The following is a 121,896-nucleotide window of genomic DNA, read 5'->3' as shown; positions in this document are numbered from 1 at the left end:
GCTTTTGCCTGAGCTCACTGGAAAGTCTGTTCAAGATGGGTGGGCTCCTGCTGATGAGCAAGGTGACAGGCCAGGCCAGACCTTGGCCCAGGGGTGAGGGGCAGCGACGAGATCATTCACACCCTGTGTGGTACTGCAAACTCTCAGCATCCTAGACAAGAAATGTCCCTTCACTGGCCTATTAGCCTTCCCCTCAGTCCCTGTGCCAGTCTCTGCCCAGTGACTCAGGACCACAAGCTCAGCCACCATCTTCTGCTTTCTCCCGGCCCTCCCAGCAGCATGCACATCATGGATTACTCCCAACCTTGGCTGCCCTTTAGGCTACATGTGGCCTCTGCTTCTAGAGCACTCTTGGTTAGCTCATGTCCTCCCACCCCAGCTCCAGAACACTCTTCCTATCCCCTGAGACTCTATAGGGAGGTGCCTTTCAGCCAGTCTCGACTTCACAGCTACACCTACCAAGGATGTTACCTTTATGGAGCAGGGAGCAACCAAGGTGCTGCTCCTTTGACTTCTGTTCCTTATGGCCTTTGACATCCTAGACCAGCCCTCCCAACCCCAGGGCACCAGGAACACAGCCATCCCATCGGTTCACTGTCATGTGCATTTATTGAGCGCCCACAGAGTGTGTGGTACTATGCTCAGGTTCGGAGCCATGGTCTAGTCAAAAGGAGACCAGAGCTAGTACAGAGAACGTTTCATAGCTGCTTACATCTGGTAAGGGATGGGGGAGGGGAGAGCTAATCACAAAACAAAGTCCTATTCGAAAGCCACAAGATCTCCTCTGAGAGTAATATATATTCTACGTACATGTGCGCACACACGCCCTGAATGAACACATGGGTGAACCCAGTGGTTGTAAGTGCGTGCATATACAGTGTTGTGGGTAAATAAACACCTGTATATGCGGTATGCACACACGCACCCACACACCACTGCACAGACAGAATCTGGCTTATGCTATCAAAGATACTAGCCTCCAGGTTCTAGTGAAGCGATCTGCCCTAGATGCCTGCAGCATGCAAAACTTGGAAGATCCGGAGATTCACAGTACAGGAGGACAATGGGGATACATGGGTACGTTCTGTCCCCAGGCCCAGCCACGAGGTCGCTCTTGATCAGCGACAGCAAAGCCTTTGTGAAGGGCTCACAGAGCAGACCTGAGGAGCCAGAGACCACCTGTCCAGCGTCAGAGCCCATGGGAGCCCTGGTGAGTTCCCCAATCTTCAAGGCAGAGTTTAAACCTCTGATATTCAGTGTGTAGTCCTGCAAACAGTATTCCTTGTCACAGTGCCGCAGATCGAGGTGGGAATGGTTTCTTGCTCACTCTCTGCAGCATCCCACGTGTGCTAACGCATTTTGTAGTCATTAGATACAGATGTTTCACACAGCTGTCCCTTGAAGTCCAAGTCTACTGTGAAATCGAGATCTCGCTGCAAAGTAGGAGCCAAGAGTCACAATATTAGTGTGGTCAGAAGTGACGATACCACTCCCCTCCCTGCAGGTGGATGGGTAGGTAACTACTGTGATCCTTGGGTTTGCTACCTGAGGAGTTCTCACAGTCGGCCCTCGGGAATCTATTCTGGCGCCTCATTATCTTCACAGGAAGTTATTTGATTCCCAACCTAAATCCTTCCTGTCATAAAATAAACTGTTCCCTCTGATTTCTTCCTGGAAGAATACTGAGTGGGGTGGGTGAATCTTCTGTGGCATAACCCTCGAGGCATTCTGTAGACTCATAGTGCATTTGACTGCACCCAAGGTGGCTCAGAAAGAATCTCACTGTCTGCAACCCACTAGACCAGCTGAAGACATGCCAGCCAGACTTATCTTGGGCCACCAGAAACTCCTATTTCCTGGCTCAGCTCATCTTTAATGAGGTGAAACCCATGGCAATAGCCTTTGTTCTCAACCTCTATGAAGAGCTGGAATCTGCTCAAGCCTGAGAGAGTTGGGGTAGGGAGGGAAGTAGAGGCTAGAAAGTCTCTAATTCCAGAGCTTTAAGGAGCCAACACTGGAGCCCTTTAGTCATACCCAGCTATGACCAAGCCCAGCGTCTGACTGCCCCCTTTGGCAACTTCCCTGATGGTGCACAAGGCACATAGGCACCTGGGTGAGTGGCTGGCTCCTGGGACCAGCACTGAGGTCCCTTCCCCTCTCTGACCCCTGCTCACACAGAGGCTGCCTTAGCACTCACCACATTTTTGGCATTTGGCTTCATGGAGATGGTCCCATAGAGCTCTTCCCCTCTCCGGACAGTGAGGTAATCTTCCAAGTAGAAAACAGTCTGCTTCCAGTGGGTGTAGGGGGCATCAGGGGCTGAGGAGTGAAGGACGGGAAGGTAGGATGGAAGAGCCAGAGAGGATGTCTCCCAGAAGGGCTGAGGCTGTGAGGGCAGGGCCAATGCCAGGCCTGTTCATTGTGAAACCCTACAAGTCTCTGGGTTTCCTCCGGGATTCTGACGGCTATACAACACTCTTGTTGGGTCAGGTGCCCAGCCCCTGTAACTAGGCTCCAGGCTCCCACCAGAACTCCCCCTGAGCCCCAGTGACCCCTCCTTCTATCAGATCCCCATCCCTCAGGGCTGCAGGTCTTAGCTGTGCAGCAGAAGAGAACAAGATGATATTACAAATTCATGCCAAAGGGTGGAAGATGAATACCCTCTCACCAGCTAACCTTTGTAACACAAATGAATCTCAGAATGTTACTGTTTTCCCCCTAATAGTTCAACAGAGTGAAGACTTTCAGACAGTGTGGGCAAGAGATTTGTAGAGTAGGCCATCCTGTCTCCCCTTAAATGGCATCATTTATGCAAACTCCACAGCTAACCCAGTTTCCCTGGTTCTATTGACAGCCCAGTCCTACAAATAGCTTTCCCTGCCTGCTTCTTTGCCCTAGAACCAAAATTAGTACCCTTGGCCCAGGCCTGCCAGAAGTTTCAGCTGTGCCTTCCTAACTAGATCAAATCGAAATGAGGGATGATTCTCATTCCACAGCCCCAATGCCGGTCCACAGCTCACAACTCCTGCATGACCCAAAGCCACACTGCTGCTTGCACTCCCAATGTATTTGGCATTAAATCCCACCCGTCCCCTCTCAGCACACTACAAATTCTATAGCTGAGTGAGAGATCTGGCTAAGAGGCCATCTTCCTCAGCAGCAACTGTCTTTGGAACACTCTTCCCTCCCTACTCACTACTCATCAGGCTCTCTCTTCCTCATCCTTCAAGGTCACTTCCTCTGTGAAGACTTGCCTGACAACCCACCTGGATTAAGGGCACCCTGAGCTCACGTTACCAGGGTGTCTGTCATGATGCAGTATTAATGCCTTCCCCCCGCATTAGTTTGTGTCCTCCACAAGACTGTGATCTCCGTGAGGGCAGGGCCAATGCCAGGCCTGTTCATTGTGAAATCCTCAGTGCCTGCCACCACACTTAGTAGATCTGTAAGTCCTAAAGAAACGAATGGTTTATTTGGTATGAAACCAGAATAGATAGAGTTTCCATGATGCTTCAAAGCACCCATAGATGTCCAGTTACACTGGGGCTTTAGAACATATGGACTCTAGAAGAACCCATCTTATAGTAAGTTCCTCTTGGCCATTCAGGCTCTTACTTTCCTCCACCAGCATACAGGACTCATTAATACTGATTTCCTCTTTGCTTAGGACCAGAGCTAAAGGTGAGAAGATGTGGGAAGAACATAATAAGTGCCTTTCAAACACTACAGAAAGCTGTTACATAGAAAGACTTATATGTGGCCTTATTGGCTTTGGAGGCAGAACAAAGGCTAGTTGGTGGGAATTACTAGACGATAGATTTTTTAAAACATTATTTTTAGAGAGAGAGGAAAGGGGGAGGGAGGAAGAGAGGGAGAGAAACATCAATGTGTCATTGCCTCTCAAATGCCCCCCACTGCGGACCTGGCCCACAACCCAGGCATGTGCCCTGACTGGGAATTGAACCAGTGACCCTTTGGTTTGCAGGCTGGCACTCAATCCACTGCATACCAGCTGGGCCAGAAGGCAGGTTTTTAATTCACCAGAAAGAATTAGAGCTGTATCACAGTCTTATAAGCTCTCTGAGGGCCACTAACTTGGGATTTATCATGCACCAAGTCAGCCCAGGTGACAACTAAAATCTTTCAAGCCCTATTTTAATGGTGGTGAAGAGTTTGTCTTTCTTTGCCCTTTGCAATGAACTGGCTTGATCAAATGTCAGTGGTTTGGATAAGAGCCTTGAGTGGCCTTCGGTATGTGCCTGTGGGAAATCAGTGCAAACTCAAGGTCATGGAGGGGGAAGAGCAGCCTGAACACTTGGAAGGGCTCAAACCACCCGTGCTTCTCAGAGCCTGGACCCCCAAGCATATCAAGCTGTCCTGGTCTCTAAGGCATACTGCTGTCCACAGACAAAGTCTACCTGCTCCCAGCACCTTCCCTGCCAACTACCTCTAAATAAATTGTTAAAAGACAGTCTCAGTGTGGAGAAGAGCAGTATACAATATGACTGACATCACTCTCACCCCCACTTCCACCTACAGCAGCTCAGTGTCTCTCCTGTTCTTTGGGTTTGCAGGCCAGCACTCAGTCCATCGAGACATACCAGCCAGGTCTTCTCTCCTGTTCTTAAACACCCTCAGGCAAGGGGATTCAAGCATCTTCCTTCTGGCACCTAATCACAGGCCTTATGAGAATCCCAGAGACTCCACTGGCTCAGATTTGCCAAGCCTATGAGTCTGCCTCTGATGGTAGCAAAGAAAAAAACAATGCTGGCCTTGGGTTGAAAGAGAGTGATCTCTTCACAGAACATCACCATCAAAAGGTTGAGAACATCTCCATACGTCTCATTTCTACAATGGGTCCTTTAGCTACAGACTAATTATCTAAATCAGTCTTCTCAGTCCTAAATCCTCCAGCAAGATGTTCAGAAGAAACTTATTACAATTCAGATGTTTTCACTCTACTAGAGATTTGAATTCAGTGTTTCTGGGGGATGGAGAGGGAGCAAGTTTTCCAAGACTTAAAAATCTCCCCTAGGTGAAGCAGACAAATAGCTATGGCTGAAATCACTGCGTAAACCTAATCATTTGTATCTGATAACACCTCTTGGGTGAGCATCAGTGGAAAAAGCACTTAATTAGGCAACAACAGGCCTAGTTTCCACTTCCCATCTTGCCACATATTTGCACCATGACTCCGGAGTGCCTTTTCTACACTTGCAGATCGTGGGGGTACTGTGAGGCTCAGATGGGATGAGAATGGGGGAAAGATACAGGGGTCTGGCATAAATAACGCCCCCACTTTTTATTACAAAATCATTAGTATGTAATTTTGTAACATAACAATATCACACACTAAAGCACACCATACATTTTAGGTGAAATGTTCAAATTAAAACTATAAATTATTACATTCATATTATTACCCTACCAACCACACTCATGCAGGCGTTACTTCTGCCGGACCCTGTATACCAAAGTGACCAAACCTTCCATTATACCCAGGACAGGTCCGGTTCACTTCTGTTTTCCTAGCATAATTATTAATAGCTCTCCCTTTCACTCCGAGAGGTGTTCTTAATTATATGGTCACCCTATCTATAACATATTAGGCCTATGTTAGGGTGTTACTAAGCACTAGGGGTTATTTCATCACTGTGGAGAACGATGTATCATTTTACTTATCCATACACTATGGCTCTGGTCTGCAAAGGTGTGCTGCTGGACCCTAGTGGTCTAGAATGTCCTAGGGAAGCATCCAGAAAGTTGATGTGCACAGGGTTAGTGCTCACCACAGGGCTGTGGAGGCATCTAGAATTCTCCTCAGTGAACAGGCATTTTCTTCTCCTCTCCTGTGCTCAGCTTCCCCTATCATGAAGATACCTTCATACTCTCAATATCCGGACTCCTTTTCTCCCTCCGTGAAGTCCCTCTCCTCATAGGCTCTCTGAATTCTGGATTATGGACAGCTTCTCTGGATTGTGTTTTGCATTTTGAAGGGAGTGTGACCAGTACTGCCTGCAGCATTTCAAGTGCATAGGCATTCATTCATTCATTGAACAGTCATCTATTGCAGATGCCTATCATGAGCCAGCTGTGGTACTAAATTTAGGGAACCACAACCAATAGAGCCTTACCCACCTCAGATCCTACCACCTGAGTGAGGCCTCCGGTGAGTTGTGACCACAGCAGGCCATGGAAACCAACAGCACCAGCTTCTCACAAGAATTTTCCTGGTGCTTTTGCAAAGGAAGTGGAATCCTGCTTCCTGTTTCACTTCCCAATGGCTAAATGAAATCTAATACTCTTTGAGCTATAAATTTGTAATTATATTCTTTAGGGGGTTCACAAGCTCTTTGAAGAATTAAAGACTATGCAACAAGAAGCTTCTTTGACCTCAGAAAATGACTCAGTGTCACAGGATGGCAAAGCTAGAAAGTGCTTCCAGGCCATCTAGGTCCAATGGTGTCATTTCACACATCACAAGCCCAAGGTCCAAAGAGTAACTTGCTCAAGGCCACCTCCAGCACCCAATCACCCTACTTTGCTGATCCTGGAAAAACTGGGACTCAAATCCAGGCCTGCTTCTACTCAGCCTACTGACCTTCCTACCATACAGCAGCCCTAGGGATCCAGTTCCAATTTTCTTCCCCACATGCCTAGGATGTGCCACAAGAGTGGTAGGTTGGGACAGCTGGGCCTGCTGGCTGGCACAGCCAGGAACCCTGGGTGCCTTTCTGGAGTTGCAGAGAGGAGACATGAGGCCATTAACAGGGATCATTTTCAAGCTGCACAGTACTAGATGTGTGGGTCCCCCAGAGTCAGATGCTGCTGGTAGAGATGGAAACATGGTTGGGGGTTGATGAAGAAGGGCCACATAAGCAAGCTACACTTTGCAAGAAGTTCAAAAGTAGCTGAGGCCAAACACTAAGACATTGTTTAGGCCTACCTAAGAATGTGATAAAACTTTTCTGAGATAAGGGATAAGGAGCACAAAATGCAGCACAGTGTTCATCTAGAGGTGATACGGGGGGAGGGCATCCAGAGTCATGGTGTAAATATGTAGGAGCAGAGCATCCAGGTGGTTTGAAAGGTATTGATAGCATTTAAGTCATTGAGTTAGGTGGTGAGCTCACAGGGACTTATTATGTGACTATGAATTAATTTACTTATATTTATTAATTATAATCTTATTTACTGATAATATGTTTTGGTTAATGTTTATAGTCTAATAATTTATTTCTTAACTAATGTATTTACATTACAACAATAAATAGTCTTATTTCTAGTTACTATTTACATGCTAGTTAATATTACTTTATTTACTTTAACAATACTTTATTCTGGTTACTGGGTTAGGTGGTGAGTTCACAGGTATTCATTATATTGATAAATAAGGAAAAAGTGAACCGTGTCGGACCTAATGATGATAGTAGGTCAAGAACCAAGAATTAAGATTACTCTAATTCTGTGCATCTGGGCTCCTTAAAAGCAAAAAGGATACCCTCTTTCCTTGGTGCTCAGAATGCAGAGGGTCTACGTAAAGCCCACTGTCAAACCCATGCTGACTGCCAAGGACGTCTGCGACTTGCTGAAAGCAAACCCCCATGCTGACATCTCAGGGTGGCTGAGAAAGCAGCTAAATAATGTCATTTCCCCTGATCTCTCTGTATGTAGAAATGCTGCAGCAGAAGGGATCCATGTCAGCCAGCAGGCCCACTGTTGGTGAGGCCAGGAGGCATACCGTAGTCAGGAGGTAGAATTGCCTTTCCAGAAGATGTCAACACTGGTCAAATTCTCAGCCATCTTGCCCAGGCAGGCTTGCACATGAGCAGTGGTTCCCAACCTTGACCGTGCATCACAATCACCTGCAGGACTTGCTAAGACACAGATTTCTGGGCCCCACCCCAGGATTTCTGACTCTGTAGGTCTGGGGTGGGGCCGGATAATTTGCATTTCTAACAAGTTCCCAGGTGATGGTGATGCTGCTGGTCCATGGACCACACTTTGAGAGTTTCTGCACCACGGCACAGGAAAGAGAGGACTATAGGAACTCCGAATGTCCTTTTAGAACCTAAGTTCCTGAGATTCTGTGCACAGGGAAGGGGGTGTAATGCCATAACTGCAAAAAAGACAAAGGAGCAGACTCAGGCCTCGATCTGCCCAAGGTCTTTGAACTTATAAAACATGCTCATTATCATTTTTCTCCCAGGGGCTTGTGTGGGACTATGGTGGGAAGTAACCAGAAAGAAAGGCAGCCAGTGGTTGGAGACTTAACTCTTCAAATTCTCACCATCTCCCAGGCATCCCAGGGCTGATGTCTTTGGTGCTGAACTTGAATTTAACAAAGACTCCGCCATGGTGGGGAGATGGGTGTCTGAAATGTTGTTCCTGCCACCATAGAGCCAGAGAGTCATCTCTAGACAGGGCTCGCTGGGCTTTCTGATTAGCCTCATGGACCCCAGCTGAGAGCTACAGGGCTGGAACTCAGGCTTTCAAAAGCCAGAACTTTTTTCAGAGTACCCCTGCCCACTGACTTTCACATCAACTGCATCAGGGCAGGCCTTGTGGGAGGCATCGTCCCAGAGGTCGTAGAGGCAGAAGCAGCCACTGGGACTCCACCCTTGGCCTCCTCCAGTCACAGCCCTGGTGCCAAGGCAGGCTCCCCGACCCTCTCACTGCTCCCACTCCTCATCATTGTGAGGCTGAGTTTTCCCCATCCTTCAGGGCCCAGGTAAAGTCTCCATGCCCCTCCTGGCTGTTCCTGCCCACCAAGAAGATGAGCTTGCAGGCTGCCCCTCTAAGAAGGGTAACAGCTGTAATGATCCAGATTAGGCATCTCTGGTTTCCCCAGGGCAGGGAGCACCAGCATTGGCCTGGGTGGTGGAGATAAGAAATCCCTGGTATTGGTGGTTGGGAGACATGGAGTCTGGAAAAAACCATTGGTGAGGGATTAGATAAGTCCCTTGCCCACTCTGTCAACAGGTAAGAGAGGATCATTGTCACCATGTCTTCCAGAAGTCAATAATCACATCCCTGAATTTTGGTAGAACCCATCTATTCCTGCCAACACACACACTCACCCCCGGTTTCATGCTCCCAGTTCTCAGGGAGACTCCACATGAATGATGAATCTGAATACACCCAAAGGGCAGAAGGCACGTCTTCACACACCATATTTAATAGGGAAGCCAGCACTAGAGAGTAATGAGATGTGATCCTGACTCATGGGGAGACCAAGGGTTACAAAAATGAGTGGAAGTGTTGAATAAATGATGGCACATCCTACATTGAATTCTGGTATAGTTCTTCAAAAAATAAAGTAGATATCTCTGTGAGGCTATGGAAGTACTTTCAAGACATATTGTAAAGAAAAGGTAGCAGAAGGTAGTGTGTATGGTATGAGCCAACCTATGCTTTTTTAAAAAATGCTATAGTTTTGATATTGTACTCTAGTTATGTAAGATGCTGCCAATGGGGAGAGCTGGGCACAGGGGTCACAGAACTGCATGTACTATGTTTCCAAATTCCTGGGAGTTCATAATTACTTCAAATAAAGATAATAATAAATATGTATATAGATTTGGATGTGCCTGTGCACCATTGAATTTTGGGGGGAAGGATACAAAAGAAATCCTTACCAGTATATGTCTCTGAGGTGTGAAATGGGGATGAATGGGGACAGGACTTTTTCCTTCGTTTCCTTTCTGCTGCTGTGTATACGAATCAGTTTAAACATTGTCATGACAGACCTAAGCACAGAGTGTTGGGGGACCTGGAGAAGGACACCTAAGGTTGACCCAAGAAAGAAGGAGGGGATCCAGTAATACCGATCTGAGATGTGAGGCCTGTGCTGGGGTTGCCCCAGTGAGGAGGTGGGGACGGGGGAGGTGTTATGAGCTAAATTGTGTCCCCTCCAAAATTTATGTGCTGAAGCCCTAACTCCCAGTACCTCCAAATATGATTCTACATGGAGCTGGGCCTTTAAAGAGGCGATTAAGTTAAAATGAGGCCCTTAAGGTGGGCCCTAATCCAATCTGGCTAGTGTCCTTTCAGGAAGAGATCAGGACTCACACAGAGACACCAAGGGTGTGTGCACACAGAGGAAAGGCCATGTGAGGACACAGGGAGAAGGCGGCCATCTGCAAGCCAGGTAGAGAGGCCTCAGGGGAAACCAACCCTGCTGACAGCTTGAGCTTGGACTTCCAGCCTCCAGAACTGTGAGGAATACATTTCTGTTGTTTAAGCCACGTGGTCTGCAGTACTGTAATGGCAGCCCTAGCAAACTAATGCAGGAGGAAAGGAGATGATGAGAGCTTCTGACAAAGAGACCCTCTTGGTCCCAAGACACACTGGGATGGACAAGGGGTTGGCATGTGCAGAGGAGATTCCCAGAGACTTAAGAAGCTTCACTGGAGTTGCTAGGTACTGTGTGTGCAGTGGCAGCAACTGCATGGGGGTGGAAAGCAAAGCAAAGGAGGGGTGAGAAATGAGGTTGGAGGAGTGGGGTAGGGCGAGGGCTAGGTCGCCAGACCCCCACTTATCCAGCTAAGATATTTGGGCTTATCTGCTACAGGCAGCGAGTCACCTCTGAAGGAGGGCTGGGAGGGAGACATGGGTGGTCCTTGGGGAACACTGTCAGGGACTTAATGAGGATGGATTGTGTTGGAAGTAGTAAATAAGCAGGAGACATAGAGACACCATTTGAAGTCTACTGAGTCTGTAGTAAGGCATGGCAGTGGAGAGAGAGAAATCTCATTCCACTCTGTTTCCTTATCCCCTCATACAACATATGCTCTAGAAATGCTAAATGAACAAATGTGCGTTTGCAAATGGGTCCAAACCCCCATCTCTCCCCACTTCATACACACTCTCAGCTCTGGCCATGCCAGCCACAATTTTATTACCTGTTCCTTGGGCAGCTACTCCACTTACTCCACAGCTGCAGAGGGCTTAAGAGATGCCAAGTAAGGGCCCCTGGCTAATGTCCCAGTCCTTCCCAGAAGTTGGGGCCAGCCCCAGGGTCACTTTCCACAAAGCCTCAGTATGGGGGAAGGGTGTGTCTGAAATGGTAACAAAAGGCTCACCTGTGGAAAACCCCATTTTCTTGTGGCACTTGGTAAATTCAATATTAAAATAGGTGACCAGGGCGTGGATGTAGTCATTGCGCTGGATTTGCAGGCAGAAGGCAGACGTGAACGACAGCTCTTCCGTCTTGACTGTGTAAATATCCACCTCCTGCCCAGAGAGGAGAGAAGGCCAAACACTTAGGCACTTCTACCAGGTCTGCGCCCCGAGGGGCACTACTGACTGCAGACTCTCCAGGGTGTCATTACTCTACAGGGGACTTCCCAGGTCCAACCCACCACCTTCCCTGTGTTCCACTTAATCCTTTCTAGGGTGCAGCAATGATGCAGATATGAATCAGAACCCAGTAGGAACATTACAAGGATAAATCTGCTGAGGGTGGAGGCTGATAGAGTAGGGGAAGGGAGAGAAAAGAAGCATTGTTAGACAGAGCATCCCTAAATCCACCAAAAATGTCCTCAGAGGGCTCTGCCTCAGCATCCCTGTGTTCATCTAGTGGTTCTCACAGTATGGTCCCGGGTGGGGCACGCATTATCAGCATCACCTGTGAGCAGATTCTGACTGGGTGGGGTGGGGTGGGGAAGGGAGGGGAAGGGAGGGCATCCCAGCCCTACTGAATCAAAACAGCAATCAGTGCTTTATCAAGTCTTTCTTGTGATGCCAATGAACCAGGCTACTCATTCTCATTTCCCCGTTTTTGGATACTTAAGTGCCCAACAACAAGAGGCATCAAGTATTGTCACAGGAGTGAGGCTTTGATCCCACCCAAAGTCACAGACTGAACTGAAGGAAGTTCTGCTGGCCATTTATAACAAGCCTGATGGAGGAGGAGGGAGAGGGAGGGAGGGAGGGAGGGAGGGAGAGAAAGAGAGAGAGGGGAAAGAAGAGAGGAAAGAAGAGAGGGAAGGAAAGGAAGCAGTAAAAGGTGAAAAATTTTCAGTTCTGTCTCGAGAATGGAGAACATGAAGAACTAATAATTCTAATAATTTTAGTTGGGAAGTGGCTGAAAATCAATCGTGTGTGGAGAACAAGTGTAACAAAAGACAGTTTGCAATGTGCTGTTCTTTTCTATGTGAAGAGTGCTGAACTGCTGTTTTCTGGCTCCAGGGAGACAGGGCAAACCTTCCAAGAGCCCAAGAGGCATCCAGGTAGCTTTCAGTGAGGTCTAAGGAAGGACTTCCCACTGTTGGGGGTGTGTAGCAAGTATCTCTATCCCTAAGACTGAAAGAGCCAGACACCTATGTGCCTGGAATATTCCCCAGGAGCTCCCCTGAAACCTGGGTGATGGAACATATTGGGAATAATTAGGAAAGGGCTCTGAGGGTGGAAAACAAGAGCAGGGAAGAGACGAAGTGACATACAGAAATGGTCCTTATCTCTACATATTTCTAAGATTAAAAAATCAAAAAGCAGATGTGAAGCATCTGGGGGCCTTCAAGGAGAAGCCTTGCATTCATAGGACAGAAGAGGAGGTGTTGCAAAGGGAGCCAGCAGACCAGAGCCCTGTGGTGGTCTCAGGTGAGCAGCCTTGACATGCTGGGGGAGCTGAAGCTTGACTTGTTAGTTGGGACGAGGTGGGACTGAAGGTTTAGGGGAATGTGGGAACCTCTCCAAGAGGTTAGAGATGGGAAACAAGAACTAAAGGAATGGTGAGCCTTGGGTCAGGAGTGCAGAACTAGAAAGCCAGTCCCCTGCACCCAATGCAAGAGCCCCCCTCAGTAGCATTCCCAGCAAGTGACCGTCTGGTGCTTGCTTGAACACCTTCAGGCTGATGCATTCACTACCTACCAGGCAGCTGGCTCCACTTCCTGGCACCTCCAATTGGCAGGTCCCTCTATGTAATGAATGAGAGCCCACACCAATCTCTATAACTTCCACCCACAGAATAGGTTGGATGCTTGTCAGCCTTCATGATGTTCATTATGCCTCTGGGGTACATGTTGTCCAGAGATTTCCTCCAGGTCAACAGCCCTTAGAGCAAGCTGTGGCCGACTGTATTTTTATTAACAACATCAGCATGGTCCACCAGGCTCACAGTGTCTACACTCACTGACTTTTCCATCTCCTTCATAGTCAGGGCCAGCTAGCCAGGCTCCAGGCTCTTTCTGAGGGCCATGGTATTTTCTATCTTGGTCCCCTCTGGCAGCAGCCCAGGCTGGTCTTTCTACCCTACTTCTGGCTCATCTTAGCAGCCTCACCATCTTTGCTTTGCCTCTGCTATTGGACTGGAGCTCTGTAGGGGCAGAGGATGCACCTTAGCGGTCTATGTACCCTCGCTGTGTGACACAGCATCTGACACACACCACCCAACTAGCAGGAATTCTATCTCTATAGGGTCTTGTTCTCAGCCATCCATCAACCGAATGACAGCTGTCAATTGTGTTAGCTGACAGTGTTCACTAGGTCCTGCAGACATTTGCATCTTAATGGGGGCTGATGAAGGAACAAAAGCCTTCTAGACAGAAGTAATGGAGCTACACATTCAAATGGTGACCATGGGGGCAGTGGGTCTGTTGGAGTAGGGGCTGGGTGGTCTGTGAGGGTGGGGTCAGCTGTGGCTGGGCTCAGCTCCATACTCCCATCAGACCCAAGTCTACAGAGTCAAACCCGGTTATCCTGCCTGTCCAGAACCCAGACCCCTTTGTGGGAAGGTTCCTTTCTTTTCACAGTGGCAACAGCATCTCTGTGACCCTCAGAGAGCCTGTGACTTGGCCTCAGGTGACCCCTATGAAGTGGAGGGCTCCACAGGCATCAATGACTCAGAAGAGCCCCTGGTCGCTGCTATCCCCACCACTAAATAATGTTACAAATGGGTGTCTCAGAGCAGAAATGTGGTCAAAACAGAGTCTTAATTATAATAGAGTGTCACACTCTGCAATGTTAATAGCATGAAAATAGCAATTAAGTGTGTGAAGAAGGGCAAGTGTTTTCCCAATAGTCTTGGCAAGATGTTGCTTAGCATATTAGCAAGAGAGCTGACAAAGGGGCGCGCTCCTGGTGGAGGAAGCAAGTGGAGACAGGCCTTAGCCTTCTCTGAGGACGGAGGCAGAGCAGGTACGGGGAGAGGCAGGACTGCGGCCCAGAGCTCCAGACTCTTTGATGCCCCTTTGCTGAGCCTGGCTGATTTCTGGGGCTGCACTCAGGTGCTACCAAGCGGGAGTCCCTTGCTGGTTCCTGCCTGGGACAAGGCAGAGGAAGAAGCCTAGTGTGACCCGGGTAGGTGGAAGCAGACCAGTTCATGGTGTGACCAGCAGGTGCACAGAGGTGCAGTGTCACACCTGCTGATCAGGGGCAGAAAGTCACCTGGGGCCCAAGCACACTAAAGGAATTTTATCATACAGCTGCCTAATGGTCAAAGAGAACCACCACGTGTCATTTTGGCAAATGTAGTAGCACAGTCTATTTCCATCTGTTCCATAATATTTACAGAAATGTTTTGTGCTGTGGTGAGCATGTTTGAGGGTGTACTTTCCTGGTTCTTGTTTAGGTCATCCAAAGGGAGAGGCTTCAGGGACAGAGGGGCTGATGGAAAGAAATTAAAAGACACATGTTCTCACAACCAATCCTGCCTGGACCTGGAATGGGACATGTTATGAAGTAGTAAGAACCCTGTCAGTGGAGAATACGAGGCTTAGACTCGAAACCAAACCTCTCAGATAGGACTCTATGAGAGGGAGGCAGCTTCTGATGAGACCTGTGTGAGGCACATCTCGTTCATTTGCTCTTGGAGTTGGCTTCTAAATGGTGCCATGACACTATGAACCCAGGACTGTGGTTCTGAGGAAGACCACGTCTGGAGACATGAGCCATTGGGCAAGTCAGCAGTTTGCATTAGTCCTTCAGAAACGTCCCTGCCTCCCCAGTGGCCCTGAGCCCCTGCCCCTCGTCCTCTGTAAATGCCCCAGTGCTCCACCCCAGCATTTCCAGCAAAGATGTGCTACATACAGGACCAGAGCAGGCAAGTGTGTTTTAGCAAGGTTAAGGCTGGGTGGGCTGATGAACACTTACATAAATGAATCCAGATTTTTTCATTAAAAAATCAGCTTGAACCACAAGAAATTAATGTTTTCCTAGATTTTTTAAGACAATCACATATAAGTAGTTTATATGATTCAACATTATACACACACACACACACACACACATCTGTATGCAAAAACTTAGCAAAAGAACTGGAAAGCTCAATCTAACCTGTGAATAGTGGTTCCCTCTAGGAGAAACATGCATTTGAAAAGGGGTGGGGAGGTCAAGGGGAGCTTTGAGTTTTAATCTATCAAGTTTGGCTGGCTTGACTATTTAATAATAATGAGGACACAGTAGGCATTGGTATGATGAAGATGCTCACCAGGTGGTTTACTTCTGCACTGAAGAAAGCTTTGGAAGACAAGATGTTAAAGAATGTGCAAACTGGAACACCTAGGATGGTCTCATGTGGGCTAGGACATGGGAGTGTACTGAGTTGAGGATCACATAGCAGATGGTACTATCCGATTTCTTTCATAAGAAGGCCACACACCTCTAAATGGAGTAGCTTTCCCAAACCTGAGCAGACCCTCATACCTCCAAGGCATCCTTTCCTCTATTGCTCCCTCCCACACTCCATGCCAACACCCAACATCACCAAAGGATGCATGTGGCTCCCTCCCCTCAGCTGTGTCACCATGGAGTCCAGTCACTCCCTGTGTAGTTTTTTGACTGGTCACCTTGTGATGCCAGAGGCTCTGGCCAAAGCGGCCCTGCCTCATCAGGCTGGGGCCGTGCAGGAGCTGACAATGCCCTTATTCCATGTCTCCTGCTCTCCAGGGTGGCACAGCTGGGCTCCCAGCATGCCCAGGCCCAAGCAAGATGAGTCTGCAGACCTTTATTAAACAGGCATTGGTCACCACTTGCTTTGGGTCCACAATGTCCACCAGGGGCTCCTTCATGGCAACATCCCGGATGCAAGTCATGTCAAAGCCGTAGACATTCTCCCACCCTGAGGAAACAGAGCAAGACATGAAGGCCAGCAGCAGGACCCCAGAGATCTCCCAGACCCTCCTGAGTACTAGAGTGCAGCATGCCCAAGAGGGTAAGGAACAGCCCATGTTACCCTGCATCAGAATAGGAGAACAATGGCTCATTTGGGTGGAGAGCTTTTCAGTGTGCCAAATGCTCATTCACACTATCTCATGTGTATAGGTCTGTCTTTATGGTTAGGAAAACTGAAGCTCAGAGAGGCTGAGAAACTTCTCTAAGGTCACACAACTAGAATGCTACAGGCCCAGTACTAGAACCCAAATTACCTGACTTTTCCTGTACCTACTTTCCTGTGTCTCTCTCTGAGCTAGCAGTCTCCTATGAAGTCTCTTACACAATGTCAGTGCCTCTGCTCAAGCCTAGAAGGCCCATCTCTCTTCCCTCTCCTGTCCCCACCCAATGGACCTTTAATGCAGCACAGAGGAACTCGGGCTTTTAAAGTAGAAGAGGCTATAGTCTGAATGTCAGCACCACCACTTACTGGCCAAGCCCTTGTGCAAATTCCCTAACCCCTCTGAACTTCAATTTTCTCAACTGCAAAATGCAGGGTGTGTCCATGAGCACTTTTACCTTTCTCACATGCTATGCTGCACTCACTAAGGAGCTGTCCCATAAGAAATATCCCCCAGGTGGGACACAAGCCATCCCAGTGATGCTCATTGGCCCTTTGGGGCAGCTTATGAGATGCTTTGAAACAGAAAAAGATTTAGGGTGCAGGACTGGTGAGTAAATGAATGCAAAACCAATGGCCCAAGACCACCCTTAAATGATGATGATCATTGCCATCACTGAGTGACTGCCAAGCCCAGGCCAATCTCTTCACTTCAGCTACCTGGAAATTCCATGAAGAGCTAGAGCTGGGAGGAGTTGGGGCACCTGGCTCGCACGCACTGCTGGGCCCAGTGTCACGCAAAAGGGAAATGGTGGTGCTAGGGCTCAAACCCAGCTTGTCCCCGGAGCCAATGTGGCAGCACCAGGAATACAATTTCCTCTCTGCACAATGCAGAGGGAGGCCAGAGCAGAGGCATTAGTTACTAGGCATTTGACTCTCATTTGTCTGTTTACTCAAACGGGCTTAGAAATGCATTGAAGTAGAGACGCTTTTCTCTAAAATCTGTGGGATTAAATTTCATTTTAAAATGTTCATCACATACATGGTATCTGAGGGAACTATGTCCCTGTATGCTTGGGGGAAAGGGTGTATGAGGAGGGAACAAAGGACGGCCAGTGAAAGCTGTTCCCTTGACTCACACTCTTTTCTAAGGTACACAAAGACCTTCCTCAGGGAGAAGAGGCAGAGAAAATAATCATCTCCCAGAGGGCAAGCACTCGTGAAATTTTGGCTGAGCATACAATGCCACTCATGTCCCATTAAATCTCCCAAGGCTGGTGCCAAATTCCCAATCAAAACCTACATTTGGAGGAGGGAGTTTCTCAGTGGGCAACAGGACTGCATCAGAGAAGACCCTCCTAGAATCTGGCAGGTCCTGAAGTAGCTATTCACCTTCTCCCCTATGACACACTCACACTGAGACACACTGCCTTTGCTTATGACCCTTCCTTAAGAGGCCGGCAGCCACGCTCCTGCTTTATCACTTGGCTGAGGCACAAACTGAGGGTTAGTGCAAGTGTTGGGCAAATACCTGAGAGTCTGTGTGCATAATAGTTAATAAAGCCCTGGGCTTTGGAGTTCAAATCTGGGCGCTGCCACTTATTTGCTACATCACCTTTGCAAGAATTTAACCTCCCAAAGAGTTGCTTTCTCCTTCTTTAAAATGGAGATGATGATAATTACAGTTGTTAACAAAGATTGAACGTGATAATAAACACAAAGTGTGTGAGGCAGTGTCTGGCACGTAGAAAGCAGTTGACAGACAGTGGTTGTTTTCATGATGCCATTTGAGCTTTGGCTTCGCCACTACTCAAGCTGTGTGACCACGGGCAGATGAACCCTTTCTCTGGGCTTGTTTGTGACGTGAGGAGCTTGGTTCAGTAGTTCTGTATTCCAGAATCACCTGGGACACTTGTAAAAATACAGATGCCTGGGCCCCAACCAGGCCTACTGACTCAGGATCTCCAGACTTGGGACCCCAAAATTTGGAATTTTACAAATCTACATAGGCAATTCTGACCAAAGTGTGGAAAGCTTTGTGTCAGATAATCTTTAAAGTCCCTTCCAGTCCTGCAGTGGTGAGCCTAAAGTTGCAGGCCTCTGTGAGGCCTTCTGCAGCCACTCCCAGCCATGGGGCCACTCCTGTATCCTCAGCACCTGCTGCACAGCTTCTGGCACTACACAGGCCCACAGATGCTCAGACGTAGCTTTTTAATTGAAATTCATTCCCAAATATTTAATGTTTATACTGCTTCACAATACCCGATGTTTAGTTTCTTTTTCAGGGATTAGTTCATATCTTATGTCCCCAACCACACTACCCTACCTTCAGTTATTCAGGAGACAGATCACCCGGGACATTAGAACTTTTCCTCTCCTTCCTGCTGACCATTCATTTCCCATTAGCAGTTCCCATTGAACATGAGCGGAGCAGGGATGGAAGACAACATAAATCAAGCAGATTAATTTTTGTTGCAATTCTGTCTTGTCTATTGAATGAGTGAATGTGAAGTAAAGGACATTGGCTACCAGGAAATATTGTTATTAATTTTCTGTTGATTTAAAAAATAACATCAGAAGGATCTATGATACTTTTGTTTAAGGATTAAAATAAACTATTTAAAGGAACTGCACCACGGTGCAATGAATGTAACTAAAGCAAAAACAAAGTGCAGACCTTCCAAAACTATCTACTACATTGACCACTTTAACTGCCTGGTAGAGGAAGAGATGTGTTCTTTTCTTGAAATAAATATGATTCCTCTATCTCTACTGTTTTTACTGGCAATCTGTGGCATTAATTTAAAAATTACAAGACACAAAAAGAAAAATAATGACCCATTACCAAAAGAAAAAAATAGTCAATAAAATCAGACTCAGAGGTAGCTCAGATGTTGGGATTATTCAACAGAGACTTGAAAGTACTTATACTAAATATGTTTAAAAATCTAATGGAAAAACATACACAAAAGTTACAGAATTTCATTGGTGAAGTGGAAACTTTATAAAAAGGGCCAATGGAAATGCTAGAAATGACATAGTACCAGAGACAAAGAATTCTTGCAATGAGCTAATTAGCAGAATGGACACATCTATCAGAGGAAATAATGAATAAACTTGAGAACAGGTCAATAAAAATTATCTAAACTTAAACAGAGGAAAATGAACAAAACAATAGAGCATCCAAGATCAATGGGACAATCAAACAATTTCTAACATATATGTAATTGGAGTCCCTGAGGAAGAGAAAGGCAATCAGGCAGAAATAAAATATTTGTAGAGATAATAACTGAAATTTTTCCTGAACTAATGAAGTCATCAGCCCATGGATCCCAGAATTCCATAGAACCCAAAGTGGGGTGGAAACAAAGAAAAACACACCTAAACACATTGGAGTCCAACTGATGAATATCAGTTGATGAGTGCTTTTGATGAAAATCTCAAAAGCAGCCGGAGGAAAAGAAATACGAAGTAGTGGAAAACAAACTTTACTTTTCATTTGCAAGAGCTGTAGCTACATCCTCTCTCCCCACCCTGGCCCCAGCAACTGGAGTTCCTCTGCCAGGGCTAATGGGACCGCCTTTGAGAAGAACAAAGCAAGTGCCGCCAGGTGCCACTTACAGTTTCTCCTCTAGAGAGAAGAAAAGGTGTTTACAATAGTTTTACATATTTTAGAGTCTCAGGAACTCAGCCAACTCCATGTATTAATTAGCCCAGAGCCAGAGACTAGAGCTCCGGAGTTTGGGGGTGAAAGTAGAGGAGAAACCATGCACAGCAGCTCAGCCCTGCAGGAAGCACTGCCTCCACCCTCCAGCTGCAGGCACCACTGGCTCAACAGGCCTTCCTGTGCATTTTCCCATAAGCCAGGAAGCTGTGTCCATCCCTCCAACACTCAGCATTTTGTAGACTGATGGATTGGGTGAGATTCGTATATTGGCTAAAGAATCAAACAGAATACTCACCAAGTTTCTTCCCAGTTTTGAGATTATATAACTCTCCTCCATAGTAGAAATTTTAAAGAAATGATTGCCTTCTCTCAGGTTTAGACAGTACACCTTGCATATTCATTTGCTGGCTTACTTTTATTCCTTCATTTGTTTACTCATTCACTCACTCAACCAAATATGTATTGCAAGCCTAGTACATGCCAGTCATTTGTCTCACTTTTTATGTATTCTCTAGTATTTGGTGAGCAAACTGAGGGCAGATTCTGTATTTCTCTCATTCTTGTGTTCCCATGTTGAATGTGGTTGAGAAAGGAAAGGAAAGGAAGGGTGGGGAGAGAAGAGGAGAGGAAAGGAGGCTGTTTTCCTAACAGTTTATTTTCTGAAAGGGACTGGGCATGTCTCACTCTCCTGCCCCACTTCAAGATTTTTCTCTTTTAGCTGGTTCTTCAGCCAACTGATATTTGCTTACTATTGTTCCCTTAGCAACCAGAAACCTTTATGCTTACTTTTGATTTCAAACTCAGAGTAACCAAAATCTTCATTTATTTGAAACAGATTTCTAAATGGTTTTGCTTCCTTTCGTACAAACAAAAACAGATCATTTATAAAACACATTCCAGTAGGAAAACTTAACAGTATTTTAAATAAACTTTAAATGGGTGTTTAATTTCTGATTCTGTTTGTTTTTTGACAGATACTCCAGAGCAAGCATTTCATAAGAAAAAAAATTGGGCTCTTTTTCCATTTTTTGCTTCCTAAGAGCTATGAAAATTGCAATAGGCAGTGCAAGGCTGAATCACATGATCTGCAGTTCTGGGCTGGCACCTGGGTATCAGTACTGCCCCTAGTAGGTCTCAGAGCCTGCCCAGTCCTCTTCTGGCCCCAGTGGGCTCATCGCCAGGTGCACCTGCCAGAGGTTCCCAAACACAACCCAGGGAGGAGAGGAGGAAAAGATATGTTTGCTTCGAAGCCATGAGGAAGTTCCTTAAGGAGCTGTGCCCAGGGATGGAGTTCAATAAATATTTAAGTGCACATGAGAATGAAGAATGCACCTGAAGTTTCTCTTCAAAACACTTTTTGATACAGTTACACAGCAAGAACTCCAAAAGCAGCATTTAATGCAGCTCCAGGGCAAACTGCATCCTATGTAGACATACATTTCATCAATGTTCACTGTCGAGTTGTTCCTGCAATCTACTGTGAGATCACATCTGTCCCAGAGTGTGAGCCACTGGAGGCCAGAAAGCATAGCAGTCAGGCTCGCTTGCCTGAGCCAGGAGCAGAAAGGAGCTTAGTGACTGACACGGTCAGAGATTAGACCAGTCTGGTGCCCTGCAGCACCAAGAACTGTCGTGTCCTCACTAATCCTCATGAAAGGGCTGTAGGATTAGTGATATTATCTCTAACTAAGGCTCAAGGATATTAGGTAATTTGCTCAAAGTGACCCAGGTAGAATTTGAACCCAAGGCTGACAGATTTCAAAGCATGGTCATCTAATTGAGTCATCTTACTTCTCAATCCTCATCAAAGTTTAGAAATGATGCCAGGGTGGCTGGAGGCAGAGGGCACAGAGCCTCAAACAACTGTCTCATTTCTGTCTTCTGATCCACCCTTTGATGTTATACTTCCAGAAGGGTGTGAACACACACAAACTCACACATTCCATAGCAGAGTCCACCTGAGGTCTTGTCAGTGGCACTAACAACTGTTCGATGGAAATTGTGTGAATCAACTTGCCATACTACTGAGTCTCAGTCTCTCAGGGTAGGAGGCATTTCCTCATCTGCTCGGACTGTGACCCCTCCACAGTCATCTTGCAAAGAGGGATGAACCACTGGAGGGGCAGGAGCCCCAGATCTGCTGAGTTGATGGGACTTTGGGAGTTTCTGCCTCTCACTTTGGGCTAAACTGTGTGTGTGACACTTATGTGAGGAGGGGTTCTTTGCTCCTTTGTCAAGTCTATTTCTGGTTGGGGAGACATGGCCATTTCTGGCCTTTTTATAAAAGGAAAGTTCTGCTATAATCTCATTCAGGACCAGGCTTGTGTCACTGAGAAATGTTATCCTTTAAATTAAATAGAACAAAGGAATCCTTTTTGAACCAGATAAAACAATGAAGATATTTTCTGGCTTTTTTCTCCTAAGAGAACAAGTTTTCATCTGATAAAGCACTATGAATACAGGTTTGGATATGAGTCTCCCTCACCGTACACACACACATGGACGTGCATGCATGCATGCATGTGCCACCTCCGTGTCTTCCCACCCCCACTGCTTCCCCCAAAGAACCTCAGAGAAGAATACACATTTTACTTAGTGTGAAGGAGAATCAATATCATTTTGATAAGCTTGAGTAGCATGAAGCTAAGAGTCAGAATGATTGGCCTGGCTGAAGACCTGTCACTTCTGACCCCTGTGGTAGACTTTTAGGATAATTAAACCTGTTGACTTCCAGCCACCTGGCCTGCTATTCTTTGCAAAAGTTCAGTTTCTGTGGCTTCAACTTATTTTTCATTCACATTGCATTTATTCTCTCACCTCAGGACATTTATCTTATACCAGCTGTATTGCTTATTTTCTCTCTGTAGACCTCCCACCCATGGAACTGGAGGAAAGCATTTACAGAGAGAATGACCCAGGAAGAGTCAGGGGAACTCCACAGACACCACAGTGTGTTTATAGACTAGCAGCTCATCTCAGGCCCACTGAAATGCCTCCCACCCTAAATGGGCAAAAATAAATAAATAAATAAATAAATCAAGGCCCAGTGGAGAATGAAAAGGTGACTTACAGTGGATTTTGAAGTCCTTGTACTGTCTGTCTTCAATTGCTACCACGTACAAAGCTGCCCGGTCTGGAAACATAAGCCCTCCAGGTTTCTGTTGATGAATTGTGGGGAAATGGGTCTTGTAATCTATTCACCTGACAAAGACATCACATTTTGAACTGCACATAGAGTCACCAGACAGGCATCCCCTTGCCAACATTTCTCATTCAGCAGACTGTCACCCTGGCCAGGGTTAGGGCTCAGATGGCAATGCTCACTTTTTATTTTGGAGCAAGGAGAACTTGAGGGACCCAGGTGGAATCAACAGAGCCAATCAAGTGGCAGGGGTGTGGAGGGGCAAGGATAAGTCCATTGTGGAACAGTGGAAGATGGTATGACCTCTCAGCCTGGAGAAGCCAAGGTCAGAAGCACTCTTGGCTCTTTGGCAGCCATGCAACCCTAAGTATTTGTTGACCAGAATAACCTTTTGTCTTGAAAATACAGAATGCGTTTCTATTATGCAAAAGAAGCCAAGATCAGACCTACAGAAGAATATTATGACAGTTGGATGTGTTGGACCCAGGGACGATTATTCTGTTCCATGAAGCAGATCTGGTTTAAAGAGGAGGAACTGGAAGAGGTGACCTTCTAGCCCAAGACCTATTCTTCCTAGGCTGCAGGGCAAGGGGATAGCAGCAAGACAGCCAGAGACCAACAGGGCAGAGCATGCAGGACACTTACCAGCCACTTGTCTCTGGCAAAGATGACTGTGTTGAGCATTGACTCATAGAAGAGACAATAGCCCATCCACTCGCTGATGATAATGTCCACCTTCTCCACAGGCAGCTCCACCTCTTCCACTTTACCCTTAAATATGGTGATGACTGGAAAATAAGAACGCCGAGGCCACACTTGGCAAAGCCAGATCTGCAGGTTTTAGCCCGGTTCTGATTCTACTTTCAGGACGGGACACACCTCACCCTTCACCATGTAGTTTATGAGAGAATTGAAAGCTAGTTGCATGTTTTGTCCCTAAAATGCATTGAGCAGTTACTACGTGCTGGGTTGTGCTAAACTCACAACATATACAATAATATGTAATCCCCCCAAAAGCTCTATGAAATAAACACTTTATTCTTATGATTTAGCACTAAGGAAACTGAGGCTTAGAGAGGTTACGTGGTGGCTGAGAAATAGAACCCAGGTCTGATATGCCATAACTCTAATGCTCTTCTCATGGACCCCACCCTATGTTAGGCTCCTGTGACAATTCAAATCCGAAGAAGGCTAGGGAAACTCCTCTATTGCTCTTGCACCTGTTCACAGCCAGGGCTCATCCCCCAGTGGATTCATGAGGGAGGCAACTTAGTGTTTTGACAACAGCATGGGCTCTGCAGTCAGAGAAACCTGGATTTAAGTGCTGGATAGTCTCATTATTAGCTGTATTACTTTCCACAAGTTACTTGACTAAACCAAACTCCAATTCCATACAGAACAACTCAGGAAAGTGACATCTACTTAGCAGGTGGTTGAACTGATGAAATGAAGTAACACATGTGACGTACCAGGCTCAGGGCATAGACCCTATCTGGCATCTCCCACTTGTCGACCAGCCCATAGAGAGGTGACGGGGACAGGGCCAGGACCAAGCCCCTGCTCTAAGTGGCTTCTGCTGAGTCATTTCCAAGACCCTCTGGTCCTTCTACGGCAGGAAAAACTTCTTAGCTGGGTTTCTGATGGTTTGACATACACATACACCTAATTTTGGAGTCTCTCTGTGTATTCATTGTTGTAAAGATCAGACAAAACTCTCTCTTGGATGCCCCTGTGAAATTGACAGGGCGATGGATTGGTTGGCTGGTTCCAGCTGAACATTTCCTCTGAAAGATTACACATACTCATGCTCTGAAACTCTCTTTCTGTGTCATCTTCTGAAAAATTACACAATGCCTGAACTTTGCTGAGAAAATTGAACAATGGCCTGACTCAGGAGTTTAAAAAAAAAAACAACCAAAACCAAAACTTACATCTGTTCTGAATCTGAGTTTCACTAAAATGAATTTGAATTGGAGGCTTCTAGATGGCAAAGGGCACACAGGTCACTGGCTTTATTTCCTATCTTCACAGTGGGTAATGCAGGTGATGGAGTGCCCATTAGCAGTTTCTGGTGATGATCTGCTCTCCAATATCTGGTATTTAATTAAGGCTTAACAGATAAGGCCTCCTCTAAAAGGAGTCAGACACATGGCAGCTGTACATTGCCTTGATTGCTCTAGACTGAGGCCCAGGCTCATGTGACCCTCTGGGTTACTGCTCAGAAGCCCTACCCCAGGAAGGGCCAGTCATCTCTAAAAGGTTAGAAGTGGGTGGGAGCAATAAGTGTTCAAGTTCTGCTACTCTGGGGGTTCTGAGACCCAAGGGCAGGAAGTCAACCTACAGCAGGGCCCAGGAAGCACCAAGATAATTCACAAGAGGACAAAGTAAAGGGTTTTTGAAAATACAGTGTCTAATTAATTTCTTATTCTGAAAAAGAACAGACAAATATGCCTGATCCACCTGTTTAGTCATTTGCATGTAAAGCCTGGTTCGTCTTATTTTTATAAACATTTTTAAAGTGTTTTGATGGCCTGCACTTTTCTCTGTGCACATTTCTTGAAGGCTCTCCCCTAGTGTCTGTGGGGTACAAACATTCAAAGATTATTACTGAGTGAATGAACAGATGCATTAGACCATGGCCTTTCTGTGGCCCAGGAAGATATCTTCTCCTGCCTGTGGTGCCCCATGACCTTCACCCTGGGTCCTTGTACAAGGTTGACCATGATGATTCCATAGACTGGACTCCAGTAAGATTGCAAGAAGCAGAAATAGATAAGAATTTAGAGTTTACTCTGATAGATGGGTATGTATGGAACATAACTTGGGTGCCTCCCAGGGTGCATGAGTGCTACCTCTGTTCTCTGCCCTAGCCCTCTTATTCATTTGCTGCTATAAATATAAACATACAGAGAAACAGAGATACAGTAGGTCACAGAAGAGCAAAAATCACGCTGTTTCTGCTTACAAAAAGGCAGAAGGAATCAATTAACCCTATAAAACGCTCAACAATCTGTGCCTCTGTTCATTTAACATCACTCTTCTGTAACCAAACGTTTCTCAGAGCAGACATGGCCCCCACTTGGCTTGGTGAGTAGATGGTCTCTTTGTGAAAGAGACACACCTCCTTTCAGTGCAGCTGTGGACTGGATTTCATGCCCCATCCATCCCCGCACCCAGTTGCTTTTGTGCAGTGCCCAACCTGCACAACCTTATGCTGGGGTCCTGGTGGCAGACAATTTACGCCCTTGTTCCAGCTAGCCTTGATTAAATAGTTTCTCTCCTTTGGGGCCACAGTTTCCTCACTGGAAGAAAAAAAAAAAGAAGGGAGGTTGAATCTGAAAATCCTGAAGATCCTTTGCAGTTCTTCCAAATGCTTTCATTTTTCAAATATGTATTGAGCATGTATAACATACAGTATTCTGCATGTTTGGGGACTAACAGACATCGATAAAGAAACTGCCTGCAATGCCCAGTTCAACTCAAATTTGTACCAATTTCTCAAGTCCAATTTTTTTTAAAAGAGGCCATATTGTCTTTGTGGACCCAAATACAGTTACCCAGCTGTGTCATCAGGAGTAGTCTTTCTGTTTTCTGTAGTCTCTGCCAATAACAACTTGAACTATGAGATTGTTTCCCAGTTTGCAAAATGCTACCGCTTGTGGTGGGGTTTGTGGCAATTAATTAGTGGTTATTGGCCAGTGTATGGCACTGGGTTGAGTCAAAACACTGTGTGGGAGGGTGTCTCTGCTCCATGAAGCCCCTTCAAAGGCATCTTAGCTACTGATCTTAAGTTTCTGAGCAGTAATGGGATGTGAGCTCACTCCTAATCTGAACCCCACATGACAAATACTGTGTCAGCTCAAGGTCGTACTGAGGTCACTCTCTAGTGCTGTTATTATTCCGTAACATTTTATTCCATAAGGATGATGGAAAGTTTGATCAACTAGCTATGATAGGACCCTGGCTTATAAATTTTAGAGTAATTAATCATAATTAAATATACCACAGGAAGCAATACACTCCAGATTGAGATTTCCCCTCTAACTTTAAGTTTACAAATTAGACATTCTGATTTTGGGGGGTTGTTTTTAGTGGGATTATCTTTTCCTTCTGGCTTGAGTGGTTATTACATAAATTTAGTCATTCTAATTCGTGGTCATTTGTTTAACAGTCTAGATATTTTTGTTTTGTTTTGTGGATTTTGTTGTTTTTACAAATCAGGGGTGATCTCATTTGGGCCTCCAGCATGTTCAGCAGAGTCAGCGGGGCCCACAGATCTATGGTAGCGGTCTCCCCATTGTAGACCCCTTGCTGTTTCCCAGAGTGGAACCTGTCCCACAGGAGAGGGAGGGGCATGAGCACGAGGCCAGGGAGCATGTTATGAGATGGTGGAGCCTCTCCAATGTCACTCCCCCACTTAGCACAGCCACACGCTGCCCTCTGCTCCCCACCACGCTGCTCACACACCCATGATGGTGACAACCACACCACCTGCCGCACACCTTCTGAGGGCCTGATTTACCTCTAGCCTATGATCTCCTCTTAATTGTCTATTTTATCTTCCTATTTCCAGGATCCAGCAGAGCACCTGACTCCTTGTGAACATTCAAAGATTGTTACTGAATAACTGATGGATGAATAAGCAATTTTAGTAAAAAAAAAAAAAAGGGTATTGGATTGAGAGATAAAAGGTTTTTAAACTAGTCCTAATTATGATAGTAAAGAATTACTGGCAGTTAAATCGCAGCTTACAGGGTGATTTCACATATACTGTCTCAACAATCCTCACAGGAAACTGTGAGGTTGGTCTCATTGTTCCATTTGCCTAATGAGAGAACTGGAGTTTACAGAAGTCATAAGGTAGAGCCAAACCTAGGCCTGTTAATGTACAAACTACCAACCTCCCTGAGAGTCCTTTCTTTCAACTGCAAATGATCAGAATATCCGACTCACCCACTCGTGGGACTGTTGTGCACACCAAGCAAGTGCTGGGGATGGTGGAAGGAAAAAAATCAGAGAGGTCAAGGACAACCCATCTTTTCCCTAAAGGCTGGAAGGGTTGGCTGGTAGGGTGAGGAGAGGTAAAATCATTGTAGAGGTAGAACCCATCAGCCCCACTGCGGCTTCCCACCCTTGTCTTTTCCAAGGTCCAGATACTTGGATAAACCTCTTACAAGGTCAGACTCCATCCTATTCTTAAGCTAGTGGTGATGGGAGAAAGAGAATACCAACATTATTATGCTCAATATCTGCTGGCACTTGTAGCATACCCTGCAGCCAACAGACCCCATAACTGGAGTGGCATAAGTGAGCTCTGGGTGCTAGGTATACTCAATATTATAGAAACTTAAATACCATTCCCCTGTCTCTTCCCAAATCCTCTACTCACCCACAAATATAGGGCTTGAGGTTCTGCCTTGTCCTCAGTGCATAACCTGCCTGGCTTCATGTCCTAGCCTGCTCTGGCTCCCTTGAGGGCCAAGGGTCCTGCTTAGCTGGAGCTCTTCGGCTTTGGCCAGAGCCCTTCCCTGGTCAGAGCTCCTGCTTGGCATGTCTCATCCGCTAGGCATTGGCTGGACTAACACTCTGGTAATGAAACCGTGCTTGGACTGGTCCCCACCCCAAGGTGTCACTCATCACTTAGAACCCCTAGCACAGGGCACCTGAGGCAGATGATTCTGTGGGCTGGGCCAAAAGGGAGGGAATTAAGAAGGGGGTGGTAGTAGACAGAGTGGGTAAAATCAGTGGGAATGTAGAAGGTAACAAAGCTCCCCTAGGCTCAGGGATTCAGAAAAGCATGCCAGGTTTCACTTACCAGTTATAGATGGGATGGGCAGAACATGTCTTCCACCCCAGAAATTTGTATCAGCAAGTATTCTGTGTAAACACCCTTCCCTCCACTCTTAGCAAGCCGACCTCTCTCTTGAGTCTCAGTTTCAATGCCCTCATCTCAGAAAAGGGCCCTCTTCCCAGTGCTGTGCTGTTCAGTGTTTAACAACAGGTTCCGTGAAGGGAAAAAGCCACTGCCACCACCCAGTTGAAAGGGGGTGCCCCATTTTTCTCAGTGACTCCATCATTCTTCTAAGTGCTTTCACAATTTTAATTCTACTGTGACATTGTTTGTTCACTGGTTTTGATGTCTGTCTTCTCTGTGAGACTGTAGGCTTCATGAGGGCAAAGATCTTGTCTGTCCCATTCACCGTTGACTCCCCTGTGCCTGGCACAGGCCTGGAGTGTTGCACAATAATGCCCGAAGGAACAGGTGTGGGGAACCCAGTCCTGAGACTGTCAGCTGCCTGCCTCCTGAGCAGCTGGGAAAGGAAGTAACAACTGCAAGGAGGCACTAGTATAGGTTCATTAAGAACCATTACAGCTGACTCATCTCATGTCTTCTTTTGACAGGACTATTAGTTGAGTTAATAAGTGAATAATCACAATACTTAACATTTATTGGTTGCTTACTGCCCACCAGGTACTGTTGTGTTTTATACAGTGGCATGCTGATACACACCCAACAACTGGCTCTCCAGGAAAGAAGCCCTGATTTTCACATTTGCTGATTTCTGTGGTGTAGGTACTCCTGCTGTGGCCAGCTTCAAGACACCACAGCAACCTCATTCATTCCACAAATCTACTGACAATTTAACAATCGGCTCTTGGGATTGTTAAATTGTCAGTAGATTTGTGTGACCCTCACAATGACCTTATCAGGCACACGCCACTATAATACCCATTTCACAGATGAGGAAACTGAGACATGGAAAGAGAGTTTGACAAGACCTTGCCTCCATGGCACCTTCATGGGGAAGGTGACAAATGATTTTGTGTGTTCATAACTGGCGACCTAACAGAATTCCAAGGTGCAGATTAAGAGCTGAGTGTGCACCAGCTTGAAGAAGCACCCACATCCACGCCAGGGCACCTATCAAAGAAAACAATGACCTCAGAGAGCGATGCTCTGTTTGTAAGGACCAATCCAAAATGACTGTAAAATAAGTAAGAAGCAGGACTCAGTTTAGATTCCAAACATCCACAGGTTAGGAGCTACCGCTTGCTGGTAAAGTAGGCAGTTGTAGTGGATTCCAGCTTGGTACCAGTGTGATATGGCCCTTCCCACAACTGCTCATGGAAACAGAAGCCACATCACTACAAGTACAGCATTGGGGCCAGCCACCTAGCCATGTTTATTTCTTAGCCTGACTCTCCAAGGCTGAGAGAAATGCTGAGGCATGGCCAGAAGAAAAAGTGACTGAACCCAGCACAAAGGGTAAGGGACTGGGGTGTGCAGCCTGGGGGTGTGGGAGGCAGGCAGCCATGTGAAGGAGTCTCCCCACTCTGTCTGGCTCCAAAGGAACATGGAGAAGGTCTCGCAGAGGCAGAATCCACCTCAGTGGAAGGCAGTGCTTTCTAACAATAACGGCTCTCAGAAGAATGGCAGTGAGAACCCTGTCCAAGGAAACATGCCGACACTAGGTGACTGCAGAGCAGAGAATTGCTGCAGGAGCAGACAATTCAAGCACCACCTATAAAAGGTTTGGAGCTATGTGGCCAAGAAAGAGCAAGTGTAGAACGTTAAACCTGAAAGAATCTATAGTTCATGCTTGTTAAACACCTACTAATCACAAGGCCCCATACTTGGCACTTTACATACTTATCCCTAATCCCCCAACAACCTTGCCAGCCGTTCATTGACACATCTCTTCTAACAGGAGCAAGCAGCTCAGAAAGGTGACATGATGTGACAACACCCTCCCTAACGTTACGTGGCAGAGGCCCCATTGTCCACTGTCACCCAACTGTCGTGCTGTGCTCAGGCCCCTTTTGCCCACAACACACCTGCTTTAGGGTGTGCACAGTAGAACAGAAAGGAGTGATATGCTTTTTTCTTTTAGTTTTCTGAAAAGTAAAAAGATTATACTTTTTTGTTTATTTCTAGAGCTATAAAAATTGTATCAATCCCTGAGCTTCCGTGTCAAATTTCACAAATGAATCTACCTTTGTAAGCATCTTGGCAACTGGTTTCCTCGGCAGGGAAAGAGAAAATGATCATTGTCAGTGCCAAAGTCACAGAGGAGGCTGTGAGAGGATGTGGGGCCATGCATGTGGAAGCAGCTGTGTGAGGGCCGTGTGGCCATGGCCACTACAGGTGACTCTGTGGAGGTGCGTGGCTGCACATGAGTTATGTGTCCTGAGCTGTATGTAGGTGCAGAGGGAGAGAGATTGATTGATTCTGGGTGGCAGGTATTTTATGTCCTGTGTTGTTATTTATGTCTTTACACCTACACTCCTGAGACCCACACAAATGCTGGCTGACGCAGCATCTCAAAAGCATTTCCATGGAAGCATTTGTGCAGTTAAGCTGTCCTCCTTCTAGTACACATGCCATGGTGGATGAGCTGTGCAGTCGATGGGACCTTGGTTACCTCACTGGCTCCACCCCACTGTTGCTGCCTGGGGAGGAGGAGGTGAAGTCAACTCTGCCTTCTTTTTGTCCCTGGGACTGGAGTCCCCTCCTCCTCTCCACAGAGTATGTGAGGGGCAGGAACAGGTATAGGGCATGGGGCTGGCTTTCACTTGAGGACAATGGTTTGTCCTTTGCTTCAGTAACAGAATCAAGTGTGAGCCATCAACATATGAAACATGGAACAATTCCATCCTAAAGCCATCAGGTGGAGCTGAGTAAACTCAACCTCTATGCTGCCCAGGGAGAGGTGCGGCATGGATATCTCAATAGTCCAGTGTGAGGTGTTGAAACTTGGGAAGGCAAAGGCAGCCCAACACCATATTCCAGGGTCAGAGTGGGGTGCACAGGGTATCCCTGGTATGGGAGGGTGACGTGCAGAGCCCAGGGGGGCCTCTGCACAGGAGGGTGGCCTGACTCAGCCAACTGGAGCTTGAGTGGGGAAGGGAGGGTACCCTTGCAAGAGGCTGCCTGGCACAGGGTGTCAGAGCCTAGCGCCGGGTGACAGAAGCAGCTGCATGGTGGAGGTGCTAACAATGGGAGGCTGTTTACACACAGAGGGATTGGTCTAATATGTAAACATATTCAGAATAATAGGGTCCAGAGTTTTTACCATCAGAGAAGTGAGTCACAAACATGGGAATGGGAAGGGCGATAGAAGCTAGATACTGTGGTGCTGGATTAGAAGAGGTCTCACGTAAACTCATACTTGACAACACATATGGATGGAGATAGAAATGTATGTTATGTAAGTGCGTGTGTACACACACATTCTTTCCACTGAGACAGCCTGGGAGTATCAGCCCCCTAAAATCAGTGAGCCCACCTAGCCCTGGGTCCTCATTTCTGGATGGAATCCACTAAATGGAATCTAGCCTCCTTGGGGAGATGGCTGGTTCTAGATCAGAGGTGTGGAAAACACAAGATGAGCCAGAAACATTTGTGCCAGAAAATACGAAAGCTCACAAAAAGTGAAGGAGACATGTCAAAGGGCTTGGAAACCAGCTTGAGGATGCTACCAGTGACCAAATCAGGGACAATTTGAGTATCAAAATAGGTACTAATAATGGGAAATTAATGATGAGGAATGAAATGTTTACATGGTTTTAAAGCACTTCTCCCAGAAAATCTTACTAACTATGAATAGAGAAAGAGTAACTTTACCATGCAGAAGCCTAGCAGACATCATTGAAACACAGAGTCAATTCTGTAAGTAGCCGGACAAATCAAAACTGCATGCCTCCTGCTAGTATGCAATGAGAGAACAGCGTGCGTCTGTGGCGTTCCTGCAGGATGCATCACCTGAACTCAATTGTGAGGAAGAGTCATACAACCCAAACTGAGGGACATCCGCAGGACACTGGCCAGTGATCTTTCAGTGTCGGAGGCCATGAAAATTGGGGAAAGCCTGTTCTGGCTTGACGGACACTAGAGACATGATGACTAAATGCAACGGGAGCTCTGGAACCGAATGCTTTTGCTATAAAGGATATAATTGTAATGATGGCAGAATGTGATGAGAATCTGAGCACTAGATAATGACCATGTTCTCACGTTACAGAACCTCCTGATTCCGATGGTTGCCCTGTGGCTATATAAGAAAATGTCCTTGTTTGTGGACAATGTGCATTAATGCATTCAGGGATGATCGGCATCATGTCAACAACTTACTCTCAAATGGCTAAAACCTAATGCAGCTATATTTGCACCTTGTTTTTTGTAAATTAGAATGTTTCAGAGGTTATGAGAAAGAAGAGAAAAAGGAAAAGAAGGGGCATTTAAAAGGTTATCTGAGTCTGAGGCAGGGGAAAGGAGGTGGGGACCACCAAGTGTGAACCAGACAGGGTGATCAGGGGGTGCACAATTCTCTTTCCTGGGAGCTTTCAGAACCAGACTACCCTCCTCCCAAAGGTCGGGGACCTCTCAGCTGCTGTTAGCCCCCTCCCACTATGGGTCTACCCCACACTCTGCTACCAATGGTGCAGGGCAGTAGCCCTCTGCAAGCCAGAGGAGATGAGCCCAGGGGGCTGCGGTTCCGGGCCCTAAGAGCCGGCAGCAACAGAGACAGATGAATAGTTAAGAGTTGGGCAGACCCTGCAAGGGCAGGAATTGCTGTGCATGGGAAACCTGTGCAGAGGCAGGGAAATTGTCTAGATGTTCTTTGAAAGCCTCTTAGAGCCCAGGGCTGACACTCAGTAACTCTGAGAAGAAATCTGATTCTGCCTCTATAGTAGTTTTCATTTTTAGGATTGGCAGACACTCACTGAGCTTCCACATCAACTTTAGGAATGAGTACAGGAATGAGAGCTGAAACCAAAGGCTCTGCCCCATGTCTCCCATCCTCAGTTCCCACATCTGTTACATAGGAAACCACACGCCCTATTTCATGGAGTTAGGAAAAAGGGAGTTCAGGTGAAAACATGCAGATACCAGGCTGTGTCACCCTTGTAGAGAGTTGTCATTTTCTTTTTCCATCTTTAGTAGCCAAGTAGAGAGGTCACCTCTCTGTCTTTCCTACTCAGCTCAAGTACTTTCCTGAGTGGCATACAGAAGAGATCTGGCCCCCTAAGTGAACCAAGAGAGGTTGTACGCCAAGCCCCGGGTCAGTGGTATCTGAGCAACATTTCTCCTGCTCTGGCTGGAAAGGGGCTTCTGGATCTCGGCTCTGCTCATGGCCCCGCAGATGTTGCTCACCCATTCCCCTGGCCTTTTCCACTAGCACTCATCCACCTGTTCCCCCTTTACTTCCTCACTTCTTTGTTCACCAAGTTTAGACTTCATGGTCCATTACTGGTGTAACTCTGGCTCCTCACTCCTTCTGTGTGTCCTCCCAGCAAAGCCCCTTCACAAGCAGCTCTCCCTCCACTTGTGCCCAGGCTGCTGAGCACAGTATGAGAACTGGGCTCACTGCATATCTATGTCCATGCACCTCTGACAAGCACTGACCTCTAACAAGTGCTGACTGTCCCCCAGCCATCCTCACTAGTGCAGCATGTTTGTTTTCTCTCCCTCCCTTCCTCTGAAAGTCCATTCTATTCCTTCTCATCTCCCTCCAACACATTTACACCCCCGCGCTCCTGGTCTTTTCTGCCAATGACTGCCTCATTCTTCATTGAGAAAATGGAAGCAGTAAAGCAGGGGCTTCCCACCATCAGCACACCTCCAACTGGACCCTCATGCCCCCCTTTCCCTCTGTTACTGTGGTTAAACTGTCTCTACTCCAAGAAAAAGACCAACTCTCTACCTGTGCTTTGCACCCCAGGCCCTCCTACCTTCTCAAGGTCCTTGCTCCTGAATATACTGTTTCTTCTACCTGCAAATTTGCTCTCTCTCTACTGGACTATTGAATCATACACACATATTTTCATATCTCCTATCCTTAAAAAACAACTTACTTCCTTGAGCCTGCACCCCCCTGTAGGTACTATTCCATTTTTCTGTTCCCCATTACAGCAGTGAGGACTTATTTATAGTCCTTACTCCACAGTCTATCCCTAACCTACTCTAGCTGGACTTTAGTCCCCACCTCTACACTCAATCTGCTCTTGTTAAGAGCACCAGTAACCTCCATGTAGCCGAATTCAACAGTCACTCTTCTGTTCTTATCCTACTTGAGCCCTTAGCATTCCCTATAGCTGATGACTTCCTACTTCCCTTGATTTCATGGTCCTCCTCTCTTCTGAATGTCCACCAGCTTCACTGAATGTATCTTCTCAGCCTCTCTGCTGGCCAGTTTCTTTCTGTAGCTGTTTCATTCCTAAGTGACCTCATTGTGTAGCTTTAAATACCATCCACATGCTGAGGACTCCCAAGTGTGTATGCCATGATCTGACTCTCCCTGGAACTCTAGACTTATGCATTCAAGTCTCATGCAACATGTCTACCTGGATATCTAAGGGTTTCTCAAACCTAACATGTGCAAGAGAGAACTCTGGACTTCTTTCTCCCTCCTGTCAACCCCATGACTCCTCTACCTCATCTTCCACCATCCAAAAAATGGATTGGCTAACTCAAAACAAAAAAGTTAGCCCTTGCTCCTGTCTTTTCCCCATTTCACATATGGTCCACCAGCAGGTTCTCTTGCCTCTATTTCCAAGCATAACCCAGGGGGTCACCCTCTATTCCTCCAAGGTCACCACCTTAGTCCAGACCACAACGCCTCTCCCTGGAGCACTGAAATAGCCTCAGACTTTGTCTGCCTACATTCTCCATAGAGAATGCTTTTCCTTTGTTTAAAAGTCTCAAAAGCCCCCCATCATCCTTAGAAATTTATTTTCTTTGTTTGCAAACCCTACATGATCTGGCCTCACTCAACACAGGACCTGGTGTCTAAATCCCATATCTGCTGACTGATAATGGCTGAAAGATACAAGCACATCTAACAATCAGGGGCATTTGTGGACATGAGTGTGTTCAAGATAGGTTCCAGAGGGAAGAGCCTGGAGAATGTTGCAACACATGGGAAAGGAGTAAGGAGAGGAAGGGAAGGTAATGCACTTCTGTAATCAGACTCCAGGTTGGAAAAGTCCCGATCTCATAGACAACCCAATTACTAAGATAGCCTCATCAGCAGCAGGGCCTGTGGGCAGTAGGACACCACATTTCCCCAAAGTCAGAGTCTGGGTCTGCCACTGGGTGGGTAATGGGTAGAGGCAGGGCTAGGGGTTGTGGAGAGGGAACAGGAGAAGGAGGAATAGCTGCCATTTTGAAAAACTCAATAGATTGTCTATATCTGGGGCCAAGCAGAGGGCATGGCAACTAAGGATTTAGCCATAGCCTGGACTCACAGGAAGCTGAACTGGACAAATGGGCCTTGGCTGACATGACAGGGATTGGGAACCTCAGAATCCCATGACCACAGTTCTGCTAACAATGCCTCAGCTAGGCTCCTCCTCCTCCCCAAGGCCAAGTGCTCTGACCTCTCCTCTCTTATGTCAGTCTATGCCATCCAAACAAGGAACTATAGCTCCCCTCCCCTTCTAACCATGGGAAAACACATGGAGGCATGTCTTACTGTTGTCCAAATGGTTGGCCTTAATGATCTTCTCTGAGTAGTCAGAAATACTGGAACATTCAATCTAGAAAGGGTACAGAACAAAGGAGCAACACATCAAAAATATGACCAACACCAATTAAACGAATGAAGAAGCTGAAGGCCACAGGGGTGCAATGACTTGCCCACAGCTGTCACTGCTCATTTCTGGCAAATTAAAAACTACAATGCAGCCCTCTCAACTTGCAGGCCAGCAGCTCCTCCACTAATTGGGATGCCTTTCCTTGAGGCTGGAACCCATCCTATGCTTTGCAGTGGAGGGTGTCATGTCTGAGTTAGGAGCCATTGTCCTCCCAAGAGAGGATGTAGGACCAACCAGAGGTGCTGTGAGCCTCCCTCAACATCACCTTCCCATCCTCCAGCCCTCACTGGTTAAACTGGAAGCATTCCAGGACAAGGGCCATCTGAAAAATGCCAACTAAGGGCCATTCTTAAGATCCTTAAATACACACACACACACACACACACACACACACATTTTAACTGTCACCTCTTCTGCAGTCTCCACCTTTGAAAGAATTGATTCTTTTGAATGTAAAAGTTTTTCCATGCTCCTAAGATCTCCTGAGCAGAGGGCTGAGGTATTTGAGGGATGAGTCAACCATCAGCTGAGAAAAGGACCTTGTGGGAGTAGCAGAAAATCAAACCCCTGCTGGGGGGTAGAGGTCCTAGGCACGCCAGGGAGGGCCGGCAGGTGCTAGAAACAGAGTGGCAGCCTCCAAGAGCTGTTCTCACCTCTTTAGCTGGCCTACAGAGTCCAGCCTGCATTCAGGCCCTGGGGCCCCCCTCACCTCCACATTCCGGCCCAACTTCAGACTGCCCCCAGGGCCTTGGACATTTAGCACAGGGGCACTGAGCCGGTTGCTGGCAGCTTCCATCAAAGCCGTCAGGAAGGTGGGGACACCTAAAGGGTCAGGAAAGGATTGCTCTGGTAGAGGAGGCAGAGACTAGCCAGGACTCAGACCCCAGAGGACCCACGGTTTCCTGAGCTACCAGGTCCTGTGGCAACAGTTCTGTTGTTAGCAGGACTGCATTTCTCTCCTCTTCTTTCTCCTGCCTTGCCATGTTTTCATTCTGTCTACAAGAGGGTACTGAGTTTAGCTGTAAAGAAGATGGGATCTGGAGCCAGACAGCTTGGACTCACATCTGGCCACTGCCACTTTCCAACCATGCCTCAGTTTCTTCATAATGAACTCACAGCCCCTGTTTCGCACGGCCAGTGTGAGGCTGCAGTGAGTGCTGATGGGCCCTCTGAAAGCCACAGGGTGTGTGAGACTGCATTCCTGCTCGCTTTCCTCTTTCTTTCTTTGACCTCCACCTTTCCCTTCTCCCGTCTTTTTTCTTTACTCTCTCTTTTTCCCCATTTTTCTTTTGTACTTCTAGTTTGCTTTCTTTCTCCTTTTTGTTGATCTCCCTCCCATTCCTCTAGCTTTCCTCTGAGTCTTTTCATCCTTCTGTCTATTGTCCCCATTTGCTGTTTCTGTCAGTTTCCTCAGTCCCTCTGTCTGTCTCTTTACTGCCAACCAGAATCCCCTACTAGAGAAGAGCTGTGGGTGGAAGGGAGAGCCTGGAACAGGAGAAACTGTGAAATGAGCCATCCAGATAGAAGCCCAGCTAACTGTGGCAGAGCTGTTTGTAAAAGAGCTGTTATAGCAAAAAAAAGAGGGAGGCAGACAGATGGGACGAGTCACCACCACTGGAAGGGACGGTGCAGGAGCCTCCTGACAGCTCCTTGGCTGCAGCCCCCGCCAATGTGGAAGCCAGTGACAGGTGGCCCTGCCTCTCCCTGCTCAGCCCTTGGCTCCCGAGTGCCCGGCAGAGATGGAAGCTGAGACGAGCTTTAAAGACAGCACTGGGAAGGGAGGCCCTTGGGGGGTCAACACATAGTCTCACAGCTCCGAGGCTGTGTGAGCTCATTGGAAGTGGAGTCTCATTGAACAGGAGGCTCCCATCTGATGAGGAGGAACTTGTAAAGGAAAACCGAAAGGAGGACGGGGCAGTACCTGTGATGATGGCAGAACTTGACCTTGGGCTTCAGATTGGCTGTGTACCCTAATGTCGAGCCTCAGCTGACATTACATCTTTTCTGGGCATCACAGCTTTTCTGAGCAAGGCAATAGCAGAAGTGCCTTGGGGACAGCCCAGGTTTCCAGAAGACCTCTACAGCCAAGGCCCAAATGCTTTGCGGGTCAGGTGTGGGGAGCAGTTCTGTCCCTGCTGAAGACTTTGGGGCAGACCTCTGAGTCGGGGACTTGGAAGGCTCCAGTCAACCTGGGAGCTGGGGGCTCTCAGGACAGCATCTCTTGACCCAGCTAAATGCACAGAGAATAAAGCCCCACCAAAAGCTGTCCGGCTCCCTGTGAGCCTCTGCAAGTGGGCTGTCTTGTGCATATGCTGTGAATTTGATTGTAGTGTAACTTTAATTTTGATCAAGATTAATTCCCATTTCCCAGGCCTAGACTCACTGCACTTTTTAAATGTCAGGCAGCAGCTTGGAGCTCTGCTTTTCACAATTTCTTCCAAGCTCCAGACCCTCCCAGCATCCAGTCCTCAGGCTGTGAACAGCTACATTGTGGGAGCCAGAGGAAGGCTGGGAGGTTTCCCTGAGGGTCAGCCTCCACCTTTAGCCAGGGAGGTTGCAGCAGCCAGAGTAGCAGAATTTAGATTTATGAAGTTGCCCTTTCAAGGACAAAGAGGGTTTTCTTGTTGTCATGTCCTAAGGCCCTTATCCCAACTATACTCATAAACACAGAGCATCTGTCATATTCCAGGCACTGTTCTAAGAATGTTACATATGTATTAAACTTTTCACTCCTCACAATGACCCCATGCGCAAGCTACTGTTATCATGCCCATTTTACAGATGGGGAAAATGAGGTCCAGAGGAGTGAATTACCCACGGTCCCACATCTCGTGAGTTGGAAAAACAGATTCAAGCCAGAGCTCACATGTGGAACAATGGGGCACTGCCCCCAAGCACTGTAAGGTAATGATGATCCTGAAAGTGTTTCTGAAAAGTTAAAAATCTTCTGCAAATGTCAGCAGTGGCCAGGGCAAGCAACCAGGAGCAATGCCCAAGTGACAGGGAGCCATGGGAGGCTGTCCTACCTCCTGAGAGTTACACTTGATTTTCTCCTTGAGGGTGTGATCTCAGCAAAGAGATGGACCAGCATTTATAACAACATTTCTAGGAAGGGCCAGAGAAGGCAGAGAGCAGGGCCAGCTCGACAGAGGCCAGCATGAGGGAGGGAGCAGCATGCTCACCCCAAACACCTTCTTGGCTCCTGCTTTGGCAGCAAACATGGAAAGGATTCCGGTACCACTCCCGACATCCAGCACCACTTTGTCTTTGAACACGTGCTTGTTGTGGTACATGGAGTTCCGGTAAGTGAGTGTCCGCACCTCATCCTTCAGCATCTCCTGTGTGACAGGAAAGGAAAGTCAGTATCAATGCACTCAAAGCTCCTGGGAGTACACCGGGGCAGAGGCCCCAGGACTGTCCCGCCCAATTCTTCGTGGATGTTGATGATGCTACCAGGCAAGCCACAGAGGCGTACTGTGGGGCAGCTAGGCCACAGGCCACCTGCAGCATTAGAAACAACTCCAGCCCCAAGCAAATAGTTTTGGACTATCAAAGGAGAAACTAATGCCCAGACCTGGGAAGCTCCAACTTACGAAAAAACAAAATAAAGTGTCAGTCAGGTACAACATGAGAGATTCAAGTTAGATCTGAAACAAAACTTTCTGCCATGGTGAGAGTGCTGTCACTGAACAAGCTATTAAAGGAGGTCTTCTGTGTGTATACTATTTTTGTTTGTTTTTAAGAATAGAAAACAAGTTCCTTTATCTATCATTATTTAAGTGCTTTGTGGTAAGAAAGAAACTAAATTACCCATTACAACTGCCTCTAGCACAAGGAGAACACAATTAATCTGTGTGTGGTGATGAGGCAGGGTCTTCGTCCATTCAAGATATCAGCAAACATTCTAAGTCATCACCAATAGTATTGACATTTTTTGGTGTCATTTTACTATAACTTTTAGTATAACTTGCACACAATAAAAAGCACAGATTTTAAATGTATGGCAACGTGTAAGAATTTTGACAAATGTACACCTGTGTAACTACACCATAATCATGGTACAGAACATTTGCATCACCCCAGAAAATCTTTCATGCCTGTTTGCAGTTAATCCTCACCCCCACTCCAGACAACCAATGATCTAATTTCTATCACCAAAGCTTCCTTCTGCCAGATTTAGAACTTCACATAAATTGAATCTTATTACAATATGTACATTTTTGTGTCTGGTTCCTTTTGCTCAAAGTTTTTGAGATTCATTCATTTTCTTGCATGTCTCCAAGGCTTGTTCCTTTTTTCTTGCTGATGTTATTGCTCTTATCCTTGTTGTTAACTAATATTCCACTGTGTGACCATACCACCATGTATCTATCTATTCACTTGTTGATGGGTATTTGGATTGTCATGAATAAAGGTGTTACCAACATTCTCATATAAGCAATTTTGAGGATGTATGTTTTTATTTCTTTTGAGTAAATACATAGAAGCGGGTATTGAGGAGTCTTAGGGTAGATGTTTAATTTTATTAGAAATTGCCTAACAGGTTTTTAGAACAGTTGCATCATTTTATGATCCCACCAGTAATGTATGAACATTCAAGTTGCTTACATGCTGGCCAGTTAATCTTATCAGCCTTTTTAATTTTAGTTATTATTTTGCAGTGATTTTCAAACTTTTTCATCTCATGGCACATATAAACTAATTAGCAAAATTCTGTGGCACACCAAAAACTATATTTTTTGCTGATCTGACAAAAAATATGTATAATTTGATTCATTTACACTGAATGGCTATTGTCATATTTTTCTTTGACAATCTAAGGGAAAAGAGGTCAGTGTGTCTGACTAAAGAGTCAGGTATCACATGTTTTAAAAATTCTTGTGGCACATGGGTTGAAAATAGCTATTATAATGGTGACTGGTATCCCATTGTAGTTTTAATTGCATTTCCACGATGGCTATTGACAGAGATAATTTCTTCATGTCTTTATTGACTTTTCGTGTATATCTTCTTTTGCAAAGCATCTGTTCTTCCAATTTCTTCTTGAGCTATTTGCCTTTTCTTTATTGAATTATATCAGTTTATATTATTCTGGAAACAAATCCTTTGTCAGATATACACATTGTAAATATCTTCTCCTAATCTGTGATTTTCTTAGTGTTGTCTTCTGAAAAGCAGTTTTTAATCTTGATAAAAACCAGTATTTTATTTTTTTCTTTTATGATTCAATTTTTTGTGCCCTGCCTAATCTTTGTCTACCCCCAGGTCACAAAAATATTCTCCTATGTTTTCTTCCAGAAGTTTTATAGTTACAGCTTTTACTCTTAGTTCTATGATTCATGTCAAATTATGGTATATGGTATAAGTTAACAAATGCATTTGTATTTGTATGGTATACAAATTTTGTGTATGGTATAAGTTAAGAATGTGAGTTCATTTTTTTTTCATACAAATAGGTGGCTCAAGCACCAGGGTGCATTTCCCCACTGAATCACAGAGGGCAGATCCTTTGGAACAATACTTCCTTTGTTTCAGTTGTGTTGCCACCTTTGTCAAAAGTCAGTTTACTGTACATGTGTGTCCACTCTGATCTGCTCCATTAATATGCCAGGTCAACACTCACTTGACTACCATAGTTTTATATTGACTTTGAAATAAAGTAGTGTGAGTCCTCCAACTTAGTTCTTCTTTTACATGATTATTTTGTTTTTTCCAGATCCTCAGCATTTTCATATACATACATTTTAGAAGCAGTTTGCTAATTCACACAGAATAGCCTGCTAGAGTTGGTTGGAATAGCATTAACTCTATAGATCAATTTGGGGAGCACAGATTATCTTCACAATATTAAGTCTTACAATCCAAGAACACTGGTACAGCTCTCCATTTGTTTAGTTCATGTTTAATTTCTCTCTACAATATTTTATAGATTACAGTGTAGAGGTCTTGTATTTTTATACTACTGAAATGTACAGCAGTATGGATCTCACAGAATATTGAGTGAAAGATATAAGAGAGTACATTCCATTTATGTAATTCCATGTATAAGAAATTAAATCACAGGCTAAAGTAATCTGTAGTGATAGAGGTCCAAATGGCAGTACCCTTAGGAGAGGTGCACTAACTGGGAAAGTGCACCAGAGGACCACTCTGAGGCCCTGGGAATGATCTGGGTAATGATTACACAGGTATGTATGTATGCAAAGTTCAAGATATACACTTACGATTTGTGAACTTTTATTTGTAAGTCCAACAGTACTTTGAACAAATAACCTATTTGAGGAGGTCTTGTATTTTTCAATTAAACTTATTCATAACTATTTTATTTTATGCTACCGTGTATGATATTTTTACATTTTTATTCTCCAGTTGTTAGCATATATATTGACCTTCTACTTTTGCAGCCTTGCTTGCATCACATATTAATTCTAGTGGGACTTTTCTTGCAGGTTCCTTTGTTTTCCATGTAGAAACATTTTCATCACTTTTGAATATAGACTACTGACTTCATTTTTCCTATCTGTATGTCTTTTATTTCTTGTTCTTTCCTCTTGCTATACTGTACTGATGAGGATGGCCATTCAGTAACATATTAGATAGAATTGGAGAAGACAGGCATCCTTCCTTCGTTCCAGTGATCTATTAATGCCACCATTGAGTATAATTTTAGGTGTGGGCTCTCTATGAATGTCTTTTATCAGACTAAAAAGTTATCCTCTATTTCTAATTTTCTGAGAGCTTTTCTAAATCATGAATTGGTGTTGAATTTTGTCACATACTTCTATTGCATTTGTTGAGATGATTATGACTTCTCTCCTTTGTTCTGTTAATGTGTTGAGCTCCAAAGGTTGGTTTCAAATGTTGAAACAACACTTTGTCAGGATGCATTATTTTCTTAAATACTGCTGGGTTTTGTTTACTAATACTTTGTTGCAGATTTTTGTATCTGTATTTGTAAGAAAGTAGATTGGTAACTTTCTCTTATCTTCTCTGGTAATTAGTTATACTGAGTTAATCACAGAAGTTAGGAAGTTATCTCTTCATGCATTTTCTGAAAAAGTTTAGGTGAGATTGACATTTTTCTTCCCTAAATATCTGATATAATTCACCATTAAAACCATCTGGGCCTCCTTTTTGTAGAAAGATTTTAAATTATTAATTCAATTTATTTAAGAGATAGAAGGCTATTTCCATTTTCTATGCATTCTTACATCAGTTTTGACAAGGTATTTTTCTAAGGAATCTATCCATTTCAGCTCAGATGTCAAATTTATGGGTATAATATTGTCATAATAGTCTCTGTTGAGTGTCCATATGATCTGTAGTAATGTTACCTTCATTTAGTTATAATCTGTTTCTTTTGATGTTTTTCTTGATCAGTCTAGCTAAGTGTTATCAATTTAATTTTTCAAAATTAATGTTAATTTTGACAAAATTAATGTCAAAATTAATCAATGTTTTCAAAAAACAACTTTTGGCTTTGTTGGTTTTCTTCAGTGTTTTATTTATACTTTGTTGATTCCTGTTCTCATCTTTGTTATTTCTTTGCTTTGACTTACATGGATTTTATTTGCTCTTCTTCCTCTACTTTATAAAATGAAAGCTTTGATCATTGATTTTATACTTTTGGTTTTTTCTAATAAAAGTATTTAAGCTATAAATCTTCCTCTAAGATTTCTTTAACTCCATCCCACAAGCTTTCATATGTTGTGTGTCTTAGCTCAGGCTGCTATAACAGAATACCACAGACAGGGTGCCTTAAAAAACAAACATTTATTTCTCACAGTTCTGGAGGCTCAGAAGTCCAAGATTAAGGTGCCATCAGATCCACTATCTGGTGAGGGCCTGTTTTCTGGTTTGCAGATGGTTGTCTTCTCCTTGTATCCTCACATGCCAGAGAGCAAAGTGAGGGAGCAAGCCCTGTGTCTCTTCCCAAAAGGCACTAGTCCCATTCACGAGGGCTAACCATCATGCCCTAGTTACCTCCCAAAAGCCACACCTCCTAATATCATCACATTGTGGGGTAGGATTTAAACATATGAACCTTAGGGGGCACCACATTTGGTTCATAGCATTGTGTTTTCACTATCATTCCATTTTGAATATTTCCTAACTTCTTGTGATTTCTTCCTGACCCTGTTCTCAATGCTGCTTAATTTCCAAAAATTTTGAGATTTTCTAGATAAATTATTGCTTTTGGTTCCTAACTTAATTCTATTATGATAAAAAACATACTCTGCATGATTTCAATCTTTTGAAATTCATTGAGATTTTTTTATCGCCCAACATGTGATTTATACTCCTGAATTTTTCAGTGTGCACTCAACAACAATGTGAAGTCTGTACATCGGTGGTTCAGTGTTCTATAAATGCCAGTTAGGTCAGGTTATTTGATTGTGTCATAAAACTGTTCAAATTTTCTCCAGCCTTGTTGATTTCTTTGTACATTTGTTATATCAACTACCAAGAAAGAAGTGTTAAAACAAATTTTTAACCATGGTTGAGGATTAGTACTTTTCTCCCTCTAGTTCTGTAGATTTTGCTTCATGTTTTTGAAGTTCTGTACACACAGGTCCAAAAACTTTAAAACATGTCACCTTGGCCACCTGAACTACATTTCACAGACTTCTCTTTCTTATGTTTCCAGTTACAGTGGGTCACGAGAGAGACTCTTGTGAGACTTGGAAGGCACAAAGGAGGAGGGAACCATTTTATAGTACACACATGTCATTGCTGATGTGTTGATTCCATACTCGTTAGCATGAAGCAGCAGTTGCAATTGTTCTGCCTTCAAATGCAGCTTCTCTGATTCCTAGGCCAGGTTTATGTGCATTCAACTCTAGGGTGAAACACCCTAGCTCTATAGGATATGTTTGTCACCAAGGTCAAAGGCAATAGAATGAATATGTGTTTCAACCTGTCTTCATAGGCTTCAAGCTTGTGCTTGTGGGTAATCGCTGCTCCTGATCTCCTCTTATTTTATATCCAAATTTCTTTTCTAGCTACTGGTGCTAGATTTCAAGCTCCAACATCATACATGGAGATATATCCTACTGGATCTTCTTCCATTGTTGAACCCTGACTGATACAGTTTTGTACCAAGAATAGCTCCTGGGGAACAAAACCTAAGGTTGTGTTCTCTGAATCAGTTCTGACTTTTAAAGGCATTAATAACTCTATTGCCATTGGTAAAGAGGGCACTGGTAGTCACGAGCATGAAGTGGCAAAGGAGTTACTCAAATTTTAGATTTAGATACCTGTAATGAAGGACTTGTGGGAGACAATACTGGGTGTCCAAGTATTTGTTACCTTAGCACATTTTAGTCAAAATAAGGAATATAATGTGGTGGGTTGGTTGGTTGATTACTGCTAACTTTGCTAGAAAACTTAGAAAAAGACAAACATGAGCACAAGGATTTAAAATTTTCCATCAAGGTCTATATATAGTACCCAAATCTTCTATGACTTCTTTGGACAAAAAACCCTTATTTCCTGTAGGTCAGGGCCAAGATTTCTAGAAACCAAATTGAAAGTCTAACCTTGCAAATGCCCAAATTATAACACCAATTGAATTCCCATCCTTTCAGGGTCTCTTTTTGTTAAAGTTGAGGCATATGTTGGGAAGAAATGGAATCTTGAATATTGGAATTGGAACATATAGGCAAATTCAGATGAAGCTACATCCTCAAGTCCCTAAATTACACAAAGTCTTTGCCAGTAGAATTTCCTTCTAACCCTGCCTGATGGAGTTTTCCTTTTCCTGAAGAATTGCACTGGCCTCCTTTGAGGTACTTGCATGTAAGGTATTGCTGATTTTTCAGGACCTACCTCTACAACTAGATTCAACTCGAAGCAGGCCCCAAAGTGGGTATAAAGTGACTCATTGGGAGGTGTGATACACACCCAAAGAAATGCATGATATTTTAATTTATATAAATTGAAAGCTGTCATGGATATATATAAATATATATCCAACACCCTAATATACATTTCCACTGGGGGATTAGGGGTGTGGGATCGTCATGGAAGGAATATGAAGTTGGATTTGGATTGGGCCAAGTTTATTGATATAGGACCACTAAACACAGATTCTGGATTCACCATTTTAGCTCCTGGGGCTTCAAACTGTTGGTTTGGCCCTGGCCAGGCATCTCTGTTGGAGCACCATCCTGTACACCAAAAGGTTGCAGATTGGGGCATGGGAGGCAACTGATCAATGGTTCCTCTCCCATCAATGTTTCTCTCTCTTACCTCTCTCTCCACCCCTTTGTCTCTCTCTCTAAAATCAATAAACATATCCTTGGGTGAGGATTAAATAAGATAAAAAATTAAAGTTACTATTGGTTTGGTTGGTTGACTGATACAAGGACCCAAAGTTAGCCTACACTAAATGAAATTGAAAAGTCAGAATTTTCTCCATAAGCTGAGGAGGGTGGTACCCAAAGCCTCAAGGAAATTAGAATGTTAGGGTGCATTTGTCATGTGAGAACTACTCACTAATGTCAGAGTGCACAACTTTCACCATGGCTGTGCGAAATAAATTTGCAAGAGGAGCCCAGCATCCTTGAAGAGCTCTGTGGTTGCTCTTCTTTATGTCAGAAATTACAGAAGGAATTTCTACCATCAAACTGAGATCCCTAAATGCTATGGGAATAATATCAAACTGGGATCCTGAGAGAGCAGGGACCAAACTGCAGCACTTACTCATCAAAGATGTGGTGGGCATGGTTACCATGATGGACACAGGAGCCAAAGATTTTCAGAACAGTCTGAGTTGACAAGGCCTCTGATGTTTACTAGTTGGTCATGGTATCTCCAGAAAAGAAGTAGATGGGAAGCATATTAAATTCTTGCGTAATATGTCTAAGCAGAAAAGTTATGGGTCTAGTGAACAGAAATCTGGCTTGAATCACAAAAACAGATAGTCATAGCCCCTCAGCTGATTGAGTTATTCACAGAATCCCTTGAATGGGCATGTCTCATGGGGGACAATCCTGTTACATTGCCAATAACCCATGCTGTTAATCATTCTGCAGCCTTCCCCAAGAGGGCCGCAGCCATTTACTAGGGTAATAACATTGGAGGGGGAAAAAACAGATTTTTCAGGATTACTGGACACTAGCTCTGAACTGACACTTAATTCCATGAGACCCATTATTGCAGGAGACTAATTTCTAATTTCCCTAAGACCCATATCCCTCTTCAGTGTGCCTATTTGGCCTGTGCAGAGACAGGATGGGTCTTAGGGAATGGCCAGGGATTGTCATAAACATAATCAGGTGGTATTCCCACTGTGGCAGTTGTTTCTGATGTGGCTGCACTGCTTGAGCAAACTAATACAGAAGTTACTGTTTATTTTTTGTCACTTTTAGAAATTTATTCACCTATATTTCTTCCAATATTTTTTCTGTCCCATTCTTTCTCTCCTCCTCTGAAACTCCAATTATTCACATATTTTACCACTTGATTCTGTCCAACAAGTCACTGAGCTTGTCAATTTTTTCTCTTTATGAATGATTTCTATTTATCTGTCCCTAAGTTCATAGATCTTTTCTTTCTATGTATCTTATCTGCTATTAATCCCATCCAGTAAATATCTAGTTTAGATCTTGTCTTTTTATTGTGGGATTTTATCTACTATATCCATCTTTTCCTGGAGATTTAAAAATCATATTTATTATAGTTATTTCACAGTGGTTTTATGATCATTCCAAGACATTGGCTGTGTATAGATCTGCTTCTATTGACTAATTTTCCTCTTGACTATGGTACACATTATCCTGTTTCTTCATGCCCTATAATTTTTATTTTATGTTGTAGATAATGTGTAAGAAATACTACAAGCTGAAGTTAATTGTTATTGTTATTTTTTCCAAAAAGGAATGTCTTTTCCTTTGTTAGGCAGCTAGAGTGATGGGCTGGTTAGTTAAATCCGATCAGGAGTTGAGCAGGTTTAGGATGGGCTTGTGGCTTTAATCCTTCTGTTAGAGATGTGGAATTCACCACAGGAACCAGAAGACCTTGTATTTGCTTTTCAGCAGAGCCACTACTTCCTGTGCTGCCCCAGTGCTCATATATTTGATCATACTAGAATTTGAATAAGTAAGGGTTTCGTCAGATTGAGTACATTTTTGGCTCTAAAATATTTAAACGTGAGCCCAAGTCTCTCCCTCCAGGAGATGTCTGAGAACACTACAAGACTACTAGACATCAAAATGGCAAGACTTCAAAGTGTGAGACCACAGGACTGAAGATGGCCTCCCCAGAACCAGGCACAGGAGTTCTGGAGCCAGAATCCCTACGTTCAAATCATGTGCCAATGTTTTTGAGTCCTCTGATCCAAAACATCATTCAGCCTCTCTATCTTAATTTCCCCATTCTGAAAATGGGGTAATAAGAGCATCGACTTCAAAGGGTTGTTGTGATCATTAAATAAATATAGCATTACATAAGTGTTAGCTCTGGCTTTTTGTGACAATGATGGCCCTTCTCGTCCACATAAGGAAACTGTTCAGGGTGAGCAGAGAGTGGAACCAAAATAAAGGCAAAGCTTTCACAGCCATGGTTAAACCTCCTCACAGCCTTTCCTGATGAATTAGATTGGCCCGATACCTCTGCAGATCCTATTGTTGCGGCAGCGAAGCTGCCCAAATGCTCCTCTTCCCTTTAATTCATTGCTCTTGCCACTTCTTTGGCCCCCTTTTCCTTTCCTTAAGGTTCCAGACACAGGAGTTAGGTTTGAAGATACAAATTCTGGGAGAAGAAAAGTCATGACTTAGCAAATCTTCCTCCACTTGGCCTGCCCAAAGTAAAGGCTCTTTCCTTCTCTACCCCTGTCTTAATCATCCCTGGGAGAGAATGACCCAAAGAAGTCTTGAACGTTTCAGATGAGCATGCCTTTCTTTAGTGAGAACCATTTCCAGCCCCCAGCTGTGGATGACTTTGTCTCCCAGCTCTCTTGCTTATTAAACACAATGTGACAGCACATTGACTAATTGCTGGAGAATGAGGCTCCAAAGAAGGTTTCCAAAGAAACTGCAGTAAGATTGTCAAAAGAACCAAGCTGGCCAGGAGTGGGATGGGCGCCCAGGGCTTGGGGGCTGGGAACACAGCCCCACTGGCAAGCAGCTGAGGCACCAAGCCCAGGGCCTGTCAAAGACGTGGAGAATGCAGAGCTGGCATCTGAGAGGTCACAGAGCTGGCTCTCTCTACTCTGAGCAGAGGCCTCTGTAGGCACACATTTATCACTTCTGCTCCTGTGTTCAGGATTCCATTCTTCTCAGAGGGGTCCTGTGACAGAAGGCCACTATGCCTCCTCTCCCTTGTCCCTGCCTTCTGAAGGTTGAGTGTGGAGCCCTCTCTGGCTGGAGTCATGGGATAGAAGAACAAAAGTGTTCAGAACCACCTCCTGCTGTGCTCTCTAGCTCCCAACAGTGTCTTTCTCCAAACTCAGCACTTCTCATTTGTATTTGCAGACTAATCAAACCCAAGCCATCCCACACCATGTTTCCTAAACACTCACTGATAACTATTAATCACCAAGCTGGCGGGCCACTGCCTGCCCTGTGAACATCTTGTTAATGACAGGAGAAGCCTGCCAAATGGCCAGCTTGGCCCCAGAGGCCGAGATATGGGTCTTGCCCAGACTGAGGAGGCAAAGGCATCGCTGTGAGGTGTCTGGCACAGGATGGAGATCCCTGGCGCTTGATAACAAGAAATAAGCAGGCCCTCCCTCTGCGAAGAACACTGTTAAGAGTCCATCCAGCTACCCTCTCCCCACTTTCCGACCAGGTGATCTTGGAGACCAAAACAGGGTGGAGGAAAAGCTCCAACTAGGGAGGAAGGAAACTAGCCATCCCTACATTGCAGACTTTTGCATTTCCCTGAGGCCAGAATCCAAAGATGGCCAGCCTCAGCAGTAGGAGCGATTTAAGCTTGGTGATCAGAAGCACTTCCTGATGTGAAGGATTGCTAAAATTATTCTAGGTCAGGTAAGGAAAGACATGTTATCCATGAACTGTGGATTCTTTACTCCAGCTTAATTAGCTCAGTCTATACTATGTTTATATATGTTCATGTGCAAATCTGATTTTTGTATCAATACATGAAATTGAGTACACCTGGTATAATATTTATTTGATGACCCTCCTCTCTGAGTGGAGACCATATCCTGCTCATGCCCAGCCATGGTGCTGACCAGGCATCATCTGAGCAATGAGATTAACAGCTGTGTCAGTAAACTTTTGCCATTCAGACAGTGTGCCAAGCCCTGGGTTAGGGACTGGGAAACCAGGTGTTAAATGAATTATAAATGTTACTAATAGCCTAGGAGAGCACACCTTAGGTGCCAAAGTGCTGCTCACCAAGAGCTTAGCAATTCATAGAGAGGTGCAGGAGAAGTCAGTTGGAGGGGCTCCCTGGGGGAGTGAAGCCTGCAGACTGGGGAGGGGTAGGCATGAGGCGCACATTTTGTTGGCTGGTTTCTCTCACAAGGAATTTCAGGCAGGCCCAAGGGGAGGCACACTGGTGCCCCTAGAATGGTTGTTTTTTTCCCAGGAATCTTCCCTGAAATAGGTGCCCAGAGCCATGGGCCTATTAGAATTTGTCACATGGAGGGCATATCCTTTCGTTAGAGGCAGGGTCTTGAGAAGACCTTTTGAAGGGGTCCTTTCCACATCCCAGAGCCTCTCATAGGCCCAGAGCAGGGCTCCGTGCACCATCCCCCTGCCCCATGGAAGCAGGATCACAGAAGGTGGGACAACTCACCCATCTGCTCTTAGAAGGCATTTGATCCACCAAGAGTGGCAAGCTTGACTGCCCCGGTCCCCAGAGCTAAACATGGGGTCCAATCCCCCTCCCCACTGCACGCCCCAGGCCTAAGCTTTTCTGTGGGGAGCAGTTCTCAGGGGCTCAAACCTTGAGTCCCACCAGGCTGAGCCCCCACTCTCTACCACATGGAGTTGGAAAGGAACCAACAGGAACAAAGTCAATGTTCCCAGAAAGAATTAACTGTTTTAGAATCTGTGTGGCATCATAGTTAGAAATGAAGCCCCTGAGCCCAAAATGTGAAGGTTTAATTTCTAGCTCTGCCACTTATTAGCCTGTAACCTTGTGTGCAAAGGAACCAGCAAGAATGAATGAAGGTTAATGTAATGCTTAGGGTCTTATATCCTCATCTGTAAAATGAAGACAAATAATAATACCAACCACATCGGGTTGACCTGAGGAATAAATGAATCAATAGTATAAAATGCTAAGGAGAACAGCCCTCTTGTTGTAAGCACCCCAAAAAAATGCTGGTTATCATTATTAAACACCTGCCTGGCAATGGCAGTGTGGCAATTCCAACACAGGAAGGGTTTAGAGAAGCATCTATTTGGAAGGAGGAGCTTCGAGACTTAATTCTGAAAAAGCATTTGCATAGCAAGCAAATCTTTCTTTCTTTTTCAATATTTCTTCATCCCATGAGGAAATAACAGAAATATTTTGTTTGTAGGTTTCTTATGAGGATTAAATGATGATACACATGCTGTGCTCAAAACAGTAAGCACTCAGTTAATGTTAGTCATTTATTTGAGGTGGCTTGAGAGAGTGCTGAAGGTGATAAAGGCAGCGTGGGGGTGACAGTACCGTTGTACCCCCACTACAGTCAGGAAGCCTCTCATCAGGAAGCTCTGTTTTATGCCACAGCTCACCTCAGTCTTCCCTGCTATGGTTCAAGACAAGCACTTACATGTAGGAATTTCCTGAGAATCAAATTAAGGTGCCAGACCTGGGCCAGGATTCCTAGCAGGCTTACTGCATCTCTTCCCCTAGAGGTGCTCATTGGTCTAGGACAAACCTAAGGGTTCATGCTCATCCCTGCCTGAGGATGAGACATTGTGACCTCCAAAAGGCCCTTTCAGCCTTAGGACCCTAGCTGCAAAGCATAAGAGCTCCTAGAGCAAGGACCAAAGATATTCAGTCCACCTGAATCACCTGAACTGAGGATCAGGAAGAGTCACAGGTGCCAGACTCTAAAACCAAGAAACCCTGAGCTCTCCTTGCTCATCAGCTGAGAAATACACACACTTTTACCTACTCACCTGCTCCAGGCCTGGCCCTGAATCCCTCCCAGAGGGATCTATGGATAGAGAGAGGGTCAGGGGCCTTGAACCACAGGGAGAACTCACTGCATGACAGTAGAGAGCTGATCACATTATGTTGCCTCAAAGAACAGCGATGAAATAGAAGGGCCAAGCTTGACCAGTTCAGCCACCAACTCAGGATGGTTTACCTCATGGATCCCAAAGTGGGCATAGGAGTCGAAGTAATAATCTCTTGAGGTCATTTCCTCTGGGTTCAGCAGCTTGGACATCTTGCCCCGTCCTGGACAGCTGGGTTGAGTGGACACATGATGGATACATTGCACAGGCTTGGGTGGGACCACGGGCTGAGGGGGCTGAGAGGGGGGACTGCTCACCTGAGGGTGAAAAAAGGGAGCCTGGTGTTAACAGTGGCAGCGAGGTGCTGCTCTCTGAGATTTTGCCCCTCCTCCCTCCCAGCCCCTGAGCCCAGCTCCAGTCGGCCACAGCAGCCACTTCTGAGAGGTGGATGGTGCCTTCAAGCATTGTGGCAGTCACATTGATGGCTGAGGTGGCATGCTACTCAGGAACCAAACAGACTGGATTTAACAGAGTTCCATCTCTTACTAGTCAGGTGACTTGAGCCATCTATGTCCCAGTTTCCACATCTGTTAAATGGGGACAACAATACCTTCCTTTAGAGGCAAATAGTAAACATTCAATAAAAGGAAAGATGTAAGCCCTGGCTGGCATAGCTCAGTGGATTGAGTGTGGGCTGGGAACCAAAGCATTGCAGGTTCGGTTCTCAGTCAGGACACATGCCTGGGTTGTAGGTCAGGTCCCCAGTGGGAGCCACATGAGAAGCAATCACACATTGATGTTACTCTCTCTCTCTTTCTCCCTCCCTTCTCCTCTCTAAAAATAAAGAAATAAAATATTTTAAAAAAGAAAAAAGAAAGATGTACAGGGTAGCATCGCATAGCATGATGGCTAGAGAACAGATTCCAGGGCCAGTGTATTGAAACTTGAATCCCAGCACAGCAACTTACTAGCTATACAAACCTGAGCAAAGTTATTAACCTCTTGGAGCCTCAGTTTCCCCATATCTAAAATGGGAATAAAATGGTTCCCATTGCTTATAGTTGTCCTGAGAATTAGACAAGTTGGTGTTTGTAAAGTGCTTAAAAAAGGGTTGAGCACTAAGTGTTTGTTTAATTAAAATGAGTCCTACCTGTCCCCTCAGAAAGATCACACCCATGGGCTTCTCGCCATCCAACAGGCAGCACTCGGTCCCCAAAATGCAGATCTCTTAGGTTCTGGTGTCTCACATCTCTTGTCTTGCCCTCTGGTTTCTAATTCATGGTTTTGCTCTGAACTTCAGCAGAAGTTCACTCTGAACTGTGAAGACCCACACTGTCTGCAACCTGCCCAGGCCCTACACTTACCACCCTTCCTGGATTCCCCAATCCTGGCACCCCGCCCAGTGGCACACCTCACTGCTGCTGCCCACCACTGACCACCCTTCTCCCCACCCCCCACCGCACCTCCATAGGCCAAGGGGAGGAGGGGGCTTGGGGAACTTGAGGGATCCAGAAGTTCAAGCCTCCCTGCAGAAGCACAGCTCTGCCAGAAGAGCCTCCCTTCCCAGAGTGCAGGAAATGCAGGCATGCACAGCACAGCAAAGGCCTTAAAGCAGGGAAGCATTATTAAAAACAGAGAGGCAGCAGTATCCTGTAGTTGGTTGTCTGGAGCTGAGGATCAGGGCTCCTGGATCTGTCCTGGCTCTAATAAAATGAAAAATAAATATTGAGAGGCAGATGGAGCAGTGTGAGAATGCAAACCTGGGTCCACACTGCCTGGCCCCAAAACTCAGACCTGCTGCCTATTGGCTGACAACTGACCTTGGGAAGTCATTTGTCATCATTGTGCCTCAGTTCCCTTCTCTGTATGCAGAGATCACAATACAAACTCCCTGAAAAAGTTGTCCAGAAAATTGGATGAATTATGTAAAGATATTAGAACACTACCTGGCATTAAGTGTATCATCATCATCATCATCATCATCACCATCAGTGTGTGTGTGTGTGTGTGTGTGTGTGTGTAATTCAGGTTACATAAACGTGTCCCTGTTCTCTGCCTCAAGTTTCTCAACTGTGAGCTGGGTCAGCTCAGACTTCCTACCTCTTTTCCTGCAAAGGAAACAGGGAGGTCTTAGGACAGAGCAACATCAAGAAAAACTAGTGACTTTTCCCTTCGTCATGCTGCAGGCACAACCCCAAGGCCACCCGGGGCTGGAGGGAAGCCAGCTCAGGGTGGGGGGGTGCTCCCATTTTCCTGGTGTATCTAGGCTACAGCCTCTGGGAAATAAGCACACTTCCCAGTTTAGCAACATCAGATTTCAGGTCGTCGAGCTCCCAGGCTGGCTGGCAGAGGCAATCACAATCGGGGCTGCCTCATTAGAATGCAGCAGGTGTGCCCATCCTCAGTTTAGGATGTTGGTCACGGTCTTAAGGAAGCTAAAAATAGGCTGTGTCAATTGCACACTCCCTGCTGGCTGCAGAGTCACCTCTAAAGCTGAAAAAGGCTCTGTGCATGAAGCTGACCCCAATCTTGACTCTATTTAAATATATTAAGAAGAGAAAAAATCCTAACTGGTTCAGGCAATATGTGTGGCAAAGGTCACAGGTAGCTCCTGCACCCCTTAGCTGATATCCAACTCTGATTCCAAGACTCTCTGAGACTCCCTAGCAGCCAGTTTACAAAGTGTCAACCACATGAGCACATTGCATTCATGAGGGAATCAGATGAATAGATGTAGAGGGTCATTCAGCTCAATAACAGGTCATGGGAATGAAGAGGTGACTGTGGCCCCATCCCTGATGTCACAGGCTGTTAGTCTGCTGCAGAGGGGCCTTGCACTCTGCCCATGAGCTCATAGGTGGGCCCTGTCCTAGGAGGCTGGGAGTGGGGTGGGAAATAGCAGTGGCCCATGATCCCTGGGCATTCAGCCACCTGGGTGATACCACAAATACCTTGTGAGCATCTGTTGCAGTGAGGCCCCGTGTGGGTCCTGTGGGAGAAACAGATGTGCAGGACAGAGCCCTCAAAAGACTCTGCTTTCTAGTAGGAGTATAAGGCTGCTGAGGGCTCCACTAGGTGACGGAATAGATTTGTCTCACAATAGAAGCTCAAGAACATTGTGCTGGGGGCTCAAAGGAGAGAATTTGTTTCCATTTAAAGAGTCAGAAAATCCTGGGATAGTAGTGGTGGGGAAGGTGGGAAGCTTTCTGAATGGATTTTGGTAGGTGGAGGTGATGGGAAAGATTCTATGAAGAAGGGACAGCTTGAACAAAGATGTAAAGGAGCTGGAAAGCAGTGAGCTTGTTTGGGGAACAATCTGGCTCAGATAGTGGACTGAAGGGAAAGTATGGCCAGGCTATGATGTAATTAAACACAAGACAATGGGGAGCTGTTGGCGGTTTGTAACCACAGAGTTCTATGCTTGAACTCTACTTTAGGGAGATTAATGTGGTGACTGTACCACAGGGGCAAAGAGAAGAAAGGAAGAGTGGAAGGACTGGCAATGGGGAGGCAAGGTATGAACTTACAAGGTATGAACTTACAAGGCTATTTGTATAGTTCAGTGAATAAATAATGGGAACGTGGAGGATGGTTGAGTGAGAGGGGCTGCCTGCCAAAGAAGCTGCAGAAACAGAACCTATGGAAGTTGGCCACTGATGGCAAGTCAGGACCCAAAGGTGGCTCCCACAATTCAAGGCTGGGGGACTAGGCAAATGGTGGTGACATCAACAGAAACAAGGAAGTCAGCAAGAAGGGCAGGTTGGGCAGGGAAATGATGCATTTCAATTCGCACATGAGTGTGCAATGCTATTGAGACATGTAAGAAAAGATGTTTAGCAAGCCAACAGGGAGTCCCAGTCAATAAATATCACAAATCAAATTAAACAGCAAGTGGTAAACTGAGATTACACCTCTACTATGCATGGCAGACAAAAGTTCCTTTACATGGACAGAGCTCCTACAAACCAATGAGACAAAGAAGAGCATCCCCAATTTAAATCAAACAAAGGTCTTACAGCCAGTTCACAAGAGAAGAAACACAAATGGCAAATTAACACCCAACAGAAATGTTTAACCTGTTTAGAAATCAGATAACTTTAAATTAAAACAAAAAGTGATCACTTTAAAATACCAAATAAGCTCAACTACTCCCTCAAACTACTAAAACTCTGCACTTTTAATGGTTGCAGAAAATTAGGTACTTTCATACATATCTAGTGAGAACTTTTTGGAGGGTAGTTTGATAAAATCCATTCAAAGTACTAAAAGCCCAAATTTGTTAGCCCAATAATTCCACTTATTTGTAATTTATCCTCAGGAAAGAATCATGGATAGTCATAAACATGTGGCTACAAGAATTTTGGGATAGCACTATTTAATGGCAAAATATAGGCGTCGATTTAGAGGTTCCACAAAGCACAACTGATTGCATCTGCCTTGCTGTCTGGTTGTGGTAACTGTTTCTGCATAATCACCTTCAGACTTGACCTTGTGGAATGCTTGCTGCCCCAATGCGTCTCGCACGCACTGCCTTGCTCTGACCCCAGCTCCTCCCAAGCACCCCAAGCTCGGAGCACTGACATTTGTGGAAGGTCTCCCGATACTGGCTTCTGTCCTGTCCTGTCAGTTGCATATGGTACATTGACACAGTATAGGCTGCATTACATAGCCTTTTACATGCTGTGGAAGAGTGTTTAATAACACAGAAATACAATCATGATAAGCTGTGGGTTGAGAAAAACAAGTGGGAGAATAGACGACGCGATTGCATTTTGAAAATTAAAACCTATTCATGCCTATATGTGATGAAGGGGGACCCTGGGCTTGTCACAGGATGTTGGATTGTCAACAGTTAATTCTTTTCTTTTTTGTGCTTGTTTATAGTTTCTAAAATGTATGCCATTAGTAATGCTGCTTTTGTAAATAGCAAGAGCTAATATTGGGAAAGGAAAGGAAATGTGATCCCAGAGCTCCAGAGAGAAGCTGAGGCTGGCACACTGGATTGGGAAACCCTCTGCACAGGGTAGTGCAGAGAGGAAAGGCTGAGGCATTCGCAAAGGAGAGACCCTCAGGAAAGGAGGTAGAGGGCGTGAGATTGGGCCTGAGAGTGAAGCTGAAACATTATCTTCCGAGGACCTTGGAGGCATCAGGGGGCCCAGGGAGAGAGATGTGTCCTCCCTTCTCCAGTTCTGTGACTGCCCCTCCTCTGAGGACACACGACCCACACATTGCACTCCAGGGATGGGTCAAGGGTACCAAGAAAGACAACTGCCATGCAGCCTTACAGATCCAAAAGGATGCTCTGCTCAGGAAGCTGTGCAGTCACCACTGAGGCTGAAAAAGCCCCTGTTCATGAAGCTGACCCCAATCTTGTCTCCATTTAAATATATTGAGAAGAGAAAAAATTCTAGCTGGTTCAGGCAGCATGTGTGGTAAAGATCACAGGTAGCTCCTATACCCCTTAGCTGCCATTCAACTCTGATTCCAAGGTCCTCTTTTCCATGGGGCTCCCTGAGACTGTTTCCCCAACAGCCAACTTACAAAGTGTCTGCTATGCACCACACATCGCATTGATGAAGGAAAGGAATGCATGTGTTTTTTGAGAGGTGTAGGGGAGGTCATTCGGCTCAATAACCACAGGTCATGGGAACAAAGAGGTGACTGTGGCCCTGTCCCTGATGTCACAGACTGTCATCAGCTCAGCTCAGCCTCCTTTAAAGGAGACTTGCACCCTGTCCATGAGCTCATAGGTGTGTCCTGTCCTAGGAGTCTGGGAGTGGTATGGGAAACAGCAGTGGCCCATGATCCCTGGGCATTCAGCTACCTGAGTGATGTTTTTCATTCTACAAGTACTAGTGAGCATCTGTTGCAGTGAGATACCGTGCGGGTCCTGTGGGAGAAACAGAGATGTACAGGGATCCTCCAGGTCCTCATGTAGGCCTATAGGAATCCAGACCTACCTCTGGGAGCTGTTAAAGATGGTGCAGCCACAGCAGAAGACTGAAAACTCAGTCTTTGGCCCATCTGCCTGCCTTCCTATGGCAACGGAAAGACTCGGGAGATGTAGGAGCTGGGTCTTGGGGGATGATGGTGGGCTCATCTGTAAAGTCAGAAGTCCTGACCCTACATAGGCCACAGTGGTCAATAGAGGCTCTGGGATAGGCAGCCTTCAAACATCTACCAATCTTGTGTATGTGGGCTGAGAAGTCAACAAGCTATTGAGAGCCACGCAGGTGAGGAAGCCAGACTAACTGCAGCCTCGCCACCTCAGTTTCCCCACAGCTGTGGCTGTCACAGCTCCAGTTTGCTCCCTATGCCCACATCCCTTCCCACGGGACATTTGACTCTCTCTAGGTCAGCAGTGGGAGCTTGTGCTCAGGTCACCCTGGAGTTCCAGCTCTGCCGCTCTGCCCTGCTGTCTGGTTGTGGTAACTATTTCTGCATAATCACCTTCAGACTTGACCTTGTGGAATGCTTGCTGCCCCAATGCGTATGGCACACCCTGCCTTGCTCTGACCCCAAGCTTGGAGCACTGACATTTGTGGAAGGTCTCCCAATACTGGCTGCTGTCCTGATCTGCTGAGGGTCACCTCCCACTGTTAGGATGTGTGACTTTGTGTTCCACTCTCAGTGCCAACAGCCCATCAGGACTCTTGAAACACTAGCCTACCTCCAGATCCGGCCTTTCCCAGGACATCTTCAGCACAGTTTTCCTCCCCAGTAAACCATCTGTAATTTTCTAGTCTACTCCATTCTTCCTGGGTGAGTGGGCCCAGGGCTCACGACATAAGATAAAGGAAGCACCAAGAGGAGGAGGCTTCTGAAGGAAGGGGTTGAGCTGGTCCCTGAAGGGTGGGTAGGACTTCCACAGGCAGGGCTGAGGATTCAGGGCAAGCATTTTTCACCTGACCCCACTTCTGCCTAAAAATGACAGTTAATGACTGATGATGATGATGATGATGATTCCTGACATTAACTGAGGGCCCACTTTGCTATGCACTTTATAAATATCATCTAACAAAGTCCTCATAGTAATGCAACAAAACACTGAAATTTACAGACGAAGAAACTAGAGCTCAAAAAAAAAAACCAAAACAGTCTATTGCTTGGGCCCAGAGCTAGCAAGCAAGAAAGCCAGGATGTAAACCAGTATCTTTTGATGCCAAGCTGTGCTCTGGTCACAGACACTCTGGACAGCTCAGTCTAATCCCACCAAGCCAAACAGAGCCACCACTAGGAGCCAGACCTTGTGTTCAGAAATGGGTGGCAAAGCTGTCCCACGCAGGAGGCCCAGGCCTGGGGATAAAGAGTGTCAACAAGTAATAACTACACAGAGGGAAGTGCCTTGATGGACATAGACACAGGTAGGTACTTTCTCAAGGTGACCGAGTTCAAAAGGGAGCAGACTGTTGGCTCCAGTTTGTAGAAGAAGCTGAGGCCCATGAGGAAAGGAAAGTGTTTAGGCTCACACAGGCCAGTCTAGAACTGGAACTTCCAAGAAAGGGGTGGTGGGGAAAAGAAAGAGGCTTTAAGGAAGGAGAGTAGAGGTGAAGACAATCCGAAGGGGGAAGTGCCCAGGCAGAGAGAAGCCAGTGTTCTCTGTGCCGGGCAGCTGAAGTTAACCCAAGCTCATGGGGCTCTAAATGGCTCTTAACTGGCACTAGCCCAAGCTGTGAAAATGATTTTCCTGAGAACAAGAGTCTCCACATGAGGAGCCAAATCCTGCTCTGCTCTCCAAATGTCAAGAAAGCATTTTCTAACCTGAGTCGTCTGTCCTCAGCAGTGGTCTGCCTGCCCTGAGTCCCTGTGGAAGGACAGAAAAAGGACTGTAGGGGATGTGGGCACAACAAGGGGAGCAAAGGAGGGTGTGGGGGGAGGGGGCCTCCCAGCCCAGATCTTACCACATCTTTCTTCCCAGATGCTTTCTCCTTCCTCCCATCCAAACCATTTTCACATCTGACTCCACCCCAGGGTCCCCCTCAGACCCACATTGCTCCCTTCTCCCTCCCCACATTTACTCACCAGATGTGATCTCAACTGTGGCCCATGCAGTTGACAGTCACATAGAACTAGCTCTTCAAGCACTGTCTGCCTGCCTTTAGAGATGGACCACAGCTCACCCGAGGGCAACATTCCAATGGCAGTCAGGCAGCACCAGGCCAGCAAGGGCTCTGCAGGGCATGCAAATCTCTCCTATTGACCACAAATATATAGCTTTCATGTCTGCTTTGGCCAGAGACAACCCTGGTTCCACCTTCATATCGATTCTCCCACACCCATGTTTCCCAGCATCTGGACTAAAAGATGGTGCCCAGCAAAGCAATATGAAGACAGCCTCCCCAGAAGGAAGAACTGGGCTAAGGCAGACAGCCCTAGCTCACTGCTTCTCCCAGGAAAGGGGGTGGGGTGTCAGAAGTCTGGGGGTCTGCGCGATGGGTGAAGGGTCTAGATGCTGTTGGTTCTGCAAGATGGTGTTGTCATTCTGTACATGAACTTCAGGGACCCCTGGCTTATTCACTTGTCAACAGCCATCCTCACACACCTCACTAGAGTAGATTTTTTTAAAGGCACAGACACTCGGGGTTACCCTGGGGCAGGGCCAGACACTCATGCATGTCAGAGTATCAGCTATGGTCACCCACTGAGACCTTCCTGTCTTAGTGTCTCTGACTATAACTCTGGTCTCTCAGCAGAGCCCATCCTCACATGCTTTTTCAGTACCTTAAGAGTCGAGCCCCCGCCAAGGCTGTGCTCCTGGAATCCTCTTCCCTTGGATGCTGTCACTCACCATTCTCAGTCCTCATCCTCCCACTGCCAGGAGGCCTGCCAGGATCCTTGGCTGAGCCAGGGCCTACAGACAGGTCTCAAAGTGTGGTCCCCAGACCACCAGCATCAGTCAGCATTATCCAGGAACTTGTAAGAAATGCAAATTCTCGGGCCTTACCAGAAACCACTGAGTTTGAATCTCTGGAGTAGAGCCCAGCAATCTGTTCCTATAAGCCCTCCATGTGACTCGGATGCATCACAAAGTTGGAGAACCTCTGGGCTAGAGTTGCATTTTTCTGCATTGTATTCCACAGAATAGGTACTCCATGGTGGATTCCCTGATGATGTATGTTTGGGCAAATAGCTAAAGAGATATATTTTCTTTTTTAAGCTTCATTGAGGTATAATTGTTTAAGTTTAAGGTATACAATGTAACTGTTTGATATATGTATATATTGCAAAATGTAAAGAGACTTTTTTTAATATATTTTATTGATTATGCTATTACAGTTGTCCCATTTCCCCCCTTCTCTCCCCTCCACCCTGTACCCCCTCTCCCACCCACATCCCCTCCTTTAGTTCATGTCCATGTATCATACTTATGAGTTCTTTAGCTCCTACATTTCCGTATTATTCTTGCCCTCCCCCTATCTATTTTCAACCTACATTCTATGCTACTTATTCTCTATACCTTTTCCCCCTCTCTCCTCCTCCCACCCCCCTGTTGCTAACCCTCCATGTGATCTCCATTTCTCCGATTCTGTTCCTGTTCTAGTTGTTTACTTAGTTTCTTTTGGGTTTGCTTTAAGTATGGTTGTTAATAATTGTGAGTTTGCTGTCCTTTTACTATACATGTTTTTTCTGTATCTTCTTTTCTTAGATAAGTCCCTTTAGCATTTCATAAAGTAAGGGCTTGGTGATGATGAACTCCTGTAACTTGACCTTATGTGAGAAGCACTTTATCTGCCCTTCCATTCTAAATGAGAGCTTTGCTGGATAGAGCAATCTGGGATGTAGGTCCTTGTCTTTCATGACTTGGAATATTTCTTTCCAGCCCCTTCTTGCCTGTAAGGTCTCTTTGGAGAAATCAGCTGACAGTCTGATGGGAAGTCCTTTGTAGGTGACTGTCCCCTTATCTCTTGCTGCTTCTAGGATTCTCTCCTTCGTTTTTACCTTGGCTAATGTAATTATGATGTGCATGGTGTGTTTCTTCTTGGGTCCAACTTCTTTGGGGCTCTCTGAGCTTCCTGGATTTCTTGGAAGACTATTTCCTTTGCCAGATTGGGGAAGTTCTCCTTTATTATTTGTTCAAATACATGCTCAATTTGTTGCTTTTCCCCTTCTCCTTCTGTTACCCTTATAATTTGGATGTTGGAACATTTAAAGATGTCCTGGATGCTCTTAAGCTTCTCCTCGTTTTTTTGAATTCTTATTTCATCATGCTTTCCTGCTTGGTTGATTCTATCTTCCTTCTGGTCCACTGTATTGTTTTGAGACCCAGTTTCCTTCCCTTCACTATTGGCTCTCCTCCGTGTATCTTCCTTCATCTCTTTTATGGTAACCTGCATCTTTTCATCTAATTTGCACCCAAAATCAACCAGTTCTGTGAGCTTTCTGATCACCAGTGTTTTGAACTGTGCATCTGATAGATTGGCTAGTTCTTGGTTGCTCAAAAGGATGAGTCCTGGGAGACTGATCTGTTCTGTTGGCAACATATCTCTCCCTGTCTCTCCTTTTTTTTCCCTTTTTTTCAGGTCTGGTCACTCTTGTTACGGTGGGGGGCGGAGCCTTAGGTGTTCACCAGGGCTGGGCACCCCAGTCACTAGATTGTGACATTATATGTGGGGGCAGGGCGGGAGCTGGGATGGGAGGGAACAATGGCGGTAGTTCCATTCTCCTGGGATCTCAGTCCCTTCTGTGGGATCCTGGGCTGTGAGCTCTGCCCTGGTCCACAATCGCCGCCTCACTAGGTCCGCCAGCCGCAGCTTGCATACTCAGGGACCACTGCTGCGTTCTTGTGCACCAGATGGCTTTCGCACCAATTTCGCACCAAGTTTTCCCCGACCTCTGTGCACCGCCAACCCGCGCCTGCCCGTCTCGTCCTCTCCTACCAGTCTGGATGTACAGGTCTACCTCAACTTCTTGGCTGTCCAACTTCCATTCAGATAAGTCCTCTGTCAGTTCTGGGTGTTATTCTATCTGTAAATTATTGTTGTTCTAATCTTGGTTGTGCAAGGAGGTATGATGCATCTACCTATTCTTCCATCTTGCCGGAAGTCCTAAAGAGACTTTTTAATTGTACTCCTTTTAAGACTTTAATTTACTAAAATGAATTGTGGATTGCCAAGAAGGAATCAGGGTGTCCAGTGCTACCAAATTTGTGACTATGGCACCCTATTTTCCTGAGAGATGTATAAATATATCTAGAAATTGATGTTCTGAGGGAACCATCTGGGGGACTCTGAGTTGTGACAGTGTTTCTCTATTGCAATCTGCATTGGTCCCCCTGGAGTGAGTCTCAGGCCCCACCCAGACCCAGGAAATCAGAACCTGTGTGGGTGAGACCCAATAAGCTGGGTGTTTAACCAGCTCCCCTAATACTGCCTGTGAAAGCCTGGTCTGGACAGGGCTGGGGACAGCTACCTGCCTTCTCTGTTCCTCTTAGGCCCCTGCTGTGGCCTTCAGAGGCCAGTCTGGCGCTGCCCCAGTGCTATTGGGATTCCCAGACTATGTCTGAGCAGGGCTAAGGACAACTGCAAGAGGTCACAGAAAGCACCTGAGTTCTCATAGCAAGCCACCTTCGGGCTGGGTGAACTTGGGCCAGTCTCTAACATGCTGTCACTGTCAGGGCCACCATGCAGGTCAAGGCCAGGGACTTTGTGTCCTGGTGCTTCCCAACAACCCCTGACTGTCTCTTTGTGGTATAATTGCAGTGCCTACCTCAAATGAACATGACATTGCAACCCACCTGGCCCTCCTTCTGGCTCCTGCACCAGAAATTGCTAGGAAGGAGTCTACTGGGTTTATTGGCCTGCCTTTTTAAAAATAATAATAAAGGGGGGCTGTTTTCCTGCTATTAGTTACTTTTCTCCCAAGCCTCCACACATTAAATTCTCTTATTCCCTCAGATATTTTGGCTGCAAGAGATGTCAGTTTAATTGGATGCTTGGCTCATGGCTCTTCCTCCTTAATAGGCTTAAAAAGCAGACTTCCCCTCTTTTTCCTCCCACTTCCCTCCCCAAGGCAAAAGGAGCCTCTTTCTCTCCTATGACCTGAAGGAGGTCAGTGAATACTTGATTTCCCTCTCCACTTCCTTTATAGACAGGTGTATCTTTCTAGATACAGTCCATCTCTTCACACCTTCACTGCCCCTGGTGGCCAACCAAGTCTTAGTCTCAGATTTGGGTTAAATCATTCCTGTGGGACCTGAGCGGGGCTTGTGACTCTCTAGCTCAGGTTGAGGTCATGAGGGTGAGGGTGCAGAGGGTAGATAGAGTACCTATAGATTCTGGTCTCGGTTCTCTTTCCCTATTCAGGTCACTATGCAAAAGTCAAGTAACCTTTCCTACCCTCAGTTTCCTCTTGTGTCAGATGACAACAATGGTGTGTCCTGTCTCTTTCACAGGCTTACTCCGAGGACTGAAAGATGCTGAGTATGTAAATATTTGGAGAAAATTTTAAAGTATGGGACAGAGGTGTCAGACTTCCATTTCTGGAAATGTGATGGTAGGCCTTGATGCTGTTTTTTGATGCTCTCTGGACCCTTCACTGGCACTAGACACTGACTTTAGCTGCCCCTGTCACTCCATTCTGCTGGTTGTTTAACCCTGGTCCTCACCTTCCACATTGCCCATGCCTTAGCTCTCCCGTCCTTCCTCAGAGCTTTCTGCATGTTATGGCATTGCTATCACGGAAAGTCAGTCATGTTCTCCAGCCTCTCACCTGGTCTGTCCTGCTCTTATCCTGAACTCCTATGGCCTCAGCAACCGGTTATAACCTTTGTTGTTCTGTTGGCAAATGGTCTCATTCAAATTGCCTCACAATTGTAGACATTCTACAGTGAAAAATAAATTCCTTCAGACCAGCAACCAGACCTTAGGTGTCATTGTTTTCCCCGTAACACCTGGCCTAGAGCTGGAGCTCAGTGAAGGTGTGATGATTACAGTTTCCTTACACTTCAGCTGAGTCAACTTTGCCCTTTATAAATGTATTATGAAAGTGGAGTGAAGGAGGCTCCTTCATACTGTGCACTCAGAGACCTTTCCATCCCCCTGAGAGGGTGGGGAGGTGGAAGCCAGAAAGATGAAACTGAGAATAATCACCAGAGTCCTAGTAATACTCAACACTCTGGATGGTTCAGCAGTACTCCAAATGTCTTTACTGAGAAGCGTCTTATCCCCAGGGGTTTCTAACAGAAGAAAATATCTTGCAACTATCACACACATTTAAAAAGCACCCATAATTCCATCCATATAGATTACTAGTGGCTTCAATACAGGTTTGAGTTATTTCTTAGACATTTTTCCAACAATCCCTTCACATCCATGTAAATCAAGGCCAGAATTACAGGAAATGATTCTGTGGCTCAGAGAAGCTGATTTAACCCATACAGCAGAGGTAGCAAACACAAGGCCCGTGGGCCAAATCTAGCCCTCCACCTTGTTTTATCCAGCTCAGCACTTTGTTTCTACCCAGCAGCAGCACCGAACGCTCGCTTAACTGTTAAGGAGTAGTCACATTTATACAGTCCTAAAATTGCATTTGGCCCTTCGAAGGCCACCACAAGGCTGCTGTGGTCCCCGGTGAAAATGAGTTTAACACCCCTGCAGCTGGCCAGGACCCAAGAGCTGACCCCTCACAGAGTCTCTGGTCCCATCATGTGTCCATTAAGCCAATGGCCAAAGAAAAACAAACTACAATATCATGTCGTAAGTCAGAAAGAAAATCACAAGTTGTGGGCCAAGGCCACAGCCACACCAGCTTAATCTAGATTCTCATCTCGTTTGCATGGGCTCCTCTAGACACCTTCCTTCAAGTTCTAGCAAACCATTTACTTCAATAAATATATTTCCACCCCACATTCTTAGCAGAAATGGCTGACTCTTTTAATCAGATATTCTGATGTAAGTATTCACTGAAAACAATGACATTTCAGCTACAGAAGGAGCAATGTCAGCCCTCTGGTAACATTCAGGTCTACTCTAATGGTAACCTCAAGTTAGCCAATGATATATTACAGGTAGCTGGTGTTTTAAAAGCACCCCCAGGCAATTCTGACAATCTGTTTAAAAGCCAAAAAATGCAAAAAGTAAGTTTTTAAGACATTAAGCATCAGGCAATGAAAACCTGAATCCCTGAGAGATAACAAACAAACAAGGCTAACCCTGTGGCAGCCCGGCTCATTCCCCAGAGGGGGTGTCAGAGCAATGGTATGGGGCACAGGAGCCCAGGCAGAATGAGGAAAGCTCTTGGTGAAGGAGACAGAGGTGGGAGTCAGGACAGCAAGGCATCTGGGGTTTGCAACGAAGAGTACTGAAGCCTCTGCATAGAAGGGCCTCTGCAGAGGGTAGAGAGAGTGGCCCTCAGGTCTCCTCAGAGACCGTTCAAGTCATCCACATGAAGAAACTGCCTGAGGCCAGGAAGATTACTACTGAAAAGATAGAAGGACCAGCCTACGGTACTCACACAGGGCCAGAAGCAGTTCTTGTGCTCCCAAGCCAGAGAGGAAAACCTCATAATTCATGAATACTCAGAAGAGGTGTGGGTTTTTTCCCTTCAGTCATGGAAATTAGCCTTGGATTAGACTTCTCTGATTCCACCAAACAAAGCTTAAAGCCAGACCTGAAAGTGTTACATTCTCCAAGTAATTTAACTGTACCCTAGAGCAAAGCTTGGAAATACTAAATATTCCAAAATGTCCAGTACCAACAAGGTCTGGCATTCATTCAAAAGTTATCAGACTTGCCAAAGAAATAGGAAAATATTACCTATGAGGAAGAAAAACCAGTCACTCTGCATCAACCCAGAAAGGACACAGATGATGGAATTAGTAGGCAAGCTCATTAAAATTGTTATCGTAACTTGTTTCATATGTCCAAGAAACTAGGGGAAAGATTAATCATGTTAAATAGAAACATAGAAGGTACAAAAATGACCCAAACAGAACTTCTAGAGATAAAAACTATATGTGATAAAAGATTAGGTTGAGAGTAGATTAGACATTATAGAAGAAATGGTTAGTGAACTTGACACAAGAAATAAAAAATACCCAAAATAAGACATGAAGAGAAAAAAGACAAAAAAGGTTAAATAAAACATCAGTGAGCTGTGGAATAATCTCAAGTGGCTTCTTAGTACACATGTAACTGTAGTCTGTGAAGGAAAGGAAACAGAACAATATCTAAAGAAATATTAGAATGATGGTTGAAATTTGCACTTTGATAAAAACCATAAACTTACAGATCTAAAAGTTCAACAAACCCCAAGGAAAAGAAAAGGGGAAAAACTGCACCAAGTCACATGACAATCAAATTTCTTAAAACCACTGATAGACAGAAAATCTTAAAAGCATTCAGAGAGGGCATGAATACATGCCACATACAGAGGATCTGATACAAGAATGACAGCCAAGTTCTTGTAAGAAACGACACAGGCCAGATGACAGGGCAACAATGGCTTTAAAGTACCAAAAGGAAAAAAGAAAACTTGTCAACTTAGAATTCTATTCACAGTGTAAATATCTTCAAAACATAAAGCAAAGTAAAGATTTTTTGACATAACAAAGCTGAAAGTTTCAGTTATCCATGGGCCCACCCTCTAGGAAATATTGGAGGAGTATCCTCTTGCAGATGAAAATGATGCCAGATGGAAATCTGGATTCCAGCCCAGAATGAAGTGCTCTGCAAATGGTCACTATGTGGGTACATATAAGAGACACCCTTCTTATTGGTTAAACCTCTGGAAGTGGTCATTGATTGTTTAAATAAAAAAATAGCAACAATGTCTTGTGGGATTTATAACATATGTAGGAACAAAATACACAAAGGCAAGAGCACAAAGGCTCAAAAGGGAGAAATTAAAGTATATTGGTGTAAATATTTATAATATATGCAAGGCACTATAATATTAGTTGAGGGTAGATTGTGATAAGTTCAATATATACTCTGAAAATAAAAAAGTCACTTTTTATAAAAACACATAAAGTTTTAGAAAATAAGCCAGCACAGGTGATCAAATGGAATCATAAGAAATACTCCAGTATTGTCACCATAAAAGGGCTTAAAAAATCTAAGTGTAACACAGGACAGATAAGTGATACAGAAACAAATAGAAAGATGGTAGGTTTAAACCCAACAGCATTGGTACAATATTTATATTTAATCACATTAAAAATAAATGGCCCAAATACCTCAATTGAAATGAAGAGGTGGTCATAATTAGATTTTAAAAACAACCATATGCCATCCTGCTTGAAACTTAAAAAAATAGTTAAAAGGATGAAAAAAATTGTATGTTAACTCAATGAAAAAGGTATAGTAGCTATATTAATATCAGACAAAGAAGATTCTAGAGCAAATAATATCAAAAAAAGAGGAACTTTTCATAATGATAAAGGCATCACTTCAGTAAGAGGGCATACCAATTTCAAATGTGTATTCATCTAATAAAAGACATGCAAAATACATTAAGCAAAAACCGATAGAACCAATCTTTAGGAAAATACAAACTAAAATAGGAGATACCACCTCACACCCATTAGGATGGCTAATATTAAAAACAAACAAACAGAAACCAAGTGTCAGCAAGGATGTGGAGAAACTGGAATTTTGTGCACTTATTGGTGGGAACATAAAATGATACAACCAGTGTGGAAAACAGTATGGTTCTTCCTCAAAAATTAAAAATAGAGTTACCATATGATCCAGCAATTGTACTTCTAGGTGTATATCCAAAAGAATTGAGAGCAGGGCTTCAAAGAGATATTTGTACACCATGTTCATAGTAGTGTTATCCACGATAGCTAAAATGTGGAAGCAGCCCAGTTGTTTACCAATGGGTGGATGAATAAACAAAAGGTAGCACTTAGACATAATGGAATATTATTCCATCATTCCCACCTTAAAAAGGAAAGAAATTATGACATGCTACAACATGGATGAACTCTGAGGACATTATGCTGAGTGAAACAATTCAGTCACAAAAAACAATACGATAGGATTCTACCTACATGAGGTATTTAGAGTGGTTAAATCCACAGAGAGAGAAAGAGTGGTGGTTTCTAGGAGCTGGGGGAGGGGGAATAGGGAGTCAGTGTACATTGTTAGTGTACAATGAGTATATAACTTAATTTTGAAAAATAAAAGAAGTTCAGCAGGTGGATGGTAGTAATGATACAATGATATGAATGTGCTTATTACCACTGAGCTGTACACTTAAAAGTGGTTAAAATAGTAAATTTTGTGTTACATTTAATTTGACTATGATTAAAAAATGAAAGAAAACAATGATAGAACCACAAGGAGAGAAATTAGTTTGATGGTTTGAAAATCACTAAAGTAAGCAACCTTGGACTTAAAAGTTAAGAAATCTAGATACAGCATTTCCCATCATGTCTTTCCTATCATTTCCTAAATTCCCAAATCAAAGGCTGAGGCAGGGGTGAAAAATACAACACATTAAGTATTTGCTTGTTGAATTAACACCATAGTGTGAACTCATTTATCAATCCCATCAGTCCCTTTACTCCCAAAAGGAAGAAGAAAGCACCCCTTTCATTTTAATACTGAAATTTAATAATGATGAAAAAGTGGGGAAAAACAAGACCAAGAGGCTATATTCTTAGGGAATACCTTTGAGTCCTGGACCCTGGGAAAAGCCTTATCTAGAAGCCCAGGAAGACTATGTGCTAAAGTGAGAAGCAGGAAACCCCAGGCCCACCGGCCATCCCCTCAGTGACCTGGGGTTCTAAACTTTTATTCCCAAACTCCTGCACCCTCTACATGCCCGGAAGGCGCTGAAACCTCTGCATCCCCCTCCTGCTATTCAGTCTCTGTCACCCTGGCCTTCATTCTATTCCTTGTACACCCCCAAAACTCATTCCCACCTAAGGACTTTGCACAAGCTGTTTCCCCACACATTTGAATGGTTTGCTCGTTCGCCTTGCTCAGTTCTTCAGCCAAACATCACCTTTGCAGAGTGGCCTCTCAAGACTACTCTATCTGCAAAGACACCACTCTGTCTCATTCTATTCCCTTATGTATTTTAATTTTCTTCAGAAATCTTACCAGTTCCTGACACTAATTCATTTATTTCTTTGTATCTGTCTTCCCCATAAAATGAAAGCTCTAGAAATGCAGGGAGCATCAGGCTCTACTGTAATCCCAGCTCACAGAACCTGCCTGACACTGACTGGGTGTTTAAAAAATATTTGTTGAAGGCATAAATAATTAGCATAGGAGTGAATGAATGAATGAATGAATGAATCCATTAACAAAGTTCCTGGGGCAACTATACAAAGAACAGGACTGAAAAGCACAGTGACAGAGCAGCTGGAAGTCAGTCCTGGAGGCCCACTCTCAGTCCCACACGAGGCAGCTCCATCTCAGAAAGCCCCAAAGGCACACTGGTGGAGAAGGGCATTTCCCCACCTGTCTATGCTTGACTCCCCCGCTCTGTGCTGCCTCTAAGATGCACCCCCACATGAATGGCTCTCTCTTCCCTGTCATCTCTCAGAAGGAGGCTGAGCACTCCAGAGCCCAGGAAGGCTGGGCTAGCTTTGTCCGTGAGGCCAAAGTATAAACTGGGACTGCCAGAGTCCTTACAGATAAGGTTCAGATTCATTCACAAGGCTTACCATCATCCCCGCCCCACCACAATCTGACTCCTGCCTACTCCTCAGGTTCCCTCCTCAAATGCTGCTCCAGTCCTGTTGCCCTCTCCTGTGTCCTCTTAGTGCACTGTGCCTGTGCCTCCTGGCCTTGGTACCTGTGTTCCTCTCCTACCTCTCTCCTGCCACCTACTTGCCAAAGCCCACATGTGGACAACTCCAGTAAGACTTCAATGAGGCTTAGATGTCATTCTCTGCAAGACTTTCATCACCTTCTCCCACCATGTTAAATGTCCTGGTGAAGAAATCATTCATAGCATGGGTAATCTGCCCACAATAGAAAGATAGATGTCAACAGAATGACAAGACCTCAGTGCTTTGCCAGGCCCCTTGGTCTCTTACTATGTGTCATGAGATTTCCCCTTCTGTAAGTGTCACAGTCCCTTTGCACTTGAGTGTCATGAAATTCCCCCTCCAGAACTGCAACCACCAGGCACAACTCCCTTCTATAGGTGCTTCCCTCCTATGGTCTTCACAATACCCCTGAAACTGCTGGTGTCTTTTCCAACTCCCCCAACAAAGCATACACTCCTCAAAAGCAAGGACTGTTTCTTACTTGATTGCATTATCAGGGCTTATGATGATAATACCTAGTATGGGGTGACACATTGTACATTCTCAGTAAATGCTTATTTAAGGAATAACCGATTGAATGCATAGATGGATACATGGACAGACAGCTCTGCAGAGGAGACTAAGAGTCAGTTTATTTAAGTGGCTGCCCCACAGGTCCCTGATGTCAGCAAATGACAGGACTCAGGGTTTTCATGCTGCCAGAGTTGGCCCTAGGCAGGATTGCTGAGTACTTGGAATGTCTCTTCAGAATCCACTTTTCCATTCCCCAAGCATCTTCCCAGATGACTAGGGCCCATATGTCATCTCAGGTTTCTTTGGGCCTAACTTTGACATGCCAACCAGGCCTGCTTTTCTAAATTCAGCCAAGACAGAGGAGCTTCAAGCAGTCCTAATCAACATTCACAACCACAAACAAAATAATAGCCACAACTTGTTGACCAGGCTCTATACTAAGTGCATTTTATTTTATTTATTTTATTTTATTTTTTAAATTATATTTTATGATTATGCTATTACATTTGTCCTGATTTTTCTCCCTTTGCCCCCCTCCACCCAGCACCCCTCTACTCCCTAGGCAATCCCCCCATTTTTGTTCATGTCCAGGGGTCATGCATATACGTTCTTTGGCTACTCCATTTCCTACACTGTACTTTACATCCCCATGGCTATTCTGTAACTACTTGTTTGTACTTCTTAACCCTCTCACCTCTTCACCCATTCCCTCATACCCCCTTCCCATCTGGCAATCATCAAAATGCTCTCTGTGTCCATGATTCTGTCTCTGTTCTTATTTGTTTGGTTTGGTTTTTAGATTCTGTTGTTGACAGATATGTACTTTTGCCATTGTATTATTCATAGATTTGATCCTTACTTAAATAAGTCCCTTTAACATTTTATACAATAATGGTCTGGTGATGATGAACTCCTCTAGCTTTTTTTCTCATCAGAGAAGCTCTTTATCTGCCCTTCAATTCGAAATTATAGCTTTGCTGGGTAGGGCAATCTTGGCTATAGGTCCCTATTTTTCATGACTTTGAATATTTCTTGCCAATCCCTTCTACCCTGCAAAATTTATTTTGAGAAATCAGCTGACAGTCTTATGGGAACTCCCCTGTAGGTAACTAACTGCTTTTCTCTTACTGCTTTTAAAAGTCTCTCTTTATCTTTAACTTTTGGCATTTTAATGATGATGTGTCTTAGAGTGAGCCTCTTTGCATCCATCTTGTTTGGGACTCTCTGTGCTTCCACGACTTGCATGTCTATTTCCTTTACCAAATTAGGGAAGTTTTCTTTCACTCTTTTTTCAGCTGTCTTTCCAATTTCTTGCTCTTCTCCTTCCGGCACCCCTATGATGCAAATGTTGGACATTTGAAATTGTCCCAGAGACTGCTTATACTATCTTCATTTTTTTTGGATTCCTTTTTCTTCTTGTTCTCATTGGGGTTTTTTTGCCTCCTTATGTTCCAAATCATTGATTTGATTCTCTGCTTCATCCACTCTACTGTTGTTTCCCTGTAAATTGTTCTTTAATTCAATTAGTGTATTTGAACTTCATTTCTGACTTGATCTTTTTCATGCTGCAAAGGTCTTCAACAATTTCCTTGAGCATTTTTATAACCAGTGTTTTGAACTCTGCATCTGATAGATTGTTTATCTCCATTTTATTTAGCTCTTTTTTCTAGAGTTTTAATCTGTTCTTTCATTTGGGCCATGTTTCTTTGTCTGCTCATTTTCGCAGCCTCCTTGTATTTGTTTGTATGTATTAGGTAGAGTTGCTTTGACTCCGTGTGTTGGTAGTATGGCCTAATGTAGTAGGCGTCCTATAGGGTCTAGTGACACAGCCTCCCCTATCACACAAGCCGGGTACTGAAGGTGTGTTCTTTGTATGGGCTGAGTACACACTCTTCTTGTAGTTGAGCCTTGGTTGCTATTGGCAGACGAATGGGAGGGATTTATCTAGGCCAGCCAACTGTAAGGATTGTCTGTGAGCACTTACCACCAACATCTGCCCTCTGCGGAACATCAGCTGTGCAGGGGCTTGGTGGAGGTGCTCTGACATGATCTGTAGCTGTCCACTGGGTACACTGGCCCTGGGGTCTCCTGAGTGTCGCAGGCCAAGTTCAGCCTCCACCTGTGTTTTGCCTGGAGCTACTATCCCTGAGCTATAAAGCAATCTGAGATGGCTGCTATTTGTGCTGGTCTTAGAGGTTCCCAGGTGAAGCCAAGCTGCAAATCTAGGCTGGCTGCTGCTAGTGCTGGGCCTGGGGCTCACTGTGGCCAGCTGTTGACTGAGAGGATTTAGGCAGTTGTGTGGCATGAGCCAAGACCAACCATTCATATGGAAAAGCAGCTTGGGTGGGCCTATAAATTGGGTGAGGTAGAGTCTCTAGGGATCTCCAAGACAAGCCAAACAGTGTTAGCCAGGTTGATGAAGTCTCCGATATGGCACCAGATTTCTGGCTCTGTGGCTTCATGGGGGTAGGAGGCAGTTTAGAAAAGGGACAATAGCCTATGCTTGCCTCGATGCCAGACACTTCAGTTTCTCCCAGTATGCCACTGATGCCTTTCAAGCTGCTATCCCAATGCTGGAACTCAGAGGGAGTGAGTCTGAGTAGGTGAGTCCATGTGTGAGTTCTGTAAGAGGAACTTCTTGGGGCTCCAGCATTCTTCCACCAACTCAGTCCCTGCTTGTTTTTACAGCCAGAAGTTGTGGGGACTTACTGTCCTGGCACTGAAAGCCTGGGCTGGCAGAGCCTGGTGTGGGACTGGGCCTCCTCACTTCCAAGATATCCCTCCTGAATTATTTACCACCCAGGTGTGGTACCAGCACATTCTTGTCTCTGCCCCTCCTACCAGTCTGGATGGATGTGGTTTCTTTAACTCTGTAGTTGTCAGATTTCCATTTACTTGATTTCTGATGGTTCTGAGTGATGGTTATTCCATATTTTAGTTGTAATTGTGATGTGGTTGCACAAAAAGTCAAGCCATGTCTGCCTACACTGCCATCTTGACCAGAAGTCCCCCAGCATTTTCATTATTATTTCATTTGATCTTTATACCACTCTTTTGAAGAAAGAATACTCAATTCCCATTTCATATATAAGGAAAATGAGACTCAGAAAAAAGATAAATAATTACTTCAACGTCATAGAGTTAAAAATTGGAAGAACATGGATTTAAACCTATGGAAGCTACCTTCTATATCTTGACACAGAGTCATGTTCCTCTAAGGTCAAGATTTTGAGGTGTAGGTAGTCAGTAATGACAGATCTGCCCAAAAAGTTTTCCGAAGTCATCCCTTTTAGGTCCCATAGTGTAGCATTCTGGACTCTCTCTTAAGTACCTCACTATTTTCACAATTGGGCACAAATACTTATCTCTCTCAATCATCCCAACAAATTGGCAAAAGCCTTCTCTTATTTAGGCTTATAAAAAGATTTTGAAGAGCAAAGTTTCTAATTGGGCATTTTGCAAATTCTCAAGGATACAAAGAGATCTTCAGCCTTCAAGCCAGGACCATGTGATGAGAAAAGACCCATACTTGGACCCCAGAGCTTTTATTTCTGCTCCCAGCTTTGCTATGTGACCTTATCATGTATTCTTGAGTCAACCTTGACCCTCTTAGGCCTTGGATTCCCATCTCAGAAAGAGAATGAACTGGATTCAATACTATGGGTCAAACAGGCATGTCTAAAGGGACCAAGCTGGTGACATGAAGTGGACTGAGTGATTGCACATGATGACACCCACCATAGTAGCAGGGGTGACCAGTGCCTCATGCTGTTATCTTTGGATCAGGAGATCATATGTAGAATACCAGCACACTTAGAAAAGGGCCCTCCAACTCATTTGGTCTACACTCCCACCCTGAGAGGCAGGGGGTCCCCTAATCCAATTTATACTGGTGATCTCTAATGAAAGAGCTGATGCATTTGGAAAAGCTCCAAGAGTCTGAGTGGGCAACCCCTCCCCAAACTACATCTCGCAGCCTGAAATGCCAGTCACACTCCAGCATCAATCTGGCCACAGGTTCCAGATCCAGCCAGAACTCTTGACATTGAGCCGACCAGGCATCAAGCTTGGAGGAAAATGAACTGTAGGATTTCTGTAGGAGACAAGAGACAACCTTGCAGGGAGGGAAAAAAAACCAACTGGCTGAATTTAGCAGAGACTGGAAAATAAACATAGCAACCTGACTCATGGGACCACAAGGACTAAGAGCCTGGCTTTGGCCCTAAAGCCACCTTTTTGACCTTGACAAAGTATCTCTCCCCAGAGCTTCCCTCTCCAAGATACTCTTGCCCCCTTTCTTCACCCAACTCCTCCTCATCATTCAAGATTTAGGGCCTGGAAATGGATTCTAAGATGTGCTAAGTCACCCTAGGCTACTTGAAGGAAATCAACAGAGCAATATCTGACATAATTGATTATTTATTACCTAAAATTGTACAGAATGGAGTACTGCAAAATAATATACTGCTGGGAATGGATCTGCTGAGGCAGCAAATGGAAATAAAACTGTTGCTATTAAACATTTTCCCAAGACAAGTAACTTCTGAGGCCCTCTTTACTCAAATACTGGCTCTTGTCTCTACAGCATTTAAGGGGACTGAGGTTCTGCACTTCCCTGGTGCTGATGCATAAAATGACATGGAAGAGGCAAGTTTTCCATGGAAAGAGATGATAATATGTACTCTATCACAGAGTATAATTCACTGAAAACTACAATTGGAAGAGTAGAATTAACAGCTGAACACCCAAAAGGTACTTCAATGAGCCATGCAGTTCTATCCCCTGGCTCAGGTAAGTTGCAATTAACCAGCCCAAAGAGCCTAAGGGACTTACTGGGGGTCCCCCAGCCAGCTACTCAACTTAAATATAAAGCCCCTGTGCAAGCCAAGATGTAAAGGAAATTAAACAGGAATAATTGTCCAACAGCATATACTGTACTTGGTTTAGGAGTCAGAGCTCTGTGAAGAGGCTTCCAGAATCCCCATGATCAAGCCCATTGTGTCATGAGGGACAGAGGAAAACACAGGGCATAAAAGCCCTCATTAAAAATTTCTGAGAGAATTGGGTGATGCCGGGGGATTGAATAGTGTCACTCAAGGAACTACCAGGACACCTCCTTGAGAACTCAGCCACTTCTCCAGGTATACTCTCTATCATATTTGTCAGTGCAGAGCAACTGAGAACCTTAAGTCCTTGATTATTGGTTTTACAGTGCTCTCAGGGTCAAAAACAGCCCCAGGGAAAAAAATGTGTCCCATAGTAAGCGAGTTTCAGATCCTGGACTATATCACCCAGGTCCCCTGAACTCCATGAATTTACTCTAAATTTATTTAATACCCAAGAACCTCCACAAAGACCAGATGAGGTAGAGATTGCTAATCCCTGATGTTAACTGAAGGTGACAAATCAGCTGTAGAAAAACCACCCTGCATTACTCCTCTTAGCAAGCATTGATACCCATAACTCATTCATTCATTCATTTAACCAGCATCTACTGAGTTCTCTGGAGTCCAGGCATCATGCTGCAGAGCAGACAATGGACTGCCAGAGAGCAAGAGCAGAAGCTGGAAAGCCACCTGCAGTGGCCCAGACAAGAGAAAATGAGTGTCTTATCTAAGGCAGTGGGGATAAGGAAAAGGAACAGAAAGCAAATGATGTTAGGAAAGTAGAATTCACAACATTTTGATTGGAGTAGGAGGCGTGAGAGTAAGGGAGTATGACTCCTGATTTCTGGCTAGAGTGAAGGAGAGAACAGCAGTGCCCTTCACGGAGACAGGCATATAATGGGAGGAGCAGATGGATGATAAGGAACTCAGTTTGGGTCAAGTTGAATTTAAAGTGCCTGCAGAATACTGAAGAGCAGAAATCCAGCCAGAAGTGCAAGCGTGGATGTCAGAAGTTGTGGAAGAGGATTAGATAGAATCATTAAGAGGAAGAAGGATCCACATGAAAGTTTGAAAAAGAACAGTCATCAGAGATGTGGGAAGGGCAAAAGAAAGTAAAACTTAGGTTCCCAAAGAAGGGAGGTTTTCAAAAAAAATACAATGACCAACAGTGACTAGTACCTTTGGCTGGTCAGATGAGGTGATAATTGAGTGAAATGAGTAACAAGGGGTTCTCCAAGGCTAGTGACAAGAGCATGTCAGAGGAGGGTAATTACAGGAATGACCATAGAATCACCCCTCCACCAGCTCCCCAGTGTGGAGCTAGGCTGCTGCACCAGGCATGGTACCCAAAGGAATACTACATCCTGGCTTGGTCCTGTATCCTGGAAAATAAGTCAGGTCCCAGCACTTTAGAAAGAATAGTCCAACACACTCACTAGGGGAGACAAAGAAGCATGGCTTTAACAAGTTTGAAATTCAAATCTTCCCTTTCTTTTTCCTTTACCCCTGTATACATTTGGAACAAGCTAGACCCCTAACACCTGGATTAGGTTATGCATCAATGCCTGATCAAACAGATATTGAAGGAGTGGCGGTTGGGATTGAATTCTCTTCAACATCCAGGCCCACAGATTCCCAGAGCCAAGAATCGGGGCTGCCTGACCTTGGCAGGTGGACAGTAAGCTCTTCACAGTCCCTCCTGCCTGAAAAAGAGTCATTGTTTTTAAAAGCACGGAAACCCATGCCTGGGAAAGTGGGAAAGAAAGAAGGAGACTGAGCCAGCAGGTGGACAGCAAGAGTAAAGGCAAAGGTTTCTGGAGTTAGATTCTTTTTTTCCCCAAATAAATATTGTATTTGCCTGCAATTTGCCTACCCTTATGTCCTTTGTTCAAGCTAGGTCCCTAGATGAGGTTAGCTCCCCAAAAAGCTGAAGTCTAGATTGATGGCACCTTCCTGCTTTGCCCCAAACCTCCATTTTCTCTGTGATGGCCATTTGCCACCAAGGGGGAAAACATCTCCCATCTTCAACAACACAAATTTAACCCATCTGGGCATGTCTGGATGGGGAAGCCACATGAAGTATGGGGATGAGCTTATTTCTAATCCCACTGATAATTCATTGAGGGAAAATAGGCACAAAGTTGCACTGGGAGGCACCTGGGATAGTAAAGGATTGACAGAAAATGGTAAGACTTGCACATACTTCTTCCTTGTTCAAATGTCCCCATGCCCACTGACTCCATCTATTTCAGGGCACCCCCCACCCCCGCCCACCAAGTGGGATAGATTAAGATCACATCATCCAATTTTCATATGGGTAACTGAGAGTCATAGAGGGGAAGTGGCAACAGAGTCGGGATCCTGGGTTCTGCCTCTTGGTTCCCTAGTCTTCCTAAGCTCCATGGGATCAGCTGAAGAACCGGAGTGAATAACCAAGGAAAGTTAGGGCAGCTCCTCCTCGAGGCTCAGGATAGAGGCCAACTGTATTGACCAAATCATATGGGGTCCAGAGGTAGGAAAATGAGCCTAACAAGCTCTGAGACTCCAGCTACTAATGCTGAAGCAGAGCTGGAAGAAGGGGAGATGGGTGTAGGCTTGAAGAGTTTCCATTAAGCCTCTAAGAAAAGCCACCAGCTCTGGCCTTGTGGACAAAGTCCTGGCAACCTGCAGCACTGGCACCCAAGACATTGGTTTGGTGTCCTTCACTTCCTGGAATATAGAGCATTTTATTTTTATCTTATAAACAGGAGATTGGATAGCAGTGCTGAACCAAGACAAGTGTGAACAAAGGAGGCTCAGGCAGTGCTGGGGGCAGAGCACTGGGCCCAGCACAGGAGCCTGGGGCCTTAGTGCCTGTGGTTAGCAGCCAGAGCCCCAGGGCTGCTCAGCTGCCTGTCTGAGGACATCGCCCATTACATCCCCCACTCAGATCAGCCAATGAAGATGTATCAGGCCAAGTGGGAAATATACACACCAGCTGATCCAAACACCAAACTCCCCTGCCTCAAGTGAGAGCTTTTGGGGGAAACTCCAGTCTCTCTCCTGCCTCTTGCCACTACCAAAGGGCAGGGAATTCCTGCTTCCCAGCAAATCCCTGACTCCCAGCCCTTTCTGAGACTTAATGGTGTGCCTGTTCAAGAGGGCCTGTTCAAGAGGGCACTAAACTTATGCTGCTGTTTATTCAAAATCTCTTCTTACCCAGAATGCACTGACCATAACCATTCTCTCTGCAGTTTTGGCTTTGCCCCTCAGCAGTGGGCATCTAACTGGAAAAATTAACTATTGCTTTGCTTTGGATTAAGGGGATGATGGCTGTGACCATAGACATTTCTTCTGCAGTGGGATCCTATGCGACTGGTGCACTTTGAAGCAGCATATTAGGAAGGAAGCAATAAATAGAAATTCATTTAACACTAGCAGTCAGAAGACATTTCCATATGGAAAGGTACATGCAATGTCACTCATCAAACAAGTGGTTTTTAACCTCTAAAACAGAGGCGTCAAACTCATTTTCACTGGGGAGCCATATCAGCTTCATAGTCACCTTCAAAGGGCTGAATGTAGAGCTCCTTCCCCCTAGTTAGGGAGTAGTTACATTTATACTGCCCTAAAATTACATTCGGCCTTTGAAGGCAACTGTGAGGCTAATGTGGGCCTCAGTGAAAATGAATTTGACATCCCTGCTCTAATAGGTACCAGGCCCTGGGGATAGGTGCTGAGAGTCAATGGTGAACCACACAGAGCAGAGAGAGCTTCTGCTCTTACAAAGTTTATGGTAGACTTATAGACAAGAAAACCAGGAAATAAAATACAGCATGATACATGCTATGACAGAAGATGCACAGGTGCCATAGGACCACATAGGAGGGAGAACTAAGGCAGCCTGGGATAAGGGGCTGATGTCAGGGATGCCTTACTGAAAAAGGTGACATATAAGCTGATACCTTAAAGAAGGGTAGGAGATGAAGGGAGGTGAGCAGCTGAGTATAGCTGGAGTGAGAGGGAAGGGCTTACGAGAAATGAAGGTGGAACAGGGCTCAGGGGCACAATTGAACAGAGCCTTATATGCCATGGTAAGTAGGGGGTTCTTTCTCCTACAGAGAAAATGGAAAAGCCACAGAAGGGCTTACGTAGGGGATTCATATCACCTTCACACTGCCATCGGAATTGATCAAAGTAAGGAGAGAGAGGATATTTTGGGAGCATCCAGGAGATTGCTGAAGAGATCTAGACAAGAGATGGGAGGACAGGAACTAGGACAACAAAAGTCAGATCCCAAAGAAAAGGATCAGTTCAGGACAAAGAGGCAAACCCTTAAGACATAGAATCATCAGAACTCACTATGGAGAAAGGGGAGAGGAGAGTTGAGGCTTGTGGCCTGGGAGACATAATACTAAGCAAGGTGAGGATCGGAGGAGAAAGGCAGATTGGTGGGAAGAGATGATATTCCAGAGGGCCCCCTGAAGAGTCAGCAGAACCTGTGAGACATCTCAGTGGAGATGTCCTAAAGGCAATCAGATATACATGTCCAAGCTTACAAGAGGTCTGAGGATTAGAAAGAGATTCTAACAAGAGGAAGTTGGTATAATATATGTCTGATATACAGGCTTAATTCCTTTATCTATTCAATAAATATTCATCAATTTCCTACCGTACACCTGGAGGCAGAGTTGAACTAATGCACATTAATAGAGAACATTCCTTAATTGGGATCCTATCTACACCTCTGACGGGCTGTAATCACTTGTGTGGGTGTCTCTGACTGATGCTCCTTAGAGAACTGCTGTCATAACTGCTCGTCAGAGAGAGATGAAGCCCTTAAAATTAACTGTCTGTGGGAATTGCAGTCTTTCATTTTCTAGCAGGCCCACCCCTGAAGGCCACCACTTTGTTTTACTTCTGCTAACAAGAGATTGTCTTACAAAATAGAGCTACAAATGGGACCCTAATTGATGAATATGTGAACAGCCATTCCCTTTATAGTGGCATTAGCCCAGTTGTGGTCTTAGCTGTACCACCTCTGGGCCAGGTCTCATACAGAGTGGAAAGGGAGTTTAACTAGGTAATTAAATATCTATTTGCCATGTGAGTCTGGGCAATATCTCTGTCCTCATTCTCCCCTTCCCCCATGTCTGAGTTTCCCTCAGTGGGAACATGGGCAATGACCACCAGTCAATCTAGGAATCAATAAATAGGAATTGTGTCCTTTCCAGGAGGAAGCTTGTGAAGGGCACAGAGAAAACTGAGACCTTGGCCTCACCCTCAGCGGGTCTGTAATCTAGCATGATTTACTCTCCAGTCCCCCATTTCTCTCACATTGGTCTCTCACATTGGTAGGGACTTGATGAGTTTGCAGTTTAATTCTCCAGATGTTGAGATCCCAGAGCCGAACGTGAGCTTGGAGAGGGACAGGCCAGCCTGTGGGTCACAGAAAACCCTATTCTTCCTATTACTGATGTATTTCACAGGGGAATGAGTGGCTCCCTGGGCAGGGGGTGCTGAACAGCCCTATCTTCAGCTGTCTTTTTGGCTCTGGCTGGCTGACCTGAGAATGACTGAATCAATGATTCAATGATTCAAAGACCTAATTCAAAGAGACCTCCCCTGGCTCTTCTGCTATAGCCTCTGCTGCTACTAACTCAATAATGTCACCAGTCAAGACCCCATATTCATGTGCTTTCACTTTGGGACACCACTAGGTAAACCCAGATTACAAATAATAGCTAATCTTTCTTGAGCATTTACCATGTGAGAGTAGTGTGCTTTACATGAAATAACTCAATTTATCCTGACAATAACTCTATGGAACATTGTGCTATTATGTGTCCTAGATGATGACACCAAGGCACGGATGACTGCAGTGACTTGTGTGAGCTAGTAAGCAGCAGAGCTGAGATCTGAATCCAGACATACTAATTGCAGAGGCTGTGCCCTTCACCTCCACACAAAGCTACCTCAGGCTGAGAAATCAGTGGCCTACATGGTTTAGTTGTTTGGAATTTGTTATGCCTCCTACCCTCCAGAGTAGCTAGTAATAAGCTAGCTAGTAATGTGCTCCAAATTCTACCACTGAAATAATCATTCCCCTGGCAATGGCAAGGCAAACCTCTGGGGAGGCTGAGGAGATTGAACACACAGGCCTGTTACAGACTGACAGACTCCAGTCAGTCATAGGCCATTTGCCTTGCATGGAAGTTAATCAGTTTCTTCCCAATTCTTTCCATGAGTGGCAGCAGGTGGGGTGGGGGTGGAGGGGCAAAGGTTAGGACCAGCTTAAGGTTGGGGATGTGGAAAAAGTGGAGAAAGAGGCCCAAATCAACAGTAGAACACAGTCCAACTTTGAAAGCACTCCAGCCCTGCCACTTACAAGTGCTATAATCATGATCAATTTAATCAACCACTGCAAGTTTCTGTTTCTTCAACAGCAAAATAAGAATATTAAGAGATGCCTTATAATCTTGTGGTATAAATTAAATAAGGTAATGCTTACAAGCACTTAACACTGTGCCCCACACACAATGAAGACAGTAAAATAGTAGCTCTTATATCATCAATGCTACCAGTCAAGGAAAGAAGTCCTGACAAATGTGCTGGGAAACCAGTGGGCAAGGTGGTCAGCTAAGTGAGCAGCAAGAAAAGGACTTGAAGGGACAGACTGCCTTCATTGACTACATAACTATTCCAAGACCTGCTATGTGTTCATTCAGTCTTTCATCAGCCATTTTCTACTCTGACGTATTATGTGTGGGCACTGGATGATGTTGGGGGTTGAATTAAGTCTCTCAAAAAGATGTGTTGCCTAACCCCTGTTACCCACAGATATGACTTCATTTGGAAATAGGGGCTTTGCAGATATAATCAAGATGAGGTCATACTGGATAGGGTGGCCTCTAATCCAATATGACTTGTGTCCTTATAGGAAGAAGAGACACAGACACACACACACACACATAGGGGAGATACAGACCCACACGAGGACAGAAACAGATATCGGAGTAATGTGTCTACAAGATAATGACAAGCATAGCTGGCAATCACTAAAAGCTAGAAAAGAGGCAGGGAACAAATTTTTCCTAAGAACCTCCAGGAGGAGCCAACCCTGCTGACACCTGGGTTTTAGACTTTGGGCTTTCAGAACTGTGAGAGAATACATTTCTGTTGTTTTGAGTCACCTGGTTTGTGGCACTTTGTTACAGCAGCCTTCGATAAAGAATACTGGTGATAAAACTATAGAGGTAATTTTTTAAAAGTTCCTAAGCTGAAGCATCTGCTATTCATTTCATCCCAAGAAAGAAGCTGGATGAGAGTCCAGGCTTAATATGGATGGCCTTGGGTCTAGTTTCCAAAGAGGTATACTTTGTTAGAAAAGAGTTTTCCCTGGCCCACCAACTTGGACCCCAAGCATGGGGACAATTTAGATGAGTAGGTGACATGGAATGAGGATTGTCCCAGCCAGAAATTATACCAGATCCCTGCCACCCATAGGACATAGCACTGAGGACAGTGAAAGTGAGGGAAGGCAGGGCAGTGGTGGAGGCAGGAAAATAAGACCTGGAAAAAGAAAGGTGAAACTGATGTCCTGTTCTTGGTTTCTTCCAGAGCCACCGTTCCTTATTTCTCCTGTTAATTCTTCCACTCTTTCTCTTCATATTTTAAGTTTCTACTCTGGTCCTTATGATGCCTTCACAGCCTAGCAAGCTGGAAAAAAAGCCCAGGAGTCTTGGTGGCTAGAAAACCAGAGTCTGAGTCCCAGCTCCATCATTTACTAGCTGTGGGATCGAGGGCAAGTAACACTAACTTTCTGTGCTTTGGTTTCTTTATCTGTGCAATGGGGGTACATAGTAACTCATAGTGTTAAGTATCTATGCATGGTGTACATTATGTAACATGTATATGTGTACAATGTATGATAGTATGCATTAATCATGATGATATGTGCCAAAGCATTTTAAGTGCCATATGAAAAGGAGAGAGACCTCATCATGTACAATCCTAGACTTTATATAGAGAAATACTGGTTTTAGGTATAATATTATATATCTGGATATGTTAGAAAATTAGCACAAAAATGAAACAATAAATCAGAAGCTACATTTGAGGGAAGTAGAAATGGCATTGACTTAAATGTGAACAAAGCCTCAAGACTGAAGAGCTCTGTGATATTGAGCAAGTTTTCCCATCACATAGTTTAAAAATGATTTGAGTTTTCATCTGGCACTAAGACTCTATGACTTTACGAAAATGTGCACATTGAGCTGTTTGCTCTTATAAAAATATGTTTTAAAAAGAAATCTTTACTTATGGGCCACCCATTACAAACCTGAGGAAAGCTGTGATGCTTGAGGGAATTCTAATAACAAATGAAGTGGAAAAGCCATTCGATATGTGAAATATCCCATGGGCTGAATAACACTGGAGAGACAAATCTCAAATACTCCTCTCTGGCTATTCCTATTAGAGAGCTACTACTATAATACCAGTGGAAGGGGTTGAAATCACTTGGAACAAAAACTAGTAAAGAAGGTGACACAGCCTTAATACAGCCCAAAAATGCAAATGTAACTGGTCAACTTTTATCTCCTTTTAGAATAACATAAGCAGGCATGACTCAGATTGAAATAGAAGAGACTGAGCTCAGATGTAAGGAAGAACTTCCTGACTACTGAGGCATCAGGAGTTTGGGGAAATTGCCTCCTCTGAAGCTTTTTACCCAAAGTCAACTGCATGTCCTGGTTAAGTAAGTGTGCTGGGCAGCAGAAACTCGGATGGAGGTCTCTTCTTGCCTGTGCTCTCTCTATGCACCCACTGAGTCAGCTCACAGCAGAACAACAATGTCTGCTTTTTACACAACAACACCATTCCACTTCCAGTTACCTCGGTAGTTCACATATAGTCACATTGCCCATTTTTCCCCTGCTCAAACAGTAGACTCCAAGGTGCAAGTGCTGTTTTTACAGATTTTTGCATGTTCCAAACTGGTATGTGATAATCACTTCACAGTGCAGTCAGCAAAGAGGAGGAAATGAAACCCACTCCTGAATTGGAGACGGGAGTGCTGTGTTTCACCCTGTTGACAGCCAAAAGCCAATTTAGGACTCTCCAAAAAGCCAAATTTCCCAAGGGGGAAAAAATGTGAGTATCTTCTTAATTCTCCTGAGCTCACTTAGGGACTGAAATTGGTGTTTGCTGAGGGAGGAAAAATTTGATGTGGACTATGGTTTATGGATCATTTTCATGGAGAAATGAGGAAGTAGGAGAGTTCACCCAGTTTGCACTTTTTCAGCAAGACTTCTGAAAGCTAGCAGGATAATAATCATAAACAGTAACAGAGCACTCACCACGTTCTAAACCCTTTTTGTGAATTAATTTGTTTAATCATCACAACAACTTTATGAAGCCCCAAGAGGTTGGGTCATGTTCAACATAACAACACATCTAAGTTCAGAGCTGGATTTTAAACCAAGCAGGCTGGCACCATAGGCTACATGGTTAGTCAGCACCCACACTCTTCAGAAGACATCCTCAGAGAAGCAGGCTTGGGTCCTGCCATCTCTTGCCCTCTTCCTCCTCAATTCCTTGACCCTTTAGCTGAAAGGAACTTTCTGAGTAGAAGCATCCATTAGCTAAAACCACCAGTATACACCATGTCAGAAGTCAACTCAGTTCTCCTCATGACTCACGGAGCAGCACTCACTTGTACCCCTAATCTCCCTGTTCTAGTGTAGGATTTTTTTCAACCCATAACTCCCCTCTCCCTGGGTCAGTAAGGTAATAGAACATTCAAAAACAGTCTCCAAATGACTCCTCTGCTAAAACTGTTCTATCACCCCTGGGGCTCTCTTTTGAGGTGCTAAAACACCAATCAGGGAGTCATCACCAACAACAATGCATCAGACTTTCTCCAAGAATTGGCAAAGCAAGCAGCAGCTCACAAGAGTCCATTATCCCCCATGGTTCATAATTGGGCATTGTGATTAATCCATTTATCTGCCATTCAGAAGAATACCACATAGTAAGAGTCAGTAATTACCAAGCATTGAATAGGTACATGAATAACCAAAATGTACCCATGCTTTGAGTTGCTGCAGCACCTTGATTCCAAGAATATTTACTCACTTTGAATTTTAAAGATACACAATAATATAACAGAGGGGTGGAAGATAGGAAGCCCAATTTTCAGAAAGCTTTTGGGCTAAAACCCAAAAGGCTCGTGAGCATGTTCATAATTCTGTGAATCAACTCAGAAGATATTCACTAAAATGTATTATGTTAATGAATATCTGTGTGTCAGGCACAGTGTTAAGAACAGGACATTTTTGTAAAAGTTCATTATCTAACTGGAGAAATAGACATATAAGAAGCCAGATATCTTTAACAGGAAAAGTGAGAGGCAGATGTGAAGAACAAGAAAGAGAAGGAACACTCACTCTCCATGGGGGTGGAGAATAAATGGCAGATGTGGAAAGGCTGCCCAGATGGAGTGACCTTTGATTTGGGACCTGCAGGTTGAGGAAGATTTTTTTCTGGAAGGAAGTGGGTGAGAGAGAGCAGGCCAGGCAGAAGGCCCGGTATGCACAAAGGCATTCAGACAGGATGTCAGCAGCCACAGAGAGAACTACATGGGGTGAGTACTGAAGGGCCTTTATGCTAAGAAAACTGGGCTCTATCTCGTATTTGATACACAATAGGGCAACATGGTAAATTTTTAAAGAGATGTCTGATCATGAGCAGATTTGTGCTTCTGAAAGCCCATTGAGCAGTGACAATGAGGCTGGATTAGGGAAAAGGACCAACAGTTGAGAGGCTACTTACTGCCTTAGTGAGGACAGAGGTGAGAATGACCTGCCTCAGGCATTGAGAGTGGACTGAAAAGGAGGGTTAGACTGATAGTTTTGCAGACATTTCAGAAGGCCATATCAGAAGGCTTCTGGTGATGTGTGGGGAGCAGGGGAGAAGAAGAAGAAGCTGATAAGAGTAGGTTTGGCTGGGTGAAGACTCCCTCCGCAGAGGAGGAAAAGCATACTTGAGGGGCCAGAGAAAGCAGAATGGAACTAACACTGCTGTGTGTATACCACGTGCCAAGGTCCCTGAATTTCCTTACACCTGTAAGGGAAATCAGCTCAGGTTAAATGAACTGAGGCCAAAGTGGTCAAAGAGTGTACTCAGGGCCACCCAGTGCCAACTGTGCCCCAGCTCCAGACTTTACCTGGTGAGAAAGGTTTCACTCTCAATATAAGTAGTCTTATTCTTCACTTTCTCCTTCTTGCCCAACAATTAGAATATCTTTCCCTATCTGTATTTCCCATCTTCCTTGCCTACTTCCACATTCATCTCTCGCTTCCTAAGTAACCTCTTCCTGGCTGGCTCTTCATCTACTCCCATTCATACATGGCCTCTTTTTGTAAGTACAAGTGTAGGGCAAAGGGCAAAGGATCAGAAGTGGGATCAAGCTGTGTTCCACAGCTGACTTAGCCAGCCAGGTGACTTTCAGAAACTGACGGACCTCTCAACCTCAGTGTCCTCAACTATAGAGTGGAAACAAAAAAAAAATGAATACTGACCTTTGCTTATCTCACAGGATTATTGTGAGAATGAAAGATTAAAGTGCTTGCAAACTATACCAACAAAAAGCAGGAAAAGATGCTACAGGATTATCTGGATGATCCAGCACCACTGTCCACCAGACTGTGAGTCCTTGGAAGGCAAGAGCCCTGGCAGTCTTCATCTTTAGCTTTAGGGCACCTAATTATTCCTAATACAGAGTCAGTGTTTGATAAAGACATGTTCATTTGAGAATGAAGACCACTGCCACCGGTGTGGCGCACACACACACACAACCACAGAGGCATGTCTGTTTGCCTCCTTCTCTCCCACCATACATTCAGGCAAAACCACATTCCCCAGTTTTTAAAGTACTGCTCTAGTCCTGGCTTATTCCAAAACAGCCAGTTCCTGGAGAAAAACCAAGTGATTGTCAAGCTGCCCGGATGGCTTCATTGGGCACATTTGAACATTGGGTAGGTCTGAATTCCTCCCTTTCTCAGGTAAGTTGCTAAGAACTGAACCCCCAGACTCACTCCCCTGTAAGGAGCTACCATGGGTCTGCCCCATTCACTGCCGCTGTATAGCGACGTGGGTTTCCCCCCGCCCCCTCTTGCAGGAGCTCAGAGCCTCTACTGCTATTTCCATTGATGCCTTGAGCAGGGCTGGCATGTGCAACCGCTCAGAAGGGGGAGCGTGGAGCCGCGGGGGAAGCAAGTAAAAATAGCCTGGCGCGCGTGGCTCTGCTTGCTCCGGACGCTTTTAATCCTGGACGAGGTGGGGAGCTCAGCAGCCAGGGTTGCACACTGAGGCACCCAGCAGGGGGCTGCGCTCAGACCCCCGGAAACAGCCAGGGTGCAGGGGCTAGAAACCCTAGAAAACTTTTTTCCCAGGAACTGAGAGGGACAGGAGTGGGGAGCAGTGGGTGGGGGTGGGCTGTTTCTTACTCCCTAACCCAACAACCTAGCTTCAGGGACTGCTGCGTGCCTAGTCCAACACTTCACAGAAGTGCAGCCTTGACTGAGAGCTATTTTTAGAAACCTCTTTCTCGGGTGGGCGATCAGAGGGAGGAAGGCAGAGCCTATTGGTAAGGCTAGCTCTCCGCTGTGAAGCTGAGAGCCTTGCACTGCACATCATTCAGGATGTCTGCTCGCAGGTGGGGGTGGGGGTGGGGAAGAACAAGTGTCCAGGGAGACCAGAAGGCTTGCTGACTGTGCCCTAACTCAAGGAGAAGGCATTAGCTACTGAATATCCTACTGTTTTCGAGCCCTAGAGGGTGTTTGTTTCAAAATCGACAGTTGCCAGATGCATGCTGCTTCTAGTCTCTCCGGGAATGGGGCTTTAAAAAGCTTTGCTGCCTACGCTGTGGGGGTAGGGGTTAACTGCAGTTCATACTTCACAGGAAGAAGAACGGGGAAGGGTCTCTGCACCCTTTTGCATTCCAGAAAGACAGAGACATTCCCCCACCACACCTCCATTCTTGCCCCACGCTGCATATGGGTGACCATATGTGAAATGTATGGCAGCCCCACCAGACACCCAGCTATTAATAGAGCTCGAGAGTTTGCTCCCTGCCTTTCTCCTGCCACCGGGTAAGGGATGATCTTCGCACATTTACCCCACTCCTCACACACATCCCCCGCCCCCGGCTCACCATCTCTCCAGAAAGGTAAGGGGACAGCCCACGCTGATCCCCTTCGTAACCACAGGTGCCCAGAACCTAAGAATCCGTCCAGTTGTAGTGACAGAGGGTCTGTGTGAGGCCAGAGAACACAGCCATAAGTATTGGGACGCAAAACCCAGCAGGGCTCTTTGCAGCTCAGGACCAACTCGGAGAAAGGGCAGCTATTGGGCTGCCAAAGACGCGGGGGGGGGGGGGGGGCGGGGGGAAGAGTGCAATGTGAGGAGCTAGAGCGACATTCAAAAGCTGCTGCGGGACGAGTGGCTGCAGATTCATTTGTCGCTGCAGCCCTCGGCGCGCAACCACCACAGCCTGGGCGGGCTCGGCTGCCGCAGGAGCGGGCGCTGTCCCTGGTTCTGAGGGCGGCCGCGGCCGGCACCCACTCCCCCGGCTTAGCGCCCCCGAGACGACTCTGACATTCGCCGATGGCAGGCCTCTCGCTCCCGAATCTGGGCCAGAGAGTCTGTTGATGGTGCCCGAGTCCCCACCACCACAACCAGCTCGGCGCTGCCCTGCACTGCCGGGAGCTGTCCGCGGTGCTGCTTGAAGGGTGAATCTGGGGCAGGGAAGGAGACGGTCAGGGCACTGCAGGGGGCAGACCTGGCCCCGCGAGCGCCCATCCCCGCTCTGCGCGAGGTCGGCGCTCTGAAGCCCTAACGGAGCAAAGCAGGGGGCGGGGAGCGCGGCTGCCCGGGATTGAGGACTTGGGAGAAAGAGAAGCAAGCAGCAGCGGGCGGTAGGAGAGGGAGATGGGGTGAGAGCGACTCTTTTGCATTTTCCAAGGGGGGGACCTGAGAAGTGCACCGTCGCCCCCACCCCAGCACACACACGCACACGGCCGGCAGAAGCAAGCGAGATGGAGCTGGGGAAAGTTTGGCTCTAGGTGTTGAGCGGCGGTGGCGGCGCGGCAGTCGGCGGGCAGCCGGGGTCTCCGAGCGCCCGGAGCCCCGCGCCTCCTTACCTCGGTGTTCTCGGCAGCGTTCTCCGCCATTTTCCTCCTTAGGAGCAGGCAGCGGGAGGAGTGTTTCATGCCCATAAGAGCCAGCAAGGGTTTGGTGGTGCAAAGATAGTAGAGAAAGAGACCTGGTGTAGCTTTAAAAGAGAGAGAGAGAGAGAATGGGAGGAAGGGAAAAAAAAAACCCTCAACCCAGCCCCTCTGCCGGAGCGTCAGCCGATACAATCAACCACGGTTGAGTCTTTCTTGCAGTCTCCACTTTGTTTTATTTTCTTCCCTTTTCTTCTGCTTCGGATTCCTTCACACAGTTTCAAGTTCTTCTCGCGCGCCCGACCCCCTCCCCGCCCCTCTCCACCCTCGCTGCGGGCTCAGCAGGAGGGAGGCAGCCCGGAAGGCTCCGCGGTGGCGGCGTCTCTCCCCTGCTGCTCGCAAAGTCCGGCCGGCCAGAGGCTGCCGCCAACTCCTCTCAACTTCTGCGGATCTGCGGGGCGAAGCAACACGCTTCCTGCGCGTCTCTCCTAGGGGCTGAGCCGGGTGAGTGGGGGCGGGGTAAGAGGTTCGGTGGAGCGGGCAGCAGCTGGGCGCAGACCTGGGGCTCGCGGTGACCGGGAACTCGCCCCCTCCGCTGGGCTGCCGGGGTCTCTCCGTCGCCCCCACTCCCCCGCGCCGCGGACAGCTTGCGCGGGGGCAAGGGCTGCGCGGACGCTGCAGGGCCACTCGGGAGGCTTGGAAAAAGCAGGCGCTGGACCTGGACTCCGGCAGGTTCTTAGAGCCGGGTGTGCGTCCTCCTACCGAGGACAAGCTGTGGGCAAGATTGGGCCACAGTTACCTCGCCCCCACCCACCCTGCCCCCACCTTTCCCGCTCCTCAGTCGATTGTTGGATCCTGCCCTAGCGAGGGGTTTGGGGAGCGAAGGGCTAGGTGTCTGGATGAGGGAGGGTCCTTAACTCCTTCAACTCTAGGACTAGGTATGGTATCATGATCACTCCTTTTCACCTATTCTCTCAACCCAGGACACTTCGAGCTCCAAGCCTCTCTGAGACAGAGAGGGTGGGGCGAAGGTTCAGCCAGAGGTGGCTTGGGAACGAAGGTGGGGGAAAGTCAAATGGAAGAGCCTGCGGTCCTGCTTTCCCTACTCTAGTTTTCTCTGGTAGTCGCTCTGTCCCCCAACCCAAATCCTCTTCTTTCTCCTCGCCCCTCCCCCTTCGTCACCAGATTTTGAAGTCCCTTTTATGGAGAGACGGAGGATGTCACGTACCCATTAGGATTCTCTCGATCCTTTTTTAAGGAGTTTGGGCGGCAGCAGGGGGTGTGAATTTTTATACAATGCATTCCTGTCTTCACTTGGAGAGTTTTTTCTACCCCTGTCTTACCGGCCATCTGTCAGGCTGTTAGGAGATGGAACAAGGCAGAGAGAGAAAACTGCCTGCCTCTTCCATTACAACAGGCCACTGGAGCCGGCTCCTTCAAAGACAGATGCACTTTCAAGCTTTGGGGCACAGGCCAAGAAAAGGGACGTAAATGATGCCCCCTGAGCATCCTGGCTCTCTTCACCTCATCCCTGGATGTACATGGGAAGATCAGTCCTGCATGCATGTCCTATTGGTTTTTGAATATCACCTTTGACAGTCAGGAAGTGTGAGCCTGATTGTCCTCAACTAACCCCAGAGTCCATTGAGGAGATGGGCCAGAATCTAAGGATACCTTCATTGCTTGGTCCTAGCGAAAAGAGAGGGCACATTGCATTAAGTGGAGGAGGAAGACAGGAGAAGGGGGAGAGAGTAAGAAGAGTGAAAAGAGAACAAGCAAGAGGCTGGATAATGGGAGTGTGTGTCTGTGTTAAGGAAGGAGCACATTTAAATGTGAAAAAAAAAAAAAAAAAAGAACTTAACCTCCTTACCTCTTTTTCTTTCTCAGATCACAGACCTGGATTAGTGTTGGGGGTGAGTGAGCAGAGTCTTTTGGCAACACCTGGTCATTCTCCTTCCCTTTCACACCCTGCTATCATGCAGAAAGTGGTAGGAAGATAAATAAGGTGAATCAGAAGAATGATTTTCACCCTCTTGAGCCCCATTTTCTCTAAGTATCTTTCTCAGAGACAAAAGATCCGAAGACATCTGATTCCCTAACAAAAGAGTCCCACTACTGGTCCAAATAAAACCAGAAAAGAAAGTATCCTCACAACCTTTAGTCCAATCCTCCAATTTTACAAATAAGGATCCTGAGATCAGAGAAAGGAGGACATTTGTCCATGATCCTTCAGCCAACTCTGGGAACATCTGAGAGCAGCTCCCCAGCCTCCTGACTTTCAGTCCAACACTGTCCTCTGACCCCACACCACTCAGCTTCTGCCTGTGCTGTGCATCCATTCTGTGACCAGCTAGGGAGGAGGGAAGCCGAGACAAGCTCCCACCGAAATAGGCTGCTGCCTGTGTATGATTATGTTGCTATGAGAACCCCAGTGGGTGTGTTTCCTCCATTCTCTGTTGAAATCGTTTTGCTTGGCTTGGCTTCTCCCAAAGCACAGACACTGTTCCCCTTGGAATGAGGAGTGGAGAGGCTGAGAAAGAGAGCTGTATTCTCATGGCAAGAGTTTTCTATTCCAACCCATTCAACCCAGAGCCAGCATGAGGCTTTGAGTGAGAAGTCTAGGCCACATGCTGGTTCTGTCATGGCTGGGGGACAAGTGAGCTGTCTTGAAAGTGGACACTCCAGTCCTCTGTTGAGTCATTTTGGAGCAGAGAGGAGTTGTCCTTGCTATGCTTCCATTTAATTACAAATTTAAGATGCAAAATAATTGTTACTTTCGGACATTAACTGTTAGGAGTGATTTGTTTTTACACAGCAAAAGATTACCTGAAAACCCATATCCTAGAGTTTTGAAAATTTTGTGATGCATAAAGTTCCTAGCACATAGTAGGCATTTTGTAGCATTTTCTCACCATCCCCATTATTCACAGGAATTCAGTCTTCTTCACCCCTCTTGCATAAGTATATTAGGTTAATTAACCTATTCTATGAAGAATTTACTAGGCGTCACTTACATGCCTAGCTCATCAGTAGGCACTGGGATTAGCAAGAGGCAACAAAAGATATGGAGCTCTTAATTTAGTCATCCTAGATACTTTGAAATGTACAGAACTTTTGTAGCAGAACTTTGGAAGGAATTTTGATTGGGAGGTAAGGATAAATATGAGATGACAGGGTGTAAAGAGAATTCACCAGGATGTGAGTTACATGGGCAGTCTGGGACAATAGTCCTACTCTAAGTAAAGAGGTCCCAAAACATATTTTTCTATATCACTTGTCTTATACTAGATCAACACAGCAAAATATATTGAATAGTACCTGTGAAGTGCTATAACAACGTTCGGCTTGTGGAATAGCACCAATATTGTGTTAACATTTGCAAGGCCCTATCCTAGATTCTGAGGTAAACTTGTAGAGCACTTTCTACATGCCAGAGACTCTTCTAGTCTTGGTGTGTTCTCATACAGTTCTTTCAACAATCTTTGTAGTAGGTGCTGTTATTATCTCTGCATAACAGATGAGGACACAAAAACACAGAGAATTGCCCAAGTGATAGAGTGAGGATTCGAATCTAAGATGCCTAATTCCATAGTATGACCTTCAAGAGGTTAACCAATTTCCAAGAACAAGACAATGGGGCTTTAAAAATACCAATACTTTGGTTTGACCCACAAGGAGTATGACTTAATGGGCACTCATGGTTGATCATAATTGGATAAGGATATTTGGAGGAGATCAAAGAATCAGCAGAGAAAGAAAACCCCTAGGTTATAGAAAGGGCCCCCCAAAACTACAAGCACACCCATATTATAGAAAGATTCATCTCAAACACAAAGGTTTTTCACAGCCACAAGATACTTGAAAGCATGAAGTTGTGCTGATGGTTGAGCCAGCATGCGAAGGCTGGAATGAGACTCTTGGGGAGGGTTATAATTGGAAAAATTATCCAGCTTTATGAGATGCCACAGACAAACTGAGTTTCTTGTCACTTGGAGGGTTCATTTAGACTAATTCTTCAGCATAGCCATGGCTGCAAACCCTGGAAGGTTGAGCAAAACCCCTAACTTTCCCCTGTCCCATGCTGTGACTGCATAATTGTCTCCTTTCATCTTGGAGCCCTCCAGAAGATGAAGACTATGTGTTATAGGCACCAACCAACACTCTCTTTGCTGCCTTTCAAAATTCAATGCCTACAGAATCAGGATGCAGTTTCTGTAACCTGTAGACCTTTCTGGGAAAGCTAGGTTCTGGTTTGCTTGAATGTGGTTGCTGTAATAAAAGGTAGTGCATAAACCATGTCATGTGGCTTCCTCTCCTCCTCCTAGGGGAACCTCACACATGGCCAGGGCTCACATATGGCTAAAACATGCTGCAGTGAGTCCATGGCTCCTCAAGAATCAGGCCATGGCCATTATCCACCACCACCTCTCAGCAACTAACCCAGTGGTATTCTTAGTGTCTTCTGGGCCAGATGGGAACCAAGCCAAGGCTGCAGCTGCCAGCTACCTGGCTGAAACTCCAGGCAGCCATAAACCTGGGCAGTTCTGCACAAAAAACTTCCATAGTCTTAATTCTTTCTAACCCAAGGCCCAGTTATTTCTAAAAAGTATGTTCCAAAGAACAAATTGCAAGACTGCCACCAGTGCCTACAAAGTAATTTGGATCTCTCTCTCTCTCTCGGCCACTAAAACCAGAACATTATTTCTTCCTTGCTCTTGCTCTGATAATGTTGATTGTTCAATCTACTCTGCTTTTATTATACTGGTTGGTTTGACTATTCTAACAATCCTTGGGTGGTATTTCCTTAGTCATTGTGTATTAATAGCTTAATTCTTAGTGTTGTTTGCCCCTTAAAAAGCTGAATATTAGACTACTGTTACCTGCCTTACTCTCACAGTGAGAAAAACCCAAAAGACACCTCAACATATTTTCAATGACCTGTGAACCTCTTTGGAGAAAGGGGAAGAGTGATGCAGCAGCAGAGCCCTAAAGACACTAACATACTTTTTAAATGCTGTCACAACAGAAATTAGCTTTTGTCTCTTCATTGTATCCTTCACTTTTTTCCCTCCTTTTAAAATCCTTCATTAAAGGGTCACTTTTTCTGGAAAATCACACCTGAATCCCTCAAAGCCAGCTAGAAATCAATTCTGTTTATCTGGTACAACAACTCAATATACATTCTCTCCACTTAGCCCTTACATAGAAACCACTATGAATCAAGCAATGTCTGGGTGTTCAGGACTAAAAGTGAAAAGACATATCCCTACCCTTAAGAGATCTTCCAGGAAGAGTTGATTTTGGATTCAGGTACTATTAGGGGTCCTATGGATTGGTTAAATGTAGCTGAAATCAATGGCTTATTTTCAGGTAGGCTTTGCAAAAAGTACCTATTCATATGGACAGGAAAACCCTGGAGGCTATGGGGCCTAGACAAGAGGCAAAGTAGCCACCAATCCAGTAAGTCTTGGGACACATTCTTTATCAAGATATTGAAGTCCGGGCCCTGGCTGGCATAGCTCAGTGGATTGAGCGTGGGCTGGAAACCAAAGTGTCCCAGGTTCGATTCCCAGCCAGGGTACATGCCTGGGTTGCAGGCCATAACCCCCAGCAACCGCACATTGATGTTTCTCTCTCTCTCTCTCCCTCCCTCCCTCCCTCCCTCCCTTCCCTCTCTAAAAATAAATAAATAAAATCTTAAAAAAAAAAAGATATTGAAGTCCTTTTGTGTTTCCAAAGCTTTCACAGATAAGTAGTTTTGCAGTCTTGTACCACCCCCTCCCCAAACACATTATGTAATGATGTCACATGGGGCATAACACATCATGATCTGTCCTAGTTCAGGGCTGATTCCTAGTGACTCAGGCATAGCCCCCGCCCCAAATGCATAATGAGCAGAGATGGCTAAACAAAGCTGTGCCTGATTCCATCTGTGTCCCCTCTGGGCCATTTAACCACCCTGATCTCTTTCTTCTCTTCCCAGAGGGTTTGGTATTTTAAGCTTAATTAGATTTTTTCAATTTAAAACTGTACCCTACCTTAGGGTAATATTAACATTTTGCTGTGTAACTTCCATTTTTTGCTCATGTAAATGTGCATATACTTATCAGTGTATGCTCTTGGTTTATGCTGTGTGAATGTGGAATCATATTGTATACATTATTCAGTTACTTGCTTTTTTCATTAAAAGTGTATTATAAACTTCTTTTCAGATTACTATATGTAAATATGAGTTATTTTTTTTAAAGATTTTATTTATTTATTTTTAGAGAGGGAAGGGAGGAAGATAGAGAGAGAGAAACATCAATGTGCAGTTGCTGGGGGTTATGGCCTGCAACCCAGGAATGTACCCTGGCTGGGAATCGAACCTGGGACACTTTGGTTCCCAGCCTACACTCAATCCACTGAGCTACGCCAGCCAGGGCGAGTTATTATTTTTAAAAGCTGTTTAATAGCTCATTGTATGGATAATCTATACTTTAAAACAGGATCCTACTGATGGACTTTCAAGTTGCTCCTAGTTTCCTGTCATTCTAAACATTATTGCAATAAATGTTCTTCCACATATACCCTTTTGAACCAAGGCTTTTATTTCCATATGGTAGTTTTCCAAAAGTGGTATCATTTTAATATATATTGCCAGATCCTTACCAAAATTTTATTTCACAGACTGTAGCCTGAACCTTTGGCTACAGCCTTCCTTCCCCTTCCCTCTTGTAATGTCAAGTACAAAAACATCTGCTGCACTCAAAGCCCTGGATCAGGCACTAGAGGAGGGAGATCCATGAAATAAGAGATACAATCTTTGTTTTAAAGGTGTTTCCTACACCAAGAGCTTTTCAATGCCTAGGAAAGGGTTCATGAGAGATGCTGAGACATGGGATATTTCTCCTTAAAGGGAAATCAGATTGCTTCCAAGTGCTAGGCAGCAGGACATGAATTTGATGTTTCCAAGAGGTTCTGTGGTCTGAAAAACAATAAGATAAAAAAAAGTTGGCATCAATCACCTGTTACTCAGGTAAAATGGTCACAAAGGATACTGAGGCCTGCGGGGCCACTCTCCATTCCCTTTTCTTTGAGAAGGCCATGCCCAGATTGATACCCAGATTAGGCACTGCTGCTTGTACACGGTGCCTAATAAAATCCCATCACCTGGAAAACCGCACTCTCCACTTCCCAGAAGAGTCTTGTATGGCTCCCTCTTAAAACAATATTTGCTGTATTCCAACTATCCCATACATTGCTTCTTCATCCATGGAAACCTTACCATTTAAAACTTCCCACTTGAGTTTATCAGAGGGTGCTTCCAAGGGTGAGAGAGGCCAAAGGGGAAAGAGGTGAGAAGAAGGAAACACTTGTCAGAGCCTGGGAGAAGGAGTAGGAGCTTTGTGGTCTACAGACCAGTCGGTTAGCTGCTCCACTGTTTAAAACCAGCTTGATGGTCCTCTGTCTTTGGCAGATGGGCTGTGAGAATAAAATGAGCCAATGCAGATGACACATCTAGCACAGTTTTGGAGAAATAGTGTTTTAATAAAAGTAGGCATCCTTCGCAACACCTCTTTATAGAAATAGAGACCACATGAAATAGAGACCACATGAAAATAGTAGTGTGGTGTGGGAAAACAGTGCTACTGCAGGGGTCAGTAGGCCTGTGCCCTAGTCCCAGTTCTGTCATTAAACAGCAGGGTGGCCTTGAGAAACTCACTTTACCTCTTTGGACCTATTACCCCTTCTTTGAAAGAAGGAGTTTACATGAGACAAGCCTTACATGTCCTGTCTGCTTTGTCACGTTAGGCATGGTGTGAACTGTGGCTCTAACTACACCCAAATCACAACAAAGGCTGGCCACATATATCTTTGTCACAACGAAACTTAACACCAATGGCCAAAACAAAAGCTGAGGAGTAGAACACCCTCTCCCTGCCACTTGTAAGGGTGATGGAATGGAAAGTCACAGGTCAGAGATTTACAAAGGATTCCTGTAGGTAATGTTGATTATAACATTCATTCCTGCACTGGGCTATGGTTAAGCTTTCCAGAGGTCAAAAGGAGTTCTTTTTTTGTTTTGTTTTTTTAAGAATCCAGTTTTGTTCTAGCAGCTTCAAGGACAATAATCAAGCAGTAATTGTAAATAGTCATTGTTTCATTTGCCCATCACTTGTCAAGGGGCAGAGTTCCAATGGGGGAACCAATAAATTTCTGAGTAATACAGAATACTAGGCTACAGTCAACCTAACCCCATCAGCTCTTAAGGATCCATGTCAATTCATGAATAATGTGAATCAGCAGATTATTAAAAAATCACTTCTCTCTGACTCAGTTTATGTATCCAGGTACATGTAAAAAGAATTTCTACCTGTCTAATGATTCTTGGCTTCAAACATATGCAAGTCAATGTGCTATCCCAGGACATAATGGTAGCCATAGGTGATGGTCTGGAAAGCAGCCACTTGGTGGCTGTAGTAGCTGGCCAGAGTCCTCTAGTACCAGGAACACTCCACTCTGTGGTTAATTCACTGTGGAAAGAGCAAAAGTTGATTATCATCCCAGCACACCTCTCAGGGTCAGGGATTGTTCAAGTTATTCCACAGGAAAAACTACATGAAGTTTAGGTGATGTTTTAAAATCACAAACCAAGAAAATAGTGGCTTTGATTTCTTGGACCATCCAGGTATCCATTTAATTAAAATGCAGCTGTGGCTCCCAGAGGGAAGGGCTTTCCTCTCCTGGAATAGAAATACTGTTGGCAAAGAGCTGTCTCCTATGGGTGTGGTTCTCCTCTCCTCTCCTAGGGCCTCACAGAGGGAGAGGGAGCATGGTGACCTCAGAATGGTGACTGCAGGCCACATGTGCACTGCAGGCCAGGCACTATGCTAGCACATTATACACATTACCACACTGAATCTTCACACCAACCCCAGAGGTTAGCTGCATCATTATCCCTATTATATAAATGGTGAAAGGGTGGCTCAGAAAGGTGAAAGGACTTGCTCAAGTCACACGCCTAGTAAGGCATTGGACCCCACCTAGAGCCAATGTCTCCCCAACTCCACCAGTGAAGGAAGCACAGACCTCAGAACTGCTCTGACCTTGCTTTAAGTCCAGAGTCTAATATTTTGATTCTGTGACTTTGAGCACATTGCTTAACTTCTGAGTCCAAAATTTCTTATCTGTGAAAAGAGTTGGGTCTGGTTACTGTAAAGTGCCTATCCCAGAATCAGGCTCAATAAATGGGGGCAATGGCAGGTGGCATACAGCTGGATGTGACCTACTTCGCTCTGCAACACTGCATCGGCTGTTACTTTAGGCTGTCAGGCACAACTACAGGTGTAAAAATACACCCCACTCCGGAGGCCAGAGTATCCGTCAGCCTGGCAATGTCTCCAGACAGGGTAACCATCTAAATGGCATCTGTCAACCTGTATCCCTGCTGCAGCTCTTCCTGTCACATCTGCTTAGTAACTGCTCTAAGTACTGTCACTCTGGGTTGCATACTATATTTGCGGGTATGGAGGACATTGATCTTTTTTAACTTCTGAAAAACTCATCTTATTCAGTGGCCAAAGCTGCCACTAAACTACATCAGGACTTAATAAATTCTGAGCAAGTTTGGGATTAATCACAGGAAGGAAGGAAAGATTCAGCCCTTTGGCAGGTGGATGGTGCAGGAAGGAGGGGACAATGATATCAGAACAATTTTGCATATAAGCCTGGTTCTTTTCCAACTTGCAAAGATGGCCTTTTTAAAAAAAAATAAGTAACAGATCCTAAATCTGTATCTTTTTCTCCTGGCCCATAAACCAGGCCCTCGCAGGTTCAAGGCATGGTTTCTGACAGGGAGGCTCTGAGCAAGTCTTGTCTTCATCCTTGTGCCTCATTTTATCTCAAGTTACAGTAGTTCAGACAATGCTTGGGTTTCTCCCCTCCTTGTACTGATTGGATAATGGGGTCCCTGAAACTGTTCTTGCTTCTGACCTTCCCAGACTGAGTTTAGAGCAAACTTTCCAGTCCTGTAACATTACAGCTTATGTTTGAGTGGGAAAGAAGAGAGATTGCCTCAGTAAGCTACTGGAATTTCTCTAAGAAGGGCCAAGGGGTCCTTTCCCTGGCCCTGGGGTCTGAGTCCTTTTTAGTTGACCAGCATCTCAGGCAGGGTTCGAATGACATGAGCAGAACCAGGCTACTCCAGCCTGTGTCACACTAAATAACAATGGCCCAGAGTTTCACTTCTTAGTCCCTCTTGTGACATCTCTTACCACCCCTCCTCCTATAAAGGCCTCCCCAAGGGTGCCTAGGAGTCTCTGTAGGGCCTCATTATACATACTTACATTGAGTCTTATTTTTTATCATCGACTCCCCTTAGTTTATGTCCAAAAATCTTGAAGTTGCTTTCAGGAGCCTGCATTGCCCATGTTGACAATGTCCCTCATAAGGATTCTAATGGCTGGGCCAGGGCTGCTCTCTCCAGGCACACCCAGCAACTTCCAGATATGAGCAAAAGCAGGGACAGAGCTGACAAGCCTCCAAGCCCACTTCTAGTGCCCTGAGTTTCATCAAGCCTCTTGGAAAAACACTCTTGTCTATTTCTGGCCCTAACTGTTCTATGCCTCTGGAAATGCACAAAGCCCAGTGCCAGCATAGAATGTAGATAATCCACCATCCCCTCTGTTGCTGTCTCTTGCTCGGCCTTCCATTCAGAAAATATTACAAACTCCTCTCTTCATTTATAGACCAAAGTATCCCTGCAGGTCAATTCATGCAAATGAAGCCTTGGGGGAGTTGAGGAGACCTGGCTCAACTTCCCCATACACAGGAAGCACTGAGCAGGGTGTCCTTTGATGGCAGGGCGTGGGCAGCCCTGTCTTGCCCTTTGGAGTCCCAGACATTTGCTCATGCCTTGTAAAGAGGATGTCTTAACCAACGTATCTGGGTCAATTTAGCAGGGCAGGTAGTAGCATTTATGGACTGTGTATATCAGAGTGAACCCACTCCTAATTCTGTCTTCCTTTCAAAAAGTTCCAAAATCTCTCTGACCTGGCTTCCCCTCCATGCCTCCATGCATGGAGTTTATAAGCTGTCAGCTGCTGGTGGCCTTCCCAGAGGTACTTGCATTTCAAAAGGACACTCTGGAAGTCTGTCTCACCTCCAAGTTACAAAAGAATGAATCTCTAATGGTGGAAGGTCAAGCATTTGTGACAAGCTGGTGGGAGCATGATTTGGGGCTGGAAGTTCACACCACACTCTTTAAAATAATGTTACACTGGTATTTCATCACATTTGCTTATATGTTGTGCCCTGGCCTCCAAGCTGCAGAGAAAGCATGGAGTTCTAAGGGCAGGGAGCACTGAATTAGAATCAGAAGACTCAAATCCTAGTCCCAATACTACCTCAAATTTCTGAAGACCCTGTGGAGAGGGGAGGTGTCAAAATGAGGACCCCTGAGAAATGGGAGGGGGTGACTATGGTCTGCCTCTGCCCTAGAGTCCTTCATAATCCTGGTTTTCATCTCTTCCTCTATAATATGAGGAGACTAGACAATCTGAATTCATGGGCCACTTTGAACTCTTTCATTATATTACTATGAACCCTGTGGCTGGCGTTCAGAGTAGAAATACTGCCCCCAGCTCTCAGAACAAACTAGGAAGAGGAGGGAAAAGTACTAGGGAAGCTTGTGCTCCAAGGGCTCAGGCACTGGAATCTCAAAAATACCCAAACCTACCTATCGTCAAAGATGTTTTTCTCTTTAAAAAAATACAAGCTTTAAATACTACCTCCTCCTCTTAAGGAGCTCAAATGCTCATGGTCTCCTGGTAGGAATCTGGTGTGGTCCAGTGGATTGAGCACCAGCCTGTGGAACAGTTGCTGGTTCGACTCCCAGACAGGTCATCTCTTATGCATCAGTGTTTCTCTTCCTCTCTTTCTCCCTCACCCCTTTCTAAAAGTAAATCAATATTGCATTCAAGCCAGGCTTGCAGAGAAGTTTCTCTTGCTGGGAATTTATGGAGAAATATCCTGGCCAGAGTTCTTCCATTATCTGTGCCTATAGAAGGAGCATGCAGGTGAAATGCATCTGTGGTCTGGTACTTCTGGGTAACTACTGGCAAGGCAGCCACAAACTGTCTGCTCCTCTACCACTTTCCCCTTTGCACTTCTTACCCTCTCTCTGTCACCACTACCATAGTCTCCTCTAGTTCTGCCCACATGCTTGTAAATGGGTATGAATTAGAAAATCTGAGGGTTAAACCCAACACTAATATGTAACATATAAAAACTCTGTACTGCAGGTTCAAGAACCAAGAGGACTTTTCATTTCTGGGCAAGCATGCATAAGGCCATGTACCTCTGATGCTCTTCAGAAGATGGATCTAGGTGAAGGGAAGATCAAGAAGGGCTCTGCTCCACACAGGGCTAGGCCCAACATCAACAGGAGGAGTCACCAGGGAAGCACAAACTTGGGTTGGGAACATTAGTCCCGCATGGTTTCCGCAAACATGATTAGGCAAAGAACAGAAATTTGAGGGGGAAAATTACTCTAATAACATATGAATTTTTAAAAAGCTTTCAAATCCTATCCTGTGTTGGGGCCTGACAAAAGATCAAGACTACTTCCCAGCCAGAACCTGTTGTACCCCAGCTCAGACTCTGGCAATATTTGGGGCAGCCCCATACACCTCCTCTCACCCTCACCAGGAGGTTTGCTAAAGCAGCACTTTGTGGATTTGCCCGAACTTCTGATACCTATGACTTCCTAACAATTTTTATTTTCTTCCTTCCCAAAGCTGTCAGGGCTCCTTGCTGACTGGTTTTTCCTCTGCCCCAAATTGCCAGGTCACTGGGCAGCATTCCTAGAGTCCCAGGCCATGTCTCCTTCTGCTCAGCTGAGTATAATGCTTGATGTTCTGATCCATCTAGGTCTACCATTGCATTGCTTCCAATCAGAAAAATTCACAGATGTGTGATGACTGCAATCCACAGCTTCAGTCTGAGGAGCAAGATCATTTCCCCAGCCTCAACCCCTCTCAGCACTCATGGATGAATTTGGGAATTAAGAGATAGCAAACATTTAATACGATGGTAGAAACCCAGCCAAGTAACTGTAACTCTTTGGGCTCCAGAGACAAAGACAAGGTTTTAGATGAGGGTTGAGAGAAGATTGCCAACACGCCACACCTATTCCATATTTTAATACAACAAACACACAAGGGCAGCTCAACCGTAAGGCAGTTGCTTCTGTCTAGCTAATTATCTTGGGGACATGACTGATAAGTTCACTCTTTTTTAACCAAGAGCGAACTAACTGAGACTGCCTTGCCCCACTCTTGACAGAAGTGTGTGCAGTCAGCAAAAAGTAGGTTCTTCACTCCCATTTTGCTTTTTTATGACCTCCAGCAATTTTATTAAAGTGAGGCACTGAATAGTAAACTCTTGGAATCCAAAATGTCCAAAATGACTCTCTTTCACCTACACACTAGACAGTTTTTAACTGGGTATACAATTCCAGGTTCAACATCTTCCCTGGTCCTACAGTTTTGTGAATACAGGTCCACTGCCTTTTTGTATCTAGTATTGACAGTGAGAGATCTGTTATCACTCTCATTCTTTTTTTAGATAACCTTTTTTCTTTCCTTCTGGAAGTCTTTTCCCCTTCTTTTCTTTTTCTCTCTTAAGTAGTTTTCCTTTAACTTTATTATTGTGATGTATCTATTTGCAGGATTTTTCCTCTTTCATCCTACTTGGTGCACTTAGTCATATTATTTAATCTTTGGATTTTGTCTTATGCTGTTTTTTGATCTATATTCTTGCAAATTTTCTTCTATTTTTTTCACTTTCTTCCCCCATTCCACTCATTCTACCCTTCTGAAACTTTTTGTAGACAGATGCTGAGATATGTTCTTCATATCTCAACTTTTCTTTCCATATTTCCATCTCATGATGGACCACATACTTAAGATTTCTTCAGTTTCATCTTCCAGTTCACTAATTTACTCTTTAGTTATGCTCACTCTTTTGGTGCAGCCCATTTGTTTTAATATTTTGGAGAGGGGAGTTTTGGGTTGTTTTTTTTCTATAAATACTATGCCTACACTTCTTTCAAAATCCGCAGTAAAATCCTGTTCTGTTTACGCTATTAAGATTTTCTTGGGTGTGAACTTTTGTTTATGCAATAAGTACCTCTTTTCACAATATTGGTTTCTCACACATTTCTGATAAATTTTGGATACATGTTCATTTTTGTACCATAAGGCCCATGTGAATCTGGTCAATAGAGGAAAATAGTGGGATGTACTATGGGGCAGGTTTTACTTCAGCCTGTCCAACATAAGTGAGGAAAGGTGCCTGCTCTTGGTAGAGTGCTCCAATAGGGAGGATAGAAGTGGACATCTTTTTCCTGGGTTGTCTGGGCCACCTGGAGTACTGCTCTGTCTCTCTGACCTAAGTATCCAAGCAATCCTTATTGCCTATTGCCTGTCCTGAAGGGATCAAATGTAGAGGTGTAGAAGTATTCACTTGTCTGCCTGATCTTTTTGGTAACCCCAAATGCTTAGCCTGTCATGTACTCCAGGCTTCCTTCTGCCCATATTTGCTACTTCCTGGTCTGAAACCTTTTTTTTTTCTTTTTTAGCAATCCCTTATAGAGACATATGGAGCTGTGGTTTCCTTCATTGATCTCATTTTGACTACTTTTCTTCCTTCAGGGATTCTTCAGTTTCTGATGTACCAAGGACATCCTTTTTTTGTTTGCTAGCACTGCTTATATTTTTAAATTATATACTCTGTCATTTCTGGAAACTTTGTATGGAACAGTGCAAATGCCACTTCTGCTTAATCCCTCAACTTAAACAAAAAGACATGATATGCTCTCAATAAAGAGTTGTTGGATAAGTGAATAGATTCTAATGTCTCACTATGTTTTATTGAAAAATTTTTACATTTGAAAAATAATTGTTGATTTATTGACATAGTGACTGATTTCAACTGCTCCTACCCCCATTTTAAGTGGATGCAGAACTTGGGATCAGATGGTAAGATCTCTGGCCCCAGTTGTATAGCTTTTCTTATCCTTCCCTATTTTAATACTAAAGATTGGTCAATTGAAAGGAATACCCTAATGTGTTTCATTATTAAAACAGACATTCACATGAGCTAACACCCACTGGTTGCTCCTGATCTCAAGTGCAACTTTGTAACCCTTCTGAAGTATAGGGAAAATTTGGATTTCAGAGAAAGGTATGGTCCTTTGGTAGCACAAGAAGGATATGAAATCAGTTCTTCCTCCTCTGCCTGTGAAGTACACATAAAAGTTCAGTACTACTGTCTCATTTTATGTCATCTGAGTGGAATCCAGAGTACAAGTTTCTGTCCAGCAATTCATGCTCATAATCCTGAGGTAGTCGCAGCCAGCAAATGCATTATGGCATCTCGCAGAGTGTGGGGGAGGGGTGCCAAGCCAAGGCTCTGTAGAACAAATTCCTGCTTGGCCTGGCAGGGTGGGAGGCTATATATGATGGGACATCACATATAACCTCATGAAGAGTTATATAAATAGATCATGAAGACTCTGATTCCACTGGAGGGTTTATCAATAATGTAGCCACTTCTCAATTCACCATCCCCTGTTCTGTCCTCAAGGTCTTACTTTCATTTCCATAAAACCTTTCCTAGGGCTTCCCAGCCCATGTAGAATTTTTTTTCTTTAAACTCTCACAGCATTACAGGTGGTGTTGCTCACTCTGACACTGCACCTTACAGAATTTTGTCCTCCCTTAGCCAAAAGTTACATACAACAACTGTGACTTTGCAGAATACAGCTTAAGGGAGGGAAAACACTCTCAGAAAAGGAGAAGAGTTACCACATTGTCCATGCGATGCTCCAAACATTAAACCAAAGTTTATTGCACTTAAGTTGAATACAAAGTTAAGCTTGCTCATTAAAAATAGTTCTCCTGTTCCTCCAGTCACCCTTCAGTTCATTCGAGGTATAGCCCAATAGGGTACAGTGGCAGCAAGAACAGCTACAACTTGACATGATGAGAAAATGGTTTGAAAGAAAGGAGCACTAACAACTAGAAATTGTGAGGGGATGTTCAAGGAAAGGTCAAGTTAAAACCAGATCATTCAAAAGACATGAAATTGTGTTCTATGAATTGTTTTCTAAGGCAGAGGAGGGTATTCTTTTAAAGATCTCCATCAAAAGTATTCACATAAAATGTTCCAGAACTTAAAGGCCATAAGAATATCCACTGCAGGAAGATTTAGATACACGGGGCACCCCATGTCCAAACCAAGATGAATAAAAAGTCTCAAGCCACCTCTCCCTTCTGTGCTACACATGTGTTTAGCTATATCCAGGCCATCCATCTCAATTCTCAGTGGTAAGCTCTGAGAGATCAGGGTCCTACCTTCTATTTTGTTTTCCTCTCAGTGCCTAGCCTAGTGCTGAGCACATACAAGTTGAATGAACAAATGAATGAATACATCTTACTTCTAATGCCTTTCTCTAACTTCTGTTTATAGGCTCATGGCCTTTCATCCTTTCATTGTTCTGGAGAAAGATTAGGAAGCAGTTTGTTTTTTGTTTTTTAACAAGTGTAGGAGAACTTTCTGTGTGGCACAGGCCCAGCTCCCACTCAGAGATGCACTGGATCCACACCCATGGATAGGTTCTCCTGTGGGGAATCAGGCCTGCAATGTGCCTAGGCCACTTTGAGTCTTGCTCTTGCTAAAAAAACTCCCTCACCTTGAACTGAGGACATTTACTGCAAAGTAACTTCCTAAAATCCATGCTAAACCTTCCAAGGATGAGTGTACCCAGTTCAACCACTTTTGCCTTTTCATTGGCAAATACCCCTCTTCTGTGATGTGATTAGCAGCATTGGCTCCTTTGTTTTCTGTAAAAGGTAACTACCTACAGTGAACCTGTGCATAGGAAATGAGGACCATCACGTAATGTGCCAGGAAACCCAATAAAGGCCTGTCATAGCAAGGGCCAAGGCTTTTGCTCCCCTTGAGAAAAAAGCCATGCTGTCCCTTTTCCTCCTCCAGACTCAGTAGTTCATGTGAATGTCTCATTTTATCCATAATGACACAGGCACTGTGGGCTGGTGTCTGCATCAAACAAGGAACCCTTGTAAATAGGCACTGCAATCCCACAGTCCTCATTAACACCCATTCTTTAGTCTCCTCATCACTTCCAGCACTACCATAAGGAAAACTAGCTCTCACCTATAGTCACACTCCAGGCTAACCTTACATATATAAGTTCCTAGGAAAAAAATACAGGATGCTGATTCTCTTAAAAGTGCTTCTTAATTCCTCCAAGACTGGGGCCTTGTAGGCACAGTTCTTGAGGGGCCCTCCTCCTTCCACCACTCACCAAATGGATTAACTCAAAGCCCAATCCCTAATCTAGATCAGAGTCCGGGCTACATGCCTAGATGTCTGTGTCCAGAACAGGCAAACAGCTACAGACACCTGGGCAGGCAGAAAGAAGGTATTCTGCACTGACTATTTTAATCAGCTAAGGAGGGCTTTGCCTGAGCAGGCTTTTGTCCTGGGATTCATCCAATCTGCCCCATCTTATGGCTTCCTTGCATTGCACTGACTCTTGCCCCGAGAGAGATAGGAGAGGAAGAGAGAGGACATGTGTACTAAGGAGATAGGGAAGAGGGTCTTGTTTAAATTCCTCAAGCACCCTTGGACTATCCATATAAAATGCAAACCAACTCTCAGGCACTTCCCTGGTTCACTGTTCATATTCCTGCCAATAGCACAACCTAACTCAAGCAGAGAATCAGACTTGAAAGAAATGGTCTACCTGAGACCAGCCAGCTTAGTCCTCCATCACCCGACAGGCCCACCTTGTTGCCACTCCACATGAATGAGAGCTCACCTTCTTTCAAAGACCTTTGGAGGGACAGCTTCAGCCTCCCTCATTCCTAAACACCCTGACTCCTAGCAAGAACTACTGATGTGTGTCTAATCAATACTACCCCCTCTTACAGCCAAAACCTTTTCAAATTCCTTGGTTCTCAATAGGGCCCAGAAAATGGGCCCATTTCCCAGAAAATGTTGGGTCCTTAGCTCCAGGAGACCATAGTGTAGAAGCAGACCTTAGTCACCATAAGAGGACAAGGGTGCACAGGCCCATTGGGAAATACCTGCTTGACTGTCATTATAAAGAGGGGACATGAAGGGCAAGACCCATACCCTAGTTGCTGGTTTCATCTTCACCTCCATCAGTTAGCAGGGCTGAGACTAAAGTACCCATTCTAACCAGGCTGTTATAAGTCTGGCAGGCAGAGACTGTGTCCCAGAAGCCTGGCCTTGGGAAAGAGCTAGGGAAGACCAGGATCCAATACAAGGGCCACAATACAGCCAGACCAAAACCTATTCAGAGTATATGAAGGCTTAGAGTCAGAGACCAAGTGTATGGGTCAGTTTGGAGGCAAAGGCCAAAAGCCAAAATCCAGCCAGATCTAAGGACAGGAAGCCTCATAGAGGAGGGAGAGGACACCATGTTGCTGGAGGGTGACTTCTGACAGACTGGAGGCCAGGAGCATCTTTTTCCTGTCTACCCCTCCCTCATCTTAAAGATGCAGCTGTGGAGTCCAAGGTGTGCCAGCTGTTGCTGGGCAAATTTTTAGAGCCTGAGTCTGTGGTGCAGTGCAGATGGGAGGTGTGAAAAGGAGGCTCTGGACAGGGGAGGCACTGGGTTCCCAGAGAAGACCCAGTGGTGACACCCTGCTGAATGTGACTGTTGTGTGTGTGATTATGTGCTGGTGGAGACAACATTGTCACAACTAAGAATCTCCATCACTCTGGCCAAAATCATCCTTCTTTTCCTCACTACCAAGCACCGCTTCTCCTCTTAAAGCTGACATGCTTGTGTCTCTTCAATCCCAACATCTTTTCCTTGCAGTTCTCTGCCTTGTGATCTTGAGACCTTATCCAGTGTCAAGGATTTAGTCTTTTCATTTCCTCTCAAGACTCCCAGTGTCATCACTCTCTTCTCTATGACACATCCTATCAACTGTCCCCACAATACCTCAACTCTTTCTTCCCATTGTCTGCCCATTTCAACCATCAGAGGAGTCAAACTTAATCCAGTCTAGCAGGACACCTTCTCTTCTGCTTGGGATAAATACATATGAAATTCATGAATTGGTTAAACTTCCTTCTTACCCTACCCCAATCACCTGGGAAATGTAGAAAGGCATCACTGTTGTGGACATCAAAGTCATTAACTATCGGGTTAATTGGTTCACTCAGTTCTTGAGTGTGGATGGTGACATGAGATAGAACACACTGCCAAACATCAGCAGAACTTGCTCCATCACCTGTGTCCAAGGAGACACAACAAACTTTCCTCAGCAAAGGGATGAAGGCAGGACAAGCCCTCAGGGGTTTTGCCTTATTTATCTTTGTATCACCAGGACCTACACAGGGCCTGGAAAGTAAGAGTGATCAGGAGATGTAAACTGCACACTTAACAGATAAGTGAATGGACAATGAAGTGTTTTTTGACCCTACCCTTTCCTGGAGAATGGTAAAGGAGCCTGAGGAGAACCACCCTGCTCTCCTGGAAGAGCCTGATCAGTCAGCCTTCCACTGGCAAGTGGACAAACACTGTTCTGCTCTACCTTCAGGCTCAAGGCTTACTCCTTCAGCCCATCTGCCCAACCCCTGCTATCTCCCACTCCCACCTTGTTCTTATTCTGCAAAGACCAACAGTTCAAGATAACCTGAAAAGTGAGTTCGGCCCTGAAGGACAACTCATTTTCGAAGATGGCATCACTTTCTCATGCCCAGTGTGCAGATGCTCCCAGGCACTGGTGACCAATCCATTGAGTGCTGTAAGGGGAGCAGGGAGTTAGAGCTCCATCACCTTTTCCTTTCCACAAAGGGAAGCATACACACCTGTAAGTACTGTCCTCTCCTTCTCAGCCCTAACAGGGCTCCTGGGGTGCTGTTGAGAAAGACAAACCCATCCACCACCTCCCCAACCACCTTTTCTTTCAGACTATACTTAGTCCACCCAGCATGGACAGGGAGAGTGAAAGAGAAAGCCTGTCAACACTGACAGCATCTCCGTAAGCTTGCTCCTCACTCCAAAGCAGGCTGAGAAAGGTGAAATGGAGAAGAGCACCTACTCACACCAGGCCTGCTCTCAGCCATCATCTGCCCCTTCCATGACCTTCTGGGATCCACATGCAGAGGGATCCAGACTCTTTCTGACCTTCTCTCCTCCCTCCCTGATTCTAACAAAGCCTTCCCCAGGCCCTCCAGATCCTCACCATGGCACAACGCCAACAGGTCATTCTCCTGGGCCATCCTCAGAAGGTGCAGGATATATTTCCATATGCACCTGATGAAGGAAGTTGTACCTGGAAGGGAGAATATAAGAAAAACATCCCTATCCCAGAGAAAGGATACTCTCAGCCTTAGTGTAGAAAACCTTATTGATTAGGGGCCAGCTCAACATCATCCTCAAGTAGTCGATGATGCCATCTATTAACTTCAGATACAGTGCAGTTTCTACCTTCTCATGTATGATGTTGAGCTGCAGTGATTGGAGGATGTATACAATTTCCTCTTCTGGGAACTATAAGAGAGAGGGGACTTAATAAGAAAGGAAGGTTGGAGGGTGGAGATTTTTAAAAAGAGAATAATGATCCTGGTGGAGAAAGGAAGAGAAGGCGTGAATCTAGAGAGAGGATTAAAGCTGGACGCAGGGTTGAGGGAGATGGAGAAAGTATGGGTCAAACTAAGGACATAGAACCCTGACCTGGAGCTGTACTGCTCTACTGACTGGAAATTCTTCCCACTATCCTCACACAATGGGAGTACATCCAACCAGCTACCTCTATGGAGGTAGTTCTACCTTGGCTGGAGCCAGAAAGATGTCTGAGATGTCCTCACTGGATCTGCCTATTTGAGTGCTTTTATCTAGTCCTTGACATTCATTTTCGAGGTATACTCTTTGGATAGACATCCAACCAGCTACCTCTATGAAGGCTGTTCTACCTTGGCTGGAGCCAGGAAGATGTCTGATAGGTCCTCACATTGGAGTGCTTTCATCAAGTCCTTCATATTCATTTTTGAGGCATACTTTTTCAAGTTCCACTTAGCTGTCTCTGAGGAATGTGCCATAACTCTAAACACCTCTGTAGGGAATAGAGTGGGTGAGCAGGGGAAACTGTTCTTTTGTGTTCTTAGGCATGGAATTAGGGTAATATGCTTATTTCACAGGGTGCTGTGAGGATAAAATGAAGTAATAAATACATGTCTTTGTTTTTGTATTCATCTTTTTATCCCTAGCCCAGTGCCTTGCACATTACTGACACAAGTGGCACCCATGGTCTCCTCTCCTAGACCACCCCCCACTGCCTCTTGCCTGTCAGCTTTCACCTGAGCTGCCATCCTGCCCAGAAGATACCACACTTCCTTATCTCTGACCAATTTACATTGCCTGCAGCTCCTGTCCTCACCCCCTCGCCCACCCTGATGTCTTCCTGCTCTTCATTGGATTAATTCCTCATAACTGTTGAGGGTTCTTAGGAATTACCTGTTGGAAATTTCTTCTAAGCACTCCAAGACTAGTTGCTGCTCCTAAATGTTTCCAGAGCAGTCTTCTCACACTCCCATCAAGGCCTTCACTTTGTCTTGCCGAATTGCAATGACCTTGTCTCTCAAGTGCTCTTCCCTGTTCGAGGCATCTCCTCAAGGGTAGGGATCACATATTATTTATCTTTATATCTCTGCAACCTAGCACAGGACCTCAGGAATGCCAGGCTGTCAATAGACATTTGCTGAATAAACTAATTTAAACATGAAATTCTATCCAGGTGGTATTCAAATTCTCTCATTATTTGTTTGTTTACAATACTCTTGTTTATTTTTCTCTTTCTCTCTGAGGTAGGGACTATTAGACTATCCAACAGCAAGCTCCCTGAGGGCAGCATCCTCAGGGTAGTGCCCTGTAGAATTAGGTTGCAGGTAACTCTCATCATACATGGATGATTGCCTGGCTTCAGACAGAAGGGAAATCCAGTGTGAGAAGACGGGGTCCTCATCTTACTTTGTGTAAATCAATCCTAGTGGACCTGGAGGGTCCTGAGCTGTTTCTAAGGTACTGGGATAGTGGTGATCATGAGAGATGGCATTGGAGGCAGAGGATAGAGGACATTTGTGAAGGGAGGTACGGGGCAAAGTCTACGAGGAAATACATGGTTTCTTCTTCAGTTTGTCAGGGAAAATTGTTGACATTTGCCCCAGGGGACTGTCAGACAAGGACTGACTTTACCACCAGACTGGTTTTAGCTTTTGTTTTAAAATCAATTTTCAGGCAGGTCAGAGCTTCTCTGAATGTACCAGGTGTTCACAAGTGAATCTTCATGTTTTTAGTTAAAGGGATTCCTGGAGGTCTCTTCTGCCTGACACCTGGGCTTGAATGCCACCAGCCCTCTGCCCTGTAGAGTTCTATGTCTGCAGAATTCTGCCATCTTCTGAGTTGATAAACATTATAAGGATATTCATTGCTTTCAATCTCTAACAGAAGGGGAGAGAAGTTGCAAGCAATCTGCAGACCCCACTCCCACATGTTGTCCTGCAAGAGCCTAAGCAGTGACTCTTTCCTCCAGCCACACTGGTCAGACCAGCAGCTGGGGTCTGGGGAGGGGAAGGCACTCTCCACTACTGTGCCCCCCTCCTGGGAGTGTGGCACCCCAGACTGCTCTTGTTTCTTTTGCTCGCTCTCTTCCACATCTTGTGGAAATACAGTAATGTTTACAGAAGACACAAGGGGCTGAAGGGTGAAGAATTCTGTGCCTCAAGGTCTCTTTTTACACACCCTTTTCCACGTCAGAGCTTTTAAAGTTGAATTTCTGATAATTTGCTAAGACATGGGGTTGGGCTGGATGCTCAGCAGAACTTTAGGAGTCATGTAATTTGCCTACTAAGAATAAGCATCTTTATAGGGGGAAGACCTTATTTGGGTAAACAGTCCTAAAACCAACTTTAATAAAAATTCCTTTACCCTCCCTCCCAACACTGAGTTTCCAATGGTGCTCCATGTCAAACCCTGTGCTAGGAAATACGTGGTCACTTGGACTTCCCAAAGAACTTTGAAGTAGACATTATCCTGACATTCCAGATGAAGAAAGGGAGGCTCAGAGAAGTGAAGTAACTTGTTCCAATGTCACATGGTTTGCAAGTGGCAGAACTGGGATTCAGAGTTAGGCTTTTCTTTTATCAAAGCCCCTCAAACTCCTGCTAGCTTTCCAAGAAGGGCTAATGGAAAATTCATTCATATATTCATTTATTTATCAAACATTTCAGCACTTACTAGGCTTCAAATACTACTTTAAATTTAGAAATATTAAGTTTAGCATAAAAAGGAAAAGGATCAGATGAGCTGAGTGTCAGGTAAAACATGGGTACACCGGAACTCATGTCTTATGGTAACCTGTAGTTCACCTCCTGTAGCTGGAAGGAGCTCTGCAGACCTGCCCAGTCACCTTTTCTTGTTCTCACTTACAGAACCACAAGAAAGGGAGAGACAGGAGGAGGAGGAATGCGACAGTACCTTCCAAGCCTGCCATTCTCTGCACCTGATAAGGAGATCTGACTCAAGAAACAGTGCTATGGGCATTAGTGTACCCTCATGCACACTGTAGAGGCCTTTGGAATCTTTTCAAAGGATCCAACTTCCACCCCACACCCCTGCCCACAATGTGTTTCTAGCTTTTATTGCTGGGTTAAAAATTCAGGTGGGCCAAGTCTTAGGAGGTATGCTATTCCTTCATTCAATACTCCCTAATTCCCTCCCTGACACACACACCCTACCACCAACACAAACAGTCCCCTTTCACTTAGGAAAGGATGATGCCATTTATTATCCTGTTATCCCACCTACAGCCGACTGGGCCAGGGATGGGGATGGAACTTACGTACAGCCCATTGGTTGACCAGCCAGTGACCCAGGAGGTGGTCTGGCATGAAAGTTACTAACATGGGCCATTGTGACAACAGTCTAATCAAATTCTCTCAAGAAGTTTGAATGTAAGATAAAAGGCAGCTGGTAGTGTGACCAGAAGTTAAAAGATACAGAGAAAGAAGCCACAAGTAAGCAGAAGCCATGAATAAGCAGAACCCACATGTTGGCAGAGAGCAGCAGGATCAGTAGAGGCAGAAAATAAGGAGTGGAGAGCCCAGAATATAGTCCCTACATTCTGAGATACCACTCTTAGGTGGGTGCTCACTTCACAGCCTATCCCATTTTCTGCACCTAGGAAATATCAGTAGACACATCCATTCCAGCAATGGTTTCCCAGCCATTGGGAAGCCACAGATGTGGAGCACACACGTATATCCCACTCACTGTGGAAAAACACAAATGACAAAGAGCCTGGTGAAAGGATGCTGTTTGAACCAGGTCTTCCCTAGGCTGCTCCCAACCACAACCTGTCTCTCACGCACCCCCTTTCCCTCCACTATAGTTTAAATGCTGTTCTTAGCCCTCTGAGGAAAAGGCATTTTGAGTCTTTGGCAAAAATAACCAGTTAGTACAACTGGTACAGCCTCCATGAGCTCCCAGATGCTCAGGAGAGTGGCAGATGTGAAGCACTCTGAGTCACCCACTCCCTGGGGTTACTGAGGTCAAGGGATGCTGCCTTTCCACAGACACAGTCTCCTCTTGTTCTCTGGCCCCTCTTGGAAATGATCAGTTCCACTGGCCTTATCTTTCTAGCTAAGATTTGACCTCAGAGGGCTTAATATTTCTTTAAAAGATTGCAATTTTATTAGGAAATTTTTTTTCACAAATTTATTACCTATGACTACTCCTCTGCTTTCTTAAACTAAGCATTTTTGAAAAGTGACCTTTTCATGGTGACTTGTTTGGGATCATTAATATAAATTCCCACTGCTGTGTTGAGGTGTATGTAATACCCTCAGAGTGCAGGGACCATGCCTTAGTCATCATTGTGTCCCTTGGCACTGAAGGCAACATGTGGCCAAGGAGAGATGGCGCACACATGTGTGGGTTGCACTGGTGACAGCTGACAGGTTACACAAATCTGGAAGCAGGCAGAGCTTGCAGCTCAGGATGGCTTTCCTTAGCACATGAATCCTCTCTTGCTCTCAGGTTATCAGGTTGTCAGATGCTCTTTTCGTTTAACATTTTTTATTAACATACATCTCACTTATCATAAAATTTACCCCTTTAAGGTGGTTTTCATTATATTCACAAAGTTGTGCAACCATTGCCGCTATATAATTCCAAATATTTTTATCACTCCCCCCAAAGAAATCTCATACCCATTCATTGTCACTCCCTATTCCCCTTCCCTGAACTCCCAGCAACCACTAGTCTATCTTCTGTCTCTCTGGACTCGCCTATTCTGAATACTTTTAGAAATGGATTCAAACACTCTGTGCTCATCTTCCATTTAACCCAGTGTCTTCCAGGTCTACCCACCTATCAGGACACATTGCTGCTCTTCCTTGTTCCTGCTTCTGAGCATTCCTTCACCTTCTCCACGTGTTTTAAACTTCTGTGACCACTATAGCAAAACATGTTTTTTAAGTATGTTTTATTGATTATGCTATTACAGTTTTCGCATTCTTTTAACAGACTCAAAATTCCTGTGGCCTTGACCAAAACTCTATAAAGAAAGTAGATAATCTGTCAGGGAAGGCTTCTAAAGGTAGACCTGCTGGGAGAATGAAAGCAACATTTGTGATAGATCCAGACCACTAAAACAGAAAAGCACGGGAAAAGAAAAAGAAAAGTAGCTCTCCCGGGAATAAAGGACTGAAAAGAAATCCACCTCAGTGTAAAGCTATTTTTACTGGGCAGTTGGAATTCCCAGTCTGCCCCATACACAGAGAAATCCTGTCAAAATACTCCCCTCACCCTAACCAGATTTACACTGAGAAGAGTCTCATGGGGACACTACCAGAGGAAAGCCACCTCAGCCTGTGTCCACTGCCTTCTGTCTAATGGGGCTGGAGATGGAGTCCAATGGCTCTTGGCTGATCAGCTCCTGTCTCTCTCTCTCTCTCTCTCTCTCTCTCTCTCTTTCTCTCTCTCTCTCTCTCACACACACACACACACACACATACAGATGCGCACAGATGGCAAACACGTTTTTCTTGTCTTCTTCTGCATCCCCCAGCTCCAGGCTGTGTTCATCAGAAGGTGGAATCTAGAATTTTTAGGGACTTCCAAAGACTCTGAGGACAGCACCCATCTCCGACTCCCAACACCTTCTCCACAGCACTCACCCCTGCCTTGAAGGTGGGAAAAGGGAATACTGAGGCAGGGAAAGGGCACTGGAAAATCTGGACTCCTACCTTCAAGTCTAGCCTAGGAGTGCTACCAGTGATTCCCATGAGACCCATCCTCCTTCCTCTCTGCATCCTCACCTCTGTCCTCCTGAGAGGTACTTACTACCATGAGGTTTACTAATGAGAGTTTCTGAGGAAAACTGATTCCACAGGCCATGTGCTGCTGGCTGATCAGGATGTTTGTCAGGATGGCCAGGGTGTCCAGGTAATCCCACTGCAGATTCTTGTTCTGAATGAACCAGGAAGCTCATAGACCTCCAAGGTGAGCATGACCCTGAGACCAGAGCACCCTATCTACGGCAAGTCTGGGGGATGGGGAGCTAAGCCTTCTGTAGCCTTCCTCAGACTGATACTCTGCATCTTCCCTGTGAGGGTAGCCTGGCACATCCCTGTGAGGAATGGGGCCAGCCTGCTCACCAACCCCCTTCCTGAGTCCCCCTCATAGAACTCCTAAATTAGGGTAGATCTAGCTTCCATGTCTCTCAAGATATCGTCTTTCCTGTGGATAAGTTCTTCCAAAGGATATCTAGTTAGGAATGGAAAGGGCTTCTTTTCCATCCCTGGGGACCCACACTCTGGGCAAATAGCAAAGGCAGGAAAATAGTATAGGGCTCCTTCTACCTCCCCTGAATGGTTCTTCCTATGACTATCAGGGAATTTAAGCTTTACTCATCCCTTCATTGGAGAAGGCAGTGAGGAGCCCAAAGGCACATTATGTAGCATGCCAGCAGGGAAACAGACACTTTTTAACAGACTCAAAATTCCTGTGGTCCCTGCTTGAGTTAGAGTCTCAAGCAGGATTAAGTGAAAGGATTGAAATGTGGGAGAAGTAACTGCACTAGCCCCATCTCCTGACTCCCATTCAAGGTCAGGTGTTTTTCGGGGGTGGGGAGAGATGACAGAGGACAGATGCTAGAGAAGCAGAGTGAGCAGGAAATACCTTCTCCACAACGCAGCTGTGGTAGTGTTGTAGGACCAAGGCCAGGATGCCATCTAAGCGCACGAAGACAGCTGCCTTGCTCTCTAATACTATTTTGTTTTAGCTTAAACACATAGTATTACACACCATCGCCCATTCCCTTCGTTGATGTTCCTGTAGGGGGAAGGGAAAAACTTGGCTCCACCTCACCTTACTCTCCTTGCCTGATGGGGAAACAGAGGTTCAGAAGGAAAGGGTGGCCCAGAGAATGTGGGAGGGAAGATGGGGCAGTGGAATGGTGAGCAGTTGGGGGAAGAGGGCATGCACCTTCTGATAATAGGGCCTAAAGCGTGGACAGGAGGGAGCAAGAGAAAGGGAGGGGTGCAGGAATCTTTCCCACATTTGGTCAGAGGGAAAGAGCAGCACTTATAGGTTCATCACAAAGCCTCAGAGAAGTGGGAGGCTGGGGTGATGGGGATGCCTTGGAAAGCTCTGTGCAGGAGGTGGACAGAGCCCTCTAAGAATAGTATTACCTTCATCAGTTTGAGGAGGGGTGATGAGTCCTTGACAGTGAATATACTACTTTATACCTTCAGTTGTTCAAGGACTATCTTCAGGTGCTACATGGACATGACACTGAGCACCACAACAATGCCCTGTAACAGGGAGAGCCTCAACCGCATGCCACAGCTCAGGGTGAGCCAAGCACCTGCTATGCTCCCCAGAAGTGGGATTTAGAGAGAGGGAAGGAGGGAAAAGAAAGGGAAGGGAAATTTGGTTGTCCAGACTTGCATTGTTTAAAATCCAGATGGAGAACCAAATATCTTTGCAATAACTAATTCAAGAAGCCAATTATTTAAAAAATTAAAGTCACGAGTTTAAAAAAATCTTGGTATTAGCAAATCCAACATTGCACAATTGAGGATACTTTTATATGTACTAGGAATTCAGAGAATGTTTGTTCTGAGGAGGGAACAGAGGGGGAAGAACAAATGTCAGGCACCTTATTGACAGGATTGGGTAGCTAATCAGGGAGGAGATGGAAGAGAGGGAAGACACAGACAATGCCCATATTTCTAGTTGAAGAGAACAGAAGACAGCAGTAATTCTGACATAAATAGGCAGGCGAAATGGGGAGCCTGTCTGGGTTGGAGAGAGAGGAAGGAGTGAGTCCCTGGATGTGTTGTATGGGAGATGTCGCACAACAACCAAGTGGAAATGTTTTCCATGCCAGTGGATCTGAAAGTTGGAGCTAGAAGTGGATCTGGGAATCAATAACTAGAGAGAGCCAAAAGCACTAGGGCTTGGGGACTTTCTGGTTCCCACCAGGAGAAGCCTTTAACTTAAATCCCTCTGTCTCATAACAGGCCCCTTTGACTGCAGTGTCAGCTGAGCTTCTCCTAAGAGCTTATTCAATGAGGGTGCCTGGGCACAGAACCAAAGAAATGCTCAACATAAACATGCAGGTGCCAGCTGTTTGCCAACTGCCTCATTTGTACTAGAAGGGCCACCATTAAGACCCTGCAGCATGAGAAGGCAAAGTGGAGGACCTAAGGACACTGACAAGCTCCAGGACACAGATCCTCAAGAGACAGTGAGATTTTAGTGGGACTTGTAGACTTTTGGACTCCAAGTAGATGAAGGGAAATCTTTACCTCATTAGAAAGGAGGGACTAGTGGGGTATCAGAAGGAGGTTCTACACATAGGCCACTCATAGCAACAGCGTTCCTGAGACAGAAGAACAATGTTAGAGGAATCATGCTACCTAATGTCAAACCATACTGTAAGGACATAGGAATCAAAACAGTATGGCACTGGCATAAAAACAGGCACATAGATTAATGGAACAGAATAGAGTGACCAGAATTAAACCTACACCTTTATAGTCAATAAATATTTGACAAAAAAAGTAAGCACATGCAATGGGCTAAAGATAGTTTATTTAATAAATGATGTTGGGAAAATTAGACAGATACATGTAGAAAAATGAAACTAGACTATCTTCTTACACCACACACAGGAGTAAATTCAAAATGGATTAAAGACTTAAACACTGTATCCCAAACCATAAAAATCCTAGAAGATAAATATGCAGCCAAATCTTGGATATAGCTCATGGCAATATTTTATCAGATATCTCTCCCCAGGCAAGAGAAACAAAAAATAATAATAATGAACAAATGGGACTACATCAAAATAAAAAGTTTTTGTATAGCAAAGGAAAACATCAACAAAATAGACAGCCCACAGGATTAGAGAACATATTCTCCAACACATCTGATAAGGGGTTAATATCCAAAATTTATAAAGAACCTACAAAACTCAACACCAAAATAACAAACAACCCAATTGAAAAATGGGCAAAAGATCTAAATAGACACTTCTCCAAAAAGGACATACAGATGATCAATAGACATATGAAAGGATGTTCAACATCACTAATCATCAGAGAAAAGCAAATTAAAAACACAGTGAGGTACATCTCACACCTGTCAGAATGGCTATTGTCAATAAATCAACAAACAAGTGCTGGCAAGATATGGAGAAAGGGGAACCCTTTTGCACTGTTGGTGGGAATGCAGACTGGTGCAGCAACTGTGGAAAGCAGGATGGAGATACCTCAAAAAATCAAAAATGGATCTGCATTTGGACCCAGTGATCCCACTTCTGGATATATATCCAAAGAAACCTAAAACACTAATTCAAAAGAACATAAACATCCCTGTGTTCATTGCAGCATTATTTACAATAACCAAGATATGGAAGCAGCCATCAGTCCATCAGTAGATGGGTGGATAAAACAACTACAGGACACATACACAATGGAATACCGCTCAACTGTAATAAAGAAGAAAATTTTACCCTTTGTGACAGTATGGATGGATCTGGAGAATGTTATGCTAAGTGAAATAAGCCAGAGAAAGACAATTGCCATATGATTTCAGTCATATGTGGATCTAATGAACAAACTTAACTTAGAAGCAAACTAGAGACAGACTCATAGACAGAGAGCAGGATGACAGCTAAGTGGGCAGATGGTAAGGGGTGGAGGGATTGAGCAAAAAGGAAAGAGGACTCATGGACATGGGACAACAGTGTGGTGATTGTGGTGGGGGGTGGTTTGAGGGGTAAAGGAGACTAAATGGTAATGGAAAAATTACAATTAAAATAAATTTAAAAAGAAGGGGGTTCTACTCTGTCCCCCTTCTTACATCCCTCCTTAGCCATGGCTTCCACTCATCCTGGTCATCATCATTGTCATCATCATCATTATCATCATCCTACTTGACATCATCAGAATATGAGTGTTTAGTTTGTACCAGCCTTATTCATGTTATTTCACTGATCCTCACACTAATGCTTTGAGGGACACCATGTTAAAGACAGGGAAAACTTGTTTCCCAAATCTAGACACCCAGCCCAGATCAGAGTTCCAAATCTACATGGCTACTAGATATCGCCACCTGGCACCCCCAACCCCTCCTCGTCAGAAACTGAATGCATCGTCTTCCTCCCCCTTTTGTCCTGGGT

General features: G+C 45.1%; 1 protein-coding gene across 3 annotated transcripts; it reads right to left on the bottom strand.

Annotated features, from left to right (window-relative positions):
* Positions 1-590: 590 nt before the first annotated feature.
* On the bottom strand, positions 591-92,851 carry PRMT8 (protein arginine methyltransferase 8). Of its 3 annotated transcripts, XM_036018534.1 has the most exons (11): positions 91,073-92,848; positions 52,895-53,080; positions 39,801-39,956; positions 36,498-36,561; positions 23,668-23,810; positions 22,951-23,038; positions 15,945-16,060; positions 11,085-11,235; positions 3,616-3,675; positions 2,198-2,319; positions 591-1,433 (listed from the first exon to the last, which is right to left on the bottom strand). In XM_036018534.1, exons 1-11 carry the CDS (start codon positions 91,145-91,147, stop codon positions 1,350-1,352), a joined length of 1,245 nt encoding a protein of 414 aa, XP_035874427.1. In that variant the 5' UTR covers positions 91,148-92,848; the 3' UTR covers positions 591-1,349. The 3 variants fall into 3 exon arrangements, with proteins under 3 accessions (XP_035874427.1, XP_028388518.1, XP_035874428.1); XM_028532717.2 differs by lacking the exon at positions 3,616-3,675 and having other exon boundaries at positions 91,073-92,847; XM_036018535.1 differs by lacking the exons at positions 22,951-23,038; positions 23,668-23,810 and having other exon boundaries at positions 91,073-92,851.
* Between the last annotated feature and the right edge of the window lie 29,045 nt (positions 92,852-121,896).

Source organism: Phyllostomus discolor, chromosome 2 (assembly GCF_004126475.2).
Source record: "Phyllostomus discolor isolate MPI-MPIP mPhyDis1 chromosome 2, mPhyDis1.pri.v3, whole genome shotgun sequence".
Taxonomy (NCBI): Eukaryota; Metazoa; Chordata; class Mammalia; order Chiroptera; family Phyllostomidae; genus Phyllostomus; species Phyllostomus discolor.
Note: the sequence above shows the minus strand (reverse complement) of the source record. Positions and strands in the feature narration are given on the sequence as shown.

What these genes read in the sequence shown, in the direction of transcription:
- PRMT8 (XM_036018534.1), bottom strand. Translation starts at nt 91,147, where the DNA reads ATGGGCATGAAACACTCCTCCCGCTGCCTGCTCCTAAGGAGGAAAATG. An exon ending in GAGCCAAGAAGGTGTTTGGG is followed by an intron (nt 36,562 to 39,800) that starts GTGAGCATGCTG and finishes TACCCTTTCTAG; the next exon opens with ATTGAATGTTCCAGTATTTC. An exon ending in CCAATGCCTGTTTAATAAAG is followed by an intron (nt 11,236 to 15,944) that starts GTCTGCAGACTC and finishes CTCTCTGGGCAG; the next exon opens with GAGGTGGATATTTACACAGT.